The 128,245-nt window shown below is 41.8% G+C and overlaps 5 protein-coding genes, 1 long non-coding RNA gene, 12 other non-coding genes and 1 pseudogene across 20 annotated transcripts; 8 read left to right on the forward strand and 11 right to left on the reverse strand.

Annotated features, from left to right (window-relative positions):
* Positions 1-204: 204 nt before the first annotated feature.
* On the forward strand, positions 205-276 carry trnap-cgg (transfer RNA proline (anticodon CGG)). Its single transcript has one exon. It is a non-coding gene; the product is annotated as a tRNA-Pro (tRNA).
* Positions 277-1,603: 1,327 nt separating this feature from the next.
* trnaf-aaa (transfer RNA phenylalanine (anticodon AAA)) lies at positions 1,604-1,685 on the reverse strand. Its single transcript has one exon. It is a non-coding gene; the product is annotated as a tRNA-Phe (tRNA).
* Positions 1,686-10,742: 9,057 nt separating this feature from the next.
* LOC144213940 (uncharacterized) lies at positions 10,743-14,950 on the reverse strand (annotated as a pseudogene).
* A 1,277-nt stretch (positions 14,951-16,227) lies between these two features.
* On the reverse strand, positions 16,228-23,266 carry LOC144213375 (uncharacterized). Its single transcript, XM_077741802.1, has 2 exons — positions 22,818-23,266; positions 16,228-20,277 (listed from the first exon to the last, which is right to left on the reverse strand). Exons 1-2 carry the CDS (start codon positions 22,951-22,953, stop codon positions 18,614-18,616), a joined length of 1,800 nt encoding a protein of 599 aa, XP_077597928.1. The 5' UTR covers positions 22,954-23,266; the 3' UTR covers positions 16,228-18,613.
* Positions 23,267-23,588: 322 nt separating this feature from the next.
* Positions 23,589-23,670, forward strand: trnal-uag (transfer RNA leucine (anticodon UAG)). Its single transcript has one exon. It is a non-coding gene; the product is annotated as a tRNA-Leu (tRNA).
* A 6,334-nt stretch (positions 23,671-30,004) lies between these two features.
* trnal-aag (transfer RNA leucine (anticodon AAG)) lies at positions 30,005-30,086 on the reverse strand. Its single transcript has one exon. It is a non-coding gene; the product is annotated as a tRNA-Leu (tRNA).
* A 5,304-nt stretch (positions 30,087-35,390) lies between these two features.
* trnai-aau (transfer RNA isoleucine (anticodon AAU)) lies at positions 35,391-35,464 on the forward strand. The gene has a single exon. It is a non-coding gene; the product is annotated as a tRNA-Ile (tRNA).
* A 2,558-nt stretch (positions 35,465-38,022) lies between these two features.
* Positions 38,023-40,340, reverse strand: LOC144213412 (uncharacterized). Of its 3 annotated transcripts, none has more exons than XR_013329948.1 (4): positions 40,270-40,340; positions 39,280-39,334; positions 38,756-38,857; positions 38,023-38,677 (listed from the first exon to the last, which is right to left on the reverse strand). XR_013329948.1 is itself a non-coding variant. In XM_077741865.1 (4 exons), exons 1-4 carry the CDS (start codon positions 40,290-40,292, stop codon positions 38,432-38,434), a joined length of 420 nt encoding a protein of 139 aa, XP_077597991.1. In that variant the 5' UTR covers positions 40,293-40,322; the 3' UTR covers positions 38,023-38,431. The 3 variants fall into 3 exon arrangements, 1 of the variants encoding a protein (XP_077597991.1); XM_077741865.1 differs by having other exon boundaries at positions 38,756-38,851; positions 40,270-40,322; XR_013329947.1 differs by lacking the exon at positions 40,270-40,340 and having other exon boundaries at positions 39,280-40,055.
* A 5,094-nt stretch (positions 40,341-45,434) lies between these two features.
* On the reverse strand, positions 45,435-51,330 carry LOC144213345 (uncharacterized). Its single transcript, XM_077741758.1, has 2 exons — positions 50,963-51,330; positions 45,435-48,515 (listed from the first exon to the last, which is right to left on the reverse strand). The coding sequence occupies exons 1-2, from the start codon at positions 51,090-51,092 to the stop codon at positions 46,246-46,248; spliced, it is 2,400 nt and encodes a 799-aa protein (XP_077597884.1). The 5' UTR covers positions 51,093-51,330; the 3' UTR covers positions 45,435-46,245.
* Positions 50,740-52,151, forward strand: LOC144213423 (uncharacterized). The gene is made up of 2 exons (XR_013329959.1): positions 50,740-50,774; positions 51,733-52,151. It is a non-coding gene; the product is annotated as an uncharacterized LOC144213423 (long non-coding RNA).
* Positions 52,152-60,991: 8,840 nt separating this feature from the next.
* trnal-aag (transfer RNA leucine (anticodon AAG)) lies at positions 60,992-61,073 on the forward strand. The gene has a single exon. It is a non-coding gene; the product is annotated as a tRNA-Leu (tRNA).
* A 371-nt stretch (positions 61,074-61,444) lies between these two features.
* trnap-ugg (transfer RNA proline (anticodon UGG)) lies at positions 61,445-61,516 on the reverse strand. Its single transcript has one exon. It is a non-coding gene; the product is annotated as a tRNA-Pro (tRNA).
* Positions 61,517-65,342: 3,826 nt separating this feature from the next.
* trnai-aau (transfer RNA isoleucine (anticodon AAU)) lies at positions 65,343-65,416 on the reverse strand. The gene has a single exon. It is a non-coding gene; the product is annotated as a tRNA-Ile (tRNA).
* A 1,324-nt stretch (positions 65,417-66,740) lies between these two features.
* On the reverse strand, positions 66,741-66,814 carry trnai-aau (transfer RNA isoleucine (anticodon AAU)). Its single transcript has one exon. It is a non-coding gene; the product is annotated as a tRNA-Ile (tRNA).
* A 5,798-nt stretch (positions 66,815-72,612) lies between these two features.
* trnal-aag (transfer RNA leucine (anticodon AAG)) lies at positions 72,613-72,694 on the forward strand. Its single transcript has one exon. It is a non-coding gene; the product is annotated as a tRNA-Leu (tRNA).
* A 4,062-nt stretch (positions 72,695-76,756) lies between these two features.
* LOC144213393 (uncharacterized) lies at positions 76,757-89,724 on the forward strand. Its single transcript, XM_077741834.1, has 2 exons — positions 76,757-77,149; positions 87,270-89,724. Exons 1-2 carry the CDS (start codon positions 77,017-77,019, stop codon positions 88,547-88,549), a joined length of 1,413 nt encoding a protein of 470 aa, XP_077597960.1. The 5' UTR covers positions 76,757-77,016; the 3' UTR covers positions 88,550-89,724.
* A 13,737-nt stretch (positions 89,725-103,461) lies between these two features.
* LOC144213941 (general transcription factor II-I repeat domain-containing protein 2A-like) lies at positions 103,462-104,298 on the reverse strand. The gene is made up of 3 exons (XM_077742666.1): positions 103,906-104,298; positions 103,519-103,785; positions 103,462-103,472 (listed from the first exon to the last, which is right to left on the reverse strand). Exons 1-3 carry the CDS (start codon positions 104,210-104,212, stop codon positions 103,462-103,464), a joined length of 585 nt encoding a protein of 194 aa, XP_077598792.1. The 5' UTR covers positions 104,213-104,298.
* Positions 104,299-107,144: 2,846 nt separating this feature from the next.
* On the forward strand, positions 107,145-107,226 carry trnal-aag (transfer RNA leucine (anticodon AAG)). The gene has a single exon. It is a non-coding gene; the product is annotated as a tRNA-Leu (tRNA).
* Positions 107,227-120,344: 13,118 nt separating this feature from the next.
* On the reverse strand, positions 120,345-120,418 carry trnai-aau (transfer RNA isoleucine (anticodon AAU)). The gene has a single exon. It is a non-coding gene; the product is annotated as a tRNA-Ile (tRNA).
* Between the last annotated feature and the right edge of the window lie 7,827 nt (positions 120,419-128,245).

Genomic DNA, 128,245 nt, shown 5'->3' on the forward strand with positions numbered 1-128,245 from the left:
ATGGGGGTGATATGGCACATTTGCCACCTGAGAAAAAAGTTGGTCTGTTGGTATGATTCTTGCTTAGGTCGCAAGAGATCCCAGATCCAACTCCCAGACGAGCACTTGCTTTGTCGAATTGTGATCTATGAAAGGGGTTAATATGTCACATACTTCACCTGATCAGCCATCCAAGAAAAAAAGTGTCACTATATGGGCACCTCTGGCTCGTTGGTCTAGTGGTATGATTCTCGCTTCGGGTGCGAGAGGTCCCGGGTCCAACTCCCGGACAAGCCCTACCTTTGTCGAATTGTGATCTTTTATGGGGGTTGATATGTCACATACTTCCCCTGACAAAAAAAGTTTCACTTTATGGGCACATCTGGTTTGTTGGTCTAGTGGTATGATTCTCGCCTAGCCCTTGCTTTGTCGAATTGTGATCTATGATGGGGTGATATGGGAGATCAGCCATGCAAGAAAAAAAGTGTCACTCGTCGGGCACTCCTGGCTCGTTGGTCTAGTGATATGGTTCTCGCTTAGGGTGTGAGAGGTCCCTGGGTTCGACTTCTTGTCTAGCCCTTGATTTGTGAAATGGTGAACTATGGTGGGGTAATAGGGGCCGTAATACGTCTGAGAAAAAAAATGTCATTCTTTAAAGGACATCTGGCTCATTGGTCTAGTGTTATGATTCTCGCTTAAGGTTTGAGTCTGTGAGAGGTCCCAGGTCCAACTCCTGGATAAGTCCTATTTTTGGCCACTTGAGAAAAAAAGTGTGAGGCAATGGGCACCCCTGGCTCGATGGTTTAGTGGTGCCAGGCTTCCCAGGACCAACTCCTGGACGAGCCCTGGTTTTGTCGAATTATGATTACCCACTTAAGGAAAAAAGTGTCATTGTATGGGCACCCCTGGCTCGTCTGTCTAGTGCAGGGGTGGGCAAACTTTTCGGCCCAGGGGCCACATTGACTTTAAAAATCTGACAGATGGGTCGGGTCAGCACAAGATAAGATACTTATAAAAAACTGCATCCGTTAACAGTACATATGAAACATAAACAGAAAAAAAGACCATTAACGCATTAATTTGTGTATTAATGTAAGTAACTAAAGTTGTCAGGCAATAGCTGCCAATTATTGTGAGTATTGCTCTAGAAATGGGAGAAATATTAACACATTTCAATCCTCATAATGGATTGACCTTGCCTTTAGTCTACATTAAAGTCATATCCCTGTGTTTTGATGACTCAAAGACAAATCAGAGCAATATGTTGGGTTTATTCTGTATTACTATTATACATATGAGTAGTAATTCATTTCTTTGTTAAATCATTCTTCTTATTATTCTTAAAGTGCTCGAGGTCATATACAATCGTCAAGTCCTCTCTCACGTGGACTTCTTATCCAAGGATTGTTTATACAGCAACTCACCCAATCTGGGGCTTCGAGATCGATTGTTTTCTTTTGCAACGGAGCCAGGGTCACTGGCCTATAACAAAGATGTTGTTTCCGCCATTTCCAGCATAGTGGAAATACCTCGTGGCGCACTTCGGTCTTTCTTCATGGAATTGTTATATGATTGTTAGGACTACACTAGGAACAAAAGGATCATATAGGGTAGAATGATTGATTGGCAGTGGTGGGATTTGAACCCACGCCTCCTGTGAGACTGGAGCTTTAATCCAGCACCTTGGACCACTCAGCCACACTACCTTCAAAAAAATTCTGCGGGGGATTGTGCATCACCAAATTGTGAATTAACCTTAAAAACCATTATATTTTAATATTGAAATGTGTTATTTGTTACTTAAAATAAGATCAAACACAATGTAACATTTAAAGCAAATGTCCTTGAAATTACCAACCTTTTATCAAAATGTAGCTTTTCGATTTAGCATACCTGTCAACCTCTGCCGATAACTTACCTTTTAAATGATTATGATTCCCCTTAAAAAAAAAACAAAAACCTTACAAACACCGTACGACGCATGTTTACTCACGGTAACCAGACAGTGTAATAGAAATAACAAAGGTAATTTGCATACAAAGTTTTTTATTCAATTTAAAAAGTTTACAATGCAACAAACTGTGCCTTCAGTGCTTCCTATTGTAAGCCAATGTGCATGATTTTGCAGACTTTTTCTGCTCTAATTTGTGTCTCACTTGTGAGCAACAGTTGTCACAGTTAAATTTCATCTGTAATAAAGAAGTAAGAGTGTTTGTTCCCATTGTCTTTTTGTACTCTGTATGAATTTTCCTCACATGGCTGAAAACCCGCTCGCTATCAGCGTTACTGTGAGGAAGGCGGAGTAAAATTCGATACATCTTTCTCATCAGTTTTCATTTTGAACACATGGGGGCAAAATGTCTCTGGACGAATTGGTTGTCCATCCTGACTTTTCTGAGGGAGAAGATCATCAGGTATTAGTTGATAGTCTTCCCATTCATCTTTTAATTGTTCCTGATCAAAGTCTGGTGTAAACCTGTTTGCAATCTTAACAATACTTGTGTAATCCAACATCTCTCTCTTTCTTGGGTCCAACACCACCAAGTCACTCAGTATTGTAATCTCAAATGGAAATTTTTGTATCATTTTAGTTAGTACAGCCTCATAAACTGAGCGAACAGAGGGAAAAAAAGGTTGCTTGCATGGCTAGTGTGATGCTTTGCCTTATTTCATCCTCGTCATTGGTGTCTTGGAAGAGGGCCCTGGTGCCCAAGCCAACAGCAAGCCTGCTATCTTCATGCTGCAGGCATCTGTTTGTATAATCAACTGCCAGCAGGCTATCAGCAGATTTGACAAGTTCCATTTTCACATATTTCACCAAGAGTTTCTTTAAGAGTCATTCCATTTCTGGTAGCAAATCTCCAATCATACAGGCCTCTGTTTGGAACACAATATTGAATTGATTTATTTGAGGCAGGATAAAGCTGAGAAAGTGGAGTGTGAGGAGAGTAACAGGGTCTTGAAGTCGATCATGGATGTTTTTCACTTTACCTGCCCTTTCAACATCCGCATGGCTAGCGAAGTAGCTTTTGAGTGCTTCGTACTGAGACAACGTTCTTTCAACCACTTTTTGCAGAGACAACCATTGTGTCAGACAATGCTTTAGGAATTGTTCTTGCTCGGAATTTGTAAAGTCCTGATACTCTTTAAAATCCTCAATTCGTTTGGAACTATTTTTAAAAAAATAAAATATACCCACCAGCAAGGCATCTATGTTTACTGGCAATGTCTTCAGTCCATCTTTGACACACAGATTGCCAAGATGACAAATGCATCCAACACTAAAAACAGCCCCATTTTTTTCTTTTATCCTAGACAAGACAAAGTTTTTCTTTCCAACCACGGTGTTGCAATTGTCGCTTGCAAATCCCTTAACGTTACTCCATGGAATGTCATTTTCTCGTAAAATGTTGTCAATAATGGCAAAGATTGATGTTGCTGTGCCTGATGCCAACTCTGGTAAATCAAGGAGTCTGGTATTTGTGTTCTCCCCATCAAAGTAGTGAGCTAACACAACAAGTTGCTTTTTGGTTGTACGATCATTGCTTTCATCAGTCATGAGGGTAAATGGGTGAGTTCTGCAGTACTGGATGACGTCTTGGGTGTAGCCACGTGCAAAGCTCTCCTTAACAATCAACATAGCCTTGGTCCTCCGACATGCAAATCCTGTAAAAATATAATATTTGTTATGATCGCGCCGCGTAGTGCGACACGATCGGAGGGGAAGTTGAACCCAGATGCAGAGTCGCCGAAGTAAATGGAAAGGTGAGGCAGATCTGTAGCTCTTGTAGGTTGATTTAATAAACGGGGTAACATAACATAAATAACTTGGCTTGACCACTCATTACAAACGAAAAGAACATGCGGCGTGGCGTCAGTGGAAACGGCAATGACTACGAGGATAAACAGGAAACGAAACCAGAACGATCCGACAGCGTCCACAGAAAATCATAATGCTTAAATACCAAAAATAATCTAATCACGTAATTAGTGACAGCTGATAATTATCGTGACGTCATGCCAGGAAAAGCAATCCAGCCACTCCTGACAATATTAAAATATAACATTTTAATCACATAAATATATATTCAACAATGTACACAATTCTTTCTGGAAAAAAATATATATATACACAGTTGGTAAATAATACATATTTTTCACAATTAAAGTTGGCAGCAATGTCAGGAACTCAAAGAGCTTTGTTCTCACAACAGGTATAATGCATGAATTATCAAAACTAAATAACAAATGGGGCATTTCCCATGGCCGTTATGGTTGACACCGTGCCATAAATGCTGATTCATTGTTAATAATAATAAATTACATTAGCTGTCAGTGGATCCGGAAACATAACTTTTGAAGAATATGACTTATTTTAACCATATAATCTAATGGAGAACATGATGTGTTTAACTCATTCATTTTATTATAGCTGCATCAGTTCTATATTGCTCTTGTACGATTATCAAACGAAGATATATTTATCTTATTCATTTTATTATAGCTGCCTCAGTTCTATATTGCTGTTGTACGATTATCAAATGAAGATAAATTTAGCTTATTCATTTTAGTATAGCTGATTCATTTTGCGTTACTATTGTATTATTGAGCACTCATTTTAAGTTAGTATCACACAGACTGCTCTGTATAGATCAATTTGTTAGGAATAAACCATCTGTGGATCCACTCGCTCTGGCCTGGTCTGTCTCTTCCGATGGTGAACACGCTCCTTTGTTAGACGGGATAAGACAGAGTTAAGGAATTGGATTCAGGTGCTAAAATCTTAGCTGTGAAAGCAATGTTGTGCTCAGCAAGAAAATGGCAGAAGAGAATTTACGCATTTGTCGTCTTGTGGGATGCTGCAGGATTTGCGGTAGAGACCAAGTGCTTGGTTAATGGGACATGTGAATTGTTTTTTTTTCCCCACATTCTCCACGTGTCCGGCAGTTTTAGAGTGGCTCTTCAGATCGTAAAATACACTCGCAGCAACTTTCACGTCTTTATTCAATAAAGACGTGAAAGTTGCTGCGAGTGGTTTTTACGATTTTTTTTCTCATTCTGTGTCCCTTGCAATAATATTGCAAGGGACACAGAATGAGAAAAAAAAATGAGAATGATAATTGAGTGCCTCTTAACGATGCTTTAATCCAGCCAGCATATCACCTTGAAGTAACTCCCATTCTTTCTGGTGTTGACCCGATCCTTGAGTTCTTCGTTTCTTACTAGGTGGCTCCTCCATGCTTGCTTCCACGATATTTACTCTATGTATATCTACGCATGCGCATGTCATCCTTTATCAATATTGCCGTACGCACCGCAAAAAAAATACATACGATTGAGAATAATATTTGCTGGTATACCGTGACAATAGTAACGATCTATGACAGTTGCATCGTTGGCTACCAGCCTACGAGAATATCTGGATTTTAGCCCTAATGGTCTTGTTGAAATCGGTTTTCATAAATATGGCGATTTTTTAAAATATTTTTTTCCCGTACAAAAGTCGGTGTACGGCTTATATGATTTGAAATGGTAAAAACACGTATTAAATACGTATAAAACGTACAAGTTGACAGGTATTCATATAATCAGATTATATAAATAGTTGTTTTTTCACCTGCACTGTCACATTGGTTTAGCTCAGTGGTTACTTCATCTAGAAACAATACTTGCTGAGCATTCCCTTCTACTCAATCCCGGACTGAGATCGAACCACGGGCGCCGTCCAGTGTTTTTCTACTTATTTTCATTTTATAACAAAATCTTATTACAAAATTCAGATGAATGTTATTATAACATTTTATTTTAACTTTGACCCTTAGAATTGCGTGCGAGGTGAATTTGGTTGACAGTTTTGAACAAAATAGGAAGACACACAGTAGATTTGAAAATTATAGCAATTGAAGTTAAATGTTCACAGTAGATTGTTACAAACCCATGTGAGTACATGTTGATTATTCATTAAATATTGATTACATTAAGAACTAAGGGTAAGAAATACGCCTATAATCACTTGATTTAATTGACTCAACAGTGACTCTTATAGATTGTTATATAGTACATCAATGTTGACTTTCAGTTGGAAAAGCTGTATGTATGGAAATCAAGGCTCTGCAAAAACAAATAACTCAGCCAATAGTTATAAAAGCTTTCTTGTCATTTTGAACCTGAGACGCGATTGTATAAGATTTGTATAAAATGTCAATATTTGCAAGGAAGTAGCACAAAAGTGCAGTCAGGGGTTACTTCATCTAAAATCAACTCTCTAAGAATGCACCTCTACTCCATATTTGACTGGGAATTAACCGTAGTTGCTGTCCACTGTCTTTTCTCATTTTTGTTACACAAAATCATGTAATGCCTGCCCCCGTTATTTTACAGAGCGAATTACTCATCTAGTCTTCTAAACAAAAAGAACCAAACTGGACTGCAAATTGACTCATGGCTTACTAGTAAATGATTCCAATTAGAGCATTTCTTTATTAGGCCTCTTGCCCCTTTTGCTTGAAACGGACCAAAGTAATCAGCGTCAACTTTTGAGAACGAGAGACACCTGGAAGGTAGATCTGCCATGCGGTGTTTGCCAATGGTTCCATAAAGCCTGCGATTGGTTGGCCACTGATTTAGAGTATTCCCTGTCTAACGGATCTGGCAAAAATAAATATTTTTTTGTGAAATGTTAATACATTTTTATTAACTAGTCTTTTCTGTTTTTTAAATTGTATTACCTTTTTTAATAAAGAGAGGAAAGGTATAAAAAAATGAGAATAAAATAAAAGAATTTACTCACCAATGAAATGAAAAGAATAAATCTCCCCTTCATCTCATCTCATTTTCTGAACCACAATGTATCCACATTAGGGTCGCGGAACGTGCTGGAGCCTATCGCAGCTGAACAGGCACGTCCCACCGGAAGGGGGCCACGGGGCCAACCTCGGAGAGGCTGGGGAGACTATGTCTTCCCGCTGGCCCGGGAACGCCTTGGGATACAACCGGAAAAACTGTATGAAGTGGCTGGGGAAAGGGAAGTCTTGGTTTCTGTGCTGATGCTGCTGTACCCACGACCCGACTTGGGAAAAGAGGAAGACAAGATGAGATGAGAGATAAGCATGTTTTTTTTTCATATGGACAAATAGAACGGCAACATCGGCATACATTTTTCAGGTGACAATCCAAGCACAACAGTTTGGCAGATCATTTATGTCAAGGCTGAAAAGCAGTGGACCAAGCACTGAGTTTGCAGTATCTGGTGGTTAATGGTGTCAAATGCCTTTTTGAGATCAAGATAAACTGCACCAATGACCCTGCCTTTATCTAGTTTTGATTTTGTTTTCTAAAAGGAAGCAAACCAAGGGTTGACTATAACTGATATTTTACCATGATTTTGTCAAAAAGGGGCACCTTGAACTTCATCTGTTTTAGATTTATCACAAAAAAAGAGTATTTCTTTATGGCGAGTGATAGGTTCACCAATAGGCATTCACAAATGCACACTTAAATAAAACAGGCATCTGACTCATAACTGGTGTCTTGCAAGAGAGAATCGATCCTAACTCGTCTCTGTCCCAGATCATTCTGTCGAATCAAAGCCTCTCTTGCTTATTTATTACATAAGATTTACAACATGCTGTGGGATAGACTAAGCCAACTGTCTCAATAATTGTTTGTTTATGTCGAGCCAGGTGGCCAAACTGGTTTTACATCTGTTTGTTAAGATCATGGAATGAGAGATAGGCTAACTAGCTGGCCTTGCAAATGTTTGCTAGCATTGTGCGATGTGGCAGACTCGCTTAGTAATTGTTTGTTCGAATCGCGCGATGTAAGATAGGCAGTGGCATTTTCAGTGAGCTATAAAAAAATATTGTGTTTGTATACAACTTAGTCCTGCAAATATCTAACCATATCAGCCTAAACTTTTATACATAAACTTTTTCCTACATTGCTGTCTTAGAAATATTACCCTGTTTGCCTAGATAAAGTCGGACCTACTGTTCATTCGAAGAGAGTTGCAAGAAAATCGCGCTGAACAGGACTCCACTGTTGCAAGTTGGTAATAAATATTTTTCCTATTAAATTGATCTCACTTTTTCTTAACCTGCTCCTAAAGTTGTATTTCAGATCTATCACATGTGTCTCAGTTCTCAAAACAATTGAAGGTCTGCCAGATCCTCCCGAGGGAGGGCTGTGGACAACACTGTCAGAAGTCAAAACAAATTGTAAGTCCTCCGGATCTTCCTAAGAGAGCTTGATGTGAACCACACTTTCAGAAGCCGATGTTTATCAAAACAATTGAAAGTCCTCTGTATCTTCCCAAGAGATCTCGGTGTGAACAATAGCTCTGAGAAGTCCAGCTGCAAAGAGGAGTGACCTTCAATTTGTTTCGGTTAACTTGGGAGCGAGCATTATTATTCTAAGAGCTGTATTAAAATGACTTTTTATTGTCAATAACTCTATATATTCTATCTTTACCAGCCCTTCCTTACTTGCATATCTGGCTTGAAAAGGAAGAACAAAATAATTCTCGTTCAACTCTTTCATAATTTGCATAATCCTGGACATCAAGCCATTGAAAACAGCCATTGATTTCACCTCGGTGAAGGACGTGTCGTAGAGTGGAACATTTTCAAACATTGCATATGCCCCCTGCCCCAACAAAAGCACATCGACCATCAGAAGCATATCAACTGCTTTGCAGTCCTGGAAAGTCATGAGACTGGTGGCTGCCAGCTGATTTTTCATTGCAAATCCAATTTCTTTGTTGTTGTTTTTTTGACATTGTAATGGTTGTTGTTCACCCTATTCATATTTTTATTTGGCATAACCCAAAAAAATAAACTTCTGCTACGATTTGGCAAACGAACCCGTAAGTCAGAACGCCATCCCTCGATGAGGCTCAACGTCATCGAGAGGCCAGCTGCCCCACCGAAATTCTGAGCCGCCAATTGTATCTCCTCCACTCTAAAACATACTGATTAAACAGTGAAACCAAAACACATAGTCCTATTTCTTTTACGACAGGAATTATATAATGTATTTAAACAATTTCACCACCATAAGCCAAAACGTGCAATCAGTGGCGCAATTTGTCTTGGACAATGGGCACACAATGTCTCATCTACCGCACCAGATTCAGACCATGCCCTTTAAGGTTTAAACAGGTAGGTAGCACAAAAACTGGCTTGTCATTCACTGCTTGCGGAACAGGATGGACACCGTTTCAATATTTTTCCTTTTCTTTACAAGCAGGACCCTTTTTTTTTGTAAAAACACTTTCCCCAAAGAATGGTGATTGAGGGAGTTGCTGTTATATCCGATCGTATTTACCCTCGTCTGGTCATTTTTTTTAACCCTTTGTAAGGTTTAGTCTCAGTTGAATCACTTTCACATTTGGACACATATGGAGACAATAAAAGCAATATAAAAGAGTTCCCTATGGTTTATGGCATTGCTCTCTGCAATATTATTTCCAATCAATATTGGAGTGGTTGCCGTTTCAATGAATTCATCAGAAAGTTTTTCTCATCTGTCTCCCCAAACGTTTCAACTGATGAAACCTTCTTACAGTGCAAAAGGTGGATCCATATACCCCTCTCGGCTATTTTCATGTCTGCTGGTTGGTCACCAACAAGTTGGACGTTCCCCCTTTGGGTCGGCAAGTGCTTCTTCTTTATACTTCAGGTTGAGCACCCAGTCTCCTGGCACCACCGTTGGTCAAGTCCGTTTCCTGCTGAGAAGCACCGTCTCCTTCTGCTCACCCCAACTCAATGTGATTTCTTAAAAATGTTCTCTTTTTATGTAGTTAATGAGATTAGCCTCATCATCCAGTTCCAATCGTGCAGTGAATATCGACGTTTTGTATGGTCTACCAAATACTATTTTCATATGTTGTTGTCCGGTTAAACCTGTTATGTACGCACAGTGATGTCATAGCAAAATGTGGAACCTTTTGCAATCCCATCAATTATTTTGTTCACACAATTTGGGTGCTGTTATCACTATAAGTCAATGGTTCTTTGGAATTCCGTTTCGTGCACTGATATGCTGAGCGCAAGTTAAGAATGCTGTGCAAAAAATTCCACAAACAACTTAAACCCATAAGTTGTGTAGTGGTACCGTTCCAAGGCCACCATCGCCCCTGTCGAGAGATAGGACTTCCCATGACTCAATATGGCAGCTCACCCAAGTAAGCTGATATACAATTGTTTTTTTCTTCTCAGTGCTCCCAAATTCCCCATTTCAGAGATTATTTGTTCCTTCACGTCAAGTTTCACATTTGGAATACTGCTGCTGCATTCTCATCAAAAAATTCATTTGATATTTTTTGCAATAATTTATCCCTGCATCCCTGAAAAGGTCTTATTGGCATTTTCAGAAATCGATTTCAAATTTCCAAATCCTCTTCCACCTTGATTTCTGACCGATTGATTATATCTTGTGTGAAATATGAATTGTATTCTTATATTTAATCTTGCACCCTTTTCACTATTATGTATTAAAAGTTACTAGAATAGATTTCTTTATAGGACTAGGTGTTAAATATCCCTAATATTCAGCACATCAATTGACAGTTCTTGGAGATAACGTCTTACATGGGGTGGGATTTGGCTAGGATCACGTGGTGCCACCTGCACGCCACATCATCAGTTGTTTGCCCCACACGTCATTGGGTGTTTCGGCCACTTATAACAAGACACCCTCTGCAGAGGTTGGCCCACCACAGGATGATCAGCCCCAGGTGTGTGGCGCAAGGTGGAACCACGCGGTCACACCCCAAATCCCTCCGATCCATAGTTGTAGATGAACTCTCCAATTTTGTCCAGCTTCTTGTCCACGCTCCCTTTCAGGCCTTCAAGAAGATGGACAAGGTCTGTGTCGGTGGTTTCCCACTCCTTTTTCTGGCAGGATTTAGGCCACAAGATTTGAGGCTTCCGTCCGTTCATCTTCCTCTCTATTGCCATCTGTGGCTGGATGGGCTCTGGACTCATGTCCGTTGGTGGATCCGCGCTTGGTTGAGCTTCGTCTGGGGTTCTGATACCCTGTGAACTGTGGTGAGTGTCCCGCCACTGGGCTTCACTCGACTTATTTGTCCTACCTCTGAGGAAGTAGTGGTCAATGCGAGGCCCCTCGCTAAGCTCTTTCAGGCACTTTTTCCTGCCCTGGTGGATCTTGAGACCCTTCTCTGATGTAACCTTTTCCCAGCCACAGATGCAGCTTTGTAGCTTGTGTCCTGCCAGTGCTGTTACTCCGTCAACTGTTGTGCTGATTATTTGATTCGTTGTCGTTTCCGTTGCAAGGTTCGTTACCGTGTGGTCCGCTGATGAGTCATCTTCCGCCCCCGCCCTCGCAGACTCCAGGGGTGTTTTTCCTTTAGAAATTTTCGAAGCAATAATTGGGTGGATCCAAGACACTGTGTAGTGAAAGGCTCCTGCCAGCAAGGGTAGCTAACCCATGCCAGCCCCGTTGGGGTCTATTCCCTCCTGCCAGCAGTCTCTTCAGGCCGTCACCAGGTCTTTCCCAGGTTGTCAGCTGCCCTTTCGCAGCGGTCACTGGTTTTGACACCAGACATCAGATTTCTTTATAGGACTACGTGTTAAATATCCCTAATATTCAGCACATCAATTGACAGTTTTTGGAGATAACGTCTTACATGGGGTGGGATTTGGCTAGGATCACGTGGTGCCACCTGCACGCCACATCATAGAATTTAATTTAAATCTATTGGTTAAAATGTGCACTGCACCTTTTTTTACTCCAGCTCCTTCATTTGTTTTAACGCCTCCCATTTTTATGACTGTCTTATCTCTAATAAAACCACAATTGAAGCAGCTTTTTGGCGGGAAATAGGTTTGAGGAGGTGGACAGTAGTCACACTCTCGGGCCTCTGAATTGTTGACTCCCCCGCCTCTGCAGACGCGGCCTTAACGTTCATTCTATCTGCCTCAGTGTGTTTTCCTGTGTTTGAGTTTATTGAAGTGTTGGCCAGTAGCCCCAACAGGGGTGTGTGTGCAAAATGTTTGGAGAACAATGTTGTACTTCATACCGAACAACACGTCACCCGATTGGTCCCTCACCAGGGCCATTAGTGGCCTGCAGGCCCTAAACCACAATATGAAAAAACATTCTGGAGTAGAATTATCCGCTTGGACAGACTGGTGGGATAAGACCGTTGGAAAATGTAAGGATTTGGCCATATCTGTTGTGTTTTCTGTAGTCATATTTGCTACTACTTTGACACTGTATGGGTGTTGTCTTATACGCTGTTTGCGCTCCAGTAGACTTATAACTACTGCAAATGCCTCTACAAATTCTAAATGTACCGGGGAAAGCAGTGAAGTCCAGGAGTACGGTAATTCCGAGGACGCATCGGGCAAACATGATTATGTTTCTTTTTCAGACCAGCCATGCGAGTAAGGAGTAGGCGGGTAAAATTGCAGTCACCTGATATTTCCTTTTGCGATTACTATAAAATAATTAATAACACATTATAAAAACAGTGAAATGTTGGGTTTATTCTGTAATACTATTATAAATGGGTGTATTTAATCATTTCTTTGTTAAACAATTCTTCCAATTGTCCGAAGAGAACTTGGGGTTGTAACCAGTCACCTAGTCCTCTCACAAGGACTGTTCATCCGACAGCTCACCCAGTCCCTGGCTCCGAGGACTGTTGATCCGCGTTTGCAGCGAAGAGTCGTCAAGGACTCTTGCTACCAGCAGATGGATATCAATCACTCCCAGGAACACACACATAGTGTTCCTACATAGTGACACACTTTGCACTTCTTTATGTAATTGTTATGCCAAATGAAGGCGTGATTGTAATTGTTATGCCAAATGAAGGCGTGATTGTTTAAATTCAAATGAAGTTTGTTTTTAGTTTCCTCTTTCTATTATTGTTAAATACCTTAATTGTTATTCTAGTTACAGATGTTGTGTTTGCTTAGGCATGTTGGATTAATCAATAACCTTGTAATTGTTTTGATTTATGGCTTTAAAGCCGTACGAGAAATTACTGTTCGAGAAGATACTTTGGAGACCGGGAGGAAGTCTTGATGTATCTACCCTTATAAGGTTTTACCAAAGATGCATTTTTTAATTAAATGTCAATAGTTGAATAAGATGTCTGCTTGCAGTGATTGATCATTATATCAGAAGTGTAATTATTAATGAACCTATCAGGGTGCATCTTATACGAGAAAAATTCCCAAATTCAATGATTTCAAGGCAATTTTAAAGGAAAGACTTACATGCGGAGGCAGCTAACATGTGAGAAAATATGGTATAAAAGTCGCACTTGAGTATTTGTCGCAGGCCAAACTATGAAAAAAAAGTTGGACTTATAGTCCGGAAAAATTGCAACTTGGTTGATTCTCACATTTATACTGGTGGAAAATAATAATATTATAATTCAAACCAAAATAATCAGCATGAATGACTAAAATGTTTTTTGGTCACCATTTTCCATCCGAACACACACGTGTCTCTTAACCTGATATTTCCAAGACAATCTTTCACCACAAACTGAGCAGGAGAAAGGTTTCTCACCAGTGTCGGTTCTTGTGTGGCATTAAATTCCCATTTTTAGAGAAGATTTGACCGAAAGATGAGCATGCAAAGGGCTTCTCGCCACTGTGGGTTCTCGTGTGTTCTGTCAAGTGCTCCTTCTGAGCGAATCTTTGGCCACACAGTGAGCAAGTGAAAGGTTTCTCACCGGTATGGGTCCTCGTGTGTTTTGTTAAATCTGAATTGGCAGGGAATCCTTCCCCACCCACGGAGCAGGAGAACGGTTTCTCGTCCGTGTGGGTTCTTTGGTGGATTTTTTTAGGTGTTCTTGTGCGCAAATCTCTGGCTGCAGACCGAGCAGGCATAAGGTTTCTCCCCAGTATGCGTTCTGGTATGGATCGTCAATTTAGCCTTCTCCGCAAATCGTTGGCCACAAACCAAGCAGGAAAAAGGTTTCTCCCCAGTGTGTGTTCTCCTGTGCTGTGTCAGGTTCTGCTTGGAAGTCATTTTCTTACCGCAAACTGAGCAGGAAAAAGGTTTCTCACCAGTGTGAGTTCGGGTGTGGTTGGTTAGGTTTTGCATGGAAGACAATTTCTTCCCACAAATGGAGCAGTGAAAAAGTTTCTCTCCGGTGTGGCTCCTCGTGTGCCTCTTCAAGTTGGACTTCTTCCCGTAGGTTTTCCCGCACTGTGAGCATTTATGGTCCGCGGCGGCCGCATTGTGAACTTCGTCTTTGTCATCGGTGTCCAACGACGTCGCGCCGTTGCTATCCGTTAGCGGAGCAATGAGCTTGAGTGCTCCCGTTGAACAGCTGCTGGCCTCGCTCAGAGCGCCGTCTTCGCTTTTTCAAAGGATCAAAAGTGCACGTGAGGATGTCCATTTCTTCTTTAACATTGGGGGGGGGGGGGGTCTCCTTCCTTTTTGAGGGGATTCTGCACCCCCTTAATGTGGGGGTTCCCAACTGTAATTAAATTCCTGCTCCTCTTTAACGGGTTTAAACTTTCCCTAGAGAAATGTAATCATGTACAAAATTCTTTGCTGATTACAGTTTTTATTCATGTTAATTTGTCTTTTCAAATGAAAACAGAGTAAACAGGACACCAGTATGGTTTCTCAATATTGTCCATTTTTAAAAGACATTGTCATTGTAATACATCTTCATCTGAAAACAAGTGCTATTTTAATAAACACCGTTTTAATGATCGCCAATTGGTGAAAAAAGTAATCAATGCACCAACTGAAAGATTATTTAACTTTATATGAAACAACGGTGATTATTATTAAGTATACACTCGTCAGAATAAAATCCTTAGTAAATTAATTATTAATAAGTAACGGAAAATAGATAACGCGACTGAACTTGGAATTTCTATTATGAACGGAATTTTCATCAACAATTTATTAAGTTATCCTGGACGCCACAATTGAAAAACAGCTCCTTCTGGTGGTCAAATTACCGCTTTCTCATCTTTCAATTGCTCTTGTTTGGATATGTACTTGTACTGCAAGTACTTGGACTAAAGTATGTGTACTTGTGTGCACTTGTGTGTCCTTGTACTAAATGTATGGGTGCTATTGCTAAAACTATGTGTACTTGTAATACAAGCAAGAGCCTATATTTTCACGTACCTTATTGACAGAGGGTCATAAAATATACCTAAATTTGGAATATTATTCCTTGGGAGCCATACTCAGAATTTCAAATAAAAAAAACACCGCTTTTAAAAGTACACTTAAATCTTTTAATAACATTGTTACATGGATGCTAATCCATGATAATCAACGAGTATGCATTCACACGGGGGTCTAATGATATCAAAATTATGATTAAAGCTGGGCTTTTAGCTTATAAATTAGCCATACGCACCCAACAAAAAAGCCACATATGACTCGCGAGCCTTAGGTTCTCTATACCTGGTTTAGAGGTGTCATATTTTCCTCCGGTAAAACCGAACCGTACACCCGTGTAAAAGCCCAAAACGAAGTTTTGGTATACGTCAGGAAAACGTGTTTTTGACGTTAAAACTGGGTCAGCTGACTCCGAGTTGTCACGTAACCGAAAACAAATATCAGACTCGTCTGTGTTTACATGATGAACCTCAACCACGCAGGGTGAAAATAAATCTATAAATATTCAAATGATCATCTATTTGAGAGTTATGAGAGTAATAAAACCATTTACCTGATATTTTTTTTGGTGTTTGTTGTTATCTTGCTCGGTGATGCGTTGATCCTAATCGCCTTGTTTGTCCCCTTATGTCGTAGTTATGCCAGGCTAAACTAGGTTTCAGCCTTCGTTCATAAAATTCGAAAGGAATTGGAACAAATGCTCTGTTCCGATACTTTTGATGGATTCGTTCATGAGGCTAAGAAGAAATAAAAAGTGCGAAATAAAAAGCACATTGCCTTAAAACCCCGTAAAAATTCAAACACTTCAAACTATCGTATTGACAGAAACCCCGTCTCGCCGCTAGGTGGCAGCATTACGCCCAACTGCCGGAAATACAAGAGAAGAAGACTCACAGCCTTTTGGATCCGCGTTTTTGTTATTATATTCCTCATTTTCAGTCACTTAAATTGACCCTATTGAAGTATAAATTAGTCCTTTCTCTCTGTTTCATGTTTTATTTTGAAGCATAACTAAAAAAAAAGTACGTTTTAAATCTAAGCAAATAACGCTTCTTTTTTGTCACCATTGAATTTGGAAGGTTCATTTTATTCAACAAAAAGACCCCAAAATTATTTTCACCAAAAAGAGAGCTTTATTGGAAGTACACAAAATATGACAAGATAACGTATAATATGACAAAAGTATAAGGACATTGTACTACTTATTCATTTTGACAAAATTCATTCTTTCACACCATATTTCTACTGTTTCTTAGATCCTAGATTCAATATATCAATTATTTTCATTATAATGGACTATGTTTGAATAACACTCAATCGACAAATACAGCAATTTTCAAATTTCGTTTTTAACTGTGAAGACATTTTCCATATTATTTACATCACATTATTGGTTATTTACTTTGTAATTTCCTAATTTAGGCTCTACTATTTCGGATAGAATTGTGAAGTATATAAAATCTTCAACAACACTCAATTTTATTATACAGACGATCCCCTACTTATGAACATTCAACTTAGAAACAAACGGTACATACGAACATACCTGCAAATTGCGTTGATGTCGAAAAATGTTCATAAGTTCGATTTTGAATTGCTTTTTGTGAGTAGTGCTTTTTTCCGCCGCAAATACCGACACCTGGCTCTGTGAGAGCTCAGCTCACCCAGCATCTACCTTCCTCTGCCCAGTTCGTTGCAATGCAGAAGTGCGTGGCGTATATCCGGTGCGCAAAGAACCTTTTTCATTTCTATCATTAAATATCCGGTGCATCCATGATTCAATATGGTTGGTGAAAAGCGAAAGGCTTCTAGTGAGGGAGGTACAAGGAAGAGGCAAGCCATTTCCTTTGAAACCAAAGTGGCAATAATAAAGAAGCTTGATGTGCGTGAGAAAGTGGTGAGCGTTGCACGGGAATACAACTTGAATCGTTCGACCGTCAGTACCATTTATAAACAGAGAGATCGAGCGGCAGGACCTAAACATTGAACGTTGCACAAAGGTTGCAAATCAATTGAATGATGCCATACAGTGCTACCGCATCATTTATGATGAAAAAAAAGAAGATAGCTTCTAGATAGTTTCTTTTGGCCAGTTTCTAGTAAATCTCTCTCTAATGTATGTATTCTCTCCATTTTATTAAATGATTTTTTTTCAGTACAAACCAATAACGGTTACTTATACAAGCCTTAAACATACAAATGCACTTATATAAACCCTCAATATACTTATATAGACATTAAACATGAATTATAATGCAAAATATAGCACTGAATCAACTTCAATTTGAAGAATTTCAACTTATGAACACTTTCAACTTATGAACACTTTCAACTTAAGAACACTTTCAACTTATGAACACTTTCAACTTATGAACACTTTTAACTTATGAACACTTTCAACTTATGAACACTTTCAACTTATGAACAAGCGCTCGGAACCTAACTCATTTGTAAGTAGGGGAGCGTCTGTACAGTAATACCTTGACATACAAGTGTTGAAACATACAAGAAAAATTTGAGATATGAGCCTACCAGATGGTTCCCAAATGAGTCAGTGGTAAATTAGAACAAATTTGATGTTTTTTTAGGATGGAAATGGCTTAATTTATATTTTGTTCATTTCTATGGGAAGAGTTGACTTGAGATACGAGTCAATTGACATAGTAGCTCAATCCCGCAATGAACTAGTTACTAGTATTTTAAGGTAATACTGTATTTGAAGTGTGGATTGTTATTACACATTAAAAAGTGTAAACATGATTTTCAGAATGCAAAATACAATTATACTTTGATTACAATGATCTTTCATACAGAATTTGATAAAGCAAGCAAAGCCGTCCTTGGTTATTGCTTGTCACAACACATTTGCATCTTTTAAGTCGATCCTTACGACTATATCACTGGCAAGAAGCTGAGCAGGAAAAGGGTTTCTGAACGATGTGGGCAATTGTGTTTTTAAGATATTCCTGCCAAAAATTGAGCAAAAAAGGGCTTTTCTCATGTGAGGGTTGTTGAGTCTTCTTTTTAGGTTCACTTATGTGAAAATGTTGGAACATTAACAGCGCCTGGAAAATGTTTTTGAATTGCGTAGCTTTTAAATTGGGCTGTTGTAGCGCATCTGTGGTCACAGACTGAGCAGGAGAACATTGTTCTCCAGTGTGGGTTAATAAGTGTTCTTCTAGGCTTCTCTTTCGGGAAAATGTCCGACCACAAACTGAGCAGGAAAATGGCTTTTTACCTGTGTGTATGCTTGTGTGCCCTTTTAAGCTTTGCTGTTGAGAAAATGATTTACTACAAACTGAACGCGAAAATGGCTTTTCACCAGTGTGGGTTCTTAGATGGGCTTTTAAGCTTTCCCTGTGTATGAATCATCGACCACAAATTAGGCACAAAAATGTTTTTTCACCAGTGTGGGTTACTACGTGTCTTTTTAAGTTTCCCTTCTCTGTGAATCTTTGACCACAAACTGAACATGAAAATGGTTTTTCACCTGTGTGGGTTATTACGTGTTTTTTAAGCTTCCCTTCTGTGTGAATCCTTGACCACAAACTGAACATGAAAATGGTTTTTCACCAGTGTGGGTTCTTGCATGGCTAATTAATGTTGCCTTCACTGTAAATCTTTGACCACAAGCTGAACATGAAAATGTTTTTTCACCTGTGTGGGTTCTTGTGTGGGTTTTTAAGTTTTCTTTTGTAGAAAAGGCTTTACTGCAAACTGAACACGAAAATGGTTTTTCACCAGTGTGGGTTACTACGTGTCTTTTTAAGTTTCCCTTCTCTGTGAATCTTTGACCACAAACTGAACATGAAAATGGTTTTTCACCTGTGTGGGTTCTTGTGTGAGCTTTTAAGTTTCCCTTGTCTCTGAATCCTTGACCACAAACTGAACACGAAAATGGTTTTTCACCAGTGTGGCTTATTACGTGTCTATTTAAGATTCCCTTCTGTGTGAATCTTTCACCACAAACTGAACACGAAAATGGTTTTTCACCAGTGTGGGTTCTTGTGTGGTTTTTTAAGCTTGCCTTCACTGTGAATCTTTGACCACAAGCTGAACATGAAAATGGTTTTTCACCTGTGTGTGTTCTTGCATGGGTAATTAAGCTTCCCTTCACTGTGAATCTTTTACCACAAACTGAACACGAAAATGGTTTTTCACCAGTGTGGGTTACTACGTGTCTTTTTAAGCTTCCCTTCTCTGTGAATCTTTCACCACAAACTGAACATGAAAATGAGTTTTCACCAGTGTGTGATCTTACATGAACATTTAAGCTTCCCTTCTGTGTGAATCGTTGACCACAAACTGAACACGAAAATGGTTTTTCACCAGTGTGGGTTATTATGTGTTTTTTTAAGCTTCCCTTCTGTGTGAATCGTTGACCACAAACTGAACACGAAAATGGTTTTTCACCCGTGTGGGTTCTTGTGTGTATTTTCAAGGAAGACTTTCTCCCAAAGGTTTTCCCACACTGAAAGCACTTGCAGAGTTTGTCACCGCTGGGATTTTTCAAAACATCTTCATCATCATCATCATCAAGCAAATTGTTGCCATCTGATAAAGGAGAAATTACATTTTCTGCTCGCCGTCCTTTTGTTGAGCTGCCGTTCAGAAGCTCCACCCCGCTATTGGCCACGCCCAGATCATCTTCACTCTTGAAAGGCTCATCAGTTGAACATTTGACACATTCGTTTTTGATTGGAGATTGGTCTTCTCTTTTACACTGTTGAGGGAACTCTGGCTTCTCTTTAATTTGGGGCCATGCTGAGGCGTTTGCAGGCTCCGCCCCTTCACTGGCCACGCCCAGATAATCCCTTTTAACGGACTCACCTGGTGACCAGGTGAAATGATCTTCCTCCTTTTTGATTGGAAGTTGCTCTTCTATTTGTTTTAGAGGGAACTCTGGCTCCTCCTCTTTAATTAGGGGCCCTGTCTTGGTGTTTGCAGGCTCCGCCCCTCCACTGGCAACACCCAGAACATCTTTCTTCTTCAGTAACTCACCAAGTGAACAGGTGAAATCATCTTCCTCCCTTTTGATTGGAAGTTTCTCGTCTCCCATTTGTTGCTGAGAGAACTGTAGCTTTTCCTCTTTGATTTGGGGGAGCTCAACTTCCCCTTCAAGGTCAACAGACTCCTGCCCATCAGCACTATGATCATTTCTGAAACCTGCAAGGACACAAACATAATTGATTAACCATTTTCTAATTATAAAATGACTGAATTTCTTGTTCACAGAAATGAAACCAAACGGAAGAGGGCGCCATACATTCATTTTGTCTCAATGCTGTACTTACTACTGTATTATTTTCTTCAACAGCAACACGAGTTGAAAACTGTTTATGGGTGCATTTTTCAAAGTAAGGCACTATTAGTCAGAAAAGTTTCTTCACTGGTGATGTATCTCCTTAAAATTAGTCAAATCTTTTTTGGAGCCCTTTCATTGTAAACATTCTCTTTTATGTTTTAGATTTTAATTTAATAAAAATGCTTTCACCAAAGGGGAGACATTAAAAAAGGATTAACTTGTATTAAGTAGCAGGTCTGTTATTATTTGGAGGATTAATGAGATTGAAATAGAGGTAAAGTCTGATTGGACACTTAATTTCCCTTAGGTACGAGTGTGAGCATGAATGGTTGTTTTTCTCCTCGTGCTCTGCGATTGGCTGGGCACCGATTCAAGGTGTTCCTCGCCTCTGCCCTGAAGGCAGCCGGGATAGGCTCATGCACCCCATAACAAGATTTAGCATATCAGAAAATGAATGAATGAAGGGATCAAAAACAGTGGGAGAAGCCCAACGTAGCCTCAGCAGCAAATCTCGACTGGTTAGATGGTGCATTTCCAGACAATTTTCTGGCACTTGGCTGCCAGATTCAAGTATTCGGCCTTCTTGCCTTCGAAGGTGGTGTCGATCCCCTCCTCTGATGGTACTGGTAGTTCTATGAAGTGAAGCGCTCTTGCCTTGGAGGACCATACCTCAATGTCTGTGCGGATTGATGCAGTGAATATCTCTAAGGATAGTTAATATTCTATTTATTTATAAGCTGCATTTGAATTTTAGCATTAAATGTTGAACTACTTTCGCAGGCCGCACCACGGAGTGGTAGTGGGCCAGGCTTGGCCTTCGGGCCGCAACTTTGAGATCATTGTTTGATCACTGCTCTCGTTGTTTAGTTCATCTTTATCTTTTTCCAGGATGGCGCCTTTCACACCGGCTGCCGTTGGAGGTAGCTCTGCCCACTCATGTCTTTCAGGTTTTACAGCCCTTCTATCTTTTTTCATGACATTTTAATATTTCTTAATATATTCCTTTTTACTTTACTTTGTACTTTATACTTTAATGTTTTTACAACTTTCCTTGTTATGTTAGCCTGGCTTCTTTCTGCTACTTCTTTTTTGGAACCATTCAGCCATGCCTACGCTCTCATACACATGGGACTAGCTGTTACAATACGCAGCAAAAGGAGCAACACCTCAATACCGGTGGATATTCGGTGCAGGACAAAAGTGGCGGGAGAAGAAGCAACACCTCTGACCAATCATTCCATCATGGGCTTTATAATTACCAGGCCAGAAACGGAGTCGAGGAGTTCTACTCTCCTACTCTTGTCTTCAGCTCCACACTTCTGAGGAACTGTGTGGATAAGCTTGGAAGAGTGACTCTGCATATTCTCTACCTCAGTCACAGGTTGCAGAAGTTCCCCATCTTGTGGAAGACTTCCTGTGTGTTGTTCCAAAAAAGACTGCGCTACAATGGTAAACAGCCTCTCATGTCATAGCCACCTAGCTTGATCGCATCTCGACATTTTGATCATATCGCGGGCGGACTATTCGATCTAAATTTTCATCGTACCACGAGCATGTCGTAGGTTGAGGTACCACTGTACAAGAATATTTCATGTTCAGAACAATACATCATGGTGGGCAGCAATGTTTTATCTGAATACAAGGTTACTTTAAAGTTACAGAACACATACCTGTCAACCTCTGCCGTTAACTGCCCTTATAAATGATTATGATTCCCCGTACAAACCCCCCCAAAAACTGTACACACACCGTACGACGTATGTTTACGCGCAGTAACTCATTTTTTACTATGTGGCTCATCCAAGCGTGTTTCCACGATATTTACCCCATGTATAACTACGCATGTGCATGTCATCTTTTACCGATATTGCCGTACCCACCTCTAAAACAATACATACGATTGAGGATAATTTTCGCTGGTATACCGTGACAATAGTAACGATCGATGACAGTAGCGTTGTTGGCTACCAGCCTACGAAACTATCTAGATTTTAGCCAAAACGGTCTCCTTGAGATGGGTTGTCATAAATATTGGCGATTTTTTTTGTATTTCCCCGTACAAAAGTCGATGTACGGCGTACATGATTTGAAATGGTAAGAAAACGTATAACATACGTATAAAACGTACAAATTGACAGGTATGAGAACAGTAATCTAAAGGAAGATGTTGCAGATTAAAGGCATGAATATTGAGCAGCTGGCGACATCTAGTGGTCTATCATTGTAGCACGTTCTCAGTTCTACTAATAATGCTAAGGGCTGTCATGCTTCGATTCATTCAATAAAGTCACGATCAGAAACAACATTGCCCACCCCGTTAAATATTTCATTATGAAATATTAATCGTGTAACATAAAGTACAAATTGGTCTATTATGCAATAATGACTAAAGTGAACGTACCTTCGAGTTTGTGTAGAACAACTTTAACTTGCATCATTTTGCTAACAATAGAATGTTGATGACATGAGAGATCCTCTTGCACGCTATTAAGTTCCATCTGAAACTTTGCAGCAACCGGCGGCGTTCTCGCGGGCATTTTTCACACTTTTTGTCTTCGTTTGACGACGTACTGATGCAGACGACGTGTTCCTTTGTTAGCTGCCAGCTAAGCTAGGCTAAAGTACGACTCCCAAAACGGATTGAAGAAAAACGGACTGGCCTCCGATTCCGAAAACTATTTAATGTTGAGCATGTTGTCGAGGTTTAGTTTCATTTAAGTTCAATCAAATTGAGGAGAAACAAGAAGCGCACAAACAAAAAGTTAAAATCCTAGCCATGCAGAAATGAACACCCCACCCCTTCTTCCTCTTTAGGTTTTCCGGTTGGAGGCAGCCAACGTACTGCAGCATTATCGCCCTCTACTGTCACAGTTCCTCACGCCAGGTTCTCAATTCAGATTTTAAACAGAGGGGGTGATAATGTTAAATTTGGTCTCCTAATGCCACAGGGTGAAGAGAGCAGCTCGAAGTCCAGTTCGAGTCTAGCTAGCCGTGACACTAAATCGAAAAGCTACATTTTGAGAAAAAGTTAGGTAATTTTAAGAACATTTGCTTTAAATGATACATTGTGTTTAATCTTATTGCAAGCAACAAATTACATGTTTCAATATTTAAATATAAGGTTGTTTAAGGTTCAATTACAATTTATGCATGCACAACATGTATTTCCAAGGGTAGTGTGGTCGAGCGGTCTAAGGCGCTGGATTTAGGCTCCAGTCTCTCAGGAGGCGTGGGTTCAAATCCCACCACTGCCAATAATTCATTTTGCCCTGAATGGTTTTTTTGATCCAATTTCTTCATGCCCTTCTCTAACCTGGATGGCAAAATGTGAAACAATGGGCGAGAGAGCTGAGTCCGAAACAGACGAAAATGAGTATCATGTTTGCACACCACTGTGCCACTGACGGTGTCCCAAGTGTTGCGTTTGTTATACTGTCAGGTTCATTAATAATTACCCTTGTTCGTAATTATCAATAACTGCAGGCAGGTATCTTATTCAATTATTGACATTTAATTAAATAGATCTGATCCCGGATAACATTATCTTAATAAAGGTAGATAGATCAGAGCCTCAAGACTTCATCTTGATCCCCAAAGTACATCCCCGAACAGTAATTCCCGTACAGCTTTTAAGGCCATAAATCAAAACAATTAAAAGGTTATTGATTAATTCTACATGTGTAAGCAAAAACAACATATATAACTAAAATAACAATGAAGGTATTTTAACAATAACAAAACAGGAAACTAAAACCAACCTTCATTTGGATTAAAACAATCACACCTTCATTTGACATAACAATCATATAACAATTACATAAAGAAGCCCAAAGTGCGTCACGGGGTATGCACACTATGCGAGTGTTGCTGGAAGTGGCAGATATCCATATCTGTTGTTAGTCGGTGTTAGGTTCATCAATAATTACCCTCGTTCGTAATTATCAATAACTGCAGGCAGACATCTTATTCAATTATTGACATTTAATTAAATAGAATGGATCACGGATAAAACCTCAGAGGGGAGATTCAACAAGCCAGAGTTTCTCCTACAACTTCAGAACGTCTCCCCGAATAGACATTTTCGTACGACTCTTATTGCCATGAATCAAAACAATTTACAGAGTTGTTGATCATTTCATCACGTATGAGTAAAAACAACATCTGGAACTACAATAACAATCAAAGTATTTTACCAATAACAAGGCAGGAGACTAGACCAAACAACATTTGGATTAGAACAATTATGCCTTCCCTTGACCTAAGAATCATATAACAATTACATAAAGAAAAACCCGAAGTGCGTCACGAGGTATAGTCGCTATGTTGTAAATAACAGAAGCAACATTCTTGTTTGCCCTGGCCTCGTTACAAAAGGGACCACCGAATCTCAAAGACTCAGATTGGGTGAATTGTTTGTATAAACATCCTGGAACAGGCAGTCCAGGTTAAAGATGACTTAGCGGTTATTGGTGACCTCGCAACTCTTTGAGAATAATAAGAGAATGATTTAACAAAGAAATGACTTAATACAACTATATTTATAATAGTAATACAGAATAAACCCAACAGTCGGAGAGCTTGGGGTCTACTTGCTGCAAACCCAGATCAACAGTCCTCAGAGCCCCAGACTGGGTGCGATGTCGGATAAACAATCCTTGGATAGGCAGTCCTTGTATGAGAGGACTAAATGACTGTTCATGACCCCGAGCACTCTTCGAACAATATGAAGAATGATTTAACAAATAAGCAATTTACTATACATTTATATCTAATAGTAATACAGATAAACGCCTACATAGCAAGGGCTCATGTGGGAGTTGGACCCGGGACCTATCGCACACTAACCAGCGAGTCAGATGTGCTCACTGAATGACACTTTTTCCCACTATAGATCACCAAACAACACAACAACGACTCATCCAAGAGTTGGACTCGGGACCTAAAGCACCCTAAGCAAGAATCATACCACTACTAGACCAACATGCTATGAGTGCATGGATGAACCTAACACATCCCCAGTGGGGCATCTGGGAGCTCCGCCCCCTTTTGCTGCCCTATCAGCAATATTCATTCCAGAAGGAACTAGGTAATTAATGCATTAGATTCGCGTGTGACACACCTACAAATAGAAATTTGTTTTGGAAGGTAAAGTGCCGCCGTTCATCGCCCCAGTCAGTCAGCATGAGCGACTGCCATGGGAGTGGCTGTGATTAACTATCTGTTTGCCAATAATGCAAAAACGGAAAAGTTGTGACACATTGAAACACACACCCACTCTAGTATTTTAACCGTTTGTAAAAAAAAAAAACGACCCATGGTTTTGCAAAGGTTGAACAAGGTACTGTTAGACAAACAGTTTAACGCTTTCCCAACTAAGTTACTTCAGCCAACTGATAGCAACAACCAACTCGGACTAGAAATTGACTCATGGCTTACTAGTACAATATTCCAATTGCAGCATTAACTGATATTGGTCTGGTTTAGAGAGTCCAATAGACTGACGAAGCCCAAGGCCGATTCAGGGAATGCTCTTCAACTATCTGAGCCAATTTGGGACATGTTGGTGACAAGAGTCAAACTTAACTGTAAAATGAGCCATGGCTTACAAGGAAACAGCTTTCAAACAAACTGCCAGCTGATTGCGGGCGGGTTTGCAAAGTGCAATGAAGTGCCGATACCCGGTTTTGAACCAGGGACCTCTAGATCTTCAGTCTAACACTCTCCCACCTGAGCTACTTCAGCTGATTGAGAAAGATGATAACCAACATGGACTTTAAATCTACTCATGGCTAACTAGTAAAATATTGCAATTAGAGCATCAACTGATATTGGTCTGGTTTAGAGAGTCCAATAAACTGCCAAAGCCCAAGGTCGATTCAGGGAACACTCTCCAACATTCCCTATCCTAGCCAATTCGGGTCATGTTGGTGACAAGAGTCAAACTTGACTGCAAAATGACTCATGGCTTACAAGGAACAGCTTTCAAACTGACTTCCAGCTGATTTAGGGTGGATTTGCAACGTCCAATGTGCTGCTAAAACCCAGGGTCGTTGTCATGGGGACTTTACACTGATTAACCAGACTTTGCCCAAAGTTTGGTCATTGCCATTGAAACTTGCCACTGATTAATCCGACTTTCCCCAAAGTTTGGTCGTTGCCATGGAAACTTGCCACTGATTAATCCGACTTTGCCCAGAGTTTGGTCGTTGTCATAGAAACCATACTATGCTTTCTTTTTCTATATAAAGATGAACCCACTGTTCATTTGTGAGAGAGCGGCAAGAACATTGCGCTGAACAGGACTCCACTGTTTAACCTCTCTCTCCCCCCCTTTGCAGTTTGATAATAAACTTATTTCCTATTAAATTGATCTCACTACTTCTTAATCTTCTCCTGAAGTTGTATTTTCAGATCTATCATACTTGGTTGCCGAAAACCTGAGACCCAACAGCCAACAATTGCCGGAGCGACGACGGGGCACGACGACAGCATCCTCCTTTGACGTTCCCTCGCCACTCCTGTAATCTGGTGACGGGTCCCCGGACTAGGGCAGATTCGGAACGAGAAAGATCGTGAGTTCACCCTTTGATTTCTGTCAATGTGAAGTGTAATGATTTGAATGAGTATTATCACTGCGGTAGTATTAAAAGTTTGCAGTCTGGGACCAACTTACGGTGAACATAATAGTTTTTGGTCTGGGACCAACGTGCGTAGAACATTATAATTTGTGGTTCGGGACCAACGTACGTAGAGCATTATAATTTTTGGACAGGGACCAACGTAAGTAAAACAAGAATAAGTCAGAGACTTATAGTCTTGGTCTGTTAATAGAGTCAGGGACTCTACTAAGGCTAAGTCAGGGACTTTTGGTCTTGGTATGTTCAGAGATATTGGGTGAATCACAAAGTATTGACATCCATTTCAGGTAATTTAGAAAATAATTGTTGTTTAAACTATTAAGTAAATGATTAATATGGGTCAGAAAGCAACAAAAGAGGTGGGTTTATTGTCAGACTGCAAAATGAAAATCGGGGAGTTACCGGATGTGAAATATATGCAAATGCAATGTATGGGGAGTTGCCTGGATCAGCCCTGGTTGGTGAAGAAACATTGTTTCTGTCCCAATATGAAGGATATGAAAGATTTGATGTGCTTATAAAGGGAATGGTTAAAGGACAGGGAGAGGAAGGGAAAGAAAAGTGAGGAAGCTGAGAAACAATTGTTGGTGTTGAAAATATGGAAAGAACAGTGTGTGAAACGTCTACAAGACATTGAAAAAATAAGAAAAAGAATGTGGAAACAAGAAAACAAGGTCTCATCACTACCATGAAAATCTGCCCGGAAGAGGAAACCAACGTTCATCGAAGACCGACACAACCAGAAAATGCCCAAATTGCTGAAAGATTGCCCAACTCTTTTCCTCCAGCGGCGCCCCCCAAAGGTCCCATCCACCCCTCCCTCGTAGGATTGGAACGCCCCCCGAATATGATACCTCCGCCTCGCGCCCTGACGACATCATTTTGTCACCAGGCACACCAGATCCGCCAACTCCTACCGACCTCAAAACTCTTGAAAATATTGGAACGGAAGAGTAGCTCCACAGCCCGCTTTACAAACGATGTTGACAGAAAAAAGAAATGTCCAAACCTACCCAATGATGGCTGTGGCGAATCCAAGGTGGGGGGAAATACAACAACAACCCACCTTATTGGTCTACCGACTTTGGACCAAGGCCCGATGCCTGGAAGCATGCAAGGGACTCGGAGATGTGGAAAAAAATGGGGCCAGAAAATTCTGTCAGTTAGTGGCATCCTATAACCTGAATGGAGCTGAAGTGGAGAAAGCCTTAAAGAACTCACTGAAACATAGATTGGGCAGAGTCAGAGAGAGATTCACAGGACGTGATGTAGGGGGAAACCTATTAGCCTACGACCCCCATGCCCTAACCGGAGAAATAGAAAAGCTACTAGGAAGAGCATTGACAATGTTCCAGAGACCCTCTGATTACCAAAGAATAAGGACATGTACGCATAAAGAGGGTGAGACTACAAATGATTGCTATGCCAGATTAGAAAGCTGTGTCAAATCCAACAGCCGCATGGTGGATGACGACAATGAAAATGGCCCATTCCGAGTCCAGTTTAAACAATGGTTTATCCAAGGACTCCAAGTTCCCATTTCTGGATTCATCAAAATACACTTCGTCACTTACAAGAATGCCTCATCCACTGAGATACTCCATTGGGCAAGCCACGCAGAGGAGAACATTCGCTCCAAGAAGGAAAAGGCCCAGGTGACAGCCAGCGCACAAATGATAACCGAGTTGCTTCAAGCCACCACCATGTCGGCTTCACCTTTGGCAACAGAAAGTTAACCCCCACCAGATTGCCTCAAGGATTCTTCGACAGCCCAACCATATTCTCCACAGAGATCCAGAGATCCATGAGTTACCATCCACATCCAAAGCCCACACAAGTCCTCATCTATGTGGACGACATCCTAATTGCAAGCCCAACAACAGAAGAAAACAAAAAATAGTCCATCAGAGTGTTCCAACACCTGGAAAAGACGGGGAACAAGGCCTCATTATCTAAACTTCAATTTTGCCAGATTGATGTCACATTTTTGGGACATCTCTTGTCACAAAAAGGTCGAAGGCTAACGGACTACAGGAAGAAGTCATGGCTTTCCTTGGGTTAGCCAACTTCTGTCGAGGATGGATCCTTCACTTCGCACAAATCACCCAGCCACTATTGGACCTCATGAGTGACAAAGACCTCAACCTGTCAGATCCTGTAGAATGGACTCCAGCTGCTGAAGAAGCTTTCCACACCATTAAACAAGCCATACTATACTCATCCGTCATGGGCCTGCCAGAGTACACCAAGCCATTATTTCAAATTCATGATGTCTGCCCTTCTCCAACAACATGGTGCATGTAAATAGCCATATGGGGCCATATAGGCTATTTGACCGGTTACCGACTAAGGAGCCACTGCCTTTAGGTTTAGCCTGCTATTAAATATCAAAGGTGCCGCTAACAGAATTTACGTGTGGGAGTGTTCCACGAAGAACACTTGTTTGCAAAATAATGCATTCAAAAGTTATTCTTAACAGACTAGAAGGTGGGTTCACTGTTTTATATTTATATATTTTCTCAGTGTGTAACAAAAGGGCTTTTTGTGCACTGCAATTGATTTTTTTTAAATTCCCAAGTCGACTGAATGTACAAGCTTGATTTAAAGACAATTAAACAGTGTGTTTAAAAATATATTTAACAACCCACATTGGTGACAAACCTTTTTCCTGCTCAGGCAAAAGGTTTAGTCAGAAGGTAAAAGCAAAGAGACAGATATGTCTTGGATGATGAGCAGTGGACAATGACGATTGTCTGTCATCCATGATGGCTTCAACACAGAACAAATGTATTTTGTGGATATTAACAAACACAGTGGTGGAAAACCACGAGGCTCCTATTTATGCAACCGGGACTCGGCTCCCTCCCCAGTGGTTTTCACATTTTAATTGAAATGTTAGGGAAGAGCCAGTTGCACCCATTAAAAGAGACTTAAGCAGCTCAGAAGAAATTGGCAGTGGTGGGATTTGAACCCACGCCTCCTGAGAGACTGGAGCCTTAATCCAGCGCCTTAGACCGCTCGGCCACACTACCTTGGATGAGGCTATTGGAGTCTTCCACAAACCTAAAGCAATCTATCCCAGATCTCTGAGGGTGCAGTGGAACACCCGGCTGACTTGCAGGCAGGCGTGGCCTCAATTCCCAATAGTGTCGGTATGATTATGAGTGCAAAAGGTTGTTTGTGCCCTACGGCTCACTGGTGTTGTCTGCCTTTCGCTTGAAGTCTGGTGGGATAGACTCCATCATCAGGATGTGTAGTATAGGGCCCCTATCAAATTTGTTTACCATGTCTCCCTTGATCAACACGCCTGAATCAAATAATTGGGATCGTTTACATTACATTAGCGTGCCCAACTCCAGCCCTCGAGGGCCGCAATCAAATTTGTTTTCCATGTCTCCCTCCATCAACACGCCTGAATCAAATAATTGGGATCGTTATCAAGCTTCTGGACGATGAGTTGACCATTTGGTTCAGGTGTGATAGAGGAGGGAGATATGAAAAAGAGACCGCAAAGGGGCCCTGAAGGACCGGAGTTGGCCACCCCTCCATAGTTAAATTACTGTCATTGGCTCGTTGGTCTAGTGGTATGATTCTTGCTCCGGGTCTGAGAGGTCCCGGGTCCAACTCCCCAATGAGTCCTGGTTTTATTGAATTATGATATATGATGGGGTGGGTGATATGGGACATTAGCCATCTAAGAAAAAAAAGTGTCAGTTTAAGAGCTCCTCTAGCTTGTTGGCCAATACTTGAATAAACTCGAACATTGGAAGACATACTGAGGCAGAAATAATGAAAGTTAAGGCCGCGTCTGCAGAGGCGGGGATGCTACAATTCAGAGGCCGGAGAGTGTGACAACTCTCCAGGCTCCCCAAAGCTATTTCCCGCTGAAAAGCTGCTTCAACTGTGTTTTTAATAGAGATAAGACAAGTCATAAAAATGGGAGGCGTTAATACAAATGAAGGAGGTGGAGTACAAAAGGTGTCGTGTACATTTTAACCAATAGGTGTAAATTAAATTCTATTCTAGTAACTTTTAATACATCAGAGTGCAAAAGGGTGCAAGATTTAATATAAGAATACCATTTATATTTCACATGAGCCACCTAAGGAAAAAAGTGTCACCGTATGGGCACCCCTGGCACGTCTGTCACATTGACTTTAGAAATTTGACAGATAGGCCGGGTCAGCACAAGATATGATACATATAAAACTGCATCCGTTACAGTACATGTGAAACATAAACAGAAAAAAAGAAGTAAAGTATTAACATACTTATTACTCATTATTATAGTAAAAAGTATAATGTACAAAGTAAAGTAAAAAGGAATGTTATAAGAAATATTCAAATGTAATTTAAAAAAAGATAGAGGGACTGTAAAACATAAAAAACAAAGAGTGGACAGAGCTACTGCCACTGGCGAATTGTTCGATCGAAATTTTTGTCGTAAGACAAAATGTTGTATGGCGAAGTGGTCATATCACAATGTTCGACTGTGCAGTGTTTAGCATGTGAGAAGGAAGATTATGTTTAGTAATGTTTATTTACTTTTGATGTGTATGCGTGAATGTGCGAGTCTCGGCTATGAGTCAATTTTCAATTCAAGTTGGATGTTGATTTTATAAAACAGCTGCAGTAGCTCAGTTGGGAGAGTGTTACACTTAAGATCTGAAGGTCCCTGGCTCAACCTCTGGTGTCGGCAAAATATCGGACTTTGCAAACCCAGCCTAAATCAGCTGGCTCTCAGTTAAAAAATGGTTTCCTTGTAAGCCATGAGTTGCTTTGCAGTCAAGTTAGATTCTAATCACCTCCATGACCCAAATAGGCTCAGACACAGATTGTTGAAAATTTACGACAATATGCGTTGAATCACAAAGGTTGTTCAGACAGTGATCCCGCTCAATCAGCATCTTCTTAAGTGTCCTTCTAGGTCTGCATTCTGTGGTGAAGGTTCAGTACACAGTCCTTGAGACGAGGACTTGGTGACTTGTTTCAATCGTGAGTTCTCCTCAGACAAATTGAAGAAGCTTTCATACAAAAATGATTAAACACACATATATAATAGTATTACTGAATACTGTCCAACACTAGGGATGAATATTTCTTTTCTCATATTTAGATGTAATTTTCGATTGTTTTCAATTTTTTCTACCTGTCTTGTTCAGTTGTTTTTTTTAAATGATACTGCATTTTTTGTTGGTAACATGCTCTCAAGTATGTGTATGAATCTAGATGGCAATTTCAAGAATAGTTTTTTCACAGCAATGGTAACTCTTATAAGTGGGGTAGTTTGCTTCAACAAAAAAAGGAACTGATGATGTGTGCCCCGTGGGGTTAATCAATCCCAGTGATCCTTGGACCAATGTTGACTGGAGCCTTGTAGCCCTGGTAGGGTTACCCATGGTCAACTTGTCTTATGTGAGGGATCAGACAAAGATTGGCTCAGATGACCTCTTATGATGAGCAACACTATTGGACGAAATTTCCTTTGCCGGGATGCGGTTAGGAAAGATCCTGAGCGTAAGGTTGAGAAATTCCGGCTCGGCATAGTCTAGTGATAGTTTAGTAATAGTGCCAGCACATTGCTGTTTATCTCATTTAGGCAGAGCATGGTGCTGAAAATGCCAAAGCCGTGGGTTCGACCGTGGAACGGGCAAAGCCTCCCTAGAACAGAAGGTGTCAAAGAGGCAGCCGGGGAACATATCTGGCCTGCTGCAACATTTTGTGCGGTTTGACACCCTTGCTCTAGAGCAGTGATTTTCAAACTTTTTTGGCCACCGCCCCCTTCACCGCCGGGCCAAAATGCCAACGCCCCCCTCTTTACCCCTTTCCAACGAACGCTAGAACGACTATATTGCTAAATGTCACAAGAATTGGTTGATTCTTCAATCACAAACAGTTTGAAGACTAAAAAAAACAATTTTAATAAACAAAAATGGTTATCATTTATTCTTCAATTACAACACCTTGAACTGAACTTGAAATAAATTGTAAAACTGAACGAGTAACCATTAACAACTGTCCTGCCTAATGAGATGGGTGGGCTTGGTGCATTGCAATCAGACTGTCAACATCAGGATGAAGGTTTGTCAGGAGCAGTCTCAGATCACCGCGCTCTGTGATGTTAAGTTTGTTTCTTTGTTTGGTAAGGAGCCTTGTCACAGCGCTGAACCCCCTTTCAACCAGGTAGGAAGTCGGAAAAGCAATGAAAAACAACTTGATGGCTTTCCATAGGGTTGGATAGCGTTTTGGGATCGCTGTTTGCATCCAAAAGGCTTGGTAAGAGGTTTTGAACTTTGGTTTCAGATCCTCATCATTTTGCAAACTTACAAGTTCCTCTTCTAGATGGGTTGGCACTTCTGTGCTGGGTTCAGTGAACGGATCGATCACCCAATCAGGGATTTCAAGAGAAAATTTGTCCTTAAATCTGACTGACATATCCCTGTAGAGTTCCGCTAAATGAGCGCAGTACACGGCAATGTCATCGTCCTTCACTCCCGTTTCCTTCTCCAAGTTAGACAAACAAGGAAACTGACGGAATTCGCGTCGTCCAAGGTTTCTGCTGTAGAGCTGTAATTTTGAGAGGAATGCTGAGAGGACGGACTTGGCTTTGATTAACGAAGTCTCATGACCTTGCAGCTGCAAATTCACTTCATTGAATTTGTAAAACATTTCAGTGAGGTAAGCAATATCTGTCTTACTCGATTTCAGTTTGTCGTAAAGCTCAGGATTGGGTTCTTGAAAAAAATCCAGAACACTGTTAAACAGTGTGTAAAACCTTTTTAAACAGTTACCTTTCGACAACCACCTAACTTCTGTATGGAGAAGCAGGCATTGAAAATCTTCGTCATTTTCAATACACAGCTGATGGAACAGTCGAGAATTGAGAGCATTCGCTTTGATTTTGTTGACTGCAGTAATCACAATAGATAAGGATTTATGTAGCTTCTCACTCAAATTCTTTGCCACTAAGTGTTGTCGATGGATCACACAGTGAACTGTGAGGACTTCCGGAACAGCTTTCTTCAAATAACTTAGAAATCCACGGTGGCGACCAACCATGGACGGGGCGCCATCTGTAGCACATGAGATGATGTTTATAAGTGGAATGCTTTTTCCCTGGAAATAGTCCTCCACAGCTCGGTACAGTGATTCTCCTTTAGTATCTGTTTCCAGGAGACGTGCAAACAATAATTCGTGACACAAAGATCCATCCTTGATGAAGCGTACATATGCAAGAAGTAGTGATTGATTTCCCGGAAGAGTGGATTCGTCCAATTGCAAACTAAACTCAGTTGTCATCAACATCTTACGGAGAGTCTCTTCGACGTTTTCAGCCATTTTGTCCACTCTTCGTTGAACTGAGTTGTCACTGAGAGGAATCGATTTTATGATTTGTTCGGGAGATATGTGCAAAACTGTTTTAATAACCTCTTTAACTGCAGGCAGAATCAAGTCTTCTCCGATAGTGTGGGACTTGCCGGCTTTCGCTATCAGCAAAGAAATGTTGTAAGAAGCCTTCAGACCGTCATCTGAATTTTTCGATGAGGAAATAAACATATTCATTGTTTTTCGCTTCAGAAATTGATCTCGAAGAGATTGAAAGAACGCCAATGTTTTACCGGATTTATTGGGATGAATCTTCTGTAAATGTTCGAGGAGCCTAGACGGCTTCATGGCTTCATTTGAAAAGTTTTTCTCACAAACCAAGCACAGGGGTTGTTGCGGATTGGTCGGTGATTGTATAAATCCATACTTCAAGTACTCTACAGAGTATTGCCTGCACTTCTTTTTCGATGTTCCTGGAGTTGCCATGGTTATCCCTGACAATTAGATATATACGGTATATGCGCGCTGCTCGTGAGCGCTCGAGCAGACAACGTTTCACGTTTCAATAAAGCTTGTTTTTTGTCGACTTTTTATTACAGACAATCAATTTTTCCCGGTCTTTCTACAAACACCAACGTCACATTTTACTGTAATTGCTCCATCGCCCCCTTTCACTATTTCAACGCCCCCCATTCGCCTGTTTATTCGTCAGCGCCCCCCTGAAAGTTCACACCGCCCCCCGGGGGGCGGTACCGCCCACTTTGAAAACCACTGCTCTAGAGTAAGTAAAGATTGCCTAAAATGATTTATTTTGCCGTAACATAACACCTCTCCAGTGCATTCAACACCATTCAGCCGGTCCTTCTGAGAGGGAAACTGGAGGTGGCTGGAGTAAGGAACCACCTAGCTGCATGGATCATCGACTTCCTCACCGACAGACCACAATATGTGAGACTCCAGGACTGTATGTCATTGCATCATCATGCAAATACCTGGATTGTGTAGCATGTGGCCTGTTAACTCAGTTGGTCAGAGTGTGGTGCTAATAATGTCAAGGTCATGGGTTCAACCCCCACACAGACCATGACCTCTGTGTATCTGTTGAATTTGCCTAACTACAACTTTTTCCCTGACATAACATAATATGTTGTCTTGATGTTTCTTCAGTTTCTGTGATCGGTTAATTTCTCTGCTCCAGAAGGCAGAAGATGCCACCCAAGATGTGAATCATCTCAGTGAGGGAATACTATCTAGGTTTGTTCAAACCACATTTCTGTTCTTCCCAAATTGTTATGAAATTAAATTTGTCTTCATACTAAAGCGGGCAGAACAGTGTTTCTGAACTTTGCTTAGCCTCCAATGAGGAAGCCTGTAGAAAATCATAATAGGATTTGTAATATAAGACAAAGTTTCTTTGCAATGGCTTGTTTATACATTATTAGTTTTTGTAAGTATAACAACATCGTAGTCATCCTTATGACTGACATGTCAGCATAAACACCCAACTGTCTGACTGAATAATCAATCTTAGTCTTGTGATTGACTTGATATGTCAGCACGAATACTAAACTGTCCGACACTGATCAATTACTGTTTGCCCTGCAAATGACTGAAACGTATCTGTCCTAAGTCCTACTGACAACTGTCAGTTTTGCCTGTATTTAAGACACACTCACTGGTCATTCAACAAGAGTTCCAAGAACATTGGGCTGAATAGGACTCCACTGTTAGAGCCCTCACTCTCCACTTTACAGTCTGGTAATAAACCTATCTCCTATTTAAATTGATCTCACTCTTTCATAGCCTGCTCCTGGAGTTGCATTTTCAGACCTATCACTAACGCTCTCCCAACTGAGCTATTTTGGCTGATTGATAAAAATATCAACCAACTTGAACTGCAAATTGACTCATGGCTTACCAGTACAATATTACAATTGGAGCATTAACTGATATTGAATTGGTTTAGAGAGTCCAATAGACTGACGAAGACCGAGGTCGATTCAGGAAACGCTCTCCAACTTTCACAATTTGAGCCACTTCGGGTCATGTCGGTGACAAGAGTCAAACTTGACTGCAAAACTCCCCATGGCTTACAAGAAATCAGTTGATTTAGGGTGTATTCGCAAAGTCCAACTTGCGGCCGAAACCCGGGGTTGAACCAGGGACCTTCAGATCTTCAGTCGAACACTCACAACTGAGCTACTTCGGCTGACTGCTGAAGAAAATAACCAACTTGGACTTCAAATTGACTCATGTCTTAGTAGTACAACACAGTCGAACCTTGTGATATGACCACTTCGCCATACGATATTTTTGTCTAACGATAAAAATTTCGATCAAATTATTCGCCCGAGATACAATCAAAATTTTGTGATGTGACCAAGCCAGGTGGCCATGGCACTGTCTTTTTTTCCATATCTTTCATGTATGAAATATTTCTACGACCACTGGGTGGACTTTGCAATTCCCCACCCACCAGCTTTTTTACAGGTAAACAATATTACTATGGATCGGCAGAGTTCTGCAAAGCAAAAGCGTTGACAATGGACACGAAATGTGAAATAATTGAAAAATATGAGTGAGGTAATTGTTACTGGGCTCGCTAGGCAATACGAGAGGAATACGTCAACCATTTCGACCATCCTCAAGCAGAAGGACGCATCAAGACATTTGCCTTGATTATCGCCGAGAAAAGTTACATCCCCCAGCAAGTTTCAACTGCGATGAAACTGGTCTTTTTTGGAAAAAGATGCCCAGGCGGACATTCATCGAGGCAGATGACAAGGCACTACCGTTATACAAACCCATGAAGGACCGCCGAACAGCCCCCACCTCCTACTCCATGTGTGTCATTGTCTCTCCCCTCTGCGAAATGCGTCTAAATTTACATTTATTAAACACATTTTATTACTATTAAACCACTCATTATTTATTACTTTGTCAATATATGGCAAATTAGAACAAATAAAATCTTTTTTCCAATCCAATATCCTGTTTTTGGTAATTTTTTAAAGGGTTGGAACGAATTAATTTGTTTTCAAATCACTTCAATGGGAAACGTCCGCTTGATTACGATATGCTTGTCATACGAACACAGTCTTGGAACGGATTACGATCGTAAGTCGAGGTACCACTGTATATATTTAATTTTACTGGGTGAAAATCCCTTAGTTTCAAGCGTTTCCTTGAACAAATTAGCAACATTTCTCACTCTGAATTAGAATATACATAGACTAAGGCACCAATATTTGTTTCAAATGTTTGGGAAACGTGTATATGAATATTTAAAAATATTTTGTGTTGCCAGAATTAAACGAGCAAAACCTGCAGCACCAGAATTAGATTTTTCGAAGAATTCTTTTTTATAAAGATACATTTTCAGTCGGTGACAACATTGGGACAAAGATTCTACAGAGAACTTTTAACTGGATGCGTATTATCTATGAAATATGTGTTCAACACATTAATCCAGTGAAGTGGAGCGTCATTCACTTTCTTAGCAGTTGTTTTCATTGCCCCAATACAGTGGAAGACATTAGAGATCGGAAATAAATGACCAACGAGTTTATGAATTTAGGACGCCCTAAGGGTACAGTGTACATAACCGTAGATGTGTATAAACATTTGAGAAACACACAAAACTACAGATGTAGGGTTATATTAGATTCACACACACCAACATATGTTGATATTTACAGTATAAACATAGCATTTTAGTGCATGGAGATCATTTGAGCTTGACCTTCAAAATAAAAGAAGTCGATCAGTGCCATTGTTGAGCATTTCCCCGATAGCAAAGTTGACTTTTAACCGTGCAGTGAACAAGGTGCAATCCCAGTTTAGCAACTGAAAGTTTGCAGAGGTTTTAAGAACGTTAGAGAAAAGCTTTTGGGTCATTTCCCCAGCAATGGCAGTGCAAGTGTCCAGCACATTGTCTTGTGTCATGTGTTGACGGACACACGGGATGGAAAGCACAGCGTCGGTGAGCATACTGGCAATCTCCTTGCTGGTGCACTCGGATCTTTGTTCAAATGTTGCTGTTATTGGCTCCTCATTCCCAGTCGTGTTCAGCTTTGCAAAAAAAAGAACGGAGAGCCGACTGAAGGATTCGGCCCACAATGGGCGCTGTGGCACGGTGGAAATCTGAGTCCAGTGTCAGTCTTTGTGTCTCAGTCATCTCAGTGCTGCTCAAAGATCTCTGAAGGGCCAGGTTTAGATTTTGCAGAAATATCTTCACGTCCATTTCGGCTAGGGGGGTCGCGATTGAAAGGTACTTGCGGACGCCTTCGAGTGTGACCTTTGCAAAACAAAATAACAAAGAGAGTTTACAAATTGTCTCACGTGGGTCATTTTGTAAAGACAATAATTTCCTTACCTTTCTATTGAACAATTGCGAAAGGTGTTCTTCTTGGGTGAAATCCTTGCAGACTTGTCCGTGCATCTGATTCAGGCACATTCGCCTTGCCTTCGTCTAGGCCTGCATGCATAAACACAGTCACAGGTTATAGGAAGTTTTGACTTTTGTTCTGACTATTTCAATTTGGCCTAAATAAATGCACATGTATGATGTTTTTCTTTCACCTGCAGATATGAGTATAAAATTAGAATATGAAAATGGTACATCATCAATTGGAATATCAGTTTATTTCAAAACGCCAAACTCTTCTTCCTCATCACACTGATGCGTTCAAGTGAATGGGAAGGGACCTGAATGTCGGTATACTTCATACATAAACTCCTACAATGGCCAAAATTCTTCGGTATAACCTCATATCTTATGCTTTCACGTGAATTTAGTTATCCTTCAAAAAAAAAAACACCATTGAAATATTGCATTACAACACACACACTATTTAAATAATTCCAGATTCAGTATCCTCACTGTTTTTCTGAACTCACCTCCTGCAGAAGAGCGAACATCTCAGGATGCAGTTTGGTTTCAAAGCTGCAGAACCTTTAAGATGGGCATACATACTAGATTATTCCATGTACATATGTGTATTTTCACATGAGCCTTTGGTACTCATTCATGCTGGAAGCTTCTTCTGCTCAGCAACCACTGCTTCATGGTTTCAGTTGAGATTTTGGATTGGACCTTGTTCTCTTTCTCCAAAAGCATAAATTGCCTCATGTAGGTTTTCTGCATGAGCACACAGCAAAACTATCTGTCAGGAGTGGCTGGATTGCCCCTCCTGGCATGATGACACGATTATTTTCAGCTGTGGCTAATTACGTGATTAGGTTCTTTTATGCTATTTAAGGATTATGGTTTTCTATGAACGCTGTCGGATCGTCTGGTTTCATTCCCTGTGTTTCCTCGTAGTCATGCCGTTCACATTGACGCCACGCCACGCTGCATGTTTCTTTTCGTTTGTAATAAGTGATCAAGCTTAGTTGTTTATGTTATGTTACCCCGTTTATTAAATCGAGCATCAAGAGCAACATATCTGCCTCCTCCTTTCCATTTGCTTCGGCGACTCTGCACCTGGGTTCACTTTCGCCCCCCGTAACACTATCTTGATATGCTCCACTTAAACGGAGTATAAGCAAGCCATATTGATTCCATTCGGCATGACTTGCCTCGACATTGTACATGTGATGCTCCCACTCTGACAAAGAAGTGGGTTGCATTTGGAGGAGTTATTTAACTGCACAGTAAACACTGACATTAAAGTGTGCACTAGAAAATAAAACAGTTATACAATGTTAACACACAGCGTCTTTGGGCGTATGAGGATAATGCAAGATCAAAAGTACCATTTATAAAGAGCAGATCATGAGATACAAGCAGACTATCATTAATGGTTACAATTTTCCAGTATAGAATGTACAATGATCAAATAAAAATAATGATCTTGCAAAAAATGACATTTCCAAGTTTTTACCTACCTTATGAAAGATAGAGCTTCCATTGCTGGATTATTAAGCAAGCGGTCTTTCTGAACTGATTCAGGTAAATTCTATGTAAACCCATCCTCACAATTATATATATGTGGCTGCAGTCTGTGATGTTGAAGATGAAAGATCAAAGGACGACCCTTCTGTGATGTAACGAGATGAGAGAGAAAAGGCCTTTTAATGATTAAAAACAGAAAATTACTTATGTTACGGCTCCAATAACATGTTAAGGTTGCATTAAATAGGTAATGGTATTTAATTTATTGCCTGCCATTGTCATCGGTAAGCGTCCAATCCAGTTCCATCCTGAAATCGTTTTGGTTTTATAGTTACTTTGCCACAAACTTTGTTGAGGGTGTTGTGGTCATCATTTGTTAAGCAGATTATCCTTATTATTACAATATTGTTATAAAAACCAAAACATTATTTTGATGTAGTGTCTGTATTGCAAGTTCTCTTCCACTTGCTCTGTCTGCATAATTTCACAGGCCACTGGCACTTGAATCTTACTGGAAATGAATTATTCAATGAAACTAATAAAACAAATGAATGACATTTGGGAGAGAAATAAACTGCAAAAATTGCCGCCATCATATCTGGGGGTCCGCAAGAGGCGAGGCCCTGGTCCAAAAGTAGATCATAGAGCGTGACGTCACCAGGAGCTCTTTGCTCTTTGATGTCACTAGCGCAAATATGCAGCATCCAGAGGATGGCATTCCGTCAGACTCTGCAGTTGGACGTCTTCGACCCATCTGAACTTTTTGGAAATACTGAAAATGCTTAGAGGTAAGATGGATTCAACTTAGAATTAGTTTCGCCACCGACCGAATGAAAGAGTCATTTCCGTCTGTTGTCATTTATGTAATTTTGGAATGCGTGTGATGAAAAAACGTGACTGAAACTTAGGAAATTAAGTCTGTCAAAATTGGAAAGGAGGCTTAAAGCTTTTACTAAACCGGTCGTTGTTATAATGCTTCGTGCAAAGTCATCGAGACATTTTTATTTTATTGCGACGGATAATATTGGTGTTTGCAGGCAGCACAGCTTTTTTTTTAAAAACTGCCATTTCAGCTAACGGCAATTTTACTTCACATTTAACTGATTGATATCTATAATTTTGTTTTGTCAAGTCAAAAACAACATTTGGCATATTGCCTTGTGCTAAACGCAAAGTCATTAACTGCAAAAATTCAAAATTTCGAACTTAAACAGTGAACGCTGTCAGGAGTCGCTGGATTGCCTTTCCTGGCATGACGTCACGATAACTATCAGCTGTCACTAATTACGTGATTAGATTATTTTTGGTATTTAAGCATTATGATTTTCTGGTGGACGCGGTTGGATCGTCTGGTTTCGTCCTGGTTTCGTTTCCTGTTAATCCTCGTAGTAATTGCTGTTTCCATTGACGCCACGCCGCATGTTCTTTTCGTTTGTAATGAGTGGTCAAGCCAAGTTGTTTAAGTTATGTTATCCCGTTCATTAAATCAACCTACAAGAGCTACAGATCTGCCTCACCTTTCCATTACTTCGGCGACTCTGCATCTGGGTTCAACTTACCCTACGATCGCGTCGCACTACGCGGCGAGATCGTAACAGCACGATCCGACCTTTATGGACCCAGCGGAGCGCCGCCCACGCTCGCGCCGACGCACTCGGCGACGCAAACCATCCACCTCGAAGACACCGGACTGCTTGGAATGTATAAGAAACCCCTCAGAATCGTTTAGGAATTTTGTAATGGACACACCGTGGTGCGGGGCTCTCAGGCACATCATTTCTAGAGATGAGCCACAGCTGGTAGAAGAGTTAGAGCCGCAGCGTACTCATACGCCCCACCACTGCTATGCACGTCGCCCTGGGAAGCCTTTACCGTTTTTTATCATGATGCCCAGGTGCGTACAACCACCAGAGAGCGCCCAAGTTATCTTATGCCTATGCCCAGAGGAATTGATTCACCATGGAGGGAGCCTGAAGATTCTGGTGAGGAGGACATCGTTGAGGAAATTGATTTTTTCGCTGGCGTTTCGGAATCCGATGATGAATTCTTTGACCAATTCGGACCCCGAGACCTTCCACTGGAGGAGGATTATCCCGATTGTTTCCCCGATAATTCCTATTACAAATACCCCGACCAGCAATTACAGAGTGGGCTAACCACCAATTATGGGGCACGACGTGATGGCGGGGGTGCTGTGCAATCCTCCCAGAGGAGGCGCCGAGCGCCACGCCGTAGAGCGAAGCGAAAGCAATACCTGGACACACTAACCACTGTCCAAGTTACGCGCCCGACCACGTCCGTCCAAGCTCCTTTTCCGACCACGTCCCTCCAAGCTCCTTTTCCGACCACGTCCCTCCAAGCTCCTTTTCCGACCACGTCCCTCCAAGCTCCTTTTCCGACCACCACCACGCTTTTCCAAGTGCCCGAAGTCACTAGGCCGACCACGCCTGTCCAAGTGCCCGAAGTCACTCGGCCGACCACGCCTGTCCAAGTGGCCGAAGTCACTCGGCCGACCACGCCTGTCCAAGTGGCCAAAGTTACTCGGCCCAGCGCGCCGTTTCAAGTGCCCCAAGCTCCTGTGCCAAGGCCACGCAAATTACTCCCGTTGCCTTTGGGATCCCCGGTCGCACCCGTACCGAAGCCACGGATCAGGTTTCTGGTGACGGACGGCCATTCTAGCACCGCTCTCCCAAGCACCGCTCTCCCAAGCACCGCTCTCGCAAGCACCGCTCTCCCAAGCACCGCTCTCCCAAGCGCCTGCCCGTCCAGCGCCTGCCCGCCCAGAAGTGGCGACGATGCTCCGGCGCTCGAGGAAGACGGGGCCGGCGACGTCGAGAGTGGTATTTCGCCGGAGTCCCTGGAAGATGGGACTGGCGACGTCGAGAGAGGCAATTCGCCGGAGTCCCTGGAGGAAGGGGCTGGCGACGTCGAGAGTGCCAATTCGCCGGTGCCCCTGGAGGAAGAAGCCGGTGACGTCGAGAGTGGCAATTCGCCGGAGTCCCTGGAGGAAGGGGCTGGCGACGTCGAGAGTGCCAATTTGCCGTTGCCCCGGGAGGATGGGGCCGGTGACGTCAAGAGTGGTAATTCGCTGGTGCCCCTGGAGGAGGAAGCCGGTGACGTCGAGAGTGGCAATGCGCCGGAGTCCCTGGCAGTAGGGGCTGGCGACGTCAAGAGTGGTAATTCGCCGGAGTGCCTGGAGGAAGGGGCTGGCGACGTCAAGAGTGGTAATTCGCCGGAGTCCCTGGAAGAAGGGACTGGCGACGTCAAGAGTGGTAATTCGCCGGAGTCCCTGGAAGTAGGGGCTGGCGACGTCAAGAGTGGTAATTCGCCGGAGTCCCTGGATGAAGGGGCTGGCGACGTCAAAAGTGGTAATTCGCCGGAGTCCCTGGAAGAAGGGGCTGGCGACGTCAAGAGTGGTAATTCGCCGGAGTCCCTGGAGGAAGGGACTGGCGACGTCAAGAGTGGTAATTCGCCGGAGTCCCTGGAAGAAGGGACTGGCGACGTCAAGAGTGGTAATTCGCCGGAGTCCCTGGATGAAGAAGCCGGCGACGTCGAGAGTGGCAATTCGCCGGTGCCCCTGGAGGACGGGGCCGGCGACGTCCAGAGAAGCAATGATCCGGGTTCCTGGGAGAGGAGGGTTGTCCACCCCCCGAGCAAACAGGGTAAGGTGCCCGACCGTACTAAACTTCTAATATTTCCTGAAGGCAGGCAGTTTGGCAAAGACTTAAGATACCAGCTGGGATGCCTGCCGGACCGACCACTGCCTCGTCTCGTTTCTGGCCGGCGCGGACGCCCGCCGGATCGACCTCAGCCTCGTCTTGTATCCGGCCTGCGCGGATGCCCGCCGGATCGACCACAGCCTCGTCACGTTCTTGGCCGGCGCGGACGCCCGCCGGATCGACCACAGCCTCGTCTCGTTTCTGGCCGGCGCGGACGCCCGCCGGATCGACCTCAGCCTCGTCTCGTTTCTGGCCGGCGCGGACGCCCGCCGGATCGACCACTGCCTCGTCTCGTTTCTGGCCAGCGCGGACGCCCGCCGGACCGACCACTGCCTCGTCTCGTTTCTGGCCGGCGCGGACGCCCGCCGGATCGACCACTGCCTCGTCTCGTTTCTGGCCGGCGCGGACGCCCGCCGGACCGACCACAACCTCGTCTTGTTTCTGGCCGGCGCGGACGCCCGCCGGATCGACCACAGCCTCGTCTCGTTTCTGGCCGGCGCGGACGCCCGCCAGACCTGCCACTGACTCGTCTCTTTTCTGGCCGGCGCAGACGCCCACCGGATCGACCACTGACTCGTCTCGTTTCTGGCCGGCGCGGACGCCCACCGGATCGACCACAGCCTCGTCTTGTTTCTGGCCGACACGGACGCCCGCCAGACTTGCCTCTGCCCCGTCTTGTTTCTGACCGGCACGGACGCCCGCCAGACCTGCCACTGACTTGTCTCGTTTCTGGCTGGCGCGGACGCCCGCCGGAGCGACCTCTCCGTCTGTTCTTGGGTTGGTGTGGAAGACCACCGGACAATTCTAGATCTCCCACCCACCCTCCCTGCTTGTTCCCGTTTCTCATGTTGTAATTGACCTTGGGACGTCTAGAATCCGTCCCTTAGAGGGGATGTACTGTCAGGAGTCGCTGGATTGCCTTTCCTGGCATGACGTCACGATAACTATCAGCTGTCACTAATTACGTGATTAGATTATTTTTGGTATTTAAGCATTATGATTTTCTGTGGACGCGGTCGGATCGTCTGGTTTAGTTCTGGTTTAGTTTCCTGTTAAAGCTCGTAGTAATTGCTGTTTCCATTGACGCCACGCCGCATGTTCTTTTCGTTTGTAATGAGTGGTCAAGCCAAGTTGTTTAAGTTATGTTACCCCGTTTATTAAATCAACCTACAAGAGCTACAGATATGCCTCACCTTTCCATTTCTTCGGCGACTCTGCATCTGGGTTCAACTTACCCTACGATCGCGTCGCACTACGCGGCGAGATCGTAACAAACGCATCAAGATTAATATTAAATTAATCATCTTGTACAGGTAAATTGTTCAAAGCAGAGGGACTATTTATCGTTTTTTTGGTTCGAATTTAGCCTCTGCAATTACTTTTTTAAACGTGCCTGCACTGTATTGAAGAAGAGAGCCAGGACACAGTCATCCGTTTACGTCTTTTACTCAGAACCAAGTGTGCAACAATACAGACACCAAAGTACGCATGCGCGTAATAGGTTGGAGTACACATCACCCCCCTCTTAAATTTAAAGCAGTATTTTTCAAAATAACCCATTTCCCTCATTACAAAAAGAAAGCATGCAAGCAACAAGTATGAACAGCAGCATGTATCATTTACTCATATTGATCCTAGAGTTGGCTGTAAAACACAAAAAACAAGAGTGGACAGAGCTACTGCCACTGGCTGCCCCGTAAACGGCGCCATCGTGGGGAAAGGAGTAAAAAAAAAGGTATGATTTTATTTACTGCTTAGTAGTGCACAATTGCGCACGCGCTCAGCTTAGAGGGAACATTGTTCCTGCCACAAATTGAGCAAAAAAAAAGGATTTTTCTCCTGTGCGGGTTAAGTATTCTTTTCAGGTTTTTCCCAATTGTGTAGTTTTTTAATTAGACTGTTGTAGCGAATCAGTGGCCACAGACTGAGCAGGAAAACATTCTTCTCCAGTGTGGGTTCTTAAGTGTTCTATTAAGCTTCTCCGTTGGGAAAATGTTCGACCACAAACTGAGCAGGAAAATAGTTTTCCACCAGTGTGGGTTCTTGTGTCTTTGTTAATCTCCATTTTGAGAAAAGGCTTTACCGCAATCTGAACACGAAAATGGCTTTTAACCTGTGTGTGTTCTTACATGTTTAAATAAGTTTGCCTTCCCTGTGAATCTTTGACCACAAACTGAACACGAAAATGGTTTCTCACCAGTGTGGGTTCTTACGTGGATTTTCAAGTTTTCATTTTTATAAAAATGGCTTTTAACCTGTGTGTGTTCTTACATGTTTAAATAAGTTTGCCTTCCCTGTGAATCTTTGACCACAAACCGAACACGAAAATGGTTTTTCACCAGTGTGGATTCTTGTGTGTACTTTTAAGCTTCCCTTCTCTGTGAATCTTTGACCACAAACTGAGCACGCAAATGGTTTTTCGCCAGTGTGGGTTCTTGTGTGTCTTTGTAAGTCTCCATTTTGAGAAAAGGCTTTACCGCAAACTGAACACGACAATGGCTTTTCACCTGTGTGTGTTCTTGCATGTTTAAATAAGTTTCCCTTCCCTGTGAATCTTTGACCACAAACTGAACACGAAAATGGTTTCTCACCAGTGTGGGTTCTTACGTGGATTTTCAAGTTTTCCTTTGTATTAAAGGCTTTACTGCATACTGAACATGAAAATGGTTTTTCACCAGTGTGGATTCTTGTGTGTACTTTTAAGCCTCCCTTCTCTGTGAATCTTTGACCACAAACCGAGCACGCAAATGGTTTTTCACCTGTGTGTATTCTTGCATGGCTAATTAAGCTTGCCTTCACTGTGAATCTTTGACCACAAACTGAACATGAAAATGGTTTTTCCCCTGTGTGGGTTCTTGTGTGGGTTTTTAAGTTGTCTTTTTTAGAAAAGGCTTTACTGCAAACTGAACATGAAAATGGTTTTTCACCAGTGTGGGTTGTTGTGTGTCTTCCTAATTTATCCTTCCGTGCAAATGTCCGACCACAAACTGAACATGAAAATGGTTTTTCACCAGTATGTGTCCTTGCATGGATAATTAAGTTTCCCTTCTTTGTGAATCCTTGACCACAAACTGAACATGAAAATGGTTTCTCACCAGTGTGGGTTCTTACGTGGATTTTCAAGTTTTCCTTTGTATTAAAGGCTTTACTGCATACTGAACATGAAAATGGTTTTTCACCAGTGTGGATTCTTGTGTGTACTTTTAAGCCTCCCTTCTCTGTGAATCTTTGACCACAAACCGAGCACGCAAATGGTTTTTCACCTGTGTGTATTCTTGCATGGCTAATTAAGCTTGCCTTCACTGTGAATCTTTGACCACAAACTGAACATGAAAATGGTTTTTCCCCTGTGTGGGTTCTTGTGTGGGTTTTTAAGTTGTCTTTTTTAGAAAAGGCTTTACTGCAAACTGAACATGAAAATGGTTTTTCACCAGTGTGGGTTGTTGTGTGTCTTCCTAATTTATCCTTCCGTGCAAATGTCCGACCACAAACTGAACATGAAAATGGTTTTTCACCAGTATGTGTCCTTGCATGGATAATTAAGTTTCCCTTCTTTGTGAATCCTTGACCACAAACTGAACATGAAAATGGTTTTTCACCAGTATGTGTCCTTGCATGGATAATTAAGTTTCCCTTCTTTGTGAATCCTTGACCACAAACTGAACACGAAAATGGTTTTTCACCTGTGTGTATTCTTGCATGACTAATTAAGTATTCCTCCCGTGTGAATCTTTGACCACAAACTGAGCATGAAAATGGTTTTTCACCCGTGTGGGTTCTTGTGTGTATTTTCAAAGAAGACTTTTTCCCAAAGGTTTTCCCACACTGAAAGCATTTGCAGAGTTTGTTACCGCTGGGATTTTTCATAACATCTTCATCATCATCATCATCAAGCAATTTGTTGCCCTCTGATAAAGGAGAAATTACATTTTCTGCTCGCCATCCTTCTGTTGAGCTGCCGTTCAGAAGCTCCACCCCTCTGTTGGCCAGGCCCAGATCATCTTCACTCTTGAAAGATTCCCCAGTTGAACATTTGACACATTCGTTTTTGATTGGAGGTTGGTCTTCTCTTTTGCACTGTTGAGGGAACTCTGGCTTCTCTTTAATTTGGGGCCATGCTGAGGCGTTTGCAGAATCTGCCCCTTCGCTGGCCCCACCCAGATAATCCCTTTTCACGGACTCACCTGGTGACCAGGTGAAATGATCTTCCTCCTTTTTGATTGGAAGTTGCTCTCCTATTTGTTTTTGAGGGAACTCTTGCTCCTCTTGTTTAATTCGGGGCCATGTTTTGGTGTTTGCAGGTTCCGCCCCTCCACTTGCCACGCCCAGAACATCTTCCCTCTTCACGAACTCACCAAGTGACCAGGTGAAATGATCTTCCTCCCTTTTGATTGGATGTTGCTCGTCTCTCAAGTGTTGTTGAGGGAACTCTAGCTCCTCCTCTTTGATTTGGGGGAGCTCAACTTCCCCTTCAAGGCCAACAGACTCCTGGCCATCAGCACTAAGATCATTTCTGAAACCTGCAAAGACACAAAGATAATTGATTAACCATTTTCTAATTATAAAATGACTGAATTTCTTGTTCACAGAAATGAAACCAAACGGAAGAGGGCGCCATACATTCATTTTGTCACAACTGCGGTACCCTCACTGCAGGAAGGAGCGCTTCCGCAGATCCTTCCTCCCATCAGCTGTCAGGCTTTTTAACCAAAAAAAGGCTGTGGGCTAGGACGTACTGAATTCTCATATAGTATACATGTGCTTCTATATATATGTATGTGTATGTATATATATATTTCAGCAACACGGTTACTTATCTATATGTTTATTCATGTATTTATTTATTAACTTACTATTAACTACCTATTTGTGTAAAATGCCTTTCCTATTTCTGCATCCTCACCCTCTTGCTACTGCAACAAAGAAATTTCCCGAATGCGGGATGAATAAAGTTATCCAATCCAATCCAAATAAAAACAGTTAAAGTAGCTCAGTCGGACATTTGGTCGCAGTTCTTTTGGTCCCGTTGGTCGCCGGTCTTTTGGTTGCCGTTAGGGTTAAGGTTAGTGATTAATATCCAAGTACCGTATTTTCAGGACTATAAGGCGCACTTAAAAGTCTTAAATTTTCCCCAAATTAGACAGCGCGCATTATAATCCAGTGCGCCTTATAAATGGAAAAAACAGAAAACCAAAAACGAAAAACCACCACTGTCGGATATTAAAAAATCACAAACGCCTGAACTGAAACAATACTGTTAAATATGCAGATGCCATCTTAGTTTACAAAATCTTCCATCATCTAGCTCCTCCCCCACTGCAAGATTTTATACAAAAAAAGTCCAAAACATCAACAATGACTGGCTCTAGAGGTGACTGTGTAGTGAGTGCTTCTTTCCTGGAAGTCAATAGCAATGACCGTATTTTCACGACTATAAGGCACACTTAAGTCTTAAATAACTCCAAAATAGACAGTGCGCCTTATAATACAGTGCGCCTTATAATACAGTGCGCCTTATAATACAGTGCGCCTTATAATACAGTGCACCTTATAATACAGTGCGCCTTATAATACAGTGCACCTTATAATACTGTGCACCTTATATATGGAAAAATGTCATTCATTGAGGGCTTATAATGTGGTGCGCCTTATAGTGATGAAAATACGGTACATTTGACAACCATAACCCTAACTGCAAGCAAAAGACCGGCGACCAAAAGACTGGTGACCAAAAGACCAGTGACCAAAAGACCGGTGACCAAAAGACCGGTGACCAAAAGACCGGTGTCCAAAAGACCGGTGACCAAAAGACCGGTGACCAGTACTAACTACTGTAGTATTTTAATCAACAGCAACATGAGTTGAAAACTGTTTATAGGTGCATTTTTCAAAGTGAGGGACAATTGGTCATTAAAGTTTCTTCACTGGTGATGTAGCGCCTTAAAATTTGTCAAATCTTTTTGGGAATCTTTTCATTGTAAACATTCCTTTTTATGTTTTAGATTTTAACATAGTTAAAATGATTTCGCCAAAGGAGAGGCATTAAAAGAAGCATTATCTTTTATTCAGTAGTGGATCTATTTTTGGGGGGGGGTTAATGAGACTGAAATAGAGGTAGGGTCTGATTGGACACTGTACATTGCCCCTAGGTACGAGTGTGAGCGTGAATGGTTATTTTGCTCCTCGTGCTCTGCGATTGGCTGGCCACCGATTCAGGGTGTTCCTCGCCTCTGGCACAAAGGCAGCTGGGATAGGCAGCACCCCTATACAAGATTTGGCATATCATAAAATGAATGAATGAATGAATGTTGGGATTAAAAACAGTGGGAGAAGCCCAACGTAGCCTAGACAGCAAACCTCAACTGGGTAGATGGTGCATTTCCAGACAATTTTCTGGCACTTGGCTGATCTCTGATGATAGTTAATATTCTATTCATGTATAAGCTGCATTTGAAATTCAGCATTAAATATGAGGTACTTTTGCGGACCGCACCACAGAGTGGTAGTGGGCCACGCTTGGCCATCGGGCCACAACTTTGATACCATTCTTTGAACGCTGCTCTCGTTGTTGTTTAGTACATCTACATCTCTATTTTTTAATTTTCAATTTAGAGTATGTAAATAAGTGTTATGTTCCTCAAGCAAATAGCCAAAAATGGAGGGCGAGTAGCAGGATTTACTCTTGAACGCCTCTGGTGGGCGCTCACGCTTTGCGTAATTTGAAAAATACATTGTTTGTGATAAGGATGCAATAGGAAAGCTACTGTTTAATGCCGTTGGTAAGTATTAACACGTGTTGAGACTCATCATTTCCCTCCTAGAGTGGTTACATATACATAGAAATAATTTATTACGTCTTTCTTCGAATGGTGCCACTGCGACTTCTTGAAAACGCACGTACGCTACTATAGTGTCATGTGAATTGAATACCTTTGAGAGAATATATGGGAAAAAAAAGTGAACCCACCTTCTAGTCTACGAAGAACAACTTTTTCTTGCGTTATGTAGCAAACCGTCGATTGCTCGTGAGTTGAATGCACCTTTTTGACCTCAAAAAGTTCCCCCCGGAGCTTTGACCGTTGTGTTCTTGCCGACATAGCTGCTAGCTATGCTGAGCTAAAATAGCCAGTAAACCTAAAACGACCTCTTCGTCGACTTATTCCTTTGACAGCTTCTAGCTAAATAAAGCTAGATTATAAATATGCTAGTCAGCGACTTGTTTCTTTGATAGCTGCTAGCTGGTATAGCTAAAGCAGGTTTGTTGATAGATAGTGATGGAACGAGCGACACTGGTGCGTCAGCTCTGTGCCGATGGCTCAAGAGAGAAAGCCCATAGTGGGGCGTGTAAAGCTTTAAGAAAGAATCACGTGACAAGAACAAGAAATGTATCGTTTGGCAAAAGTGTGATAATAGTTTAAAGAAATAAACTGTATCAAAGTGTCGTGGGTCTGTTGGACGGACTTTGGCGTAATTATGGCTCGTTCTGAGAAGTTTTCCTCAGTGTGGAATTATTTTGATCGTGTCAGGCAAAACGAAATAATCACTTTTATTTCACATGATTTACCAGTTAACAAATGTATGTGTGTGTGTGTTTGTACGTGTGTGTGTGCGTGTGTGTGCGTGTGTGTGTGTGTGTGTGTGCGTGCGTGGGGGTGGGGTGTGAATGTGTGTGTGGGTATGTGTATATATATATATTTTTCATAAGCAAAATATAATTAACATCGGTCTGTGATTCAGATATTCCTTAGGCCAGCAGAGAAGGCCTTGAAGGCCCTGACGGCACACCACTGATATTGGGACAAATATTCGATTCATTGCCTAAAAAGAGGGGCTTTGCAAATAGCTGGGTCATGAAGTGGGTCTCATGTTGAAATATGTATTTTGCCTGTTTCTAGTCATGACTCCATGAGTCTCAAGCTTCTCCTTAGTAGAGCTCTGTCCTGTAGCCAGATGTGTCCTTGAATACTTGCAACATTGTCATTATCTTCTATTTGCCAGTTCATAACAAATGGCTTATCCTTGAAGACTTGCAACATTGTCGTTATCTTCTATTCGCTGGTTCATAACAAATTTCTTACTGTATGAAGTAGGGTAAAATCCCATTCCTGTTCAGTTTTGATATCACCCTCTTGAGAGAATAAAGGTGAATGAATGAACGTTGTCTGTCTCGACGCATTTGTGGACGACAGCATTGCCCGTGGTTAACCTGTGCCCAGAATATTCTGTAATCAAACCTTCAAAGTCACTGTCCATCGTCTCCAGCCTGTATTTGGACTGTATTTTGTAAACTAATTCAGTGAGTTCAATATAAGTACTTGAACATCCAGCAAAATTCCAAATTCTCCCACACTCCAACACTCTTGTATTAGATAAAATCACACGCATAGTACTAAAAGTTGAAAACGTCCATTGAGTACATTCGTCCTGACTATGTTTTTTCACCTGTATGAGTTCTTGTGTGTATTTTGAACCCATGACCTCGGAACTGTAACGCCAACGTGATAACCACTCTCATAGTCGTGAAAATACGGTAGTTCATTTCGACGGGCTCAGTCCCTGAACGCATTAAGGTCGTTTCTCAAGGTACCACGGTAATTTGAACCCACATTAAAAAGAATTGTGAACACAAGAAGTTTGTTGAAGTGATTATGTTCTTACCATTGAAGGGTCTCTCCAATGTTCTCACTCTCCACTGTGCTGCACTCAAAGTTTTCAGGCTCGATTGTGATTGCATTGTTAAATTCGCTGTTTGATATTATTAACAACCAAATAACTCTCAATACCTAAGATATACCTTGCAAATCACCTGATACGATGTTTACTTAAGATAAGAGCCCTTTCATATAGCTCTCTGTTACCACAATAAAAATCTACAACAATTAAATTCGCGAAATCAACCTCTTGCTAGGCATTTCCTAATTACAATTTTCAATGTTTAATAAAAGACCTAAAAATGGTCACCAATATACCATAATATACATTTTTGCATCTTTTTCTTTTCGTTTAGCCAGCCAAACCCCTACGTTACAGTATTTTGAACAATCCAACCATTCAAAAATAGTATTAATATTCTTTTATCCTCCAAAAGCTAGTTTTCTTTAATTAAGGGCCCTTTGAAACCCACAATTGCTCAAAAATGGCCATTTTGTTCAATTCCCAAATCCAAAGCTTTTACCAAATCAACCTTTTACTAAACAGATTTTCTATCATCTTAATATACATTTCTGTTTAAAACCCGAAAAATGAATGTGAAAGCATTTCGCATATCCCTGCATTTCTTGCAGACCGTGTTTTGCTCTTATTATGAAATGCTTTAGCCGCTACCTGTGACCTTGACGCTCGCTGCAAAAGCAGCATTCTTATCTTTTTGTTTTGTTTTGACTTTTATTCCTCTCCAGCAAGGTCCCAATTGAATTGAAATGTCATCTCTTTTTTCCCTGTGAATAACACATTCTAGCGAAGACTATCATTAATAAGCTAAATTAATTCCTCATCCGATATCCAACTACATCACAATATTTTGCCAAGACCCCATAATCAAAAATATACTGCAAGCACAACCATATCATAGCAAACACCATTTTTGCTTCAGGACCCCCAAGGCCAATTATTGTAATGTCTTCACGGAAGGGGCCCAAAAAATATTTTAGTCGCTTGTACAAATCGGCCGCCCCACGGCCCACATGTTTCATTCCAATATAATCAGCAGCCGCAGCAACAGAGCGCTTACCCCACAGTCGACACATTATTTGCCAAGTCTAGAGTCTACTTGTCTTTGTTTATTACTTTGATACTGCGGAAAAATCTGCTCTATAGGGATGCAAATCTAGAATATACTTTTTACTTAATGTTGATGTAATCAGCTGTCACTTTTCATGGGCAATATTTGAAGCAAATGACCAACACTGCAAGGAATTAAATATAATTAAGCAATTATAGATTTGTAATCATTGGAATTGTTACACCCATGCATTTTTTTATTGCTCGAAACACTGAGAAATAATCACACAGTGATTAGTTGTTGTCCTCAATCCAAGTTTTACTGTAATGAGGAACATCTCCTGTGTTTGCCAAGCTATATGCACCTAGACATCAATAATTGAATACCGATTAAGGCTTTACCATGTCACTCTTGCTATTTGGATCAAGGAATCAATAATCGAACACTGATAAACATCCAATCCAAAACTAGTTGTAATCCCCAACATGCAATAATTAATAACTTTAACACTTCAGCATGTCACACTCTATCATTAATAACTTAAACACTCGAGCATGTCACACTCTCCCCCACAAAAGATGACATCATTACATTCCAAATGTCTCTCCACTTCTTGGTTATTCTGAACAGTCTTGCGAACTTGTCGCCTCACATCCTCTTCTGTGAGCTGATGCTCATGAAAACTCCAGACGGCAAGGTATTAAATATCTGCTGTTTCACTAGCTGTGTAAATGGCATGTTTTCCTTTATCAAAAACTTCCAGCCACGACACAAAAGTGACTGTTGGGCATCATCCTTTTCACTGTAGTGAGTATGTTTGTGGGACTGCATGCTATTGTGAGTCTGGACCGCTCTGAGCTCTTCGACAGCCTGGAGAAGACTTTGGTTCTCCTTCTCCAGTTTTAACAGTCGACTACGGATCTGCTCACTCACCTCCTCACTTCGAGTCTGCCGACCCTGAAAGTTGTCATTAGTTTTAGATGGTTGTTCTATCTCGCCTTATGGCGAATAATTGGGGTTATTTTCCGGAAGGTATAGAGGTCCAATATTTCTGATTCCAGACATCTAATTCAAAGTTTCCCATACTAGGAGTTGAACCCGGACTACCTAGGTGAAAACTAGGAATCCTGACCCCTAGACCATATGGGATATTTCATAAGAAGCATAAAGCTTTGATGACAGACTCATTAAATTACCACATCATTTGCAATACACATCTACTCGGCAAGAAGTGTGAAAGGCTTGTGGGATTTGTTTCTGGAAATTAAAGAAAGTCAAAAGTTCTCAATCCATTCACATAGCATTAGGTTTCCCATACCGGGAATCGAACCCGGGCCACCTGGGTGTATTCCAGGAATCCTGACCGCTAGACCAGTGTTTTTCAACCTTTTTTGAGCCACGGCACATTTTTTACATTGGAAAAATTTGTGGCACACCACTAACCAAAAATTTTACAAAATGACACTCTGTATAGTATATTTACTACCGCACGGACACTGGACAATGACATCATATTTGCAGAAAACTATTAATAAATGTTAATTTTAAAAAAAATGATATTGGATAATTTCTCACGGCACACCTGACGATCTCTCACGGCACACTAGTGTGCCACGGCACAGTGGTTGAAAATCACTGCGCTAGACCATATGGGATATATCATCTGAAGCTGATCCAGATCAAGTAAAAGCATGCAGTTTGGATGATGGACTCATGAAATTATATTGGGTTCATCCATCGCGGCTTCAGAGCTTTGAGTTTTTTTTTAAATGTAAAAATAAATAAATAATGAAAAATATTAATTTAAAATTAGAAATTACATTATTTTACAAAATTTGAAAACAAATATTCAATTAGAATTAGTAATTGCATCATTTTACAAAATTTTAAAACAAAGAATGCACGTATGGGCAAAGCATCACGGGCATAAACGAACGCTGATTGGCCATCTGAATACTCACTGAACTACTCGACTCCCCATTGGCCCATTCACTACAGTAGCCCAAGCTTCTCCCGATGGCCATTCTCATTCCACGCTTATCTTGTGCTATACTGTACGCTTCTCGCCAAGTGAGTGTAAAAGTTTTGTAAAGCCCTTAGTGGTGCCTCCCAAACGATCTTGAAACAATTAACGAAAAAGTGAGTTTATTGGACAGGTTGAGAGCAGGAAATAGCCACGCGAGCGTAGCCTGACAATCTGGTCGACAATGGAGAGTCTCATCTCTTCCATTGAAGAGCCCGACGAGACCTTCAGCATCAAATCTTATTGGAAGGACTACAACATAGCTACGTGTCTGACTAATATTCAGAATGCCCTAAGGGACCTGAAAGAACAGACACTCATCTCCAGCTGGAAGAAATTGTGGCCTTTACATTGCATAATTTACAGGACCTCTTCAATGTTGCCAAAGACCTCCAAAAAAGGGCAAAAAAAAATGATGATAACATAGTAAGAGCCGTCAAATTCAGCAATCGTATTGATGACGTCATGGCTGTTTATGGGCGCATCTTCATCAACCAAAAAAAAACACTGTTCACAACTCCCAATAACGATGTTTCTTACGCGCAAAAAACAGCAGACGATCATCCATCCGGACTAATATGTTAGCTAATTGTGTTAGCTAATTGCAGTGTTTGATTGTTTTTGAAAGCTGAATAATGATAATTGGTTGTTCTTAAGTAAATTGTTTGGAAGAACAGTGTTCTAGACCCTCAATTGTTATTTTAAACAGACAACATATTTTACAGTTTTTTTTACTATACTGTATTTGATTTGTTTGTATGCATCAAAATGGCACCTGCATTCTGATGTGGAATAAAACACCTGAATGAACAGCAAATAGTTTGGTGTTGCTTTTGTGCACGTGTGTACGTTTTTAAGCATTTTTAAAGGGGTGGCGGTACCTCGCGGTTGATCAGTTTTCGCGGGTGGTCTCGGTCACCATTAACTGCGATAACCGAGGTTCAACTGTATTAAGTTCATACAATTTTTAACCTATGAAAATATATGGGACAATATTAAATTTAAATGTCATAGGCAATTTCACATTGAAAATGTTTCTTTTTTTCCGAATCACAACAAAGCAATTTAGGAACACACTATTTAGAAGCATAACCCCAAAGTTTTGGCGTCAGAGATTTAGCAGCAGAATTCTTAAATCATAAAACGAAGACAATTGCACGTGTCAAGCAATAAATATAGGCCCCATTTCAATATCAAAATGCTAATGTTAAATTTATTTTACAATACAGATTCTTACATGAATCTTATCAGACTAACTAAACAGGATGGATGATGTCTATATATTTAAACAACTGCAAACATTTTGCGGCATACGTTTGAAACGTTTATAGAACGTTTTAATTTGAGAAGATGCACACGGGTAGTATGCTTGTGACAGCTTTCTGACATATGGTATGATTAACTATGTTTTTATAATATCGAAAATCCATTAGAAACTTCATAGGTGAAAAAGCTTTTTCCTGCTCAGTCTGTTGTAAAAATTCAGTTGCTAAAAGACTTTAAAATCACACAAAATAACCCAGACAGGTTAAACATATTTTCTTTGTCAGTTTGTATTTACAAATTCACTTGGAAGGCCAATTTAAAGCATCACAGAACGAATCCACACAGGAAACAAACTTTTTCCTTGCCCAGTGTGTGGTCCAACATTCAATCACAAGAACCCCTTTAAAAAACACACAAAATCTCATACTGGTAAAATGAACAGCTGTGGACAGCTTTTTCCAATCAGCCATCAGGACTCTGAACCTGCAGCAACACGAGACGTGACGACAACACAAATTCCTTCTATGAAATTAAGTCGCAGTGAAGTAACAGGATGGTCGTTTGGCGTGGATCTGCCTTCTACAGGCTGACTGAGGGAGGGTAAGTAAGAAGACCGTGAGAGGTACGTGATCCATCTTATTCTTGTTGGCATCGGTGAGGCAACTTGCAGTAGCCGGATTGATGGCGCTCAAGGAGGCGGAGAGCTAACAAGTATGAATATGTCATTAATGGGTCTTGCCTGGGAAGACGAACTTGTGGAGAAGCACTGTACAATTTCGTCATACGCTGCTGAGGGTATGATGACTACTAGGCTTTTTTATCAAGTCAATGATGACGACAATGCCTATGTCTGATTTTCATTTTTCATGAAAAAAAATCTTCCTGCTCGATTTTTATAGTAACATACGCTATTAGCTAAAGTGCGATCAAAAATCGTATCAGAATTTTCCGAAAATCGGGCCCAATGCGTCATTTTCAGAGTATTGGAATCAAATAAAAACAAGATTTTTTGATGTATTGAATTTACATTTTGTGCCACGGTGATGCGGGTGGCCTCACAGCTCTGGGGTTCTGGATTCAAAACCAGGTCGGTCCACCTGTGTGGAGTTAGGATGTTCTTCCCAAGCCTACTGTAGACACTGGCATTTGTTTTGGTTAGACCGGGGATCACATTTTTTGTGAGTGGATTTCAATTGGAAATTTTGTGTGATGCTGGAACTTGTAGAACAGCAATTAGAATGATTTTTCCAAGTGCTGGACGTACTTTGTTAATAGTTCCTAAATGTACTGTCAATTTACTGGAATGAAATGGCTTATTGCAGCTTGGCCTGGTTTTGATCCCGTCCGGTAGCGGAAAGATGGTGTTTAAAAGACGATAAAAATATTTTGCAGGAAATGTCACTTGCGTTTTTTTATCATACTTTAGGCTTGTATAATAATGTGTCGACTGCGGGGGAAGCGCTCTGTTGCAGTGGCTCCTGATTGGATTGGAATGAAACGTGGGCTCGGGGGCGGCCGATTTGACTGTGTTAGGCATTCAATTTGCGCGCGGACCGCACAAGCAACTGAATTTTTCTTTTTGGACCACATCAGTGAAGACATTACAATAATTTTAAAATCTTAATTAAAGAAAATTAGATTTTGGAGGATAAAAGTATATTACTACTGTTTTTGAATGGTTGGATTGTTCAATATTAACATATGAGGGTGCTGGTTAAAGAAAAACAAAAGGATGGAAAGATTTACATTTTTTTGGCATATTGGTGACAATTTGTGGGTTTTTTCATTAAACATTGAAAATTGTAAGTAGGAAATGGCTACCAAAAGATTAATTTCTCTAATTGAATTATTGTTGATTTTTATTGTGGTAACAGAGAGCTATAGGAAATAGCTCCCATCCTAAGTAAACATCGTATGAGGTGATTTGCAAAGTTTATCTTAGGATCTAGGATAGAAATCAGGCTGCATAAGCATCTTCTTAAGCATCCTTCCAGATTTGCATTCATTGCGTTGAAGTCCAGTCAACAGTCCTTGGAACGAGGACTCGGTGGCTTGTTGTGATCCCGAGTTCTCTTCAGAAAAATTGAAGAAGTTTCCATAAAAATATTATTACATGCACACATATATAATAGTATTACAAAATTAACCCAACAGGGCAAGAGGTCCCGCGTCCAACTCCCGGAGAACCCCTTGCATTGTCGAATTGTGATCTATGATGGGGTGATATGGAAGATTAGCGACCTAAGAAAAAAAGTTTCACTGCACAGGCACCCCTGGCATGTTGGTCTAGTGGGATGATCTCGCTTATGGTGCAATAGGTTTTGGGTCCAACTCCCGCATGAGCCCTTGCTTTGCTAAAATTGTGATCTATGGTGGGGTATTATGGGACATTAGCCACCTGAGATAAAAAAAAGCGTCAAAAATTGGGCACCCAATGAATGTTGGTCTAGTTGTATTATTCTTGCTTAGGGTGCCATAGGTCCCAGGTCTATCTTCCGAACGAGCCCTTGCTTTGTCGAAACGTGATCTGGGGGTTGAAATGTCACATACTTCACCTGAGAAAAAATATATCATTGTAAAGGCACCCCTGGAATGTTGGTCTAATGCTGTGATTCTTACTTAATGTGTGGGAGGTCACGGGTGTAACTTCTGGATGAGCACTCGCTTTGTCAAATTGTGATATATGACGGTGTGATGTGGGAGATCAGCCATCTTAGAAAAAAAGTGTAATTGTTTGGGCGCCTTTGGTTTTGTGGTATGATTCTCACTTTGGATGCGAGAGGTCCTGGGTCCAACTAATATCTGTCACATATTTCACCTGTGGAAAAAAGTGTGACTTTGTGAGCACATCTGGTTCGTTGGTCTAGTGGTATGATTCTCGCTTAGGGTGTGAGAGGTCCCGGGACCAACTCCCGGACGAGCCCATGCTTTGTTGAATTGTGATATTATGGGGTTGATATGTCACACACTTCACCTGAGAGAAAAAGTGAAATCTAAGAGCACATCTGGCCTGTTGTTCTAGTGATTTAACTCTCGCTATCAGTGCAAGAGGTCCTGGGTCCAACTCCCTGATGAGCTGTTATTTTGTCAAATTGTGATCTATCATGGGGGTGATATGGCACATTTACCACCTGAGTAAAAAAAGTGTCACGGTATGGGAACTCCTGGCTCGTTGGTGTGGTGGTGTGATTCTAGCTCAGGGTGCGAGAGGTCCCGGAAGCAAAATCCGGACAAGACCAAATTTTGTCGAATTGTGATCTATGGTGGGGTAATATAGGCCATAAGCCACCTGAGAAAAAAGTGTCGTTACAAGAGGACATCTGGCTCGTTGGTCAAGTGTTATGATTCTCGCTTAGGATGTGAGAGGTGTTAGGTTTATTCTGTATTACTATTATAAATATAGTTGTATTAATTCATTTCTTTGTTAAATCATTCTCTTTCTATTTTCAAAGTGTTGCGAGGTCACGAGTAATAGCCAAGTCATCTTTAACCTGGACGGCCTGTTCCAGGATGGTTATACAAACAATCCACCCAATCTGGGTCCTTGAGATTTGGTGGGCCCTTTGTGACGAGGCCAGGGCTATTCGGCCAATAACAAGAATGTTGTTATTGTTATGTAACCGTGCACTTCGGGTTTTTCTGTATGTAACCATTATATGACTATGATTATATTATATGATTCGTAGGTCAAGGAAGTTGTATAATTACTCTAATCTAAATGTTGTTAGGTCTAGTCTCCTGTTTTTGTTATTGGTAAAAATACTACACATCCTAGTTGCGGGGGTTGCTGGAGTCTATCCCACCAGACTTCAAGCGAAAGGCAGACAACACCAGTCAGCCGTAGGGCACAAACCATTTGCACTCCCAATCATACCGACACCTTTGGGAATTGAGGCCACGCCTGCCTGCAAGTCAGCCGGGTGTCCCACTGCACCCTGAGATCTGGGATTGATTGCTGTAGGTATTTGGAAACCTTCTACATCTAAGGTAGTGTGGCCGAGCGGTCTAAGGCGCTAGATTAAGGCTCCAGTCTCTCAGGAGTCGTGGGTTCAAATCCCACCACTGCCAATATTCTGTTTTAAAATCTAGCCCACCGCATCAATTTGTGTGGCCCGGGAAAGTCAATCATGAGTGCCGACTTTCTGTTTAAGGATCAAATTCAAATGAAATTAAATTTCCATAGTAGATAACGATTTGACAAAACAAAGGCTCATCAGAGGTGCCCACACAATTAAACTTTTTTCACCGATGGCTAATGTCCCATATCACCCCACCAAAAATCACAAAGTAGGAGCCCGTCTGGGAGTTGGACCCGGGACCTGTGGCAACCTTATACCACTAAAGCAATGAGCCAGGGCCTTACCTACAGTGACACTTTTTGCTCAGCTGGCAAATGTGACATATCAAGCCCCATAATAGATCGCAATTTGACAAAGCAAGGGCTCCTCCGGGAATTGGACCCGGGACCTCTCACACCCAAAGCGAGAATCATACCACTAGACCAACGAGCCTGGTGTGCCCAAACAGTGACACTTTTTTTCTCAGGTGAAGTATGTCACATATCAACACCCATAATAAATCACAATTCGTCAAAGCAAGGGCTCATCTGGGAGTTGGACCCAAAACCTCTCACATCCTATGCAAGAATAATACCACTAGACCAACGAGCCTAGGGTGCCTATACAGTGACACTTTTTTTCTCAGGAGGCTAATGTCCTATATCTACCCCATAATAGATCACAATTTTACAAAATAAAATCATACCAATAGACCAATGAGCCTGGTCTGCTCATACATTGACACTTTTTTTTCTCAGGTGAAATGTGACACATTAACCCCCATAATAGATCACAATTCGACAAAGCAAGGGCTCGTCCGGGAGTTTGACCCAGGACATCTCGCCACCAGACCAACGAGCCAGATGTGCTCTCTGAATGACACTTTTTTCCTCAGATGGCTAATGTCCCATATCTCCAGAACTACACACATACCCTGTACAACGTTGATTTTATAATCGTGCCTACCCACAGCACAGGACACTTTCCGACAAACTGCCCCAAATCTACCTGCCAGAGACTAGTATCAACAGGGTTTTCCAAAAATCGCCGTTCTCAGGATGCGAGTCTCATTTCTCAAATGGACCATCACATGAAAAACCCCTTTCGCGCATTTGGAGCCTCAGTCACAACATGCTGGCACTTATGTGGGATCACCAGGGATGCCGTCAGAAGGGTGTTGTAGACGCCGTGCACACGGTCTCTTTCTCAGACATCGATCAGTAGTGCCTGGCTTCCCGCTTCGGCATATTGACCTCCAAGGCTCTTAAGACCAAAATGTTAGATCTTTGATCGGTGGGCATCCTTGAGAAGAATGTGAAGTGAGTTATTCATTTTAAGAATTAATAAATGTCAAGATCAGTTTTTCACTGCAACTGCAACACTTGAAAGTGAGGTATTTTGCTTCTGAAAATTAGAAATGATTGTAAGTGGCAGAGAATGGTTTCGATCCATTGACCTCTGGGTTATGGGCCCAGCACGCTTCCGCTGTGCCATTCTGCTTCATGTCATCCATGACATGACAAGCTGACTCACAAATCAAATCAATCAGACTGATCCAAGCCGACATACAGAGGCACGTGACGATTCCCAACTGCTGCCCGAGCTCCTGAGGACCACCAGCACAAGCACCTCGGTCTCGACTGTGGACTGTCACACCCACGGCGAGTTCTGCAATTTAGTCATCCATTTTGCACTTCCATTTGAATGAAAAACACAAATACAAGACGTTCGGCGGCGCAAATAACAAAATCAAGATACCATGTCGAATTTAAACTGGCACTTTAGCTAATAGCTAATGTTACTTTACAAATCGAGCAGGAAGAATTTTTTCGTTTTACCAGTATGAGATCTTGTGTTTTTTAAAGGTGTTCTTGTGATTGGATGTTTGATCACAGACTGGGCAGGGAAAAAATATTTTTCCTCTGTGTGGATTAGTTCTGTGATGCTTTACATCGTCCTTCCAAGTGAATGTTTAACTACAAACTGACAAAGAAAATATGTCTAACCTGTCTGGGTTCTTTTGTGTGATTTTAAGGTGTTTCGGCAACTGCATTTTTGACAACAGACTGAGCAGGAAAAAGGTTTTTCACCTGAATGGGTTTTTGTGGATTTTCGACATTATAAAAACATAGTTAATCATACCATACGTCAAAAAGCTGTCAAAAAGCTGTCACAAGCGTACTACCCGTGTGTATCTTCTCAAATTAAAACTTTCTTTAAACTTTACAAGCTCATTCCCTACAATGTTTGCAGTTGTTTAAATATATAGATATCATCTAACCTTTTTAGTTGGTCTGATAAGATTTATGTCAGAAACTGTATTGTAATATAAGTTAAACATTAACATTTTGTAATTGAAAAGGGGCCTATATTTATTTATTGACATATGTGCAATTGTCTTTGTTATATGATTTAAGATTTCTGCTGCTAAATCTCTGACGCCAAACTTTTGGGGTTATGCTTCTAAATAGTGTGTTACTAAATTGCTTGGTTGTGATTTGGGAAAAAAATAAACATTTGCAATGTGAAATTGCCTATCACTGTCAAATTTAATATTGTCTGCTATATATCATAGGTTGACAAAATGTATTAACTTAATATTGATGTTACTATTTTTCAACACTAAAAATTGGCAATATTCTTGAGGATTAGCATTAGTGTCTCTAATGACTCCAAAACGACAGAGTATTTTTACTATGGAGGGGTGCCCAACTCCGGTCCTCAAGGGCCCCTTTCCGGTCTCTTTTCCCTATCTCCCTCCTCTACCACACCTGAATGAAATGATCAACTCCTCAGCCATCTCTCCAAAAGCTTTATAACGATCCCAATTATTTGATTCAGGCGTGTTGATGAAGGGAGACATGGTAAACAAATTTGATAGGTGCACTATACTACACATTCTAGCAAGTGTTGCAGGGGTTGCTGGAGTCTATCCCACCAGACTTCAAGCGAAAGGCAGACAACATCAGTCAGCCTTAGAGCACAAACAACCATTTGTACTCACAATTATACCGCCACCAATGGGAATTGAGGCCGCGCCTGCCTGCAAGTCAGCCGGGTGTCCCACAGCACACTCAGAGATCTGGGATATATTGCTGTAATTTTGTGGGAACCTTCTATCACCCCCATTTATGGTAGTGTGGCCGAGCAATCGAAGGCGCTGGATTAAGGCTCCAGTCTCTCAGGACACTCTCTCGCTGCTTTGTCTACAAACTTCCTGGGACTTCTTACATGAAGATCTTGATGAAAGAGTCCTTGCTGAGGGAGCCCAGATACACAGTCGTTTTTGCAGGCAGATTTCCTCGTGGAGCGGCTGGGAATAACTGTCCATGGAGTGTTTGTTAGTGGCTGTCAAGTGGAGGGACAAACAATCCACTCGCGTGCTTTCCTTTTCTGGAATCTCCTTGATGGCGATGCGCACTTGGTTGCTAACGTCCCTTCCGGCATACACCAACCCGTACGTGCCTTTCCGAGGAACACTTGGTCGCCATTTTCGTTGGTCTCATACATGTATCGGGAAGGGAAATGTGATAAATTATTCTGGATGGCCATTTAAGATTTAATTATCCCTTTATGATTATAGAACTATACTTCCATTTGTAAAAATTACATTCAATTTTGAAAAGAAATGTGTTGTCATCAGCTTATGCACTTTTTGTTTAGCACCTTGGGCAAGTAATTACTCTCTCAACAAGGGTTCTGTCATTTGGTTAGCTTAGCTTCTAGCGTAAAGTGAAAAAGATACCCATGAATGGGTGTAAAATGTGACCACAATCCTCATCTATAAATATTTTGTGATGTTGTAATATTGATAGAACATATACCAATTGTGTCTCATCTCGTGTTCGTGCTTGCTAGCAATTATTATGAAAAGCTAAGGTTCAAAATGTTAGCCCACTAGCATTAGCAAGGTAGCTCAGTCACCTTACCTGACAGATAAACAACTCTGGTACTGCATTTTGTTGATTAAAATTTAAGAGTTTTTACATTTTTAGTTAGAGATTTTTGCACTTGTGACAACTATTAAGAGTAACCACATTGTGATTTTATACAGGCTTTCTCATTGGAGGCTAAGCAGAGTTGAGAAACACTGTTCTGCCCGCTTGAGTATGAAGACAAATTTAATTTCAAAACAATTTTGGAAGAGCAAAAATGTGGTGGGAACGAACCTAGCTAGTATTCCCTCACTGAGATGATTCTAATCCAGAATGGCATCTTCTTCCTTGTGGAGCAGAGAAATTACCAGATCACAGAAACTGAGGAAACATCAAAATGGTCATGGCCCATGTGGGGGTTGAACCCACGACTTTGGCGTTATTAGCACCACACTCTGACCAACTGAGTTAACAGGCCATGTGTAGCACAAGTTTATGTATAAAAGTTTAGGCTGATATGGTTAGACATTTGCAGGGCTAAGTTATATACAAACACAATATTTTTTATAGCTCACACAAAATGCTGCAGCCTATCTTACATCACGCGATTCGAAAAAAACAATTACTAAGCGAGTTGGCCACATCGCACAATACAAGCAAACAATTGCAAGGCCAGCTTGTTAGCCTATCTTGCATTCCACGATCTTAACAAACAATAGTAAAACCAGTTTGGCTTGTCTATCTTACATTCTACGATCTTAACAAACAATTGTAATACCAGTTTAGCCACCTGGCTCGACATAAACAAACAATTATTAAGCGAGTTGGCTTAGTCTATCCCACAGCATGTTATAAATCTTATGTAATAAATAAGCAAGAGAGGCATCGATTCGACAGAATGATCTGGGACAGAGACGAGTTAGGATCGATTCTCTCTTGCACGACACCGGTTATGACTCAGATGCCTGTTTTATTTATGTGTGCATTTGTGAATGCCTATTGGTGAACCTATCACTTGCCATAAAGAAATACTCTTTTTTAAAAGATAAATCTATAACAGGTGAAGTTCAATGTGCCCCTTTTTGACAAAATCGAAAATCAAAACTAAATAAAAGGCAGGGTCATTGGTGCAGTTTTTCTTGATCTCAAAAAGGCATTCGACACCTTTAACCACCAGACACTGCAAACTAAACTGTCAAATTTTAATTTCTCACCAAGCATTGGATTGAATCAGACTAACAGAAAAACAGTTTTGGGGGGTACCGCAAGCCTCAGTGCTAGAACATACACCAATTGTGTCTCATCTCGTGTTCATGCAAGCTAGCAATTATTATGAAAAGCTAAGGTTAAAAATGATAGCCCACTAGCATTAGCAAGGTAGCTCAGTCAACTTACCAGACAGATAAACAACTCCGGTACAGCATTTTGTTGTTTCAAATTTAAGGGTTTTTACATCTTTATTTGGAGATTTTTGCACTTGTGACGACTATTAAGAATAATCCTATTATGACTTTCTACAGGCTTCGTCATTGTAGGCTAAGCAAAGTTGAGGAGCACTTTTCTGACCGCTTGAATATGAAGACAAATTTAATTTCACAACAATTATGGGAAGAACAGTAATGCGGTGGGAACAAACCTAGCTAATATTCCCTCACTGAGATGATTCACATCCTGGGTGGCATCTTCTGCCTTCTGGAGCAGAGAAATTACCCAATCCTAGAAACTGAAGAATCATCAAGACAAGATATTATGTTAGGTTAGGGCAACATAAGTTCTATTAGGCAAGTACTACAAAGAGGTCATGGCCTGTGTGGGGGTTGAACCCACGACTTTGGCGTTATTAGCACCACACTCTGACCAACTGAGTTAACAGGCCATGTGCTGCACAGTCCATATATTTTCATAATGAAGCAAATGCAACACGTCAACTAGCTAAACACTTATGTTAAGGCAAAATAAGTTGGACTAGGTAATTTCAATTGACTTTGGAGTTGTCATGGCCCATGTGGAGGTTAAACCCACAACCTTGGCATGATTAGCACCTCACTCTGACCAACAGAGCTAATCAGCCATGTGCAAAATGGCCATGATTTTTGTGTGATGACCGCAATTGTAAATGTCAGCTCGCTAAACTGTTACTTTACGGCAAAATTAATCATTTTAGGCAATCTTAAATTACTCTAGAACAAGGGTGTCAAACCGCACCAAATGATGCAGCCGGCCAGATTTGTTCCCCGGGCTGCCTCTTTGACACCTGTGTTCTAGGGAGGCTTTGCCCGTTCCACGGTCGAACCCACGGCTTTGGCATTTTCAGCACCACGCTCTGCCTAAATGAGATAAACAGCAATGTGATGGCATTGGCCTGGGTGCGACTGTCAAGCCAGTCGGCACGGAGATGCGTGGACGGACGGGTGAGGTCGAGCAGAGAGCAGCAAGTGGGAATTGGAGGTCCTTCTAATAGGGGACCGAAACCTTTAGGTCTCCCGGGTTGCACTGGCATCTGCCCCCACCTTTGAAGCAAACTCAGCACCAGGTTGTGATTGGTTGAGAGCTCCGTCCCTCTCTTTACCGAGTATCCAAAACATGCGGGTGTCCTGGTGCCAAATGCACATACGGACACCGTTATGCTTGAACATGGTGTTCGTTTGTCAATCCACTACGAGCACAGAAATTCAACAATAGAACACCACTAGGGTTTCGATCAGGGGGGACGTTCTTGCCAATCAATCCATCCAGTTCTCACATTAACATTGAAGTCCCCCAGCAGAACATGGAGTCGCCCTAAGGAGCACTCTCCAGCAACCCCCCCCCCCCCCCCCAAGGACTCCAAAAGGGGTAGATACCCTGAACTGCTGTTTTGTGCATGCACACATACAACAATCAAGTGCCGTTCCCCCACCTGAAAACGGAGGGATGCAACCCTTTTTTCCCGCGGGCAACTCCAGAGCCAAACTATGTCGAGCCGGGTTTTCTCAACCTTACGCTCAGGCTCTTCCTAACCGCGTCCAGGCGAGGGAAGATTTCGTCCAATAATGTTGCTCATCATAAGAGATCCTCTGAGCCATTCTTCGTCTAATCCCACACATCAGACCAGTTGGCCATGGGTAACCCTACCAGGGCTACAAGGCTCCGGTCAACATTGGTCCAAGAATCACTGGGCCTGATTAACCCCACGGGAGACAACATCAGTTCCTTTTTTGTAGAGGCAAACTACCCCACTTCCAAGAGTTACCATTGCTGTGAAAAAAATGTTCTTGAAATTGCCTTATAGATTCATACACATACTTGAGAGCATGTTACCAACAAAAAAATGCAGTATCATTTAAAAAAAACAACTGAACAAGACAGGTAAAAAAATGTAAACAATCGAAAATTACATCTAAATATGAGAAAAGAAATATTTATCCTTAGTGTTGGACAGTATTCATTAATACTATTGTGTTTAAGCATTTTTGTATGAAAGCTTCTTCAATTTGTCTGAGGAGAACTCACGATTGTATCAAGTCACCAAGTCCTCATCTCAAGGACTGTTTACTGGACCTTCACCACAGAATGCAGACCTAAAAGGACACTTAAGAAGATTCTGATTGAGTGGGATCACTGTCTGAACAACCTTTATGATTCAATGCATATTGTCGTAAATTTTCAACAATCCGCGTCTGAGCCTATTTGGGTAATGGAGGTGATTAGAATCTAACTTGACTGCAAAGTGACTCACGGCTGACAAGGAAACCGAAGACAGACTGCTAGCTGAATTAGGCTGGGTTTGCAAAGTCTGATGTGATGCCGACACCAGAGGTTGAACCAGGGACCTTTAGATCTTAAGTCTAACGCTCTCCCAACTGAGCTACTGCAGCTGGTTTATAAAATGAACAACCAACTTGAATTGCAAATTAACTCATGGCTTACTATTCCATGTGCTTTACCCGAGACTCTCACATTCACGCATACACATCAAAAGTAAATAAACATTGCTAAACATAATCTTCCTTCTCACATGCTAAACACTGTACAGTCGAACCATGTGATATGACCACTTTGCTATACAACATTTTGTTTTACGACCAAAATTTCGATCGAAAAATTCGCCATTGGCAGTAGCTCTCTCCACTCCTTTTGTTTTACATGTTTTACAGCCCCTCTATCTTTTTTTAAATTACATTTGAATATTTCTTATAACATTCCTTTTTACTTTACTTTGTACATTATACTTTTTATTTTAATGATGAGTGATGAGTATGTTAATACTTTACTTCTTTTTTTCTGTTTATGTTTCACATGTACTGTTAACGGATGCAGTTTTTTATATGTATCGTATCTTGTGCTGACCCGGCCTATCTGTCAAATTTCTAAAGTCAATGTCAAAGTCGTGCCAGGGGTGCCCATACGGTGACACTTTTTTCCTTAGGTGGCTAATGTGAAATATAAATTGTATTCTTATATTTAATCTTGCACCCTTTTGCACTCTGATGTATTAAAAGTCACTAGAATAGAATTTAATTTACACCTATTGGTTAAAATGTGCCCAACACCTTTTGTACTCCACCTCCTTCATTTGTATTAACGCCTCCCATTTTTATGACTTGTCTTATCTCTATTAAAAACACAGTTGAAGCAGATTTTCAGCAGGAAATAGCTTTGGGGAGCCTGGAGAGTTGTCACACTCTCCGGCCTCTGAATTGTTGCATGCCTGCCTCTGCAGACGCGGCCTTAACTTTCATTATATCAGCCTCAGTATGTCTTCCAATGTTCGAGATTATTGAAGAATTGCCCAACAAGCTAGAGGTGCTCTTAAACTGACACTTTTTTTCTTAGATGACTAATGTCATAATTCATATATATATATAATAATTCAATAAATATATATATATCATAATTCAATAAAACCAGGGCTCACCTGGGAGTTTGACCTGGGACCTCTCACACCCGAAGCGAGAATCATACCACTAGACCAGTGCTTCTCAATTAATTTCTGTTAGGCCCCCCTAGCAAGAAGAAAACTATTTGATCCCCCCCCCCCCCACTTCCCACCGTGACTATAAATAAAATCATTTCATGAAATTGTTATGAGTACAACATGTGAAATGTTGCACTCTCGCAAACATGACAGAAGTAACAATGAGAGCGCCACTGCCAGCTACTGTAGTGGATGCACAATTACACTTTATACTAGTACGGCCAAATAAAATCCTGTTCCCCAGGGTTACACGCGCCCCACCCCCAGGTATCGCACCAAGCCCCCCCCCCCCCAGGGGGGCGCGCCCCACTATTGGAGAAGCACTGCACTAGACCAACGAGCCAGATATACCCATTGGGCGACACTTTTTTTCTCAGATGGCTAATGTCCCATACCACCCCACCATATATGACAATTCAACACTTTTTTTCTCAGGTGAAGCATGTGACAAATCAACTCTCATAATAGATCACAATTCGACAAAGTTATGTCTCATCCAGGAGTTGGACCCAGGACCTCTTTCACCCTATGCAAGAATTTTAACACAAGACCAATGAGCCAGAGCTTGTTTTCATTATTTTAAAACCTACAAATGTGTCAGATCTGTTTAGCCTGACCTTTATGGACATGCTTGTGACTTGCTATCTTAACTCATTATCTGCCAGAGCAAGTGATCCTATTTCACTCCCATTGACGACGACAGGCATGCAATACAATTTGACCGGAGGGATTGCAGTCAAACTGGATTGAACATCTCTCCCTGTCAATGGCAACTAATGACGCTCACACCTAGTGGCAATTTAGAATGTCCAATGTGGGATGAGACCAGAGTACCCGGAAGAAACCCACGCAGGGGATAACATGTTAACTCCATACAGTTGGACCGACCTGGTCTTGAACCCAGAACTGTGGGGCTAACTGCACCACCAGGCTGCCCCAAATGTCATTCATTGAATCAAAAAATTTAGCTTATACCCGATTCCCATACTCTGAAAATGACACATTGAAAATGTGAAGTGAGTTATTAATTTTAAGAATTAATAATTATAAAGATCAGTTTTTCACAGCAACTGCAACACTTGAAAGTGAGGTATTTTGCATCTGCAAAAAAAAGTAATAATTGTAAGTAGCAGAGAATGGTTTCGATCCATTTACCTCTGGGTTATGGGCCCAGCACGCTTCCGCTGCGCCACTCTGCTTCTTCTCATCCCTACCTGTTGGGTTTATTCGATAATTATATTATATATGTGTGCAGTTAATCATTTTTGTATGAAAGCTTCTTTAAACTGTCTGAAGAGAACTCGGGGTCGTATCACGTCACTGAGTCCTCGTGCCAAGGACTGTTGACCTGACATCTCAATTTTAACTGGCACTTTAGCTGATAGCTAATGTTACTTTACAAATCTAGTGGAAGGATTTTTTTGTTTTATACAACTGTGAGAATTTGTGTTTTTTTAAGGTTTTGTTGTGATTGAATGTTTGACCACAGACTGGGCAGGGAAAAGGTTTTTTTTTCCTGTGTGTGGATTCGTTCTGTGATGCTCTAAATTGGCCTTTCAAGTGAATTTTTAACTACAAACTGACAAAGAAAATATGTCTAACCTGTCTATGTTCTTTTGTGTGATTTTAAGGTTTTTGGCAGCTGAATTTTTGACAACAGACTGAGCAGGAAAATGGTCTTTCACCTGTGTGGGTTTTTGTGGATTTCAGATATTGTAAAAACATAGTAAATCATACCACATGTCAAAAAGCTGTCACAAGCATACTACCCGTGTGCATCTTTTCAAATTAAAACTTTCTTTAAACGTTACAAGCTTATTCCCTACAATGTTTGCAGTTGTTAAAATACATAGACATCATCTCTAAACTTTTTAGGTGGTCTTATACGATTAAAGTCAGAAACTGTATTGTAATATAAATTCAATCTTAACATTTTGAGATTGAAAAGGAGCTTATATTTATTGCTTGACATATGTGCAATTGACTTTGTTAAACGATTTTAGATTTATTTTTGGGGTTATGCTTCAAAATAGTGTGTTACTAAATTGCTTTGTATGATGTGGAAAAAGGATACATTTTCAATAAGAAATTCCCTATCACTGTCAAATTTAATATTGTCAGGTATATTTTCTCATAGGTTGGCAAAAATTATTAATTTAATATCAATGTTACTATTTTTAAACATTAAAAATTGGCAATCTTCTTGAGGATTAGCATTAGTGTCTCTCATGACACCAAAATGTCAGTAATTTAACTATGGAGGGGTGCCCAACTCCGGTCCTCAAGGGCCCCTTTGCGGTCTATTTTTCATATCTCCCTCCTCTACCACATCTGAACCAAATGGTCAACTCATCAGGCAGCTGTCCAGAAGCTTGATAACGATCCCAATTATTTAATTCAGGCGTGTTGATGGAGGGAGACATGGAAAACCAATTTGATAGTGGCCCTCGAGGGCTGGAGTTGGGCATGCTAATGTAATGTAAATTTCATTCATTCATATTCCATACTACACATCCTAGCAAGCAGGCTTCAAGCAAAAGGCAAACAACACCAGTAAGCCGTAGGGCACAAACAACCATTTGCACTCACAATCAGACCGCCACTATTGGGAATTGAGGCCACGCCTGCCTGCAAGTCAGCCGGGTGTCCCACTGCACACTCAGAGATCTGGGATATATTGCTGTAGGTTTTTGGAAAACTTCCACACACTCATATAGGGTAGTGTGGCCAAGTGGTCTAAGTCGCTGGATTAAGGCTCCAGTCTCTTAGGAGGCGTGGGTTCAAATCCCACCACTGCCAATATCTTCTGATCTTGTTGGGAGTGAAGTTACAGACAGGCATGAGACTGTGTCACATTTTGAAGCAACCGGTTGCTGGGAAAGGTCTGAGGCGTGAGATGACAACTCGCGCTCGGCTCCGAGGAACTCTCTTATCTTCCCAAGGTGAATGTTGCTATTATTGAGTTTCAGCATGATGTCATGAAAAAGTACAGTAGTTGAGATTATAGTAATCATGGAAAAGTACAACAATTGAACACTGAGACATGTTGAGAAGAGATTATAGACATCATGGAAAGGCATAATATTAAGACAGATTATAGACAGGATGTTCCTTAGAAATGCACATATTATTAAGACTACAGTTTTAAGCAACTTTACACATTGTTGCAGAAATTGGTCAAGATTGGAAACCTTGGACTGACATATTAACTTGTGAAATTTATTTTTGAAACAGGGATTTCCCAAACGGGGGATAATTGGGTGATGTTAATGGTGTGTAAAGAACAGGCGCCAGCACTATGTGGGGCTACTTTTGTAAAAGGGTGGTTTCAGTTGAAACATTGAGAGGACAGGTAAAATAAGATTTCTGACTTAATAAGATGCATGAAACACCTCAATATTGATTGGAAAGATTATTTTTCAGCAAGCAATACTATGAAACTATAGGGAACTCTTTTATATTGGGTTTGACGTCTCCATATGCGAAAGGTGAAAGGGTTTCAATTGAGACTAAACCATCTTACAAAGGGCTAAAACAAACTACCAGACAAGGAAATACGATCGGATATAACAACTCACTCAATCACCATTCTTTGGGGAAAGTGTTTTTACAAATGAAAAACGTGTCCTACTTGTACAGAAAAATATTAAAACAGTGTCTATCCTGTTCCTGTAAATGGGAAGTCAATTTTTCCACAGTTTAATCATTTTACCTGCTTAAACCTTACAGGGCATGGTCTGAAGCTGGGTGAGATAAATGAGACGTGGTGTGTCGGCGTTCTAAAACAAACTGCACCCCTGATACATCGTTCTGACCTATGGTGGTGGTGTGGTGGAGATAAATTATACAACTCCTGTCGAAACGTGGCAGGACTAAGTGCTTTGGTCTCACTGCTCTTACCAGTGTCTGCTTTTCCATCTACAGTGGAGGAAATACAATTGGCTGCTCAGAAATCTGGTGTGGACATTGTCGAGCGGCATGAAGGGAAGGAGATCCAACATACATTGATGCGATTGGCATCCCCCGGGGCATACCAGATGAGTATAAGCTGGCTAATCAGATCACAGTAGGATGGGAGTCGCCAAACAAAAATGTAGATAGAATAAATTACCTGCAGTACAATGTCCAAAAACTGGAAATTATACTGAACAGGGATTCGTGGCCATAAAGGAGTGACTGGCAGCTACCAGTCTGATGGCGTTCCAGGATCGCATAGCGGTGGAAATGTTCCTTACGGAGCAAGGGGGCGTGTGTGCAAAATGTTTGGAAAACAATGTTGCACCTTCATACCGAACAACACGTCACCCGATGGGTCCCTAACCAGGGTCATTAGTGGCCTGCACACCCTAAAACCGCAATATGCAAAAGCATTCTGGAGCAGACTTGTCCGCTTCACAGACTGGGGGTATAAGACCTTTGGAAAATGTAAGGATTTGGCCCAATCTGTTGTGCTTTCTGTAGCCATATATGCTACTACCTTGACATTGTATGGGTGTTGTCTTATCCCCTGTTTGCGCTCCTTGCTAAGCCGACTTATAACTACTGCAATTGCCCCTACAAATTCTAAATTACACTAATTATATCTCTGCTAATGAAACGTACCGGGGAAAACAGTGAGGTCCAGGAGTACGGTAATTCCGAGGACCAATTGGACAAATATGATTATGTTCTTTCTCTTTCAGACCAGCCATGGGAGTAAGGAGTAGGCGGATAAAATCGCAGTCACCGACATTTCCATTTGTGATTACTAAGAAATTATTAATAACATACATAATATAAAAACGGGGGAATGTTGGGTTTATTCTGTGATACTATTATACATATATGTGTAGTAATTCATTTCTTTGTTAAATCATTAAAAGTCTTTCTATTGTTCGGCTCGAGGTCATAAACTGCCCCCTAGTCCACTCGCACATGTTCTTCTCTAAGGTTTGTTGACGCTACATCTCACCCAGTATCGGGCTGTGAAGGTGGTTGATCGGGCAAGGACTCGGGATATCTGCCATTTCCATAACAAAGATGGTGTTTCTGCCACGTCCATAACACTCGTGACGCACTTCGGGCTTCTTTATGTAATTGTTATATGATTGTTAGGTCAAATGAAGGCGTGATTGTTTTTGTTTTAATGCCTTAAAGCTGTACGCAAAATACTGTTTGAGAGGATACTTTGGAAGATCTCCTCCCTTAAGGTTACTTATCCGTGATCCATTCTATTTAATTAAATGTCAATAATTGAATAAGATGTCTGCCTGCAGTTATTGATAATTACAAAGAGTAATTATTAATGAACCTATCAAAACTGGAGAGAAGTATTTTCTGGATAAAATGTATTCTTTCTACCTTTATTTAGTGTAGTTACTAGGATAGAATCTTGCACAGCCTAGTGGAAATTTCCATCATGACACCTATGAGTTAGGGATTTCTTTGTTCACCTTTTCCCGCCTAAAGTTTGTACCTAGATCACATGACCCTTTGTTAATAAAACTAGCTTAACTGTTGGGGGTAGTAGCCAGGGATTCAAACTGGTCAGGCTGGGGGATGGACACATTTCCCAGCACTGGCTACTCTGACCCCCTCCTTCAGCTGAAGTCTGGTAAATTCTCATCACGACCGACTTTGTGTGCTTGCTCAAATCCGAAGTTATTGAATGCATATGGAATAGATCCGACATATTTCTTACTATCTTGTGTATTGTTTCGTTGCCTTTAAACAAGGTGCATCTGTGTGTCTTGAAATCAAACTTATACCTTATTGGGTCAACTTGAGAGAATGAAATAATTTGCAATGGCAATCATTCCGTAACCGGTAACCGGTCAAATAGTTGCAGGGGCTATTTAGCCAGTAACCGGTCAAATAGTCACAGGGGCTATTTAGCCAGTAACCGGCCAAATAGCCTATATGGCCCCATATGACTAGGAATCCATTTGTGACAATATATATTATTTATTTCTATAGTTAACCCTTACCCGTCTTTCATATTTTCACAACTTTTTTCAACTAACAGTACACTATCTCAGCATTATATTGATATTGCTCTGATTTGTCTTTGCATCATCAAAACAGAGGGATATAACTTTAATGTAGACTATAGGCATAGACAATCCATGATGAGAATTGAAATTTGGCAATATTTCTTCCATTTCTAAAGCAATACTCACAATAATTGGCAGTTATTGTTTATTTTATAAGTGGCAATAACACATCAAATTTCAATTAGATTGGTTGAATGGTTTAGAAAATCCCCTATTCACTCAATGTTAAATAAGAGTCATTAAATTTCTATTCACCTAATGTTAAAATCTATCAATTGCATGCTAATTGGGTGAACATGAACATTTTTTAACTGTCCATCTGATCTTTATCTAATTTGGTGGGAAGTTTACCTCTTATAAAATAAATAATAACTGTCACATATTGTGAGTATTTGTTAAGATTTATTGAAATTATTGCCAAATGTACTGTTTATAAATGTTTGTAAATTGAATGTACTATAATCCAATTAAAATTAAAACATGTTTTCATATTTATAAGAAAATTACGTGAAGCCAAACAATATATTAACAGGGTTTTGATACTTGTGGACTGCAACATACATCATAACTCAAATTACAAATATAAAGTTTGAATAAACCTTAGGAATGATAACACTGTTTTTATTTCCGTTAAAAAAGAACACAACATATCGACAAAAATCAGCGATTCCGACACAATGTGTCTCCCAATATTGATTTTTACCCCAACATTTTCAAATATTGATTGAATATTATACATACGTGAAACGTCTTATTTTGAAAGGAAGGTTGGCATAACGGGAAACTGTCTTTCCCATCATGCACCACTGACCAGAAATCCGAGGGGGCAAAAAGATTGCCCGAATTGGGAGCGCTTACTTTGCGAATATTTGACTTTTTGCCCGTCTAATTTGTCTTTTAATTTCCGTCACTTAACTAAACTGAGGTATTGACGACGTTTCTAGAGTTATTAACTTCACGGATTCAACATCAGTCATCCATCTTATAACTGTGCAACTTTATTTAGCTTAGCTTCGTTAGCTGGCTGCTATAAAAAAAACAAGTCTCCATCAACACGTCGTCACAAAAGCCGAATTCAAATGGTGCGAAATGGACGCCATGAAAACAACGACATCAAAGTTGCAGGAGGAACTTTTTGACGTAAAAGAGGACCTTACACGTCACCACCACCTCGTTGATTGCAAATTAATGCAAGCAAAAGTTATTGTTCACAGACTAGAAGGTGGGTTCACGTTTGATGAGCATTTGTTTACAGTACACGGCGTGATTTATATTTTCCGTGTCCAAATGTTATTCTATTGATGTTGCAATGTATGTGAGACTATTTAGGTATGTGTACATTTTATTATCTCCCAATTCCATTTTAAAAGCCTGCTGTTGGGAATACTACCCGTGGATTACAATATTTTGCATGTGTGAAGACGTTGACTGCGTCTATTGGTCCAATAATTAATGAAACAAAATAAACTCCAGCTCACACAGCCGTACCCTAATTTACACATTTCTCAAATACACACGCCATTAAAAAAATAAAGAAACGTCTGTATTGTATAATAACAATAATAATAATAGTTGGAGTATTAATAGTTGTAGTAGTAATAGTAGTAATAATAATAATAGTAATAGAAGTAATGATTGGATTGGATTGGATAACTTTATTCATCCCGTATTCGGGAAATTACATTGTGGCAGGTAGCAAGAGGGTGATTAGACAGAATAAACAGCATCAATCATTAAAATCATCAAATCATTAAAACATAAAAGCCGCAAAACACAAAACGAACAAGAGTGGACAAAGCTACCGTGGCCGCCGGCTGCCGCTTAAACAGCGCCATTTGGTTGCGGTAACTGAATCGGACTCAAAAAGACATTGTAGAGTTGGACAAAAACTGGAACCCCACAGAACAGCAAAGCAAAAAGCACAAAGTACAAAGCAAATCAAAGTAAATGGAATCATCAAATCATTAAAAGATAAAAGCCGCAAAACACAAAACGAACAAGAGTGGACAAAGCTACCGTGGCCGCCGGCTGCTGCTTAAACAGCGCCAATTTGGTTGCGGTAGCTGAATCGGACTCAAAAACGACCTTGTAAATTGGGCAAAAACTGGAACCACACACAGGAAGTCTTCCACGAGATGGGGAACTGCTGCAGACTGTGACCAAGGTGGAGAATACGCTCTTGCAAGCTTATTTGCACAGTTACTCAGTAGTCTGAAGCTGAAGAAGATGGAATGGTTGGTCAGAAGCGTTGCCTCTTCTCCCAGCACTTTTGTCCAGCTCCAGACCTCCGGCGGTACCGAGGTGTTGCTCCTTCTGCTGCGTATTGTGACAGATAGTTCCATGTGTGTGACAGCGTAGGCATGGCTGGCTGGTCCCCCCCCCCCCCCCCCCCCCAAACAAAAAAGAAGTGGCCGAAAAATGCCAGGCTAACAGAACAACGAAAGTTGTAAAACATTAATAATAGTACTAGTAATAGTAGTAATAATAATAATAGTACTAGTAATAGTAGTAATAATAATAGTACTAGTGATAGTAGTAATAATAATAGTAATAGTAGTAATAATAATAATAGTACCAATGCTTGTAGTAAAAATAATAGTACTAGTAATAGTAGTAATAGTACTAGTGATAGTAGTAATAGTACTATGATAGTAGTAATAGTACTAGTAATAGTAGTAATAGTACTAGTAATAGTAGTAATAGTACTAGTAATAGTAGTAATAGTACTAGTAATAGTAGTAATAGTACTAGTAATAGTAGTAATAGTACTAGTCAGAGTAGTAATAGTACTAGTAATAGTAATAATAATAATAGTACTAGTAATAGTAGTAATAATAGTAATAGTAATAATAATTATAGTAACAAAAGTAATAATAATAATTGTAATAGTAGTAATAATAATAGTAATAGTAGTAATCATAATAATAGTAATAGTAGTAATGATAATAATAGTAACAGTACTAATAATAATAATAGTAGTAACAACAATAATAGTAATAGTAGTAATAATAGTAATAGTAGTAATAATAACAAGAGTAATAGTAGTAATAATAGTAATAATAATAATAGTCATAGTAATAATAATAGTAATAATAATAATAACAGTCATAGTAGTAATAATAGTAATAATAGTCATAGTAGTATTAATAGTAATAATAATAGTAATAGTAGTAATAATAATAATAATAGTCATAGTAGTAATAATAATAATAATAGTCATAGTAGTAGTAATAATAATAATAATAGTAGTAATAATAATAATTGTAATAGTCGCGATAATAATAATTGTAATAGTCGTAATAATAATAACTGTAATAGTCGCAATAATAATTGTAATAGTCGCAATAATAATACTTGTAATAGTCGTAATAATAATAATTGTAATAGTCGTAATAATAATAATTGTAATAGTCGTGGTAATAATAATTGTAATAGTCGTAGTAATAATAATTGTAATAGTCGTAATAATATAATTGTAATTGTCGTAATAATAATAATTGTAATAGTAGTAATAATAATCGTACATAGGCTTTGTCGTCATCATTGACTCGAAAAAAGCCTAATTGTAATCATACCAAGCTGCGTATGACGAAATTGGTAGTGTTTCTCCACAAGGTGTGCTTTCCCGGCAAAAGGCCCACATAAGTGATAATTTCAGACTCGTTGGCACCTCTGCCGTGATGGATACATCGCATTACCCCTTTGGGCCCAACCAAATCCCGGTGACTGCAGAAAAGGTTTGCCTCGCAGATGCCAACAAAGAAAAAAGACGGAAAAAAACTTACCTCCCACTGTATCCTCACTTACCTTCAGTCAGCCAGTCGGAGGCTGATCACCGCCCAACATCCTTCATGTTACCCCACTCCAAAGTTATTACACAGAAGGGATTGTGTGTTGTGCTACCGCAAGTTCAGAGCCCTGATGGCTGTTGGAAAATAACTGTCCTTAAGACCTGTAGCGTCTGCCAGATGGCAGCAGCTGGAATAGGTTGTGACCAGGGTCCCCAGCAATGTCCCCGGCTCTGCTGAGGTAACAAGGGCTAGCAATGTCTTCCACGATTTAAATGGGTAATTATTAATAACCTTCCGGGGGACCAAAAGACCGGCGACCAATCGACCATGTACCAAAACCCCGACTGCAGCTACAGCTGTGACACAAAAAATAAATAAATCAATGCTCACAAATGTGGTGAAACCACTTCCTAGCAGCATTTAATGATTAAATATGAATGCTGGAACTTTTCAGACATTACAACCGGGCCATAGACGTGAGTTTCCAGGGAAAACAACGCGATCAACGTCAATGGCTTACCGGCAAATATTGCCCAAAAAAGGGGTAAAATCCACTTCCTAGCAGCATTTAGTGATTAAATACAAACACAGGAGCTTTTCAGGTACCAGAACTTGGCCCACAATTGAAATATGATTTCAATTATGAAAGACTTATGAAAGTCGAGCCTGTCCTGTCCTATTTCTGGCATAGTCCGTCTTGAAAATGGCTTTAAATCAACGCAACAATATATTTGCTTGTGCAGCCCACTCCAATTACAGTTTGTTAGCTCTGGCGTCATAGTTGGTGAAAGCGATGACGTATCCCTCCGCCTGCAACAAGGCAATGACGTATCCTTACGCCCGCGACATTACATTGTAGTGTTGCCAACTTGAAATCTGATTGGGTAAAGCAACAGTCTTATTGACACTTGTTTAAAGCGGCAGAGCCCGCAGAACTGACTGTAAGGCTTTGAGGCAGATTTCTGACCCTGGCAACAAATAATGGCTGAAATGTGATGGGTTAAATGCTTCAATATGAAAACACACATCTGGAAGCAGTGCAACCAGGGGTGAATGCAATGACAGGCAGCTAACAGACAATTTTGAATTATTTATTAAGTATTGTTAGACCAGTGCTTCTCAATTATTTTCTGTTAGGCCCCCCTAGCAAGAAGAAAACTATCCCCCCCCCCCCCCACTTCCCACCGTGATTATAAAATTGTTACAAGTACAACATTTTATCCTTATGAACATTAAAGAAAATGAAAAAAAGAAAGAAATATAGTCAAAATTACAAAGAATAACTTTATTAAATCTTGTTTTAAATCTGCAACAGAAAAGATTTTAAGTGCATCAATGCCTGAAATAAAAAAATAAATGAGAGCGCCACTGCCAGCTACTGTAGTAGATGCGCAATTACACTTTATACTAGTACGGCCAAATAAAATCCTGTTCCCCAGGGTTACACGCGCCCCCCCAGGTATCGCACCACGCCCCCCCAGGGGGGCGCGCCCCACTATTTGAGAAGCACTGTGTTAGACTAATAATTTTAACAACTAACTCCAATTCCTTAACTCTGTCTTATCCCGTCTAACAACGGAGCGTGTTCAGCATCGGAGGAGACAAACCAGGGTTGAGCAAGTTAATCCACAGATGATTTATTCCTGACAACTTTATCCATACAGACCTCCAGGTCTCCCTCCCAAAGAATAAGCCCGCTGAGTGTTGATGTCCCAAGCGGAGAATGAGAAAAGACATTGCCCAGACCCTCATTTGCCCAGTTATAGTATAACAAAAATGCATATTCATTTGCTGGTTGACAAAGAAGCGGACTGGTCCACGGCTGCCGAGGGGGGTGTCTTCTTCCGGACTTCACACTCTCCATCCTCAAATCCACATCCTCCAGAGCATCTCTCTCCTTATCAGCATGAATCCAACCTCAGAAGAAGAATCTCAGACAAAGCCTTTTGATAATATTGTAATTGAAGGAACCCCGGACAACGCCTTTCGTTCACATTGTAATTGAGTTAAGAACAAGAGTTTAATCCTGCAGTAGTAATATCAAAGTGAAACGGCTACAATAAAAAGAACGAGTAAAATATGTCATATTCTTCATTATTGATGGACAAAATATAATATATGATTCAGATGTTTCTTAGGCCAGCAGAGAAGGCCCTGACGGCCCCCCACTGTAATTAGTTAATCAAAGTCAGGTGCTACTTATTTTAGAAGACACCTGATTGGCACCTCTATCGGTTGGAACAAAGACCAGGACCCACTGCTGCCCTCGGCTGAATCGATGTTACGACTCCCCCTGGGGTAAGATATACCAGGGAGTCGCAACTACCACAGCAGACAGGTTCGGTCAAGGATGAGTCCAGACAAACATTGCAAGTAGCCTTCAGTGATATTTTATTTACAACAAAGTTCACAAAAACCTAGTGTTACGGCTGGCAGCCTGGACACACCAGTAGGAGGTGTTTTATCTCCAGCTCTGGCTCCACCCCTGTGACAGAGCCCTGCCCAGGCCAAACACAGCTGTAATTAATTCCCCAATCATCCCTCCTGCCCTTATTTAAAGCCTTTTCAGTAGTCAGTTCATCCCTTCTTGCCCTGGCCCTTGCCTTGCTGAGTTGCAGGCTTGTGAGTATGTTACTCCGTTATATTTTGTATGTGTTGTTAATGATTTTGGGTTGCATAGGGGGACTTGAGATAAGTTTAGACACCCATGGGTATACATATAGTTTGTGCATTTAGACACAGTTATTCCCCTGTCTAGATTATATTACATCAGTTTAACAGTGGCATCCTTCGGTCTGATTTCCTGTATTTTGTGGGTGTTCATTTGAACACCTGTCTGGGAGGGGGTTTTACCGTGTTTATTTGAGGGTGCCACTTTAATATCTCGTGCTTCCCCTATGTTATCCCGTAGTCTGTTTTGTTGACTTTATTGTAAATAAAGATAACTGAAGGCTACTTGCAGTGTGTGTCCGAACTCATCTTTGACCGAACCTGTCTGCTGTGATAGTTGCGACTCTCTGGTATATCATACCCCAGGGGGAGTCGTAACAAGTGGGGGCTCGTCCGGGAGATCATTAAGATCTGTTATCACAGCAGCAGTTTGGTCATTGGTGGTACGGACTGCATGTGCAGTAGGCCGGTGAAGGCTGGGCAAGCAGAGTTGAGGTAGGCACAGTTAATAGCTATCATTCAGTCTAGTGTAGTGCTGTAACTAGCAGGATGGACTTTGATGCGGAAGAGTTCCTTTTTTTAACTTGGCACTGTAGATCAGGTTGACCAATGTAAGAGGAGAGATCTGTTAGGTCTTGCCGCTCATCTAGGGTTCACTCTGTCCAGGACTACCAGGCTAGCTGAATTGAAGCAGGAGGTTATCCATATATTAATAGCAGCGCAGTACTTAGAAGCCACAGGAGGAGCATCTGCGGGTGTTTCCTCTCAGTCTCTGGTCGATTCTGAGGAATCAGGCAGGATGGAGAAAGATGAGGTAGGCAGGGATGGTGTCACCTTGAATGTAAAGGCTCTAGTTATAAATCCCAGGGCTTGTTTAAAAGGAAAACCAGAGGGATATGGTGCTGTATCTATTGGGGAAAATGCCCCCATTGCTCTAAAGATATTACGTATGCAATATGAGGCTAGGGAAAGGGAGTATGCTCATCAGCTGGCCCTCAAGAAAATGGAGTTTGAGATTGAACTAAAAAGGCGGGAGATTGAACTCTTAAAGAGTTCTAAAATGGTAGAAAGTAGGGGGTTTAAAGTTAGTGAAAGCCTTCCGCTTGTACAGCCTTTCAGTGAGACGAACGTCGAGGCGTGGTTTGGTGCGTTTGAACGGATAGCACTGTCCAATAAATGGCCAGAAGAGGGCTGGGCTCTAGTCTTACAAAGGAAACTGACAGGGAAAGGCCTTGAAGCTTTAAGTACACTGTCGATAGAAGACAGGTTGGTATATGATAAGGTAGCTAGAGCAGTGTTGCGCGTTTACGAACTGGTGCCTGAGGCGTACCGCCAAAAGTTCAGAAATCACAAATTAAAGCCTGGACAGGCCGTGGCTGAGTTTGGCCATGAGAAAGAAAAAGCTTTGGAGCTTGAGCGTGTAGAGAAAGCACGTGTAGCTCAAGAACGGCTCGAGAAAGAAAAAGCTTTGGAGCTTGAGCGTGTAGAGAAAGCACGTGTAGCTCAAGAATGGCTTGCAAAAGAAAAAGCTTTGGAGTTAGAGCGTGTAGAGAAAGCACGTGTGGAGCAAGAATGGCTTGCGAGAGAAAAAGCTTTGGAGTTTGCACGTCTAGAGAAAGCACGTCTTGAGCAAGAACGGCTTGAGAAAGAAAGAGTTTTGGAATTTAAGAGGCAAGAGAGAGAAAAAGCTTTGGAGTTTGCACGTTTAGAGAAAGCACGTTTTGAGCAAGAACGGCTTGAGAAAGAAAGAGTTTTGGAATTTAAGAGGCAAGAGAAAGAAAAAGCCTTGGAGCAAGATCGACTAGAAAGAGAAAAGGCCTTAGAGCAAGATCGACTAGAAAGAGAAAATGCCTTGAAAGCAGAGCGAAAAGAAAAAGAACTGATTGAAAGAGAAAATATTTTGGAGCAGGAAAATTTAGAAAGAACAAAATTGGAGCAAGAGCGGCTTGAAAAAGAACAAAGCAAGAAGAAAATGTCCGCCGCGGAGATCAGCCTGCAGAAAGCACCCCAAGTTTCGGTGCCGAGGCCACGCAAAGTACTCCTGTCGCCCCTGGGGCCGCCAGTCGCACCCGTGCCGAAGCCACTAACCAGGCTTCCGGTGCCGGCCGGTCTTCCAGGCACAGTTCTTTCTAGCACTGTTCTGCCCAGCACCGTTCTGGCCAGCGACTGCCCGCCCAGAAGTGGTAGCAATGCTCCGGCGCCCCTGGATGATGGTGCCGGCGACTGCAAGAGCGGCAAAGCTCTGGCACCCCTGGACGAGGGAGTTGGCGACCCTCCAAGCAACCAGGGTAAGGTGCCTGACCGTTCTAAAATTCTAGTGTCTCCTAAAGGAAGGGGGCTTGGCCAAGACTTAAAGGACTGGCACGGACGCCCGCCAGACCGGCCAGGCATTGTCATCGGCTGGCGCGGACGCCCGCCGGACCGACCTCTTCCTCGTCTCGTTTCTGGCTGGCATGGACGCCCGCCAGATCGGCCACGGCTCATCACCGGCCGGCGCGGACGCCCGCCAGACCGGCCACGCATTGTCATCGGCTGGCGCGGACGCCCGCCGGACCGACCTCTTCCTCGTCTCGTTTCTGGCTGGCATGGACGCCCGCCAGATCGGCCACGGCTCATCACCGGCCGGCGCGGACGCCCGCCAGACCGGCCACGCCTTGTCATCGGCTGGCGCGGACGCCCACCGGACAATGCCCTATCTCAAGTTTAGGAGAGTTTTAACAGGAGTGTATTGATTGATTGGGGCAGGTTGGTGGTTCGGTTTCGTCAACAGGTTGACTCTTGAGGGGGGAGGTGTTACGGCTGGCAGCCTGGACACACCAGTAGGAGGTGTTTTATCTCCAGCTCTGGCTCCACCCCTGTGACAGAGCCCTGCCCAGGCCAAACACAGCTGTAATTAATTCCCCAATCATCCCTCCTGCCCTTATTTAAAGCCTTTTCAGTAGTCAGTTCATCCCTTCTTGCCCTGGCCCTTGCCTTGCTGAGTTGCAGGCTTGTGAGTATGTTACTCCGTTATATTTTGTATGTGTTGTTAATGATTTTGGGTTGCATAGGGGGACTTGAGATAAGTTTAGACACCCATGGGTATACATATAGTTTGTGCATTTAGACACAGTTATTCCCCTGTCTAGATTATATTACATCAGTTTAACAGTGGCATCCTTCGGTCTGATTTCCTGTATTTTGTGGGTGTTCATTTGAACACCTGTCTGGGAGGGGGTTTTACCGTGTTTATTTGAGGGTGCCACTTTAATATCTCGTGCTTCCCCTATGTTATCCCGTAGTCTGTTTTGTTGACTTTATTGTAAATAAAGATAACTGAAGGCTACTTGCAGTGTGTGTCCGAACTCATCTTTGACCGAACCTGTCTGCTGTGATAGTTGCGACTCTCTGGTATATCATACCCCAGGGGGAGTCGTAACACCTAGACTACGGGATAACATAGGGGAAGCACGAGATATTAAAGTGGCACCCTCAAATAAACACGGTAGAAAAACACTCCCAGACAGGTGTCTAAATGAACACCCACAAAGTACAGGAAATAAGGCCGAAGGGTGCCACTGTCAGAACTGATGTAATAAAAGTCTAGACGGGAATAACTATGTGTCTAAATGCACAAACTATATGTATACCCCGGGGTGTCTAAACTTATCAAGTCCCCCTAAGCAACCCAAAATCATTAACTTTGCCTACACAAATCCAAAATATAAAAAGGAGTAACATACTCACATTACCAGGTGAAGCTGGGACAATTAAACTTTACTCTGCACTAAACCATGTGCTTTCTTGGAAAGGAATGGACTCCACTGCCTCAGCAATTACAATCATAGGCAGCCAAAGGAGTCAGTCAGGAATCAAGCCTGCAAGTCAGCAAGGGCTGAACTGACAAATGAAAAGGGTTTAAATAAGGGCAGGAAGTGAATCTTGATTGGAGGAGGGATGATGGAGAAATAGTCACAGCTGTGTTGGCCTGGGCAGGGCTTTGTCACTGGGGTGGAGCCACAGCTCCATGTACCTGTAGAGAAAAGAAACCACACACCTCCTACATAGTGTGTGTCCAGGCTGCCAGCCGTAACAATCGGTTTGACACACGTGTTCTTGAGTTAGTTCCTCTGGTGTGACACTTTTACGTACTGGATAAACTCAGGAAGAACAGTCTTTAAACATGCTTTGTATAAGTCACCAGCGACAGACAATAAAGACTCCATTGGGGTGGTCAAGATGCTGTTTGTTTACAGCTGCTAGCAGGAGGCCGAAGCATCCGGTGGGTTGTAAACAGCCATTACAATGACAAACGTTAGCTCTCTAGGTAGATAGAAGGTTCTGCACCGTACTGCCAAGAGCTCTAAATCCGGGGAGCAGTGAGTGTTAATGATCTTACTGTTGCAGCACCATTAATTGTGAATGTCCACGTAAAGTCGCCCCCCCCTCTTTCTTTTCCCTGATAATTACTTAGAATGATCATTTCGGAATAGCGTCCGCCTAGCTTGCGATATCGCGGCGTCTGAGATTTGCGGGTGTAGCCACGTTTCCGTGATGAAAATAATTTTGTAGTTCCTCACAAAGCTGTTGGTAGCAATCTGAAGTTCCAAATCGTCCATTTTGTGGGTGATGGATCTGGTGTTGGAGAGTAATTAAATCCTGGAGACTGTAGAAAAAGTTTGCCTCGCAGATGTTAGTAAATAACGATAGGATTGAGAAAACAAAACACCAAACAGAGAAGCAAAGATCCGCTGCACTCGTGCGTGCCACCATCTTGATATCTTTGTTGAAAAAAAATGAATGTATGGTGCCCTCTTCCGTTCGGTTTCATTTCCGTCAACAAGACATTCAGTCATTTTATAATTGGAAAATTGTTAATCATTTATATTTGTGTCTTTGCAGGTTTCAGAAATGATCTTGGTGCTGGTGGGCAGGAGTCTGTTGACCTAGAAGGGGAAGTTAAGCTTCCCCAAATCAAAGAGGAGGAGCCAGAGTTCCCTCAACAACAAATGGGAGATGAGCAACTTCCAATCAAAAGGGAGCAAGATCTTTTCACCTGGTCACTTGGTGAGTTCGTGAAGAGGAAAGATGTTCTTGGCGTGGCCAGCAGAGGGGCGGAGCCTGCAAACACATCAACTTGGCCCTGGATTAAAGAGGAGGAGCCAGAGTTCCCTCAACAGTGCAAAAGAGAAGAGGAACCTCCAATCAAAAATGTGGAATGTGTCAAATGGTCAACTGGTGAGCCTTTCAAGTGTGAAGATGATATGGGTGTGACCAACAGAGGGATGGAGCTTCTGAGTGGAAGCTCAACAGAAGGATGGCGAGCAGAACATTTCATTGCTCCTTTATCAGATGGCAACGACTTGCTTTTTGACAATGATGATGTTGAAGATGTTAAGAAAAATCCCTGTGGCGACGAACTCTGCAAATGCTTTCAGTGTGGGAAAACTTTTGGAGAAAAGTCTTCTTTGAAAACACATATGAGGAGACACACTGGGCAGAACCCCTTATCATGTACAGTTTGTGGTAAAACATTTACACACAAGGGAAAATTTAAAATGCACTGCAGAACCCACACGGGTAACAAACCATTTTCGTGTTCAGTTTGTGGTCAACAATTCACACAGAAAGGAAGCTTAAATATTCATGCAAGAACACACACTGGTGAAAAACCATTTTCGTGCTCATTTTGTAGTCAAACATTCACAAATAAGGAAAAATTTAAAACCCACAAAATAACCCACACAGGTGAAAAGCCATTTTGGTGTTCAGTTTGTGGGCAAAGATTCAGAGAGAAGGGAAGCTTAAAAACCCACACAAGAACCCACGCAAGAAACAACACTGGTGAAAAACCATTTTCATGCTCAGTTTGTGGTCAAGGATTCAGAGACAAGGGAAACTTAAAAGCTCACACAAGAACCCACACAGGTGAAAAACCATTTTTGTGTTCAGTTTGTGGTCAAAGATTCACACAGTCAGGAAGCTTAAATAAGCATGCAAGATCACACACTGGTGAAAAACCATTTTCGTGTTCAGTTTGTGGACAATCATTCACACAGATGGGACACTTAAATCTTCACACGAGAACCCACACTGGTGAAAAACCATTTTCGTGTTCAGTTTGTGGTAAATCATTTTCTCAACACCAAAACTTAAAAAGGCACATAAGTACACACAGGTAAAAAGCCATTTTTCTACTCAGTTTGTGGTGGGAGATTTTCCCGAAAGAGAAGCTAAGAAGAACACTTATTAACCCACACTGGAGAACAATGTTTTCCTGCTCAGTCTGTGACCACAGATGTGCTACAACAGCCTAATTAAAAAGCTACACAATTCAAAAACATTTTCCAGGCGCAGTTAATGTGCCAACATTTTCACATAATGGAACTTTAAAAGAAGACTCAACAACCCACACAGGAGAAAAGCACCTTTTTGCTCAATTTGTGGCAGGAATATCTTAAAAACATAATTGCCCACATCGGTCAGAAACCCCTTTCCTGCTCAGCTTCTTGCCAGAGATAGAGTCGTAAGGATAGACTTAAAAGATGCAAATGTGTTGTGACAAGCAATAGCCAAGGACGGCTTTGCTTGTTTCATCAAATTCTCTATGAAAGTTCATTGTAATCAAAGTATAATTGTATTTTGCATTCTCAAAATCAAGTTAACACTTTTTAATGTGTAATAACAATCCACACTTCAAATACAGTATTACCTTAAGATACTAGTTCATTGCGGGATTGAGCTAGTATGTCAATTGACTCGTATCTCAAGTCAATTCTTCCCATAGAAATGAACTAAATATAAATTAATCCATTTCCATCCTAAAAAAACATCAAATTTGTTCTAATTTACTAATTTGGGAACCATCTGGTAGGCTCATATCTCAAATTTGTCTTGTATGTCTGAACACTTGTATGTCAAGGTATTTGTTGGGTTTATTCTGTATTACTATTATACATATATGTGTAGTTATTCATTTCTTTGTTAAATCATTAAATCATTCTTTCTATTGTTCGGCTCGGGGTCATAAACCACCTGATCCACTCTCACGTGGACTTCTTATCCAAGGATTGTTTATGCTAAATCTCACCCAGTATTGGGCTCTGAGGGGTGTTGATCGGGAGGCAGCAAGGACTCGGGATATCTGCCACTTTCATAACACTCGTGACGCACTTCGAGCTTCTTTATGTAATTGTTATATGATTGTTAGGTCAAATGAAGGCGTGATTGTTTTTATCCAAATGCCTTAAAGCCGTACGCGAAATACTGTTCGAGTGGATACTTTTGAAGACGTATCTTCCCTTAAGGTTCTTATCTGTGATCTAATCTATCTAATTAAATGTCAAATTGAATAAGATGTCTGCCTGCAGTTATTGATAATTACAAAGAAGGGTAATTATTGATGAACCTATCATTTGGTCCTTCGAGCCGGATAAGTCTTCAACCGTCAAGATTCCAGGCGCCCCCGTCGAAAAAAATCCGGCCCACCAAGGGTTTTGAAGACGCCGTGCGCACGGTCTCTTACCAGATGTCGAACAGTAGCGCCTGGGTTCCCGCTCCGATATATTGACCTCCATGGCTCATTACTATCAGTATTACTGTACAGACGCTCCCCTACTTACGAACGAGTTTGGTTCCGAGCGCTTGTTCATAAGTTGAAAGTGTTCATAAGTTGAAAGTGTTCATGAGTTGAAAGTGTTCATGAGTTGAAAGTGTTCATGAGTTGAAAGTGTTCATGAGTTGAAAGTGTTCATGAGTTGAAAGTGTTCATGAGTTGAAAGTGTTCATAAGTTGAAAGTGTTCATAAGTTAAGTGTTCAAATTGAAGTTGATTCAGTGCTATATTTTGTATTATAATTTATGTTTAAGGTTTATATAAATATATTGAAGGTTTATATAAGTGCATTTGTATGTTTAAGGCTTGTATAAGTAACCAGCATTGGTTTGTACTGAACAAAAACATTTAATAAAATAGAGAAAATACATACAGTACTGTATACATAAATTAGAGAGATGGAGAGAGAGGTTTACGAGAAATGTCCGAAAGAAGCTATCTAGAAGCTATCTTCTTTTTTCATCATAAATGATACGGTAGCACTGTATGGCATGATTCAGTTGATTTGCAGCTTGTGCAACGTTCAACATTTGGGTCCTTCTGCTCGATCTTTCTGTTTATAAATGGTACTGTGCACTGGAGATATCTCACGCATTTCCACACTGCCGAGGAAGGTAGATGCTGGGTGAGCTGAGCTCTCACAGCGCCAGGCTTCGATATTTGCGGCGGAAAGAAGCACTACTCAGAAAAAGGCGCGCAATACAAAATTTAACTTATGAACATTTTTCGACATAAACGCAATTTGCAGACATGTTCGTATGTACCGTTTGTTCGGAAATTGAATGTTCGTAAGTAGGGGAGCGTCTGTATAAGAAAATTGAGTGTCGTTGAAGATTTTATTTACTTCACAATTTTATGATGTAAATAATATGGAAAATGTCTTCACAGTTAAAAACACGCCTGAGAAATTTGAAAAATTGCGGTTTTTGTCTGTTGAATTGTTTGCAAATCCAATAAGAATATTGAGTGATTCATTTTAATGAAAATAATTGATATATTGAATCTAGGATTTAAGAAACAGTAGAAATATGGTGTGAAAGAAAATGAATTTGTTCAAAATAAGCAAATAGTACCATGTCCTTTTACTTTTGTCATATTATAAGATCAATCAAGTTTTTAAACCAATTTAACGTGTGATCTTTTGTGTTGTTCCAATAAAGCTCTCTTTTTGGTGAAAAATACTTTTTGGGTCTTTTTGTTGACAAAATCAGCCTTCCAAATTCAAAAGGTGACAAAAAAAGAGAAACATTATTTGCTAAGATTCAATAATAAGAGTAAAATGAATTCATTACTTTGAACAATGACGAAATTAATATTTTAAAGATTGTTTTCTTTCTATAGGTGTGTTAATATGGTAACTTGTCTGAAATTAATGGTAAATTATTTTTATCTTTCTGATGTTGAAGGGGATAATGGGTAGAAATGTAACTAGATTTTTCTTTTATGTATAACTATCGGAAATATTTTCAGTAAGAAAGTTTTAAAGGCGATGATACACAAACTACAAAGGGAATGTAATGTTAAATGTTTGCAAAAAACAACTAGATTGGGGTATTCATTTCAAACAACTGTGATACACATTGTTGAATGAATTCTTGAATGATTTCTTGATTAGCATGCATTATATGTGGCTTAATTGATGTAAAGATTACAGGCTTAATATATTAATCTTCACAAATGGGGGGGTGGTTCAATTCTATTAAAATATATACTGTTCGTCTTACATTATTATATATTTGCTCACAATGAAGATCGCTTTGCTTTACTAAGCTTAGTAACATTGGAAAAGTCATTTTAGTATATCTGCTTGCAACGGAATAAATCCTTTCCTCCTTTGTTAGACGAAACAGGAAGGATAAATCCTCTTAGAATGCTGAAATATGAAGAACTTTTGGCTCTACATGTTATTCATTTGGTTCCTGGAAGCTAATAAACAGGGAAAATATGCGTGTAATGTGAGAAGGAACCCCGGACAGAGAAGAGTTGGTTCGATTCTCTCTTGCAAGAATTTTAGAGAATTGTCCCGTCGCTTTGTGCGTGCATTTTGGAATGTTAATTTGTGAACCTATCATACCACTACTAGGATCCAAGGGTGAAGAGGTCATCCTGCCTATAACTTCCCACCAAGTGCTACTGTTGGAATTATATATTAATATGGTAACTAACAACAAGTATGCAACTTACTAATACATTAATAACTAAGCAAATGAAACTAAGGCTGAACCACTATATATGATTAATAGTGTTTTTTACGACTTCACGTGTGTGGAAAATAGCCGCTTGATGAACCATGTATGATTTATTGCGTAAATAATTAACTATCTATGCTTTATGGCGTAGACGCTGATGTTGCTTTTTCAGTTCTGTTTTCTTTAAATGACCAATGTGTGAACTTTAGTTTCACATTCCTTTTTCCAGGTTTGTTTGTGTTCCCAGAAGTTATGGCCCTTTCTGCTTACAGAAGGAGAAGTTACTGTCGACAGACATGAGCTAAAGGACGACCCATGTATGGGGTCATAAGGGGCTTTCCACACACACATCATCAGAGGGGCGGAGATCATTACTATATATATGCTTTGTAAAATGTATTGAGTTACCCTTCTAGTCCTCTTGCTTCGGTATGAGGTGTTGGGTCCGGATCTGTTATATAGATCTGTTATATAAAGCCACGCCTTTTGAACAAGACTCTGGTAACTTCTTCCATTTATGAATCAAAAGAACTTGTGGAAGTAGAAACAGGCTAATATTGAAATTAGCTAACAGCATTAACACATTTTCTACATCACTACTAAGACAATCACTCATTCCTTCATCTATGCGCCGAAGTGCCCTGTCAACTTGATGGGGCGGGACCTTCTTATCAAGATGTGTCCTGTCATCAAATGCAGCCCAGACGGACTAAATCTACACTTTCCAGATGGACACTCATCCTTTTGCAGTCCAGATTAGTCTTGGAGTTGTGGAAGCTGGAACACTGTGTCCAGTGTTCCAGCTTCCACAACTCCAAGACTCTCCTGCAGGGCACCAACAAGCAACTTCCCCAATCTTTACTGACAATTACTGGGCTCGCATTGACACCGACTACGACGGCTGGAAACAAGCCGAACGCTGCTGGCCTTTGTGGCTGCCGTGGGTATCGTACCTACGTACCTAAGACTTGGTTTTTGATTGCTTGCATTGCACGCTCTACTATGATAGGCAAGGTAATGAGATCTATACAGATTTGTTCCTTTGACATGAGACTGTTTATCATTTGCCGCATCTCTACTTTGTATAATTGATATCTACAAGCACTGAACGGTTTCTTCAGACGAGTTTCTCCGACCCATGGTCCAGAAAATGCACAACGCACATGCACGGGCAAAAAGAGGACTCTCTGGGTAATGAAGTATACTTGTGCACACAACACCGATAGCCAATGGCACCCTTTCTCAGAATAAAACTTCATTACCCACAATCAATATGTGGGTAGGCTGAGCTGTTGAATTTCCTGTTATTCTTTCCTTAGCCTTACCTCCTGCGATCACTCATTCAAGACTACTTTTCGTTGGCAAGTGGTCATGCGTTATCCTAATATCTAAATACTGTTGAAACCGTCCAGCGACTAAACGTCCGAGTACCCAAACGTCCAAGTACGCTCTCTCCACCTCCTCTCTCTCTCTGTCCCTCTATTTCCTCCCCAAAATCTGTCTAATTGTATTACAAGTAAACACATTTTAGTACTATTAAACCACTAGTGTTGGGTCTGAAGTTACAGATCCCCATACTTACCAACCGTGCACAAAGGAAAAACGAGGCATGAGACTGTGTTATATTTTAAAGCAACCGCGCGGCTGGGGAAGGTTGGAGGCGCGAGTCCATTATGGACACGCACTCGGCTCTGCGGACTTTCTCCCCTCCCAAGTCCCAAGTCGCGCTTTTATTAAGTTTCAGCAATGATGTCATGGAAAAGGTACAACAGTCACTGAGACATGTTAAAGACATCATTATGATTATTGACAGGTTGTTTTTTGTCATAGGGAATTTGTATGTCACGAATCCTTGCATATAATCTCTCAATCCGTGTCACGGTTAAATGTCATAGGGACCTTCAATCAATATTACAATCATCAGTGTCACCACCATCATAGGTGTACTAGGTGTGTCACTAAGTGTCACTGTTTGGCTGCGGATTTGTCATAGAGCCAATAGGAAATATGTATGTCCTTTGAAATGCACTTGTTAATGTTTTACGCAACTTTACATTCCCTCCTGTAGTGGATTTAAAAGGACATCAGACTAAAACAATTAAGCCTTCTCAGTATTACATCACTAGTAGATTTACAACATTAGAACCATTCTCAGGAATTGGCGAGAACCTCTTGGACTGAGAATGGAACTGGGAAGAAGCAATGTTCTCCAACTATGGCACACACACCTCCATTCCTGGCTGTTATCAAATCTAGGACCATCCGGTCTTGCAACTCCATTTCTCTAAGGGCTCTCAATTCATCTGCTATACCTTGTAGGGCTTTGACAGTTTAGTTAGTGAACCCTCATGTAACACTTCAATGTCCAAGTTGGGAAATTAGTGACAGAATTATTTTCGGGGGGGGGGGGGGGGGGGGGGGGGGTGGACCACAACTTATGGTCACCAGGCACTGCCCCAAATTGAATCACGTGGTTTGACTTGCACCGACTTTGATCTTATATATCTTATCACCATTTGCATCCAACACTTCAACTTCTACAGTGAAAAACGGTGAACAATATTCGCTAAACATAGTAACCATCATGTCCAGCACAATCTTTGCCTTAGTCGAGTCTGTGGCTGTGCACTCAGACATTTTTTGTCATCAGAGTAATTTTTGAGTGATCTCCAATGATGATGGGAGGCATTGACAGAACAACACCATTGCTATCATAAATAACAGGCTACAAAGGCTTGTCTTCAATAATATGGAGGGAAATGTTTCAGGTGGCTGTCAGTCTTGTACAGGCTCATGAGTTGGGTGGCTGTGTATTCTTTGAGCTGGTTTAGGGGCTTGAAGAAGATGTCTCCTGGTGGTTCAGCTGGATACGTGAAAGGACCCTATCGCCACCAGACTCCTCTTTCTGCAGATGTTTTGATGCAGTTTGTCCTGGAGCTCGATGAAGCTATCGTAGTGTTCCTGCGTGAATGTGATGTTCCTACATCTGACGCTCCCGCTGTCTTTACATCACCTTGCTCACGGCTGATTATCTCCTTCTCAGAGGTAATTTCTTCTAGCTCCAGTCGAAATTCGAAACATAGTTCGTCAAACTCCTCATCAGTATAGGTTTTCCCCAACGCTTTAGAGAGAAGATCTCTTTTTACGCCAACAGTCGGCATGTTTTCTACTATCCTTCCTCTCTTCAGCCACGGTGAAAAGGACCCAACCAGACACCTGTAGCTGCCTGCAGAGGTGCCTGACTACACAGGCGCGCACATATTTTCTTGGTTCTTTGAATTGCTCTTTTCATACGACTTCACTTTCCTCTGTGACAGCAGCACGGCATAGTCTCATTTTTCAACTCGAATCTCTGGGGGGCGGGGTATTCAGCCACACCCAGGCTGCCACTGATAGTACAGTCACAGTGATGAGGGTGGCAGCGGATTTCATTTTGGCTTCTGTGTGATGGTGTAAAAACTATGAGAGGTCCAGGTTAGGTGAAGGGTGCTCGTGGCAGGTGAGCAGACGTCAGATGATTTTTTCACGGACAAGGGTTTTGGAACCGTCCGACTTCCAGTCTACTCAGAGTCACCGATGTCTCGAACTACTTTGACTTGGGATTGGTGAATCCACGTCGACCTCTCAGCAATTTATTACTGCGGTGGGGGTGGTGAGTTGGACCACGAAGGGGCCTTCCCAACATGGCTTGGACTAGGACTTCTTTTTTGTGACTCAAGGTCACCAGACTTCACCACCTCCTGCAGTGTAGACACAAGGATCACGGCAGCTTACATGTTCTTTGGACAAGTTTATCGGTTTCTTGGTTTTATCGTACCATTTGTTCGCTCCTCAAGTCCCACGCTCTTTTGGACGTTGCACTTGTTGTTGTTAGGCCACCCAGGCGTCTAAGGGTTACCCTCAGCTGCGCTAGAGCTGGCCCTTGAACGCGGATTAGTTCTTCCGGGGGGTAGCCGTTGGTGGTATTTGTTGCATCCGAAGGCGGCGACGGGCGGCCGCTCAGGAGACACCTCGCGAAGGTTCCAACTTTGTCTCCCTGTTGCACTTGTTTGGGCCTGAGGTCATCTTGCACATTGTAACAAATTAAACAGTTCCTACAAAAATTTTAAAGTAGGTAATTAGACCTCTGGGACATGGAACACATGCTCTGCCATGTACATCCTCCCTCCTGTTGAGACATGGCTTTTTCCATGGCCCAATATTGGAATAAATTATTTGGTAGGCACGGTAGGCCTTTAGCTGTAAATAGGCCGTCTGTAGATTGTTCTGCTTCTTCATGTATTCATGCATCTTTTCTTTCTGTGGTGCAATGTTTTCAAATCAATTAACAGATTTAGATCGACTCAGTTTTTTTTGTTGTTTATGCTGTTTGGTAAGTGTTTTCCGCTGCTGCTTTACCTGCTGTATTCTGTCGTTGTCTTCAGCGCGTGCTTAACATTTGCTTAACATTTGCTTACCGCTATGTGGTTGGGCTTGAAACCCCAATGAACAAAATCACAGCAATCTTACTTATTGTATAACTATAGTTTGTAAAAATTTAAAATCCTGTTGGGTTTATTCTGTTTTACTATTATAATAGTTATATTAATTCATTTCTTTATTAAATCATTCTCTTTCTATTCTCTGTATTAATTCATTACTTTGTTAAATCATTCTCTTTCTGTTTTCAAAAGTGTTGCGAGGTCACGAGTATTGCCAAGTCATCTTTAACCTGGACGGCCTGTTCCAGGATGGTTATACAAACAATCCACCCAATCTGGGTCCTTGAGATTTGGTGGGCCCTTGGTGACGAGGCCAGGGCTATTCGGCCAATAACAAGAATGTTGTTATCGTTATGAAACCATACACTTCGGGTTTTTCTGTATGAAACCATTATATGATTATGATTATATTATATGATTCTTAGGTCAAGGAAGTTGTATAATTACTCTAATCTAAATGTTGTTAAGTCTAGTCTCCTGTTTTTGTTATTGGTAAAATACTTTGATTGTTATTGTAGTCCCAGATGTTGTTTTTACTCATACGTGATGGAATGATCAACAACTCTGTAAATTGTTTTGATTCATGACCATAAGAGTGGGACGAAAACGTCTATTCGAGGAGACGTTCGGAAGTTGTAAGGTGACACTTGCTGTAACGCTCCCCTTCGGAGGCTTTTATCTGTTGTATCCATTTCTATTTAATTAAATGTCAATAATTGAATAAGATGTCTTCCTGCAGTTATTGATAAATACGGACGAAGGTAATTATTAATGAACCTAACATTTTGGTCCTTCGAGCCGGATATGAACCAGCGACCTAAGGATTTTTTTCTTTCTTGCCAAGTAGGACACGTTTTTTCATTTGTAAAAACACTTTTCCCCAAAAGAATGGTGATTGAGGGAGTTGTTAGACCCCATCGTATTTTCCCTTGTCTGGTAGGTTATCCTAATCCTTTGTAAGATGGTTTAGTCTCAATTGAAACCATATGGAGACGTCAAACCCAATATAAAAGAGTTCCCTATAGTTTTATGGTATTGCTTGCTGAGCAATAATCTTTTCAATTAATATTGGTGTTTCCCGTATTTTATTAAGTCAGAAAGTTTATCTTACCCGTCCCCTCAATGTTTCAATTGAGACCACCCTTTTACCAAAGTAGCTCCACATAGTGCTTGCCTTCTTTACACTCCATTAACAGCGCCCAATTATCCCCCGTTTGGAAAATCCCTGTTTCAGAAATAAATTTCACAGGTTAATATGTCAGTCCAAGCTTTCCAATCTTGACCAATTTCTGCAACAAGCCTTTTCCCAATCTTCAGTTTTTTGCTGTTAATGTACCACACATATTTCCCACCATAGATTGACCCCTTGTATGGCAACCGGGACGTCGCCGAGTCCAAATATATATTTTCAATTTGGAAATTTGATTTAGTAGGTAATGTTAATTAAATGTAAATGTGTATGTTTCTCGGTTTACCCTCCCGTAAGAAGGCGTATCCTCAATTGAAACGCCTTCGCCTTTTTCTCCAACTGGAGAAAACAACCCTACTGTGGAAAGGAATAGAATCACATTCATCATTAATCTCATTGCCCCAAAAGCAATAATTGTTTTCAACATGACTTTTTGTCTTTGTTTAGGCATTTTTTTTCTCTTGAAACGTTTCAATTTAGACAACCTTCTTACTGTGGGAAAGGTGCATCCGTGTCCCCTTTCAGTAACAAGGACCCTCCCACTTTGCGTTGCTCCGATGTTTCTTCTTTTATGCTGCTTATCAGCATCCAGTCTTCAAGAATCACCGTCGCTTCGTCCGTTTCCTGTTGAGAAGCAAAATCTCCCTCTGATAGTCTAAATTTGGTGTGTTTTTTTCTCTGACAGATTTGCCTCATCATCCAATTGTCATTGTGTAGTGAATAATAACAATTTGTAAGGTCTACCAAACAGGACTTCATATAAGGTCCGCCAATTGTGGATGGTAGACAACTATTATATTAACAAAATGGGAGCCATTATCGCTATAAATAGTTTCTGGAATTCCATATCGTGGAATGATATCCATATGATCTAATAAAATAAAATAAAATCTATATGTATTTTTTTGAAATGGATATGTGGGTATGCATATAGATTTAAACCCTAAACCTTGTAGTGCCGTTGTAGCAAGGCCACCTCCCCCTTGTCGAGACATAGGTCTTCCCTTGACTCAAGCCCAAATTATTTTCTTTATTGATCTTTTATTGATAGATTATGTCTCGGTGGTCTGCCAATCAAAAAACACAAAAAGACAAACTATCATTCACGCTCACACTCATAAAAAGAAGAATTTAGTGTGTTCAACCAGTCTAGCATCCATAATTTCATTTTGTGGGAGTAAACTGGAGTACCCGGAGAAAATCCACAAATTCTCGAGGACGCCATGAATACCCCACATTCTGGAAGGTCTGGATCCACCCCGCATTCATTAGTAGATCCCTTAATATACACACCCCCACTCTAGCATTTTAACCGTTTGTAAAAAATTACCTTCAAGTTTCACACAAAGTTATATCCTTTTTAATGCTATCAGTTTAGCTGTTTGTTCCCCGAATTGAGGTGGCAATAGTTTCACATCTAAGGTTTTTATTTTCACAGCCGCCATGACCTAATGGCCCCCTATCAGGTTTTTGGAAAATCCCAATTTCCTCTAATAGCATGCCAATCACCTTTTAATGCGGCCATCCAATTTTGTTTCCACTTGTTTCAGGTGATAAGATAATCTCCCCCATTTGTAAAACTAATTCATCCACGCCTAATTTATACAACATGACGCCTATGGCCTTTATTACGTCGCCTTGACTCCAAATTCTATGAACCAAGATAACACGCCGAATTTGTAAGCGAATTTCGCCCATCCCATTTTGTTCATAGACAACCCATCTACCTAAAGCGTCACTTGTTTCAAAACATGAAAGGCCCCACTAGAATTCGTGCATCCAGCGCCAAATAGAGCCTATTTACACATTTGTCTCAAACTTGTTTTAGATATGGGGTCCCCAATTTCCCAAAATTTCCCAGAATTTATGTACTACCACATCCTGTCAAAAACCCAAATCGACTAACATAACCTGTTTCTAAGCCAGATTCTGGAATTTGGAGAATTTCTCCTTTCCCTCCCTTATCTAAGCTTGTTATTGTCACTCGTTATCACTGTAACATTCAGGCGTATTAACCCCATCGTTGCTAAAGTTCTAACCAATTTGCATGCCCTTAAAGCCGTAAAAGCAACGTTATTTGGTTGTATCAATTGACCAATGCTTATCCAATCCGTAATATCCTTAAAGTCATCAATATGACCTGTGACAAAGCATATTTCCTCCCGCCAGGACAACAGACAATGTTCTTTCAAGTGCACTTTGAAAAACATTCCATGTTACTCCATTCTTAGGGAAAAAATGCTCATCCTAAACCAATTATTTTATTTACAATTCACCTAATTATTTGGATGAATGCCATGAATTTTATCATGCCACTATTGCATTGTAAATTTCCCATCTGATGTCGTTAACAGCCAAATAATTCAATACCTACTATACTTTGTAATTCACCTCATATGATGTTTACTTAAGACAAGAGTCATTTCCCATAGCCTGTTACCAAAACAAAAATCTACAACAATTAAATGAGAGAAATCAACCTTTTGTTAGACAATTCCTAATTACAAACTTTAATGTTTTAAAAACCTTATAGTCACCAATATACCATAATTTTGTAAATTTTTGTCATCCTGGCCTTTTTTTTTTTTTAAAACAGCCAACCTCCTGGATTAAAGTATTTTGAATAATCAAAAAATTCTGAAATAGTATTAATATTATTTTATCCTCCAAAAGCTAGTTTCCTTTAACTAAGAGCCCTTTGAAATCCACAATTGCTCAAAAATGACTATTTTGGTCTATTTCCCAAATCCAAAGCTTTTTACCAAATCAACCTTTTACTAAACAGATTTTCTATCCTCTTAATACATTTCATTTTAAAACCCAAAATATCAATGCGAAAGCATTCGCATAACCTTGCATTTCTTGCAGCCCATGTATTGTTCTTATTCTGAAAAGTCCAAACAGAAAACGCAATTAGCCGTTAACTATGACCTCCACTCTTGCTGCGAAAACAGCATTCTTATCTTATGTTTACAAACCAGCTTTTTCCCTGTGCCCAAATACAACGCTTTTTAGAGAAGACAACCATTAAAACGTCAAATTAACCCCTCTTCCGATATTCAACTACATCACAATATTTTTCCAAGACCCCATATATCCAGAATATGCATGCTGCAAGCACAACAATATGGCAAAAACCCATTTTCTGCCCTCAAGTTTGCTTCAGCACCCCCAAGGCCAATTATTATTATTATAATGTCTTCACGGAAGGGATCACAAAATTTTAGTCGTTTACACGGTCCGAACGCTCCCGAAAGCCCAACACAGTTAAATCGTCTGCCCCGCGGCCCACATGTTTCACTCCCATCTAATCAGCAGCCGCTGCACCAGAAACACTTCCCCCGCAGTTGACACATTTTTTTTTTTTTTTTGGCAAGTCTAGAGCATAATAAAAACACAGGTGACATTCCCTGCTAAACATTTAAATGATCATTTTGTATATATTCTTTTGTCTTTTTAAACACCATCTTCCCGTTAGCGGACGGGATCAAAAACCAAGCTGCAATAAGCCATCACATTGCTGTAAATTGACAGTACATATAGGTTATATTAACAAAGCACCACCAGCACTTGGAAATAACCATTCTAATTGTTGTTATACAAGCCCAAGCATCACAAAAAAACCCAATTTATTGTAATCACAAAACGTCATACCCGGATTAACCAAATCAAATACCAGTGTCCCCATTAATTTTCTAGCTCCCTTTATTTTTGTTAAACTTCCTCCGCGCCCGTCACCTATCTCGGTAAATATTTTCCCCATCAGCCGCTATTTTTCCTTACCAAACAGTACTTTCCCGCCGCCACGGTCTTAAATATATCCCCGTTATCCGAGGGAGCCCCCACTATTTTCCCAAAATAGTATTTTTAACTTCTCCCCGGCCTTATTTCGCCATTAGTGTCTGTGGAACAAGCTGTTACACTTTTATCCACTCACATATTATTTATATATGTATATTACCTCCATTAGTGTCTGTGGAACAAGCTGTTACACTTTTATCCACTCACATATTATTTATATATGTATATTACCTCTATGCATTAGTGCATATATTATCCTGTATTTTATGCATTTTAAGCTGGCCAGCAAACCCATTTTTATTTATCCATAAATATAGCTGTGTAATAATTTTAAAGCGCTTTGTCTTTCCAATTTTTTCCAATCCTTACAAGTTAGACGTATTTTTTGGATCGTCATCCAAACCCGCCTTACAACACGTGTTTCCCATATTTTACTTTTTTGTAGTGAGTTCGTGTGCCTCACAGAGTTAACTTTATTATATCTATTTTTATTATTATCACTCCTTCGACTGTATTTCCTAGGCTTATCTTAATTTTACTGCAGAAACCACACAAACAACATACAACGTATATTCGTGCCTACCCTTTAGACACAGGACACTCCCCGGCCCCAATATTGTACCTCTAGTACAATATATTCGTGCCTACCCCTGAGACACAGGACACTTTCCAGCAAAGTGCCCCACCGTACCTGCCATTGACTAGTATAAACACAGGGTTTTATCGCCGTCACCCAGGACGCGAAACCAGCCCAACAATGGGCCTCACATACAATGTCCCTTTAACGCATTTGGAAACACCTTCACAACATGCAGACATTAATGTGGACTTACCCGAGATCCATCAGATGTCTCCCTCCAGCAGGAAAAGTCTTCAACCGCCGAGAATCCAGGCGCCCCCGTCGAAAAACTCCGGCCCACCAAGGGTTTTGAAGACGCCGTGCGCACGATCACTTACCAGATGTCGAACAGCAGCGCCTGGGTTCTCGCTCCGGTATATTGATCTCCATCCGGCTCGAAGGACCAAAATGTCAGGTTCATTAATAATTACCTTCCGTAATTATCAATAACTGCAGGAAGACATCTTATTCAATTATTGACATTTAATTAAATAGAAATGGATACAACAGGTAAAATCCTCCGGAGGGGAGCGTTACAGCAAGTGTCCCTTACAACTTCCGAACGTCTCCTCGAATAGACGTTTTCGTCCCATTCTTATGGTCACAAGTTACAGAGTTGTTGATCATTCCATCACGTATGAGTAAAAACAACATCTGGGACTACAATAACAATCAAAGTATTTTACTAATAACAAAAACAGGGACTAGACCTAACAACATTTAGATTAGAGCAGGGGTGGCCAACCAGTCAGAGACCAAGAGCCACATTTTTTACTGTGTTACCGCAAAGAGCCACATCACACACATACCTTTGCTCAGCCAGATTTATTGTCACACACCAGCATAGTAATGACATAAATTGACTCCTACAGTACTAACAGCACTGGCCAGTCATTATAAACAATGAACATTGTGTGCACTGTCTCACACAGACAAACTCTCAGTTCAACCAAGTCCACAAAAAAAAAAAAATAATTTACAACAGCGTTTTTCTTTTACTGTGCATGTTATTTAGTGCGACTTCTGGCATTCCTTGCCTTGAACAATCCTCTTCAAATCTGGCTTGTATTCTGTTGTTGCCACTCGAAGCAATTCTTTCACATGGGTGTCAGTCAGAACCGATCGATGCTTTGATTTCACGTGTTTTAGGGTAGAAAATACAGACTCGCAGACGTATGTTGACCCAAACATTGACAGTATCTTAAGCGCAGCCTGTTTAACATTGGGGTATTTTTCCATTGGCACACTTTTCCAGAACTTTTCCAGAACTCAATGGTCCCTTCTCTTAAGGCAGGTTTCAGTTGATCCTCCTCACAAAGATCGATCATCTCCAACTCAGCCGCAGCCTCATCTGTGACCAGCAGGGCTTTCAGACAGTCCGTCTCAGCATTAAATGGGTCGACGAGAAACGTAATCTGTGGCCTTTTCAGTTGTAGATCACGGAACCGGGCCACAAAGCTTTCGTGCAGGTTTTCAACCAGTGTTGCATATCTGGCTCTTTGCTTATTCAAGGCGGCGCTAGTGGCTTTTAGCAAAGTGGGGAAATGCGTTAAATCTCCCTTTTGAATATGCGCCTTGAACAGCTTCAGTTTGTTGACAAACGCAAACACACTTTGAACCAGGTCAGGCAGCATTTTTAACTTACCCTGCAAGGTCAGGTTCAGTCTGTCCAAGTGACACAGCATGTCGACCAAAAAGGCCAGATCCATAATCCACTCGAGGTCCGAGAGCACGGGATAGTCCTTGTCCTTCTCTTCCATGAACAGTTTCACGGCATCCAAAAGCTCAAAGAAGCGAGAGAGTACCTGGCCTTTTGATAGCCACCTCACAGTGCAGTGCAGCGGCAAGTCACCTGGAAGCCCTTGGTCCAGTGCAGCGATGAGATTCTTGAATTGCCTGTGGTTAAGCGCATGTGTGCGGATGTAGTTGACAATTTCCATCACAGGCTTCATGACGTTGTCTAAATTCAATGATTTAGACACGAGTTGCTCACGAGTTGGACGTCTGATACCATTCGTTTTAGTTTGTCGTTTTCAGGAGACAAGATTTCAACAACGTCACCGAGGCATTTTTTAATAAACTCCCCTTCATTGTATGGCTTTTTGGCCCGTGCAATGTTCCAAGCCAGTTGATACGATGCAAGCGTTACCGTCTCTGAGTGCTTTGTAAATTTTTGCAAAATATGTGTCTGCTTTTCTGCCTGACTTTTCAAAGTGGCCAACTTGTGCTTGTGAAGTTCAGTCCCTTTTGGAAATTTCTTGGCGATGTCAGCATGGAGTGAGCTGAAGTGGCGCTGAAGATTTGAAGCTTTGAAATGCGCTAATGACGCCTGGCATATAAGGCAGAATGGCTTGCCATTACGTTCAACAAAAAAATATAAACTCTCCCACTCTGTTAAAAACATCCTGTGTTCATCTTCATATTTTCGTTTTGCTGTGCATTTTTTCCCTTCCATTTTGAGAGCGAGCTTGACACAAATTGTTTACTCAAATCTGGGACACTTTGAGGTACGTATTTTCATCCCAGGCAGATGCGCATTTGACGAAAATACCGTATTGAACTCAAGCGAAGCGCACACGCAAATACAAATAAAACACAAGCGTTACCGTCTCTGAGTGCTTCGTAAATTTTTGCAAAATATGTGTCTGCTTTTCTGCCTGACTTTTCAAAGTGGCCAACTTGTGCTTGTGAAATTCAGTCACTTTTGGAAATTTCTGGGCGATGTCAGCATGGTGTCACGCAAAAAAAAAAAAAAAAAAACTTTGATATGGACGTAAGAGCCGCATGAAACCGGCTCGCGAGCCGCATGCGGCTCGCGAGCCGCGGGTTGGCCACCCCTGGATTAGAGTCATTATACAACCTCCTTGACCTAAGAATCATATAATATAATCATAATCATATAATCGTTACATACAGAAAAACCCGAAGTGTACGGTTACATAACGATAACAATATTCTTGTTATTGTCCGAATAGCCCTGTCCTCGTCACCAAGGGCCCACCAAATCTCAAGGACCCAGATTGGGTGGATTGTTTGTATAACCATCCTGGAACAGGCTGTCCAGGTTAAAGATGACTTGGTGTGACCTCAACACTTTTGAAAAACAGAAAGAGAATGATTTAACAAAGTAATGAATTAATACAGAGAAAAGAAAGAGAATGATTTAATAAAGAAGTGAATTAATATAACTATTATAATAGTAAAACAGAACAAACCCAACAGTTTAATAAATGGAAAAAACATAACATAAAACACTGGCTTGATCACTTACTAATACAGAAAAGAAACATGCAGCGTAGCGTGGCGTCAAGTGAACGGCATGACAAACGTGGAAACACAGGGAACCTTCAACAAAAACCATAATGCTCAAATAGCCAAACAAAACCTAATCACCTAATTAGCCACGGCTGATAACCATCATGACATCATGCCAGGATGGGCAATCAAGCCACTCCTGACAGTGTGAGGTTAAACTAGTTTTGGGATAGATGTTTATCAGTCTTCGATTATTGATGCCTCCAGCCAAATAGCAGGGGTATGGATCGGTATTCGATTTTTTATGTCTGGGCTCATGTAGCTGAAATGCGGGGAAATCTTCAGGCATTTGAGTAAAAGTTGGCTTGAAGATAACAACAACTGACCTGTCTGATTATTTCCCCCTGTGTTTTAATGGTATGTTGTTTTGTTGTAGAGACCGATTGAGTGTGGGGTTTGCAAGAGACAATAGTTAACATGTGAGAAAGAACATAATGTTTAGTAATGTTTGTTTACTTTTTATGTGTGTGCATGAATGTGCGAATCTCGGGTGGAGGACATGTATAGCCTTTAGCAAGCTACCTTCGGCCGCCATTATACTGTTAGCATGATAGTCTGCAGTATATGACGGTCGTAGCAAAGGAAGCTTTGCTATTGATATTTCACGAGCCTCGAGTAGAGCACATGTAATAGCATTAGCAACGTACCCTCGGCCGCCATTAGCGTTAGCATTGTGATGTGTATGTGTGTATGACGGTCGTAGCAAATGAAGCTAATCTATGTTATTGAGATTCCTTTGTTTCAGGACTTTACAAATTCCGAGCAAGAACAAATCCTGAAGGATTGTCCGACACAATGGTCGTCTCTAGAAAAAGTGGTTGAAAGAACATTGTCTCAGTACGAAGCACTCAAAAGCTACTTCGCTAGCCATGCGGATGTTGAAAGGGCAGGTAAAGTGAAAAACATCCATGATCAACTTCAAGACCCTTTTACTCTCCTCAAACTCCACTTCCTCAGCTTCATCCTGCCTCAAATAAATCAATTCAATATTGTGTTCCAAACAGTGGCATGTATGATTGGAGATTAGCTACCAGAAATGGAATGACTCTTAAAGAAACTTTTGGTGAAATATGTGAAAATGGAACATGTCAAATCTGCTGATAATTGAACTGTGACAACTGTTGCTCACAAGTGAGACCCTAATTAGAGCAGATAAAGTCTGCTAAATCATGCACATTGGCTTACAATAGGAAGCACTGAAGGCACAGTTTGTTGCATTGTAAACTTTTTAAATTGAATAAAAAACTTTGTATGCAAATTACCTTTGTTATTTCTATTACACTGTCTGGTTACCGCGAGTAAACATGCGTCGTACGGTGTTTGTAAGGTTTTTGGTGGGTTTTTAAGGGGAATCATAATCATTTAAAAGGGAAGTTATCGGGAGAGGTTGACAGGTATGCTAAATCGAAAAGCTACATTTTGATAAAAGGTTGGGTAATTTCAAGGACATTTGCTTTAAATGTTACATTGTGTTTGATCTTATTTCAAGTAACAAATAACACATTTCAATATTTAAATCTAATGGTTTGTAAGGTTAATTTTCACAATTTGTTAATGCACAATCCCCCAGGTAGTGTGGCCGAGCGGTCCAAGGCGCTGGTTTAAGGCTCCAGTCTCTTAGGAGGCGTGGGTTCAATTCCCACCCCTGCCAGTGGATGTTTTTTATTTTTTATTTTTTAGGATGGAAACTATAGAGAAGTATTTCTTACTATCTTGTGTATTCTTTCATTGCCTTTAAATAAGGTGCATCTGTATGTGTCTTGAAATCAAACGTATAACCTTCTTGGGTCAAATTGAGAGAATAAAATAATTTGCAATGGCAGTCGCTCCGTTGCCGGTAACCGGTCAAATAGTCCCGGGGGCTATTTAGCTAGTGACCGGCCAAATAGCCTATATGGCCCCATATAGCTATTAAGCCGATGTGACAGTATATATTATTCAATTCTATAGTAAACCCTTACCCTCCTTTCATATTTTCACAACTTGTATCAAATAATAGTCCACTATCTCAGCATTATATTAATATTGTGATAGGTTCATTAATAATTACCCTTCTTTGTAATTATCAATAACTGCAGGCAGACATCTTGTTCAATTATTGACATTTAAATAAATAGATTGGATCACGGATAAGAACCTTAAGGGGAGGTACATCAAGCAACAAGGATTTCTCCTTCACTCCGAAGCATCTCCTCGAATATACATTTTCGTACGACTCTTATTGCCATGAATCAAAACAATTTACAAGGTTTTTGATTGTTTCATAATGCACAAGCAAAAACAACGATGATAAAATTTAGTTACATATCTATCCATTGTAGTCTCTCTTTTCTCTCTAATTGTTTACTTTAAAAATCTGTAAGAAGGTTTGTTCTCAATTGAAACGCTTTCACTTTTTATGGAGACAATAAAACCAATATAAAAGTTCCTTATGGTTTATGGCATTGCTCCTCGAGCAATAATCTTTCCAATCAATATTGGATGCTTTCCATTACGTCTGATCACGTCAATAATCTTATCTTACCTGTCTCCTCAAACGTTTCAACTGAGAGAACCTCCTTACAGTGCAAAGATGGATCTGCATCATCCGCTATTTTCATGTCTGCTGTTTGGTCAGCAAGAGCTGTGCGGACGTTCTCATTTTGGGTTGCTCGTGCGTCTTCTCCATGTTTCCTGTTGAAAAACACAGTCTTCTTCTGCTAACTCAAAATTAGTGCGTTTCTTTAAAGTTTTTCTTTTATACAGATAGCCAGATTAGAGTCATCCTTCAGCTCCAATCGTGTAGTGAATAATGGCGTTTGGTATGGTAACGAAATATGGAACATTTTGTCAATTCAGTCAATTAATCTGTTAACACAATTTGGATGCCATTATCCTTATACATCAATGGTACTTTGGAATTTCATATGATGCACTGTTTTTGTTTTTCTCAGTGCTTCAAAATTTCGCATTGCAGATTTGTTCCTCCAATCCAATGCATTATCATCAAAAAATTTCTTTGGACTAAACTATTTTCCTTGATTTTTCATCGCCATCCAAAAAGGCTTATTGGCGATTTCAGAAATTGATTTCAAATTTCCAATCCTTCGCTGCCATCCCTGAAAAAGGCTTATTGGCAGTTTCAGAAATTGATTCCAATTTGCTAAATCCTTTTCCACCTTGATATCTAACGGATTGATTATATCTTGGTGGATGGCCAATCAAAAACACAAAAAGACAAACAACCCTTCACGCTCACACTCATTCATAATCAGACATCAGTGGTCTGCAATTTTTTTTTTATCACTAGTGGAGAGCGCCATCCCTGAAAAGGGCTTATTGGCAGCTAACCACCTTTTCTGTCCTATCAGCACTAGTCATTCTCAAAAGAACTAGGTTAATAGTCATTAATATGACTCACACTAAAGCATATTTCATCTAGTGATAGGCGAGCGAGACACATCATTCCGTGCACTGAATGATCTGTGATGCTCACACAATCCCAGAGAAATCATGCCCTTCCTAAATTAATTATTTTATCTAAACTTTTATCTAAACTTTACCTAATAATTTGGATCAATGCCATTTCTGATTTGTCTTCATTTAATAATTTGGATGATTCTTAATACTTAAATCTGAATCACAAATCACTCTCATATTGCTAAATTAGCTATGTGAACATAGTTAAATTGCGCTAGCGGAATTCCTATTGAATTCCTATCCGCTCCAAGAAGGCGGTTATATTTAAAATAAGAGCCATTTTCTGGGCTCACTATTACCACAATTAAAATTGAGGAAAAATAACCTTTCACTAAGAATTTCCTTATATAAATTTCAGTGTTTAATAAAGGACCCATAATTTGTGACTAATATATCATAACATTATCAACTATCTGTCTCTCTCTCTCTACATCTCTCTGTCTCTATCTTTCTCTCTGTTAACTTTCTCTCTCTACCTGTCTCTCTCAGTCCCCCACCCCTCGCTGTTTGTGCAGTGGGTGGGGGCCTGGGCTGGTGGGGGATCTCTCCCTATGGCCCCACCGTGGGGTGCTATGAGAGCATTGTGCAATCTATTGAGGAGGCCACCCCCCTTTCTTTGCGTCGGAGTTGGTTGAGTTGGCCCATCCTCCGTCTCGTTGCGTCGGGGGAGTGTGAACTGCTGGAGAATGACCATTTGCTACGCTCTTCTTTGTCTTCGCGGCTCTTTTTTGGTCGGCCATCTTCTCCCTGCCATGTGCTCATCCTTTTTTCTACCCCCCCTCGCATCTCTTCTTTTGTTCTAGGGACGCCCCGTCTCAATTTATTATCTCTTAAATACTTTTCTAAGCTTATTTATTCGCCTAAGTAGCTTTTTTCCTTTGTCTACAGCTTTTTTTTACTTCTAAATTCCTTTGAATAGTTTGCAAAGGTTCCACTAACAATTTCCCCAAACCATGTGCTTTGTTCTCTCTGTGTCTCTGCATCTGGCTATTCTTTACTATTTTGCAAGGCCTGCGTGCGTCACGGCGTATTTCCGGTTTTATTATATCTCTATATAATGATTACTTTTTATTTAGCGCTTTTTACTCATCGAGTGCATTATTTTTGGAAGGTTTCCCTTATTTTGAACAATCTGTGAAATCCTTTTAACACAGGGGGAACCTTACTCCCGCCTTAAAGTAAACGTCACGTCACCGACGTACTTCATGGAAACACTTAGTTGCCGACTAAGCATTCATCCGTTGCATACCTTACGTTTCTATTTCAATTTTAACGACATACGTAATCCTCACATGTATGCATCCCTTATCTCCCACTATTGGAGCGTTTTTCCACGACTCGTTCGAATGGAAAAACGGGATTTCACCAGCCTTGTTATATATAAATTTTAAATGCACTTACCGTCTCCTGTGCGTGCATCCTCTTTCCGGCCGGGTTCCTTCTTCAAACGGGCCGCGATCGACCGAAATGCCCCCTCTTTCAAAGTAAGAGGGCTGACGTCAGTAATTCTTGGCCTTCAGTCCACCGCGGTCCGAGAAATTCAGAAATGAATCCCCGGGTTTTTTCGGCACCAGAAAATGTCAGGTTTAGAACCATATACATTCAATAATTCGGATCAGAGGTAGCACACGCAGAGTCGGCTTGATGAGATTTTCAAAGACATCAGCTGAGGGAGGGGTCGGGAGGTGCCAGCGCTTGGAGATGAGTCCATCTCCTTGCCTGACCAGTTCCAATCCCTGCCTCCCTCCAACAGTTGAGCTGGTTTTATTAACAAAGGGTCATGTGACCTAGGTACAAACATAAGGCGGGAAGAAGTAGACAAAGAAGTGGGTGTCGTGAAAGATGACACCCCCTTAACTAAAAGGTGTCATGATGGAAGTTTCCACTGGGTCATGCAAAATTCTATTCTAGTTACTACACTATATAAACCAAAAGACATAATAATAAGCATAAAATACATTCATACTTCACAGTTATCACTATAAGTCAATGGTTTTTTGGAATTCCGTATTGTGCACTGATGTGCTGAGCGCAGGTTAAGAATGCTGTGCAAAAATTTCCACAAACAACTTAAACCCATAAGTTGTGTAGTGGTACCGTTCCAAGGCCACCATCGCCCCTGTCGAGAGATAGGACTTCCCATGACTCAATATGGCAGCTCACCCAAGTAAGCTGATATACAATTGTTTTTTTCTTCTCAGTGCTCCCAAATTCCCCATTTCAGAGATTATTTGTTCCTTCACGTCAAGTTTCACATTTGGAATACTGCTGCTGGATTCTCATCAAAAAATTCATTTGATATTTTTTGCAATAATTTATCCCTGCATCCCTGAAAAGGGCTTATTGGCATTTTCAGAAATCGATTTCAAATTTCCAAATCCTCTTCCACCTTGATTTCTGACCGATTGATTATATCTTATGTGAAATATGAATTGTATTCTTATATTTAATCTTGCACCCTTTTCACTATTATGTATTAAAAGTTACTATAATAGAATTTAATTTAAATCTATTGGTTAAAATGTGCACTGCACCTTTTTTTACTCCAGCTCCTTCATTTGTTTTAACGCCTCCCATTTTTATGACTGTCTTATCTCTAATAAAACCACCATTGAAGCAGCTTTTCGGCGGGAAATAGGTTTGAGGAGGTGGACAGTAGTCACACTCTCGGGCCTCTGAATTGTTGACTCCCCCGCCTCTGCAGACGCGGCCTTAACGTTCATTCTATCTGCCTCAGTGTGTGTTCCTGTGTTTGAAGTGTTGGCCAGTAGCCCCAACAGGGGTGTGTGTGCAAAATGTTTGGAGAACAATGTTGCACCTTCATACCGAACAACACGTCACCCGATGGGTCCCTCACCAGGGCCATTAGTGGCCTGCAGGCCCTAAACCACAATATGAAAAAACATTCTGGAGTAGAATTATCCACTTGGACAGACTGGTGGGATAAGACCTTTGAAAAATGTAAGGATTTGGCCATATCTGTTGTGTTTTCTGTATCCATATTTGCTACTACCTTGAAATTGAATGGCTGTTGTCTTATCCCCTGTTTGCGCTGCAGTAGACTTATAACAACTGCAAATGCCTCTACAAATTCTAAATGTACCGGGGAAAGCAGTGAAGTCCAGGAGTACGGTAATTCCGAGGATGAATTGGGCAAACATGATTATGTTTCTTTTTCAGACCAGCCATGCGAGTAAGGAGTAGGCGGGTAAAATTGCAGTCACCTGATATTTCCTTTTGCGATTACTATAAAATAATTAATAACATACATATTATAAAAACGGCGGAATGTTGGGTTTATTCTGTAATACTATTATATATGGGTGTATTTAATCATTTCTTTGTTAAACAATTCTTCCAATTGTCCGAAGAGAACTTGGGGTTGTAACCAGTCACCTAGTCCTCTCACAAGGACTGTTCATCTGACAGCTCACCCCGTCCCTGGCTTCGAGGACTGTTGATCCGGGTTTGCAGCGAAGAGTCGTCTGTCAGGAGTCGCTGGATCGCCTCTCCTGACATGACGTCACGATAGTTATCAGCTGTGGCTAATTACGTGATTGGATTATTTTTGGTATTTAAGCATTGTGACTTTCTGTGGACACGGTTGGATCGTCTGGTGTAGTACTGGTTTAGTTCTGGTTTTGTTTCCTGTTAATCCTCGTAGTCATTGCTGATTCCATGACGCCCCGCCGCATGTTGTTTTCGTTTGTAATGAGTGGTCAAGCTAAGTTGTTGAAGTTATGTTACCCCGTTTATTAAATCAACCTACAAGAGCTACAGATCTGCCTCACCTTTCCATTTACTTCGGCGACTCTGCATCTGGGTTCAACTTCCCCTCCGATCGTGTCGCACTACGCGGCGCGATCATAACAGCACGATCCGACCATCATGGACCCAGCGGAGCGCCACCCACGCTCGCGCCGACGCACTCGGCGACGCCAACCATCCACCTCGAAGACACCGGACTGCTTGGAATGTATAAGAAACCCCTCAGAATCGTTTAGGAGTTTTGTAATGAACACACCGTGGTGCGGGGCTCTCAGGCACATCATTGCTAGAGATGAGCCACAGCTGGTAGGAGAGTTAGACCTGCAGCGTACTCATACGCCCCACCACTGCTATGCACGTCGCCCTGGGAAGCCTTTACCGTTTAATCATGATGCCCGGGTGCGTACAACCACCAGAGACCGCCCAAGTTATCTTATGCCTATGCCCAGAGGAATTGATTCACCATGGAGGGAGCCTGAAGATTCTGGTGAGGAGGACATCGTTGAGGAAATTGATTTTTTCGCTGGCGTTTCGGAATCCGATGATGAATTCTTCGACCAATTCGGACCCCGAGACCTTCCACTGGAGGAGGATTATCCCGATTTTTCGCCCGATAATTCCTACTCCAAATACCCCGACCAGCAATTACAGAGTGGGCTAACCACCAATTATGGGGCACCACGTGATGGCGGGGGTGCTGTGCAATCCTCCCAGAGGAGGCGCCGAGCGCCACGCCGTAGAGCGAAGCGAAAGCAATGCCTGGACACACTAACCACTGTCCAAGTTACGTGCCCGACCACGTCCGTCCAAGCTCCCTTTCCGACCACGTCCGTCCAAGCTCCCTTTCCGACCACGTCCCTCCAAGCTCCCTTTCCGACCACGTCCGTCCAAGCTCCTTTTCCGACCACGTCCGTCCAAGCTCCTTTTCCGACCACGTCCGTCCAAGCTCTTTTTCCGACCACGTCCGTCCAAGCTCCTTTTCCGACCACGTCCCTCCAAGCTCCTTTTCCGACCACGTCCCTCCAAGCTCCTTTTCCGACCACGTCCCTCCAAGCTCCTTTTCCGACCACGTCCCTCCAAGCTCCTTTTCCGACCACGTCCCTCCAAGCTCCTTTTCCGACCACCACCACGCCTTTCCAAGTGCCCGAAGTTACTCGGCCGACCACGCCTTTCCAAGTGCCCGAAGTTACTCGGCCGACCACGCCTTTCCAAGTGCCCGAAGTTACTCGGCCGACCACGCCTTTCCAAGTGCCCGAAGTTACTCGGCCGACCACGCCTTTCCAAGTGCCCGAAGTTACTCGGCCGACCACGCCTTTCCAAGTGCCCGAAGTTACTCGGCCGACCACGCCTTTCCAAGTGCCCGAAGTTACTCGGCCGACCACGCCTTTCCAAGTGCCCGAAGTCACTCGGCCGACCACGCTGTACCAGCAGCTCCTAAGGACTATGCAGCCCTCCCCGTTCCAAGTGCCCGAAGTCACTCGGCCGACCACGCCTGTCCAAGTGGCTGAAGTCACTCGGCCGACCACGCCTGTCCAAGTGGCCGAAGTCACTCGGCCGACCACGCCTGTCCAAGTGGCCGAAGTCACTCGGCCGACCACGCCTGTCCAAGTGGCCGAAGTCACTCGGCCGACCACGCCTGTCCAAGTGGCCGAAGTTACTCGGCCGACCACGCCTTTCCAAGTGCCCGAAGTTACTCGGCCGACCACGCTTTTCCAAGTGCCCGAAGTTACTCGGCCGACCACGCCTTTCCAAGTGCCCGAAGTTACTCGGCCGACCACGCCTGTCCAAGTGCCCCAAGCTCCTGTGCCAAGGCCACGCAAATTACTCCCGTTGCCTTTGGGGTCGCCGGTCGCACCCGTACCGAAGCCACGGATCAGGTTTCTGGTGACGGACGGCCATTCTAGCACCGCTCTCCCAAGCACCGCTCTCCCAAGCACCGCTCTCCCAAGCACCGCTCTCCCAAGCACCGCTCTCCCAAGCACCGCTCTCCCAAGCACCGCTCTCCCAAGCACCGCTCTCCCAAGCACCGCTCTCCCAAGCACCGCTCTCCCAAGCACCGCTCTCCCAAGCACCGCTCTCCCAAGGACCGCTCTCCCAAGGACCGCTCTCCCAGGCACCGCTCTCCCAAGCGCCTGCCCGTCCAGCGCCTGCCCGCCCAGAAGTGGCGACGATGCTCCGGCGCTCGAGGAAGACGGGGCCGGCGACGTCGAGAGTGGTATTTCGCCAGAGTCCCTGGAAGAAGGGACTGGCGACGTCGAGAGAGGCAATTCGCCGGAGTCCCTGGAAGAAGGGGCTGGCGACGCCGAGAGTGCCAATTCGCCGGTGCCCCTGGAGGAAGAAGCCGGTGACGTCGAGAGTGGCAATGCGCCGGAGTCCCTGGATGAAGGGGCTGGCGACGTCGAGAGTGCCAATTTGCTGTTGCCCCTGGAGGATGGGGCCGGTGACGTCAAGAGTGGTAATTCGCTGGTGCCCCTGGAGGAGGAAGCCGGTGACGTCGAGAGTGGCAATGCGCCGGAGTCCCGGGAAGAAGGGGCTGGCGACATCAAGAGTGGTAATTCGCCGGAGTCCCTGGAAGAAGGGGCTGGCGACGTCAAGAGTGGTAATTCGCTTGAGTCCCTGGAAGAAGGGGCTGGCGACGTCAAGAGTGGAAATTCGCCGGAGTCCCTGGAAGAAGGGGCTGGCGACGTCAAGAGTGGTAACTCGCCGGAGTCCCTGGAAGAAGGGGCTGGCGACGTCATGAGTGGTAATTCGCCGGAGTCCCTGGATGAAGAAGCCGGCGACGTCGAGAGTGGTAATTCGCCGGAGTCTCTGGATGAAGAAGCCGGGGACGTCCAGAGAAGCAATGCTCCGGTTTCCCGGGAGGAGAGAGTTGTCCACCCCCCGAGCATACAGGGTAAGGTGCCCGACCGTACTAAACTTCTAATATCTCCTGAAGGCAGGCAGTTTGGCCAAGACTTAAAGGACCAGCTGGGATGCCTGCCGGACCGACCACTGCCTCGTCTCGTTTCTGGCTGGCACGGATGCCCGCCAGACCTGCCCTTGCCTCGTCACGTTCTTGACCGGCGCGGACGCCCGCCGAGTCAACCACATCCTCGTCTCGTTTCTGGCCGGCGCGGACGCCCGCCGGACGGACCACTGCCTCGTCTCGTTTCGGGCCGGCGCGGACGCCTGCCGGACCGACCACTGCCTCGTCTCGTTTCTGGCCGGCGCGGACGCCCGCCGGACCGACCACTGCCTCGTCTCGTTTCTGGCCGGCGCGGACGCCCGCCGGACCGACCACTGCCTCGTCTCGTTTCTAGCCGGCGCGGACGCCCGCCGGATCGACCACAGCCTCGTCTCGTTTCTGGCCGGCGCGGACGCCCGCCGGATCGACCTCAGCCTCGTCTCGTTTCTGGCCGGCGCGGACGCCCGCCAGACCTGCCACTGACTCGTCTCGTTTCTGGCCGGCGCGGACGCCCACCGGATCGACCACAGCCTCGTCTTGTTTCTGGCCGACACGGACGCCCGCCAGACTTGCCTCTGCCCCGTCTTGTTTCTGACCGGCACGGACGCCCGCCAGACTTGCCACTGACTCGTCTCGTTTCTGGCCGGCACGGACGCCCGCCGGACCGACTACTGCCTCGTCTTGTTTCAGGCTGGCGCGGACGCCCGCCGGAGCGACCTCTCCGTCTGTTCTTGGGTTGGTGTGGAAGACCACCGGACAATTCTAGATCTCCCACCCACCCTCCCTGCTTGTTCCCGTTTCTCATGTTGTAATTGACCTTGGGACGTCTAGAATCCGTCCCTTAGAGGGGATGTGCTGTCAGGAGTGGCTGGATTGCCTTTCCTGGCATGACGTCACGATAATTATCAGCTGTCACTAATTACGTGATTAGATTATTTTTGGTATTTAAGCATTATGATTTTCTGTGGACGCCGTCGGATCGTTCTGGTTTCGTTTCCTGTTTATCCTCGTAGTCATTTCCGTTTCCATTGACGCCACGCCGCATGTTCTTTTCGTTTGTAATGAGTGGTCAAGCCAAGTTATTTATGTTATGTTACCCCGTTTATTAAATCAACCTACAAGAGCTACAGATCTGCCTCACCTTTCCATTTACTTCGGCGACTCTGCATCTGGGTTCAACTTCCCCTCCGATCGTGTCGCACTACGCGACGCGATCATAACAGAGAGTGTGACAGGGTGAAGTAAGTGAAGTTATAAATGAGTGCAGGTGTTAAGATAAAAATTGGATTCACGCAGTATGACGCGCGAAGCGTGCAAAAATTACGCAGGTTTGACGCGCGAAGCGTGCACGGAACACGCAGCTATGACGTAATGAGTACGTGCGAAACACGCAGCGATTACGTAGTGGTCATAGACCTGTGTATAGAATATAAGCGGGCTTGTCAGACATTTCTCTAAGTTGGTTTGAAATACAACAAAGGACCTGTCTGATTATTTCACCCGTTTTTTAAAGGTATGTTGCTTTATTTTGAATATCAATTGAGTGTGAGATGTGCAAGAGGCAATAGTTAGCATGTGAGAAAGAACGTAATGCTTAGTGATGGTTGTTTACTTTTTTATGTGTGTGCGTAAATGTGCGAGTCTCGGGTATTGTTTACAGCAAGCTGCCTTCGGCCGCTGGTTGTTTACTTTTTTATGTGTGTGCGTGAATGTGCGAGTCTCGGGTGTATTGTTTACAGCAGGCTACCTTCGGCCGCCGTTATAACGGTAGCATAATAATATGCAGTATATGACGGCCGGAACAAAAGGTAAAAGTTTCAATACTCATAAGTTATAATCGTTTATGCAGCAAGTACATTGTTTTGGGTTATAACGGGTTGTTAATATGTTACTATGTATATATTCGGGTGTTTTTGTATATTATGTTTTGGGTGAATTGCTTTGATATAACTAAAGTTGGTTTGAAATACAACAAAGGACCTGTCTGATTATTTCACCCGTCTTTTAAATGCGAAATACAACTACCCCGTAAATTCAGGGGTACAACAAATGCACACATGTGTAACAGTTCAATGTAACTTTACCCACTTGAAGTTGGCAAAGTTGCGACAGTATGGTTTTCTGGGGGGGGGGGTGGACCAAAACTTATGGTCATGTGGAACACCACCACCCCATATTGAATCATGTGGTTTGATTTGCGCTGATTTTGATCTCTTATCGCTTACTGTTATGTTCATTACCCATAAATGGTATGCATCTCATCCGCACAACTGCAGATTCAAGTGTGCCGTCTAGACCCAGTGAATTCCGAATGTCAGGATACCACACATCTTCTTAATAGTAGTTCTCCAGATTGTTCTTTTCATACCACTTCCCTCTCCTTTGTGATAGGAGTATGTCACCATTTTGTTTTCCAACTCGAGTCTCTATGGGTGGAGCATTTAGACACGTCCAGGCAGTGCAACCAGGGGGAAAGGAAGCTAACAGACAATTTGGAATTATTTAATAAGTATTGATGGACAAAATATAATATATGATTCAGATATTTCTTAGGCCAGCAGAGAAGGCCTGGAAGGCCCTGACGGCCCACTACTGTCGTACAAGTGCAATGAGATTTAATGCTTTCACCATGTAGCGCACAAATAACAACAACAAACAGACAAATAAATAATCAATAAATAAGAACTAAGTAGCAGCCCAGTGATGCGAGTGGTTGGCGCGTCGACCTCACAGCTCTGGAGTCCTGGGTTCAAATTCAGGTCGGTCCAGCTGCGTGGGGTTTGCATGTTCTCCCCGGGCTTGCGTGGGTTTTCTCAGGGAACTAATAGTATTTCAATACTCTGAAAATGACGCATTGGGCCCGATTTCCGTTAAATTTTGATACAACTTTTGATCGGTGGGCATCCATAAGAAGAATGTGAAGTGAAGTATTAATTTCCAGAATTAATAATTGTCAAGATGAGATTTTCACAGCAACTGCAACACAATAAGTGAAGTATTTTGCTTCTGCAAAAAACAAAATGATTGTAAGTAGCAGAGAATGGTTTCGATCCATCAACCTTTGGGTTATGGGTCCAGCACGCTTCCGCTGCGCCACTATGCTTCTCCTCACTATGCACCAGCACAAGCATCTCGGTCTCTAATGTAGAATTTCACGTTCACGGTGAGTTCATCCATTTTGCAGTTAAAAACTTCCACTTCAATGAAAAACACAAATACGACATACCATGTCGAATTTAAATTGGCACTTTATGTAATAGCTAATGTTACTTTGACATATCGAGCAGGAAGAATTTTTTGTTTTATCAGTATGAGATTTTGTGTTCTTTTGATTGAATGTTCGATGATACACTGGGCAGGGAAAAAAAGTTTTTTTTGTCTGTGTGGATTCGTTCTGTGAGGCTTTAAATGGGCCTTCTAATTGAATGTTTAACAACAAACTGACAAAGAAAATGTGTCTAACCTGTGAGGGTTCTTTTGTGTGATTTTAAGGTCTTTTGGCAACTGAATTTTTGACAACAGACTGAGCAGGAAAATTGATTTTTCACCAGTGTAGGTTTTTGTGGATTTTTGATATTATAAAAACATAGTTAATCATACTACATGTCAAAAAGCTGTCACAAGCGTACTACCCGTGTGCATCTTTTCAAATTAAAACTTTCTTTAAACGTTACAAACGTATGCCGCACAATGTTTGCAGTTGTTTAAATATATAGATATCATCTAATCTGTTTAGTTAATCTGTTAAGATTTTTGTCAGAAACTGTATTGTTAAACAAATTCAACATTGACATTTTGAAATTGAAAAGGGGCTTATATTTATTGCTTGACATATGTGCAATTGACTTTGTTAATCGATTTTAGATTTTTGCTGCTAGATCTCTGACGCCAAAATTTTGGGGTTATGCTTCGAAATAATGTGTTACTAAATTGCTTTGTTGTTATTTGGAAAAAAAAACATTTGAAATTGCCTATAAGTGTGGAATTTAATACTGTCTGTTATATTTCTTAGGTTAAAAATGTATTAATTTAATTTGATGTTTCTATTTTTCAACACTAAAAATTGACAATCTTCTTGAGGATTAGCATTAGTGTCTCTCATGACTCCAAAACAACAGTCATTTAACTATGGGGGAGGGGGGGGGGGCTTTCTGGTTGCCCAACTCTGGTCCTTCTGTCAACATACCAGACAGATAGACAACTCTGGTACAGCATTTTGTTGTTTCGAATTTAAGAGTTTTTACATCTTTATTTTGAGATTTTTGCACTTGTGACAACTATTAAGAGTAATCATTTTATGGTTTTCTACAGGCTTCGTCATTGGAGGCTAAGCAAAGTTGAGAAACACTGTTTTGCCCGCTTGAGTATGAATACAAATTTAGTTTCACATTAATTTGTGATGAACAGAAATGTGGTGGGAACAAACCTAGCTAGTATTCCCTCACTGAGATGATTCACATGCTGGGTGGCATCTTCTGCGTTGTGGACCAGATAAATTAACAGATCACAGTAACTGAGGAAACATCAAGACAAGATATTATGTAATGTTAGTGCAAAATATGTTGTATTTGACCATTTCAACTACTACAGAGAGTTACTAGCCCATGTGGGGGTCGAACCCAGGAACTTGGCATTATTAGCACCACACTCTGACCAACTGAGTTAACAGGCCTCACGCTGCACAGTTCAGGTATTTGCATCATAACGGAATACGTCAACTAGCTAAACACTTAAGTTACGACAAAAGAAGTTGGACTAAGTAATTTCAATTGATTTTGTAGAGGTCTTGGCCCATATGGAGGTCAAACCCACAACCTTGGTATTATTTGCACCTCAATCTGACCAACCGAGCTAACCAGCCATGTGCAAAGTGACCATGAATTTTGTGTGATGACCGCAATTGTAAATGTCAGCTAGCTAAACTGTTATGTTACGGCAAAATAAATCATTTTAGGCAATCATAACTTACTCTGGAGGAAGGGTGTCAACTGCACAAAATGAGGCAGCAGGCCAGATCTGCTCCCCAGGGTGTCTCTTTGACACGTGTTCTCGAGAAGCCGTGCCCGTTCAGCAGTCCAACCCACGACTTTGGTATTTACAGCAACACACTCTGACTAAAAGAGATAAAAAGCAATGTGCTGGCATTGGCTCGGGTGCGACTGTGGGGACAGTCGGCACGGAGATGCAGGGACGGACAGGTGAGGTCGAGCGGGGAGCGGCGAGTGGGAATTGAATGTCTTTCAAATAGAGGAAGGAAACGTTTAGGTCTCCCGGGCTGCATTGGAATCTGCCCCCATCTTCGGAGCCAACTTACCACCAGGTTGTGATTGGTTGAGAGCTCCGTCCCTCTCTTTACCCGAGTATCCTAGACATGCGGGTGTCCTGGTGCTTAATGCACATATGGACACCCTTATGCTTGAACATGGTGTTCATTATTGTCAACCACTACGAGTGCAGAAATCTAACAATAGAACACCACTCGGGTTTCGATCAGGGGGGGACGTTCTTCCCAATCACTCCCTCCAGGTTTCACATCAACATTGAAGTCCCCCAGCAGAACAAGGGAGTTTCCCTAAGGAGCACTCTCCAGCACCCCCTCCAAGGACTCCAAAAGGGGAAGGTACTCTGAACTGCTTTTGTGCATGCTCACAAACAAAAATTAGGTTCCGTCCCCCCACCAAAAGATGAAGGGATGCGCCCCTTTTGTCCCGCGGGTAACTCCAGAGTGGAAGAGTGTCCAACCCCCCTGGAGAGGATTGGTACCGGAACCCAAGCTGTGTGTAGAGGTGAGCCAAACTAGGTCGAGCTGGAATTTCTCAACCTTACGCTCAGGCTGTTTCCTGTTTCGTCCAATGATGTTGCTCATCATAAGAGCTCCTTTGAACCATTTTTCGTCTGATCCCTCACATCAGAAGTTGGCCATGGGTAACCCTACCAGGGCTACAATGGCCCGGACAACAATAATAATTTTATACTTACAATAGGAGGGAATTGAACGATAATATTGTAAGCTAAAATGTCAGTCGCTAGGCAATTGTTTGTTCATATTGTATCAGTTTTTGTAAGTACAGAAACATCTTTGTCATAAGAAACTTGCCCATAGTTTGGTCATTGCCATGGAGAGCTGTCACTGATTAATCCGACTTTGCCCAGAGTTTAGTCATTGTTATAGGAACCATACTATGCCCTGTTTTCCTATATAAAGACAAACCCACTGTTCATTTGAGCCATGGTAGCTCCGTCCATTCTTGCTCGTTTTGTGATTTTGCTGCTTTTTTGTCTTAATGTTTTGATGATTCCATTTACTTTGATTTGCTTTGTACTTTGTGCTTTGCTGTTCTGTCTAATCACCCCCTTGCTAGTGCCACAATGTAGTTTCCCGAATACGGCATGAATAAAGTTATCCAATCCAATTTCATATGGAAATTGATGAAGCAAGCCAAGCCGTGATTGGCCACCCTTTATCAAATCACATGCATCTTTTAAGTCTATCATTATAACTGAATCTCTGGCAAGAAGCTGAGGAGGAAAAGCCTCTCTGACCGATGTGGGTAATTGTGTTTTTAAGATATTCCTGTCACAAATTGAGCAATAAAGGCTTTTTCCTGTGCGTGTTGTTTAGTCTTAATTTCAGGTTCCTTTATGTTAAAATGTTGGAACATTGCCTGGAGAAGGTTTTTGAATAGTGTAACGTTTTAATTGGGCTGTTGTGGTGAATCTGTAGTAACCTAGTGGCACATTCATTAGTCCGATACTCCTATCATTTGTATATTAAAATTTTAATACTGTTAAACTGGAAAAAAATGTGATGTGTCTCTATATATTTTAACAGAGTTTATACCCAAATGGCATTTATAAATTAAATGATTCCGTTATTATCTTGGTTGTATTGATTGTATGAGGTTTTTAAATCGAAATGACTAAAAAAGATCAGTTGGTCTCGTTCGCATTTGAGTCTGACTCCTGGAACATACCACCAGCATAACTTAACAGGGGAGGTGGTGGTCTTGTACCCCGTAACACACTTTTCTTATTCAACTCCAAAATTCATTTTTAATCATTGTACATGTTCAAAAAATAATTGCAGATGCAAAGTACTAAACCCCCCAAAAATAAAGCACAATAAATACCCCCCCCCCCTGCATGAGCAATTTACCCGTACACGATGATGACTTAAATATTGAGCTGGATGCGTTCACTGTGTAAGTTCAAAAATTGGAATTTGTGCAATTAACGGCTGTACGTTAAGCAAAAACGGCAGTGGCTCCTTAGCTGGTAAGCGATCAAATAGTCCCAGGGGCTATTTAGCCGGTAACCGGTCAAATAGCCTATATGGCCCTATATGGCTATTTAGCTGGTAAGAATTCTGTGTGGGGTAAATAGGAAGAAACTAGGGCTATGGAGCCACTGCTAAATAATAGCCATTAAATTCATATTCACCTAATGATAAAATCTATCAATTGGGAATAACACATCAAACTTCAATAAGATTGGTTGAATGGTTTAGAAAATCCCCCATTCACTCAATATTACGTAATAGTCATTAAATCCCTATTCACCTAAGGATTTTTTTTAACCGTTCATCTGATCTTTATCCAATTCGGTGGGAAGTTTAGCTGTTATAAAATAAAATAACTGCCAAATATTGTGATTATTTGATAAGAAGTATTAAAACTATTGCCAAATTCAATTCCCAAAATGGATTGACTTTGCCCATAGCTGTTTCTACTTACACTGTAATCCATTGTCTTGTCCCCAATAACCAATCATCATGCAGCCTCTCTAGACCTAGAACCGTTATGAAAGCCATGTGTGGCCCCTGTGTTGTTAGTCACATTTTAAACACTGACCATGTCATTCAAAGTTGGGGACAATGTGTAGTACCAACATAATTGTGTTTTGTTGCCATTGTTGTGCATGTTCATATGTGCTTTTGTTAATAAATGTATGCCATAAAAATTGAGAGTTATCTTTATATTGATACGGACGCGCCACGTAGCGTGGCGTAATCGGGAGGAACGTTATGATAGGTCTGAGAATACAACTTCAGCCGCAGGTTAAGAAAGAGTGAGAACAATTTCAATAGGAAATAGGTTTATTACCGGACTGCAGAATGGAGAGTAAAAGCTCTAACAGTGGAGTCCTGTTCAGCACGATGTTCCTGGAACTCTCTCTGAATGAACAGTGTGTCCGTCTTTATATAGCAAGAAGAGGGCAATATTTCTAAGACAGCGAGGTAGGATAGAGTATATGCAAACAAACTTTAGGCTGATATGGTTAGACATTTGCAGGACTAAGTTGTATACAAACACGATATTTTTTATAGCTCACACAAAATGCCGTGGCCTATCTTACATTGCGTGATTTGAACAAACAATTGCAAGGTCAGCTAGTTGGACTATCTTGCATTTCGCGATCTTAACAAACAATAATAAAATCAAGTTGGCCAGTCTACCTTACACTCTACGATCTAAACAAATAGTTGCAAGGCCAGCTAGATGGACTATCTTGCATTTCGCGATCTTAACAAACAATAATAAAATCAAGTTGGCCAGTCTACCTTACACTCTACGATCTAAACAAATAGTTGCAAGGCCAGCTAGATGGACTATCTTGCATTTCGCGATCTTAACAAACAATAATAAAATCAAGTTGGCCAGTCTACCTTACATTCTACGATCTAAACAAATAGTTGCAAGGCCAGCTAGTTTGGCCTTTCCTACATCCCATTGTCTTAACAGGCAATTGTAAAACCAGTTTGGCCACCTGGTTCGGCATGAACAATCAATTATTAAGCCAGTTGGCTAAGTCTATCCCACAATTCCCTCCTTTGTGACTATAAAAAACATCGGAATTTCGTTTGTTAGCGACGCTACTTTTAAATGAAATTCTTCACAAATTACTTCAAACTGGAGTTTAGACCGACCAGACGGGAAAACAAAACCTTCACGCAGTTGAGGAAAATTGCTCCCTTGACCTCCCGCTGGGGATGATCGCCCCATGGTCTGGTGTCTCAGAATAGGAAAGACATATTAATCAGTGTTAGACAGTAGCGCGACATCAGGGCCAGATTGGGATACAGATTGTTGCATGTATATACGAGTTAGCATTAGCTGGGTTTCAACAATCATGGTACATTCGACTGTGGCATTAATGGTACGTTTGATCAAAGCTGAAAAGCAGGGTAAACAACAGGTCAGGAAAACAAGCAAGAGAGCAATAACAGTTACGAATGGTATTAGGGCTTTCAAAAGAGTCTGTGTCCATGAGCCTGAGAGAAACCAGTCCAGCCATCCTCGTTGTGGAACCGGATCTTTCGTCATAGCATCCTGTATGTTCTTCATGGTTTGTAGGGCATCATGGACTGAGTAGGACACGTTGGCAGGGATGAAGGTGCAACATGAGTCTCCTACCATGGCACACACACCTCCCTGCTGGGCGGTTATTCTGTCAAGAGCAAGACGGTTCTGGATAATCATTTGGGTCATGGCGGTTATTTGGGCTTCTCGTCCTTGTTGTAGTTGGATTGATGCGTTGACATAGGCCTGGAATCTGTAGTCGATGGTTTCCAGACGTAGGGTGTTCTTTGCTGTTCCTACCCAGGGGAACAGAGCTATCAGGATTTTGGTGGAGACTGACCAGTGTTTGTGTTCGAGGGGGACATCTGAGCCCCACAGTGGATCATGGGGGAGAAAGTTGAGGCTCCGGCGTTGACGTGGGTTGGCATTGACTGTGGGGATTGACTCTGTTGTAAGGATGTATGTGTGGTCGGAGACAGATGTAGGGACACAGAGGCCAGTTGAATTGGCGGGGATGATCATATACACTCGCCATCCGCAGAGCCACCATACTTGGTCCAGTACAGTCGATGATTGAGAAGAGATTTGTCTGATCTCGGCGCACCTGGCGATGTGGACTTCCTCTAAACGGGTCTTGGGATCTGGTCCACTGAATTTGAAACAGGATGGATAACAGTCTGTCCGATTGTTGCACCGGACATACGTTGCAGAATTGACCGTAACTGCCATTGGCACCACGGCCATGGTATCTAGGCGGTCAAACTTTGTCGGACAGGATTCTTTCGGGTTACCCAGGATACAGTTATAGGTGTGGTTGGCGAGTTCTTCGTTCTGGAGGTTGGCCCATAGCTGTGGTTGAGCTACAGCAGTGGGCATGAGGGAACAGACATAACAACTCTCATTGGTTGTGGCACGGGCTGTGAGTGCGGCATATCTGTACCAACTGTTCCTCATCATCGGGTGGTGGTCATTTTCTTCTTGGGTTTGGACATGGGCGAGGATTGGATGTGTCTCTTCAGGCTTAGGTGTTCCTGCCGGACGGATTTCGATTAGGCGTGTTGCTGATCGTCTTACGAAGGGATTCACGCCAATCACTTGGGGGGCCGTGGATGGACTAGTAGTGCAGATGGTGATAGCGAAGAGGGGGTCTTTTCCTGGTCGGTCTGGTCGGAGGTATAAGTCGATGCAGCCTACTTGTTGGATATTGGTAGTGAGCTCCAACACTTTTTCATTAGCTTTGATGGCGGTGGCCAACTTGGTGAAGTTAGCGGTCATGGTGGTAGCTTCTTTGGAAAGGGGCCATTTGATGGTTCTGTAGCCTGTGTGGAGGAGGACTTGGTCCCAGGTGTCTGGCCAGACTCCGCGGATCCTGGGGGCTTGTAGGTACCAATAATAATAGTTGGAGTCGGTCCCATGCATTGTCATGTGAGTAAGCTGTAGGGCGATCAATGGGACTTGGACGATGACGGGTGTCTTGGTTAACGGGTTGCAGATCTGGAGGGCCCCTGATCGTTTCCGGAACCAGCTAGTGGGGCATTCTCCTCCGGTTGGAGTGTACCAAGGTTCCGGTAGGTCCCCCCATGTGGTGGAACATAGAGTGGTGATGATGATGACTAACCACTTCATTCTGGTACTTGTTTGCAGTGGGATTGATGTATCCAGGTGTCTCTTCCTTCGACTTTGACAGCGGTGGGGGTGGCCAAAATCACACGGTGAGGTCCGTCCCAACGTGGAGAGGACCAGCACTTTCTTTTTATCACCTTGACGAGTACCAGGTCTCCTGGGGACAGGACCTCCTGTCTGGGAGACAAAGAAGATGTCGGCAGATCGTTTGCATTTAGTACAGTTCTTTCTTGGAACATTTTGCATAACCACTGAGTGAGGGGATCTGTTTCTCCTTTCTCTTCTACCACCAGATCGTTTTCCCACATTGGTAGGTGGAAGGGTCTGCCATTCACTGCCTCAAATGGTGTACACCCCTGTGCTGTCGGGGTGATTCTCATGTATGTTTCTACCAGGCTTAGGCATTCTGGCCATGGTTTTCCTGTGTCTTCCATGGTTTTTCTGAGTCTGAGTTTTACTGTTCCGTTGGTTCTTTCAATGAGTCCAGCACTTTGGGGGTGGTAGGCACAATGGTATTTCAGGTTGATTCCAAGATGTTGTCCCATAGTTTGTATCACGTTGTTCACGAAATGTGCACCATTATCACTCCAAATGACTCGTGGTATTCCATGGCTTGGAATGATCCTTTTGCATATGGCTTTTGCGACTGCCATGGCGTCAGCTTTCTTGGATGGACATATCTCAACCCACTTGGTAAGTGTGTCAATAATCACAAGGCAGTACTTATATGTGCCACTTTGGTTCAGTTCGATGAAATCCATGTTCAGAACCTCGAAAGGATATGTCCCTATTTGCCTTGTTCCGCGCTTGGGTCGTTCATTGCCTTGAGAATTGTGTCTACAGCAGGTGAGACAGTTTCTGCAAAAAATTTTAAAGTAGGTTTGGAGACCTCTGGGAACATGCATTGTTTGTTGTACTATACTGATCATCCCTCCTGTTGAGACATGGCTTCTCCCATGGCTCAATTTGGCAATTACTTCAAACAATGATCGTGGGACGCATGGCTTGTTTTCTACTGCATAGAGGCCATTCTTGTCTTGAGCAGCTTCCTCTGTTTCCCATTGTAGTTTCTCTTTTTCTGTGGCATGATTTTGCATGTCTCTTAAGATTTCGGCAGGAATTGGGCTGTGTCTTTCCACTGTGGAGATTGCCGTCTGGATGTTTGCCGAGTATGCGGCTTCTTTGGCTGCTTCGTCTGCTCGCTTGTTTCCCAGTGAGACGGGGTCTTGTCCTGTTGTGTGTGCTTTACATTTGCAGATAGCCAGCTTCATTGGTAGTTGTACAGCTTTGAGGAGTTCTGTGAGAAGCTCTGCATGTTTGACTGGGGATCCATTCGACGTTTTCATTCCTCGTTTAGCCCACTGTCCAGCGAATAAATGGACTGTTGAGAATGCATATTGGCTGTCTGTCCACACCGTCACATCTTGTCCTTGGAATAGTTTACAGGCTTCTGTCAGGGCCACTATTTCTGCGGCTTGTGCAGACCAGTTGCCGGGGAGTCGTCCTGTCTTGAGGGTGACTTTTTGAGTCACCACGGCATATCCGGTGTGTTTTTTTCCGTCCGGGGTTTTTGATGA

The sequence above is a fragment of the Stigmatopora nigra genome, chromosome 20, assembly GCF_051989575.1.
Source record: "Stigmatopora nigra isolate UIUO_SnigA chromosome 20, RoL_Snig_1.1, whole genome shotgun sequence".
Classification (NCBI taxonomy): domain Eukaryota; kingdom Metazoa; phylum Chordata; class Actinopteri; order Syngnathiformes; family Syngnathidae; genus Stigmatopora; species Stigmatopora nigra.

Excerpts from the sequence above, each read along its gene's own strand:
- LOC144213345 (XM_077741758.1), bottom strand. The coding sequence starts at position 51,092 with ATGTCGGCAAGAACACAACGGTCAAAGCTCCGGGGGGAACTTTTTGAG. Across the intron at positions 48,516-50,962 it reads TGTTCTTCGTAGACTAGAAG|GTTTCAGAAATGATCTTAGT; the intron begins GTGGGTTCACTT and ends GTGTCTTTGCAG.
- LOC144213412 (XM_077741865.1), bottom strand. The coding sequence starts at position 40,292 with ATGGAAGCTCTATCTTTCATAAG. Across the intron at positions 39,335-40,269 it reads GAAGCTCTATCTTTCATAAG|GTTCTGCAGCTTTGAAACCA; the intron begins GTAGGTAAAAAC and ends CCCATCTTAAAG. Across the intron at positions 38,678-38,755 it reads CGCAATTGTTCAATAGAAAG|GTCACACTCGAAGGCGTCCG; the intron begins GTAAGGAAATTA and ends TGTTTTGCAAAG.
- LOC144213941 (XM_077742666.1), bottom strand. The coding sequence starts at position 104,212 with ATGAAGCCTGTGATGGAAATTGTCAACTACATCCGCACACATGCGCTT. Across the intron at positions 103,786-103,905 it reads ACTGAACCTGACCTTGCAGG|CCACTAGCGCCGCCTTGAAT; the intron begins GTAAGTTAAAAA and ends CTTTGCTAAAAG.
- LOC144213393 (XM_077741834.1), top strand. The coding sequence starts at position 77,017 with ATGGACGCCATGAAAACAACGACATCAAAGTTGCAGGAGGAACTTTTT. Across the intron at positions 77,150-87,269 it reads TATTGTTCACAGACTAGAAG|GTTTCAGAAATGATCTTGGT; the intron begins GTGGGTTCACGT and ends GTGTCTTTGCAG.
- LOC144213375 (XM_077741802.1), bottom strand. The coding sequence starts at position 22,953 with ATGCCCGCGAGAACGCCGCCGGTTGCTGCAAAGTTTCAGATGGAACTT. Across the intron at positions 20,278-22,817 it reads TGTTCTACACAAACTCGAAG|GTTTCAGAAATGATCATAGT; the intron begins GTACGTTCACTT and ends GTGTCCTTGCAG.